This window comes from Micrasema longulum, unplaced genomic scaffold, assembly GCF_059751315.1.
Source record: "Micrasema longulum isolate JH-2025_06_02 unplaced genomic scaffold, ASM5975131v1 h1tg000429l, whole genome shotgun sequence".
In the NCBI taxonomy this organism is placed as follows: Eukaryota; Metazoa; Arthropoda; class Insecta; order Trichoptera; family Brachycentridae; genus Micrasema; species Micrasema longulum.
This window is the reverse complement of record NW_028277629.1, coordinates 600,226-744,404: the sequence shown is the minus strand read 5'-3', so window position 1 is coordinate 744,404 and position 144,179 is coordinate 600,226. Positions and strand designations below refer to the sequence as shown.

Sequence of the window (144,179 nt, the reverse complement as noted above, 5' to 3'; positions counted from 1 at the left end):
CCGACCTTCTAGTCCTATTTAAAATTCTCAACTCACTGTCTGATGCGCCTGAACTACTGAGCTCAATAAAATTAAACATCCCAACTAGAAACCTCAGACAAAACTTACTCTTTCATACCGATAACCATAGAACTAACTATGGTTTTCATTCCCCTATGCCAAGAATTCTTAGGTCTGCCAACAAACATACCTTTCTTGATTTCTTTGATAATAAGTTGTCTTCTTTCAAACGATCACTGAATCAAATTAAATTATAAACACCTCTCTCCCGCTTCCACTCCCACAAAGTCTACTATATACCATTAAGTCTTTCTACTTTTTTAATAATAATTTTCTATGTATAAATATGTCCTTAAAAATGCCCATTGGGCGTTCATGTTTGTAGGTTTTAGTTGTTATTTTTTTACTCTAAATAATTTTATTAAGCATGTTACGTTTTGTCGTAATTTGAACGTGTTTATGTTCAAAATTGATACATTTATACATTAATACGATACAAATGTCGTAATTAAACATTAGTGACGCCCAATTAGCGAAATAGCGAACCCAGTATTGATTTGTTAGTAATCTTACACTGTCGAAATAAACACGGCCAGTTCCGTTCGGTAATCGGTATGCTCACATTATGGCTCGGCGCGCGATGAGTAAATATATCTATCCGGCTATTTAATCACGAATAAATAGTTTACGATCGACAGAAGATATTTCGAGAACAAACGGAAAGTTCGTGTCGACTAAATTGGAATCTTCTGAACATTTTGTCGAGTAACTGGTAACCGGTAACCGGTAACCGCGCGGACGAAGGTCGACCGCTTGGATTATTTATTTTGTATATACATATGTCAGGTATGTTATTAGTTATAACATTACTATCTACTTAAGGTTTTTTGTGTGTTGTTAACTAATATTATTGTCTACAAGCTGAGAAGATGTTCTGTAGATACCTAGACACGTAAATGGTAAATATATGCGCCGAACATCAATCAGAAAATGTTTGATACTGTTTTTTTTTTTATATAATTCCAGATATTTTAAGAAAGATCGTTGTTGCATACGAATAGGAAGATTACCGGTATGAACGCTCACACGATTTTAGACGTGCTTAAGACCCCGGGCCCCAATTACAATGGGAAGATAACAGAGTTATTTTCGATTGTCTTTAAAGTAAAATCGAAACTTCTGTACGAAAATGTGTACATTTGCATATTTTTTTTATACAAATATATACATTTTCGTTTAGACAATTCGATTTTACTTTATAAACTGTTGAAGATAACTCTGTTGACTTCTCATTGTAGTTGGGACCCTGCGCCGCGATCGTGAACGCTATCTTCGTCGGTACATATCGAGACGGTATAAACTAACATCAATATTTATGTACAAAAATGTGTATATTTGTATGAAAATTTAAAGTGTCTTCCTCGGTAACCTATAATTGAACATGTTAAGAAAAAAAATGTAAACGTATCCTATTTTTTATTCATAAAACTCAATTTCACTTTGTAGATAAAATTAAAGATAAATGTTAACTTCCCATTGTAAACGGGGCGGCTCTGGTAACTGGGTTTTTATTACTAAAAAATATTATTTCATTTTCAATTTACCGACCCGTCCAAATAACACTATAAATTTAATATTGTTTTACTTAGGTAGGTATTGTACTGTTATTTATTAATTTGTAACCCCCTAAATTATATTTGTTTTAAACTACATCAAAACATCTCATTTACGCGTCACTAACTTACTGCGTTCGTCTCAATAATTTGAGAGTAAATTTCTTTGTTTTTTTGTGTTATTGAACAGGGTCAAACCTATTACTATTATTACTATGCTATTATGCTATATTAACGCAATATTTGCAGTAAGAGTAAAAATATTATTAATTTCGTAAAAAAAACTATGGTTATATTTTTTTAAAGTAAACCTTACTTATGTAATTTATTATAGAAATAAAAGACGAGTGATACTTTAATTCACAAATCTGGAATATCCAGTGACCGGTTTCATCGCTTTCGCGACATCATCGAGTTGCTTTCATCAGCCCTTTCGTAAAATGTTGCTTTCAACATTTTGGCTAAGTGTCCGTTAGCCATTCGATTGAATGCCGGCATTTAATGAATAGCCTAGCCGCCTAATTGAGTGGCTGATTTAACTATTTGGCGGTGACATATACATTATGTTCCTTAGAGTCCTGACTCCTCGATGTTGGAAATATTTCTAACATTAAGAACGAGAAAAATTATACAAATGCTCATGATTTGTTTTATATTGAATTTATGCGTTTTCCTTGGGAAATTGTAATTTTAAATGGAACTCCTTACATTCATTCGCATATACGAGTATAATATCGAGCCATAATCGGCAGAACAACATAAGCGACAAATAGTGAATTGTACAGAAGGTTTTTTTTATTTTTGTTCCATACATATTTTTTTAATAATTCGGTAAATGGGATTTATAATGCTCGGTTACTGCCAATACTGAAATGACAGCCAAATTGTTTAAATACCTTCCGCTTTTGAGATAGTGGCGGTAGCGCTGTTTTGCCTATAACTTCAGACAGTCAGTGGTGCGAGCTAGCGTAAACGCCTACATTGTCGTCGGTTACGTTATTTTGCTTAGCTTAAAAATAATATGTCAAGTTTAAACGCTAAAAGCCACTTTTTTTAAGAGTGGAATGATGCGAAGTGATATATTGAAAACTTTAATTGGCCTATCATTTTGGTTTATTTGTAAATATTGTATTTTTTTTGTTATAATGTCTTTTTTTAATATTTTTTTTTACAATATACATAAGAGATAAAACAGAGTATTCAAAATATAAAAGATAATTACATAGCAATGAAATACATATTAATGAAATACATATTAAAAGTAAAAATAGTAAATAAAAAAAATTCCCACAAAGGCATGGCCTGTTCGTGGGTATACAAGAAATGTTTTATGCATTTTTGCTCCTATAATAAATAGACAGGTATAATATTTTGTGTAATATAAGAAAAAGAAATGAAAATATTCTGTAAAAGATTATAAGGTACTATTTTATTTTATGGTAATTAAAAAAGGAAATAAAAAACATTAATAAAACATACAAATATTCCAAATCATTTGAATAAATCCGTAGCACGTGACAACAAAATAAATTATTTTAATTAAATTACAAATTTAAAAGCTTCAATTAAATTAACTTAACAATAGAATCACCATGTAAAGCGCCCTTGAGGTATTTTATTACGAAAATGGCGCTATATAAGTTATCCACAGTAAATAAATAAATAAATTATAATTAAAGGGCAACAAAATATATCATAGAAAATAAGAGTCAATATCTTTAGTTTGAATCCAGGATAATGCGTGTTTTTTTTTTAAAGAAGTAAAATTTTGAAAGTTTGGGATCAATAAAATATTATCAGTAAAAAAAAACTAAAAACTTTTGGGCCTATAAAATATGCATCAATAATTAAAATAAATAAATATAAATATCCTTAAATGTGGCATGCGAATTTTATAGAGCTATGATGTTTTTAACGCTTGTGCAGGGGGCAATAAGGAACACTTTTCCTTAAAAAAACGCAATTCGCTAAACGTGTCGCTTACGTTGTTCTGCCGATTATGGCTCGATATATATCTTCCCTTTTAGGGTCTTGTTTTAACGTTTATTACTTCAATCGTGAGTGAAATTGCGAGTAGCAGGTAGCAGGTGGCTCTTCCTTTATATATATATATATTTTATCATATAAAAACACAAGTTATATCCTCTACCGACTTAGTAAATAGTTAATCGTTTCATTATGTGTTTTCATCTTTATTTTTTTGTATTTGTTTAATTTGTAAGACAGATCGGCTGGTTTTACATAATCTCTGTAGACGTTGCGCAACGTTCATTTTGACATTTTGTGTCAAAGAGCTAAAATCTTTATTGTTCTAGGTGGGATTTTTCCAGACGTGGAAGTGTAGGATTTTGCTAGTTTTTGTTAGGGGAGCTCCTACACCAGTTGCGATGGCAGAAGAAAATTATGTTGATGTTCGACAGGCGTCGTGGCGCAGTTGGTTAGACGGCCGACTGTGAAACTGGCGTCGCGGGTTCGATTCCCGCCAGTTGCAAGAAAAAATCCACGAAAGATTTTCTTCTCAATTGGTCTGGGTGTTGTGGTGAATTATTCTCTACCTCCTTCCATATCCCCTCTTTCTCACCTGCTGACAAGCCTCTAAATTAGAGGCTTAGCGGGTCATTCCTTAAAAAAATATATATATATTTATTACATGTTGAATCGAATACAGAATTTGATTATAAAGCGCGAGTAACGGCGATAAGTGAATTAAACTGCATTAAATTATCACGCCCTGTGGTCCTTTTATATGTAGTGTTCTTTTGTTCTGGGTGACTATGGCGGGGATGAAGTTGGTGCACTCCAGGGCGTTGCATCGGATTTGTCATCCGATTTCGTCACTGAGAGAACGTTCTATGTGTAATGAGTAGCTGTCGGCCTCGCGATGTAGTGGTCAGCGCGTTTGCCTATCATGCAAGAGGTTCGGGCTCGGTTCCCGACACGGTTGAAATAAAAAATAGATATATTTTTTTTTAAAAGAAATATTTGCGTTCTAATGATTTACCCCAATATTTCATTTTCAGAGCCATTTTCAACGAGTTGCAAATAACTTATTATAAAATGGGAATCAAGTTGGGGTGAGTGGCATTCGAACGAGTTCGAGACAATAGCCACGGGACCACAACCCGATTCACTTAAAATGTGTTTTTACACCAGAATATTGCATAGTCCCTGGACTGGCATCTGAAGCGTAAGACTGATCACCTTACCTTCATGTAACAAAAATGATCAAGATACGCTGCGATTGCTGTACCAATGCAGTGCCCTATGCACCATTATGTGTGGAAAGAGAATGATGATGATGATGTGTAATAAGTTGGTCTTGCACAATACCAATGTATTGTGTTAAACAGAAAATGTTAAGTTGCTTTTTTCAGTCGACGCTCTATATTTCTGGTAAAATAATTCAGCCTGTGTGTTTGTCATCTACCAGTTTATAGACGTTGTACCCACAACAATATCGAAAAAATGTAGGCTCTTGGACGTCAATGAAACCAGTCAATAAGCTCTGTTAATGCCTAGACTTCCATGTTCCCTTCTCGAAAATCTGAGTTGATAAAAGTGTCAAACTTTATTTAATCGTTTGTAGATTAAATCCAGTGTTTGTTTACAGGGATTTAGACATTTTAAAAATGTTGGTAATACGGATGATCCATGGCTTAAAATTAAAATGTTGTTTAGAAAATACCTATAATGACAAATATTGAATTTAATTTTAACTACAACATACATACAATAAAAACAAGAGCATCAAATAATTTAACTTGCGAACAACCTAGGACCAACAGAAAAAGAAACGGTATTTTGTATACAGCAATCAATTTTTACAATTCACTTTCTAATGATCTAAAAAATATAGAAAACATGTACGTACTTAAAAAACACCTAAATAAAATAGTTCTTACAGCCCGTGTGACGAGTGATATGTGATGTTATTTTATTGAATTGTGTTATTATATATAATATCCCCTCATACCAGCACTTTTGCTGATTGGAAATATTTCGTACAAATATAATATGTAAAGTTTAAAAACCTTGTATTTTGTCATAAACAAATAAAAATATTAAAAAAATGTTTAAGAGACCAATATTCCAACATATTGAGAAGAAAATTATTGGGGAATGTGGAAATTTACGCATTTACAGGGTTTATGCCCTTCCTAATTATTTCATTCATCATTCATATCGGTTTAGATATCTATCGAAAAAAAAATCCTTTGTCTCTGTTGAGATTGATATATTGGTCTCTCTAGGCGAAATGTGAAATCCTAAGAAGGTTAAAATTCCAGTATTAGTCTACAAATATTTGGAGATACCTAAATATAGGCAATAAAGTTATTAAAAATACGAGTTGATTTAATTATTACAGTAAGTTTATTATGTGGTGGAGAACAGATAAAATTATTTTGATGAAAATAAACTCATACTGGACTAAGCCACCTCATTTAGCACTGTGTTTTATATATTTTTTAACGCGTTTTTATAGCTGTTCGGGTGTACACACGTGGATTGAGCTTTTCTGGGTAATTGCACCATATATCGTTTGCACTCTGCCTACGTCGTGGATCTCATTGCAGCGTCCAACCTTGGTGATGAATAGCCCAAAGAAACCCTATCTTCACGTGTAATGCCGTTAATCTTACCTATAACCTCTCCGTAGTTATAATTTGAAGGATACTCGGGGCAGCCTATGAAACAGAGTACCTTTGATCTAATTGTCTTCTTTATGCGGTTAATGAATGCCGTACAGTCCAACGATGTACAGGTAACAGGTCTCCAACAACACGGTTTCGCTCTAACACTTTTCAAATTTTGCGGGAACCCTCCTACAACATGGTCGAAACAAAGATAAAGAGAGATATTTTTTCTTTTAGTGTGAAAATACGATCGCATTGTAAAAGAAAAAGTGTCGTATATTTATTTATTTATACATCAACGGTCCAAAGAACCTTTTACAACAAAAATGATTTACAGAAATAATCACAGCAGTGCACAATAATCATGTAGTACATACTATGAAATAATATAATAATTAAAACTAAACAATTTAGTGAACACATAATTTATCGGGTTGTGGTTGCGGACTCACGGGCCAGAGGCCCGAGGTTCAAACCCCACTCTACCCCAACTTGATTTCCATTTTCTAATAGTGAGTTATTTACAACTTGTTGAAAATGGCCACCAAAATTGAAATATTTGAGTAAATTATAAAAACGCTAAAATATATATATTTTTTTTTTAAATACACAAACCAAAAAAGTGAAAAAGAAACAACATTTTTAAATAAAAGATAACAATAATCACGATAAAATCTTATGTTCTAAATATAAATATAATATAGTAAAGTTGAGAAAAACTAGATATTAATAATAAAAATATTAATACAACATTAGTACTAAAATTATAAGTTTTTTAGAACAAAAAAATAATAATAATTGAAAACTGTAAATTAAACCAAAATAATAATGATCAGAAAGGTCTAAAACAACCTTAAAGAAAATGGAAAATCTTCTGTCAGTGACCCGGATCCGTTTTAGAGGTCTTGTAGCCTCTTTTCAGATCCGCACATTACAAAAAAAAATTTGCTGTAATGAACGGTAAATTATTATAATATATTTTTTGTTTTTTTTTTTTTTTTAATATTTGTAACATTCACCATTCTGCCTATATTTGAACATCTATATTCCTTCAATTATTTCATCTGTTGATGTTTGTGAAGTTGAAGAGCTGAAACCTTTATTTATGCGGGTGAGATTCATCATTCTCCGAAATGTTTCTCATCTCTGTGTTAATATGTTAATATAAACAGCTCCCCAGGGAGTTGAATCCAGTCCTTGACTACAAAAATTTGGACAAACTCAAAATATTGTTGATTTACATTTTCTGCTTTCAATGCGCCCATCGCCGAAACCTGCGATCGGGATATGTCGGATTACGTTCGGCTGTATAAGTTATATTTACCCGTATAACATAACATCGAACCAAAAAGGACTAAAACAGACAAACAAGTGTATGCGTTTTATTATATTTAACACTCATTTGAATGAACTCGTATGGTTCAACGAAAAACACGCCTGATTTTGGTCGTTTTGTAGTGACTTTGAACTTATTTAAATAAGTTTCGGTTTCGCCCGAAACTAAATAGAACATTTCGCTAAATTCAACTAAATAGATCACAAATAGAATTGCAAAAGTTTTTTTGTTTGTTTGATTCATAGATATAAATTTTTATATTAAATCATATTTATAAAAAAATTAATGTAAAAAAAAAAATTGTTCTTAATTTTTTTGAAACCTATCCCTTTTCTTTTTTTTTATACAGGGTGTTCATTAAACCCTGTCACATTCGAATCCACGATGATCAGTATGAGCAAGAAGACATATTGGCACATTAAAATAAATTTTTAGAACAAATAAAATTTTTAAAAATATGATATCAAAAAAGCAAACGCTTTCTTACTTCTGCTGGGGAGAAACAAGGAGAGGGGGAGGGGGAGTCTGATACGCCAAAAACACGCGTCCGCGCTCCCCTCGCTTCTCCTCTGCAGAAGTAAGCAACCAGTTGTTTTTTTTATATTTTTTTTTCTTGGTTCTAAATATTTTTAAAATATGCTAATATGTCTTCTTGCCCATACTGATCATCGTGGTTTCGGATGTGACAGGGTCTTAAGAACACCCTGTGTATGGGGGTTTCTTTATTATTTACCTTGCTTATAAAGGTTTATATTTCAAAAAGTGGATTTTTCTGCAATTAAATTTATATATACTAATGTGGGCCAATCAGGAACTTCTCAGCATTTGTTCATGTGGAGAGGAAACCACTTAAAACTCTTCAGGAGAAGCCGGCCTGTTGGCAGCAGTCAGCAGTCAACGGGCCTTCCGTTCCACCAGAAGAGTGTTCGCCATTTTGTTCCCTACTTTGGTTTATTTTACCAAACCCTTTTCTTTGTACTAGCTCTGAGTCTCATATAACACGCTTTCACATAACGCGGCATTTTATATGGACCTCTCTGCCGTGTTTGGGAAGGTTACCTGCAATCTCCACCTATATTCTGGGAGAGCCCTTTACAGGGGAGTTAATTATGCCCTACTTTGTAAGGTATGCTATGCAGTATGCAGAGGTATTGAGGGATAAAAAATCTACGAACTGCTCGTACAGAGGTCGTGAGTTGCGAGTATGGACGCATACTTTTTATTTTTTTACACCATATGTAAGCGTGTTCATTGAATGAAACCATTGTGATATAATATGTACATATAAACTTTTTATGCTTTTTTTCCTCTTTTATCTACTGTATTGAAGTGTTTAATTCTACACAATATATATTTTTTGTAAAGTAAAAGGCACTACGTACCGTGTATATTAATAAATAAATAAATATAAACAATATTTTAAGTGTCTCCAAATGTTTATAGACAAAGACTGGATGACTGGATGGAAGTTGAAAAATTGTTACGATTTCAAAATGGATAAAATGAGTTGCAAGAAAAAAGTACAATGAAGCAACCCATTTTACCTATTTCGACGAAAACCTAATCATTTTTATATTAACTTGATTTTAGCCTGTAACATCATTTAAACGTGAATATGAATATCGACATGCATTTCAACAGAGATGGAGATCCTCTTGAAAGGAATATGGGAGTTCAGGCATTGACAATAATAATAATTGTTTAAACAAAATTCCTTATTTTCGTATCCAGTGCCTTATTTTAAATTTTTTTTTATACATAATAAAGAAAATATAATGAAAAATATTAATAAGAAAAAAATAACCTTCTAAATACAATAAATCCAAATTAAAGGTTTCAAAAAGTAGGATAAAAATAAATTACAGGGCCAGTCACTCGGCTGGTTAAAGTGATAAATTTACACGCTTAAAGACCGTTTATGTACACGTGGACAATACATTACTGTTTTGTCCCTACCATTGTCCACGTGTAAACGGCAATTTTTAGGACAAACATTGTTCCGAAACATCGCCACTAAGACGGGCGGGCAGACTATCTCCGCGGAAAATGATTACCCCCACCACCGCGTGCGGTCGCATTGTCCTCGTGTGAACACGCACGGACAGGACCTTGTGTCAATGGCGATTTGTTCGACGTGAACGTATCGCTCCCGTACATTTTTTCTACCGAAAATGGGGACAGATTTATTTATTATTTCGTTCGTTCTTTAACAATTCCAATACATCTTGGTACTAAATAAATAATATTTTTCGTGAACTCGCTCGTAATAAACGTCGTCGTGTATTCGTTTTTGCAGCGCTCACGTGTGAACTGCGGCCGATTTCTGATATTGAAATATATTTCAGTCTCGATAGAAAAGGTTTAAATTCAGTAATTCTTTACAAATATTTGTATGTGTTTAAAATATTGATAATCGATATTAGTTTTAGGAAAAAATTCGTCGCGTCCATTAAGACGCGTCATTAGACGATGTTTTTCAATGCTGCTGTTTTCTAAGGTATCTATTTTTTTAAATTTTTTTTTTTATTTCCTTCGAAAACGTAAATAAATATTTTTTTAATATATGAAGCAACTACCTTTGTGATATCAGTGATAGGTATATAACTTCGTAGATATTCACTTTTTATAAAATCACCCTATTTCAATTTCATATTTTTTAAGAAATATTTTTTTTATTACGTTTTTTCAAATTGATGCCGATATTCAAACAATGTTTTTGTGAAAGGTGTCGCATCCCTAGGATCGAGAGTCGCAAGGCGTTAGCATTGCACTAAAGTACACCGCCATCAGAATAAATATGAAATGTGCGAATTCGCATATTAATCTTCGCTGTGTTTTTCCAATGACCTTAGATATTTTTTTATGTTCACATTTTTTTTATTGCATTCAAATGCAATATTAATATTAAGTTGACTCACGTGCTTATTAGTGCTTGCTATGTCCCTTAGATGTCCGAGAGGTGTTTGATTTTAAATCGACCTTTTCATTAATTTTTTTATTAAAATGAATTCAACGGCAGGTTGGTACTCTTTTAATTCACATATTTTTGTCACACATGACCAGTCTGATGATGTCGCGAGAGCGCTAAAACCGGGACGAGAACTTTAAAAATAAACATAATGTTTTTCCCTCGGCTAATGTGGATCACTCCATTGAGAGAATATAATTTTAAACTCTTTAAAATTAAAAAAAAATTATATCCACCCTGTCATTCAATAAATTTTAATTTTAATCATAATTCCCCTAGCAAATTTAATTGTAATTGATTTGCACTTAATAATATTAAAAAACAAATTATTTTGTATGTTAAACTGAAGTGTTTGACAGTCATCTATTTATTTTATTTTATTCATACAAATACATAATAAAGTATTCCAATAAATACCATAAAATATAATAATAAAGTATTCCAAACGCTATGAGGCCAAGGGCCCTGTGTTGAGTTGGGATACAACATAATGGAACGTGGAAGCACGCACATAATTAAAATAATAGCAAAAATAAAAATGAAATATTATTACATAAACATAAATATATTTCAAAGGGCATCTGGACAACACGCTTAATAATATATATATCTATGCAATATCTCGCAGCAGTCTCCTGCAATGGTCTCTTCCCTTAGACAAAATCCAGACTTGTACACTCCTGAAAATGGCTTTCATTTTGGAGAACTTGATATCTATATTTGATATTTTTATGTCGTCTGCAAACAGGACAACTTCTACGTCCTAAAAAATAGAATCAATGTCATTAATAAAAATAAAAATAGTACTGTTTCCAAGTGACTTCCCTGTGGTAAACTGCTCGAAACGTAAAATGGATGTGATTTTGTCGAATTTACCTACATTAACATGTAATTTTCTATTAAATAAATAACTTAAAAACCACTCCAACATTTTTTTTAAATTATAAAACACCTGAGTAACGCATGCCGAGGACACTTCATATTATATATTTTTATTTACAAAATAATATACTTACATAGAAGTACAGTATTTATTTTTATTGTTTTTCTTCCATTATATTAAAGCAATTTATACTGCAGTAAAAGGACTAAAAATGATCCATTTTTGTACTATATTTAATAAAATATCTTGTAACATACATAATAATATATAGTCATCACCATATTTTTTGGGGAAACACTTTTGTAAGCTAATTCTGTCAAGATTTCAAATATACTGAAAGAGATCAGTTTGTATGTTCCCTATAACTATACTAGAGTGAGATCTCATGCACTATTTTATGCACCCGGAAGCCGTAAGAATGCGAGTCAGAATTCATCCATCTATACCGGAATTCGCTTGCTGAATACGGCTTCTACATATAACATGCACATACTTTTTTGTACGTATTGGCAGCTAGGCAGCTGTCTGCTTTCTGTTCATTAACTTTTCACGCCAAAAAGAAATATTTGCGTTCTTATACCCAAATATTTGATTTTGAGAGCCATTTTCAATGAGTTGTAAATAACTCACTATTAGAAAATGGGAATCAAATTGGCGTAGAGTGGGATTCGAACCACGGACCTTTGATCCGTGAGTCCGAGACACTAGCCACGGGACCACAACCTGATTCATTACGTAATGGATTAAATAATAATATAAACATTTTGATAATTTTGCCACTTTATTTTACTACTTACAGTGTAGCGTGTTGCACTTTTTACTAAATAATGGAAACTTCCCGTTAACATATTGAATTTGTTTATTTAGCCCGAGGAAAACCTTCAGTATGGAGCCTCGGCCGACCTCCACCCGCAGCAGCCTGGCGGAGGCGCGCGGGGGGCGGGAGGCGCTATGCCCGGCGGCTCCGTCCCCCGCGGCAGACCCGCCGGCGTGGGCCCCATGCGCGCCCGCCCTATGGACCGGAAGATAGACACCTCGCCCTATGGAAGCACAGTATACCTCAGGTAACGAACTTACCTATTCATTTTTATTTTAAGCGAGTAGCTTAAAGCTGATATTATGCTTAAATCAAGTTGACGAAAGTTAGTTGATGGCGTATTTAAAATTTTAAAAAACATATCCATCCCATTTTTTTAGTTTTTATAAAAAATATTTATCATTATAATTTTTTTGTTTTTTTTTTACCATATACATAAGAGGTAAAACAGAGTATTAATAAAATAAAGGATAATTAAATAGCAATGAAATACATATTAATAGTAAACAAAAAATCCCACAAAGGCATGGCACAGTGGGATTGTCCTTATTGATTTACTTGACAATTGTTGACTGCATTAATTTACGGGCTGTTTAACCCATCATGTAATGCAGACTATAAATATGAGCGAGCGGTCGGACCAATGTAATATATTCGCTTCATTAGTATGGTCCCCTCAATATAATGTATATATTAATCAAATTGAAAACATTCAAAAGAAATTTATAAGGAGCCTGGAATATCGTTTTGGCAACATTGAAAATGATTACGCAGCATCTTTGATCAATTTTAATATAGAATCACTACAAAAAAGGCGCCTTAGATATGATTTAATTTTTCTTTTCAAAATTCTCAATAATATAGTTGATTCGCCGTATCTTTTACAAAATATTGGTTTCCGTTGTCCTCTTCGCTATACTAGATTAAATTCCCTTTTTTATGTACCAACTTGTAAAAACAATTATACCTCGAATTCATTCATTAGACGTACCTGTAGAAATTATAACGGACTCAGTATTGATGTACACATTTTAAACTGCACGTTGCATTTGTACAGAAAATTTCTTCATGGGGTCGATTATTTGGGATAATTGCTGAATTTGCTGAATTGCTGCATCTTGAGTGGTTTATGCTATGTATATGTGCCGCATGTAATGTATATGTGTGTGTATGTTTTATATGTGCGTTCATGTGTGTACGTGGATGGCTTGGAGTGTACATTCGGTATTTTTATTTATTTTTTATTTTATTTTATTTTGGAAAGCCAACAGATTACAATGTTTATTAATTACAGTGTAGGTTAAATTATATATTAAGATCCTGCGTTAATCCTGATCCTGATTTTAATTTATTACCTCCATGGAAAGCGCAAATGTCAACAATTATTCTTTTCTCACTTAAAATTCTTATTTATTTTTTGTCACATTTAATGTTTATGTCTTTTTAATTCATGAAAACTTAATTGGTCTTTTTATGTTAAAAAATTGTTGTTTTTAATACTTATTTTGTATGACTGTATGTTTTCTGAATAAAATAAAATAAAAATATCCTTCCCGCACATTGCGCCTGTATATTTTGCTGTGACTCGATATTTAATTATTCATTTACGTTGTGCAGCCCGCCGCCCGACAGCAACTGGCGGCGCACCAACTCGGACAGCGCGCTGCACCAGTCCTCGGGCGCGGGGCCCGGCGCAGGGCACGGGGGGCAGTACGGGGGCCAATACGGGGGCCAGTACGCCGCGCACGCCGCGCCCCCGTCCCCGCTGCCCTGCGACTATCAGCACCTGTCGCAGCACCACTACTCGCACTCGCACCACGCGCTCGGCACCGCTCTGCTGCAGCATCCCCTCCGAAGAGGTGACTACAACTTTGTTGATGATTTCACCGTGATCAACTAAAAACTACTTTTTTTTTTATCATACTACAATTAATTATTTTTTAACATAAAATTAATTTAAGAGAACTTATTAGGGAAATCTATTCTATGGAGAACTATAAAATGTTCAAAATTTAATTTACACTGTTCATACTATATTACTTAAATTATTTTCTAAATTAGATTCTTGAGGTCCTGGGTTTGTTTCCTGGCAAGGGGGACGTGAAATATTGATTTTTGAAAAAAATTGCTGCAATATTTCATTATTCCTGAACCTAAAGCATAAGACTGATCACCTTACCTTCGTGTGACAGATGATCGAACAATGCTGAATTTTGTTTACTAATTCAGTGCTCTATGCACCACTGGGTGTGGAAAGGTGGATGAGGATTTGTTTGGGTAAATTTTAATATTTTGATTTTAACAGATTTGTTTTATTGTATTTTGTTGATGCTTCCATTAAGACAATTATTTTTTTTTTAAATAAAAAGTATGTGTCCTTAAGTGCCATGTAATTTGGATTCTCTGGAACGGGCATTTGCCTAAAATAGAACTTGCTACATTAAAATGTACCTGCGTAAAATAAAAAAAAATATATCATCATTGCACATTTGCCACAAAAACAGGCAAAAAAATTTTTTAGGCACAATAAGGTTCAGTGGTTTTTTTCTTTGTTAGACTTTAAATTAAGCCAAAAAAATATATGTGTCATTACCATCGCAACAATTTTTTAAAGCTTTGTAATTTTATGTATGTTTGTAGTTCATTGTTATATTTTAAAGGAATAAATAAAATTACTTTGTTTTATGAACCACTTTTTTTACTGTCACAACCGACTATTTTTGGCAACTCACGTCACGTCACTTGCCGTGACGTGACGTGAGTTGCCAAAACTAGTCGGTTGTGACAATAAAAAAAGTGGTTCATAAAACAAAGTAATTTTATTTATTCCTTACCAATTTTTTTAATCACTCTGCATGAGACATCACTAGTTCTCTTCGGTGAGTCGTCCTGATTGGTGGGGTGGCTTCCCGAAAATCGGAAATCTATCACAATACTTTCATTGGAGGATTTAGAAGAACACGTGACGTCATTTGAAGTAGTTCATTTTTATTATTTTTTTCATATATTTTAGAGATACTTCACGATACAATTAAATGCTTTAATTTTTACTATCTGCATGAAAACTTTTTTTATATCCAATTTACTATTGCACTGAACTTCCTCATTAAAATGTTAATGTTTAAATTTTCATAAACTTACTACAATTAAGTATTCACTAAAAAAGTAAATGTTTCCAAACATTTCTATTGAATATGTATCTTTTTTGGGTGATACCGAGTAAGTTGGATTCGTTCCGACGTTTCAGTTACCATGCAGGAGCAATCTTCAGGGTAACTGTGTCCACACAGCTTACAGATTTTCAAAAAAGATGCATATTGATAACAGCGACCGTAAAAATCTACGCACCTGTTTGTATTAAAGTCTGCGAGGTTTTTTGTTTCACCTGAACATTTTTGTGAAAAGCACATAGCCGATTTCCAGTATAATATATGTATTTGTGATACATCAAATAATTTGTCTTTTCTAGATGGGAATCTCGATGGGATGATATCAATGTTAGATGCTAATCCCAATAGGCCAAGATCATCGTGTGAAGTCCCGAGAGTTCCGGGGATTAAGTATGTATTCATAAATCATTTCATCGCCTTACAAAATCACACTTATATTTTCAAGGTTTTTCATTTACTGATAATTTTTCTGGGTTATTATGTGTATTGATAATATTTATTGTTAATGTAACCTAAATAATAGACACACATCACAATGACTAAAATAAAAACCAAATACCACCTATGCACAACACCTCCGTAACACATATTTCCTCTTTGGTTGCAAATCGTGACACCTAACTGGGCCCATGACAGCAAAATACCGAGTTTTGAGAACAGGTGTCTCAGAAGAATCTTGGGTGTGCGGTGGTTTGACTTTGTGAGGAACGAATAAATAATAAAACGAACCCAACAATTTCTGATGACTTGTACTCTGCGGATGCCTTCTGAAAGCCTTAACCACACTTATCTACTTTACGAGGCATCAGGTCCTGGACGTCCACTGCTAGCTGTTCCGTTCGTGTCAGAACTACGGGACGCGAACCTGCCTTGAGAGGTGGCGGGGATGCCTGAAGTGTCTTTGAGATCACTATATGCTCTACTAGGAAGTAGACATGATAGTAATTGAAAGGCCGTAAAAATTTATGACATTTTAATATTTTAGCTTTAAGTATCGTTTACACATGAACAATACAATAGATAGGACAATATTGTCTCGTCCCAGCTTCGTGTACAGCCGCGACCGCGCAGGACTAAACACTGGGAGAATACGAAAATTCACGGGGACAATGCGGCCGCGCACAGTGGTGGGGGTATCGTTAGGGGGTAATCATTGTGACAATGTCACTGAATAATATCTTGTTCTACGAATTGGTGTTTTCACATGGACAATGGTCTAATCCTAGGACAGAACAATATTGTATTGCCCACGTGTAAACAGCTTAAAACTTAATAATGATAATGGCGAGAAAGGCTGTCCATAAATTCTTAATGTGAATGACAAAAATTTATATGAATATATGTTCTTTTTTGAGAGTATAATTTGCAACAAGATCTGCCGAAACTAGGCTCTGGCTTGTCAGTATAAAAAAACTTTACGCACAAGTCACACTCTGACATAATGACTATTGTTTAGGAATTTAAATATGGTAAACGTGTCCATGTAAATGATGATTACATGCGTGTTTGTTTTGTGTGTTTGAAGTATATACCCCTCGGCGCACGACTCGGGAGGGGTCCAGATACCCGTCAGCAGCAACACCGGTTCCCTGCCCGACCTCACCTCCGTTCACTTCCCCTCGCCGCAGCTGCACTCGCACGTCCTGGAGAGAGAACCCCCCGACCACAACACGCCCTACAGCAATGTGAGTACCCCTACATATTCCATCCTTGATATTTATGATTTTATTATTTATGTTCGAGCGACATTGTGTATTTTATTTTATTAGTAAAATCCTCAAAAGGGAAAACGTGTGGAGATAAGTTTACCTCCCAGTGTAGTGGTTGGTGCGTTACCTACCCTGCTTGAGGGTTCGATTCCTGGAAAAATCTATTTGACGAATTTGTTGTAATGATGGTTTAAAAATGCAATATTTGGATGCCCAATTTAAAAAAATGCCTAAGTCCATTTTTGTAGTTCTGAGATATTCCAAGTTAAAGTGTTCATTTTGCTACTGAAATGTTAAATGACAGAATTTTAGAAAATTGAAAATACGTATTGTAAAGTTTTTCTTCTTCTTTATTTTAAGATAAAAAAATGCAAAATTGTTACATGTTTAGTTACAAAATCATTGTTTGTAAAAAAGTGCACTTAAGCCTAAGGTCAGGAATTGTTTTTCAGTAAAAAAAACTCTCGGACTAAGAGATTTTTAGGACTTTTAGGATTTTTCGACATTGAAATAATATTTTTAAAATCATTTTTCGACATGGGTATTCTTTATTGAAAAATTAATTAGGTAAATGTATAGTTCACAAAATGCTCTACACGGCAGTGTTGCCAACTCAAAACTGATAAAATTGGACTTAGGCATTTTTTAAAATTGGGCATCATCCATTTACTGTCTCTAATAAACTATTGTGTTTTTAAAAAATAAATAGTAAAAATATTTTTTGTACACTGGCGATCTTAATACCAAATAGCAATTTCTTCCAATCAACCAGTAAAATAAAAGCATAATATCAAAATGGGATAAGCCATGTTAGATGGCGACTAATCTAACTAGAGTACATTCCAGATTAATGTTCAAATGCTCTAGAGTTTGTTATATAGATATATTCCCCGGGCACGTATTACAATGGGAAATTAACATTTATCTACAAAGTAAAATGAAGTTTTCTGTATGAAAAATAAAATATGAATACAATTTTTTTTTCTAAAAATGTTTCACTTCATTTTTTATAATTATACTATATGAAATATTTTTTATATAAAATTTATTTAAGAGTGCTTCTCACTAGAAAAAAACTTGTTCTAAGGAGAATCTTATAGGTTACCATTGAAGATACTTTAAATTTTCATACGAATTTTACTTTGTACCGTCTTGATATGTACCGATTGAGATAGTGTTTGTAATCACGGCCCTGGATATAAAAAAACATAATATATTATCGTAAGTTAGTACATTTTTTTCAATGTTAGAGATACGCATTATTAAGAGAATAATACATTTGCCACTACGGAATGTACTGGAAGTGAAATAATACATTAAAAAATGTTTTGTTAGAAAAGGGAAAAAAAAATGTTTTTTGTGTATTGATTTTGAAAAAAAATTGATTATTGAAATAAAATACAAATAAATAGTTGCGCGATGATTATTAAGCGCTCTGGTTGGTGATTCCAGAGTCCAGCATCTGCCTCCCCCGCCACCCTGTCCCCTACCTCAGTGGGCGCGGGGCGGGGGCCCTCTCCCCACCACTCCCCCCGCCACTCGCCGCACGGCAGTCCCACCACGCCCACGCACTACGCGAACCACCACCAGGTTAGTGCCAAACTGCCGAGCGAAGGTGAAAAATTATCATCGCACCGTGCTCGGGGTATTGCATCTTGCACTTATCTCGGTATTAATTTTTTAACTCTTTAAAGACCGCGCTTCAAAATCCCCTTAGACACGATGCTGTAACTTCGTGTTACATTTTAAGCAAAAGACGAGTGATTTGAAATATAGTTATTTGAAAACAAACAATTTTAATATATCGTCACTCTAACTTGTAAAACTCGTATGTCCGCAAACGGTAAAAAATGATATTATGTTGTTTTTTGTTAGGGCTTTAAATAATGTGTGTAAAACTTGTACATTTGTAATGTTGCATATTTAGAAAGAAAAAAAACTTCGCTGCTGAAGTAAAAAACTGATTGTACTCTCCCTGAACAAAACTATGTTTGGGACTTACAAGTAAGCGGACGATATACTATTTAATATTCTGTCTTTTTTCATTTATAAAAATAATCGGATGATATATGTCGACTTAGCAAAATATGACTTCATAATTTATATAAAAGTAATGACGTCATAGCCACACGAGGGCTAACACGTTCGCGGACACTTATTTATTATAGGATCCACTCATACGGACACATATCCCAACTTCTTAATTTTTGAGTATTTAATTTCCGATTGGACCGCAGTCGATGGTTTAAAGTGAATCTTATCTGACTGGCATTCTGAGACACTTTTGTTGCTGACTGTTTTTTTATAGAGACACAATATCTCCTACCATATAATTACTTCAGTTTCATGTAGACTATAAAACAGCCTAAGATTTGACCCGAAAATTATTGTACAAGAAACACACATTTACACATTTGTCCGAGTATTATAATATTCGTCGTGTATCCCTTTTCTTGACATTTTTTGCAAAAATGTAATTAACTTAGCCACTCGTAACTAGTTTCTTGTAGAAGTATTTTGTTTATAAATATGTTATTCTGCATGAGTAGACATTCCTAATAGTGTTGATATTTTGAATAACAGATAATAACAACTCTTATTGCTGTAGTGATGAAATTTTAATTCTGTGTTGTATTATAAATAGAGGCAACTAATAAATTTGTGTAAATTATTAAACTGAAATTAGTTTGAGCATGAATTTATTTCAGCAGATATGATTTTACAAAAAATATACATTTTATTTTGACCTTTGTGGTTCTTAAACCGATGTTTGTTTTCTATGTTTTACAATTATTTCTATTTGAAATTACTTGTTCATGCTTTTTGAAGTTAAAAGATTCTAAAATGTATGATAATGTAACACATTGGCGAGATGACAGTCTTATGCCCATATTCAGATAGAAAACTTAAGGTGGAAAAAGTACATTCTACTGTTCTCACCTTCAAGTTTTTCTCCTCATGTGAGATTAAAATCTATTGGTGTTAACATAAATTGTACCTGTTTTTTCCGAGTTTAAAAATGACCACCAAATTTTAAACAAAATGGTTAAAGACCACTTACCCACGGACAATACAATATCGTTCTGTCCCACTCTAATTTTTTTCCAAATGAAGAGAACACAATTAAATTATAACAAATTAGTCAATAATGTATTCTCCTTCATTATTTTACAATAAATTAGTTAATAATTCGTAGCATTTTCACTGTACACTGTGCAAATATCGCGAGTATCTTTGGCGGCTTTATTCCCTCGATTGAACGCGAACAGAAGGAGATGTCGAAAATGGTCACTTTCGTCTTCTTGACATTCCATTTTGAAGCCTTGTAATCAAATAAAATAACATACGTAACATAAAAGCAAATACAATATCATGTAGAGCAAAAAAATCTTCAAAATAACGTATAACCTTTACCATTTTGTTTTACTTTTGGTGCCCATTTTTAAATTTGGAAAAAAATGGACACAACTTAGGTAAACACCTAATACTTTTCTCACCTTGCGTTTTGTCTCTGAATGCATCGCACTTCAGACGCCAGTCCCGAGACAACCAAAGTCAATATTTCATTTCAAACTTTATCGGGAGACCACTAGGCCACGAGGCGGACTGAGCTCCATTCAATTTCCTTTGAATGGAAAACTTTTGTCCGAGGTTCCGGGTTCTGTATCCCTTATTCCTTATTCCGTTCGGACACGAGGAATATATTTTTTAATGTAAAATTTATATTCGAAGCACTGACTTTGTAATTGTTTACATAAAATTGAAATAAAAACGCTTTGTTTTTTACTATTTATTATTTATTTAATTACCAACTGGTTTCGAAGCTAAACATGCTCCCTTATCAACCCCCCCCCACTCTTCACTCTGTACATCCACAAACACAAAATACTGCTTGACAAAAAGACTCCATATCGATTGTGGAAAGGTAAAAGTTCCTAAGCGATATAGAGCCAACTTTACAGAAGAGCCAATGACAGTTTTTTTTTAATTAATAAAAAACTTCGTATTTTAAATTTTTATTTAAATTCTGTAGGAATCACGCCAAAATAATAAGTATTTGGGGCATTCTATATAAAATGGGAAAATTACGTACATTTTTTATTTCCGTGTATCACCTCTAATTTAATAATACATACAGCTAAACGTCTTTATTTTATAAATCTATACAAAAATATTTTTCGAAATAAGAAATAATCACTTTTTTGTCTATGGAAATTATTATTTCACACAGAGTTACTATTTTGTACATATTTTCTAGTCACAAAGCCCTGTACCACCAGTCAGATTTTTTTCCCCTGCATCTATTATTAGACTTTATAACACGTCTGGTCATATTGCAAATATATTTATTGATTCAATTCATACATCACATACTGTAAAAGCACTAGGAAATTAAAGGAATACAGTGTCATTGGTTACACGGGTTGACAAGCACTGACTTTACAGATTGAGAGGCGGTGAAGTTATTGTTTCACGACACGGGGTTATTTATGGTTCCGGGTTGGCCAAAACACACGGTGCTTCGGCCAGCCGAACTATCTCTTCCGTCTCACACCGTATTCAGAAGTTGGCCAAAGCGCCTAACAGCCAGCATTCGTACTTCACTGAGTAGGTACCGGTGATCAATTACTGGGATCCGAGTAATCAGATTATATGTCTGACCAAAGTACCCGGTTGAACCAAATAAGGTAAGCGACCAGGTGGCAGAGGCCGATCAGTACAACATGATCTTACGGAGCGAGAGCCAAGACGTGTCCTAGTACCAGAAAGTTTCAAATAAGCTAGGAGGAATCCCGAGTAGGTGTCTTTACTGGAGAGAACCAAGAAGATAGGTAAGCAAAATGGTAGAAGACGACCCGGCTTAGTCTGACTTCTAGAGCTAGGATCTGCCTTATAAAGGTCAAAATTAAGGGGAGATGACAAATTTAGGGGTCTCACGGGGCACGGGGTCAGCGCGGGTGGCTGAAGGGTATCGCGATGGAATGCGATAGAATTTGCAAACCTACTGCACATGTTAGAGGAGTTGTTAATACGTAACTGTGATGTAGGAATAGGATAGCAATATGTGAAAAAATGTATGGGGATTAAAACAGGTGCTATAACTTCTATTTTATTAAAACAAAACTGTTCAATATTACATGCTTTACAACATAAATAATATCTCCTTCATATTGAGTAGTTTGGCTTAAATTCATCTTCACGTGCACAAAGGTAGAATAGTGGAATTTCTCAGTGCCCCATCAGTCGTCGCCGAATAATAGTTACACGGAACATATTGACTGTTTGGCTTTTTCTTAAAAGCAGTATAATAAAATGGTTATTTATCTTGTTTAAAAAGTATGTATATTTTACTATTGTATGAATTCTGATGACATAGTTACAACCCAAACTTGGTCAGATTCTGGAATCGAATATCCCACCAGTCAAAATGGAATGAAAAAAAAACTTTTATTGGCTCTTCTGTAAAGCTGCTACATGTCGCTTAGGATTTTTTTCCTTTTCACTCTCGATATGTATTAGATATAATAAAAATAATAAATTTTGACAATTTTTATAGCGCCGTTTTCGTGAGTAATCACTTCAAGCGCTGTACATTATACTTAATTGTAATGTTTGAATAATTAATGATACACTAAGTTATCCCATGTTGGGTCATTATCAAGTACTCTTTATTATTGTTGTAAAAACACTTTGACTTTACACTTATGCACAGATCATATTTATCCAGACAAGTACCTACTCAGTGTTGCTATAATACATAACATACCTTTCCATTTAAGTTAGTAACAAGCTAACCATAATCTAATAACACAATAAACAAATAAAACAATAAATCATAACATAAATGTTCTTCATTTCATATAAATTTCCGGTGCCTCATTTCTTGGTAGTTTGTCACTACCTTGGGCTACCTCCGATTCTTCTATACTTCGCATTCTTTTCAATGCCTTCCCTGCTTGCATGTTTGCTTCTTCTGAGGTGCTTGGAATTCCTATAATATCTGCCCACCTCTCCTGCGGAGGGATCTCCACCATATCATCTTCCTCTTCTTCTTCTTCTCTACTATATTGAGGTTTAAATTCCTCCATTCTGGCATTTTCCTGGACCTCATTGTCTTCTCCATGTTTTAATTGATTTACATGCCTTCTTTGTGTGTCGCCATTATCTAGTTTTATTTCATAATTAGACGTACCAATAATTTTTGATATAACTCCTTTACTCCATTTATTAGACTTTCCGTACTGTCTGGCCCACACTTTTTCATTTACATTAAAATCACGTATTTCCACATTTTGATTATATTCTTTTTGGAATGTCTGTTTAGTAATATCTGCATGTGGATGAAACTTATCAAATCTTGTTCTAAATTGTCTTTTATTTAACATTTCTGCGGGTGTTTTCCCTGTGCTTGTATTTGGTGTCGTTCTCAAATTATATAATATTCGCGGCAACTTTACAGACCATGGTAAATTACTCATTTTTCTTAACTTTGATTTAAAGATTTGGACGTATCTCTCTGCTTGTCCATTCGTTGCTGGATGGTAAGGTGCTGTCTTCACATGTCTGATATTGTTCTCTTTTAGGAAGCTACCAAATACCTCCGATGTGAATGCTGTACCATTATCAGATACCAAAGTTTCTGGCAACCCTTGCGTTGCAAAAATATCCCTTAACGTAGCAATTACTGTATTACTTGATACGTCTTTAGCAATTTTAATTTCTGGCCATTTGCTGTAGGCATCTACCAAAATTAAAAACTGCCTACCTGCAAAAGGTCCAAAAAAGTCTATATGCAATCTTGCCCATGGTTTACTTGGTGTAATCCACTGATGTTTGATTGAGTTAGGTTGCTTTCCTTGCTCTTGACAAATATCACATCTGCCCGTTGTTTTCTCAATATCAGCGTCTAACCCTGGCCAATAGAAATAACTTCTTGCTATTGCTTTGGATATGACGATGCCATCGTGTGATTCATGTAATAATTTTAATAGATTGCTTCTCATTGACAATGGTATGATGACTCTACTACCATACAACAAGCAGTTTCTTTGAATAGATAATCCATCCCTTTTTTTATGATACACTTTGGCTTCCTGTTCAACGTTTTCTGGCCATCCTTTTAATACGTTATAATATACTTTTGATAGCACTTTATCCTTACGAGTGGCTTCCGCAATATCTCTACAATCGTATGGGAATGTTGTTGGAGTATCTTCCAAAAGTAAGACTTCTGCTGGATCTCCTGGTTCTTTTATTTCTTGTTCTACCGGCCATCTGCTTAAAGCATCCGCATTGCCAATCTTATTTCCCGGTCGATGCTCAATACAATAACTATAATTATTTAGAGTCAAAACCCATCTCAACATTCTAGGTGATAATACTTCTGGCATTCGTTTTTCTGCATTGAAAATACCTAACAAAGGCTTATGATCGGTTATTATTTTGAAATCTCTTCCATATAGAAATTGCTGAAACTTCTGTACCCCAAACATTATCGCCAATGCCTCTTTATCTATTTGAGCATATCTTCGTTCATGTATGTGCATCGTTCTAGATGCCATCATTATAGGCTTTTCATTTCCATCTGGCATCACATGTGACAAAATAGCTCCAACACCATATTCACTTGCATCACAGCACAATACCAAAGGCTTATTACTATCATAATGAACCAAGGTGCACTCTCCTGTTAATTTTTTTTTGGCTTCTTCAAATGCATTCTGTTCCTTTTTTGTCCACTTCCACTCCTTGTTGTTGTCTAACAATCTGTATAATGGCTCTAATGTATCTGATTTTTCTGGAATAAATCTTTCATAAAATGTATATAAACCTAAAAATGCTCTAAGTTCCTTAGTATTACGAGGTGTTGGTGCCACCTGTATACATTTTACTTTCTCTTCCGTTGGGTGTATTCCCTTATCATCAATTAGATATCCTAGATATTTAACTCTATTTGTTCCAAATAAACATTTTTTTTCATTAAGGTGCAGTCCATTCTGGTGTAGGATTTTCAACACTTTCTCCAACCTATGATTATGTTCATTCCAATCTTTTCCTGATATTAATATATCATCTAACATAACTGATACGCCCTCTATATTTGCTAGTGATGTGGACATTAATCTTTGAAATATGCCCGGACATGTTTTAACTCCAAAAGGTAACCTATGCATTGTAAATAGTCCCTTAGGTGTATTTAATGTTAACAATTTGGCTGTCTCATCATCCACTTCCACTTGCAAATATGCTCTATCTAAATCTAATTTTGTGAAGATTTTACCTCCCGCTATTGTTGATAATGCTTCATTTATTGTGGGTAAAGGATATGTATCTAAATTAGTTGCTTTGTTGATAGTACATCTATAATCCCCACATAATCTTATACTACCATCTTGTTTAACAATTGGTACTATGGGCGTCGCCCATTCTGAATATGTTATTGGTTTTAATATTCCATCTTCCGTCATTTTGTCTATTTCAGTATTAATTTTTTCTCTTAGCGCCAGTGGTGTGGGTCTACATTTCATGAATATGGGTGTAGACTTTCCTTCTAGTAATTGTATTGACACTTTCGGTCCCTTATACTTTCCCAATCCTTCATTAAACATATCTCTATACATTTTTTTTATATCTTCCAGAAGCAGTCTGTCTGTTGTGATATTGTGTATCTCATGAATTCCTTCAACTGTGATTCCCAAGTCTGCAAACCATGCTCGTCCAAGTAGACTCGGCCCACTTCCTTTTGCTACTAACAGAGTTAACATCTGTTTATTTCCATTATATTGGACTTCTACCAACATCTCTCCCATAATCTCTAATCTACTTTTCGTCCAGGTTTGGAGTTTGGCATTATTGGGCCTCAATTCAGGTCCTCTCTTTGGCCACAACTCTCGATAATATGTGTAACTTATGATGGATGCGCTAGCTCCTGAATCTACTTGCATATCCACCTTGACTCCGTTTATACCGAGTGTTACATAATATGGAGTCACCTTTGCACTCCCCCATGCATGATACACGCCACACATGTCATCGCCGTTTTCCTCTACATTATTATTATTATATTTATTTTTAAAACAAATTCTTTGTATGTGTCCTCTTTTCATACATAACCTGCAAATTGCCTCTTTGAAACGGCACTCGCCTCTATGTTTCTTTCCACAATGTTTACACTCATATATCTGCATATTATTTTTCTTATTCACACTTATTTTGTTTATTTCCATCGGCTCGCTATTATCTTCACTGCTCAAGGTTGAAAGATGTATTGTCTTCAAGCCCCTTTTTGCACTTTCAAAAGCTTGACAGATTTCTACTGCTCTTTCATAAGTTAATTTCTCTCTCGTTAATAAGTCTTGTTGCAAATTTTTGTCATTCACGCCGCAAACCAATCTATCTCTTAATGTCCTTTGTAAATCCATGAAATTACAATGCTTACTTATTTTTTTTAACTCTATAATGTAGGCATTTATTGACTCCTCAACTTTCTGTTGCCGGTTGTGAAATTTGTAAGATTGTATGATTTCGTTAGGCTCTTTATTGTAGTGTTTGTTTAATACATGCAGAATTTCTTCAAATGTAACTTCTCTGATGTTTTTAGGTAATATTAACGCTACTAACTGGTCGTAGGTTTCTTCTCCACAGTTTGCTAACAGGTTGGCCTTTTTGACATTTTCTTCTAGTATTTGATTTGCTTCCAGAGCAAAACAAAATCTGTCGATATAATGGCTCCAGGTTTTACCTGGGCCATATTCACTAAATCTTAGTGCCATTTTCCTCGTCGCCAATGTAATGTTTGAATAATTAATGATACACTAAGTTATCCCATGTTGGGTCATTATCAAGTACTCTTTATTATTGTTGTAAAAACACTTTGACTTTACACTTATGCACAGATCATATTTATCCAGACAAGTACCTACTCAGTGTTGCTATAATACATAACATTAATAAAAAATATTCAATAAGGTCTATCTACAGGCCAACTCTTAATTACTATTTACTCACAGACAAATTTTACAAATCATGTAATACACATATTTTGTTTGTACTTCTAAAAATTGCATCTAAAAAATAGCACTTTTCAAATCAGGAAATGATTTCACAAATTAACAATTTTTAATTTTTTCTGAAAAGCGATTCTGTTGCACAATTTCGAACTTCTGGAGGTAGAGCATTCCACGCTAAATGTCCGGCTATTGCAAATAGCCGGACATATGTAGACACAATCAAAATTATAAAATATATATGACTATTCATTTCTAAACTCTATACCTTGTAGCTTCGAAACCAGTCGGTAATTAAATAAATAAATAATAATTGGTAAAAAGCAAAGCGTTTTTATTTTAATTATAATATCAAGTTATGTTCATATAAATGGGTATACTATGTTCGTGACAAGTACATTATATTAATGTCTGTATGTATTTTCCTACTCTGATTTTGTCGTATCTCTGCACAGTGTTGAAGTAAAGGATTTTGTGTTTCCCGCTTATTTTGTTGTCAATCTGAGCTTTACTTTTATTTTGCTGTTGTTCTTATGTTTTTAGCTTTGTCTTGTAGTTCATGTTTGGTGTGTATTTCAGAATCACTTGTCTGTGCCAAATACAAATACTAGGTATCTTCATCACAGTAAGGTTTGTTCTTCTTTTATGATTTGGCTTATTTTTATTTCATCCACAATCATTCTACGCACGCTTCCCACACCAAAATATATCAACATTACTTACTAATACTTCTAATATTTAAATACTAATATTTTTATTATTCTTTACCATTAGCGAATATTTGAAATTGTCCCAATTTAAATTTAAGTACTGATTAATGTATTAAATAAATAATTCATAATATGTTAATGAATTGTCGCAGTTTTGAGAATAATCTTTACGTCGTAGCACCAATATTTATCAGCTAGGTTAATGAAACCTTCGAGATAAACAAACACTTGTAATAACATTGTAAATAAATCCCGTAAGTCCGCATTGTAGAACCAGGTTTTGGTCCTGTGGCTATTGCTGCGGATTCACGGATAAGAGGTCCGAGGTTCGAACCCCGCTGTGTCACAACATAATCCCCACTTTCTAATAGTGAGTTATTTACAATTCGGTAAAAATGGCTCCGAAAATTGAATTATTTAACTAAATCATAAGAACTCATTCATTTCCTTTTTATAAAAAAAATGGAGTATTTTATTAAAATATTTTGACCCATTTTTTTAGTGCAATTTAAAAATATCATGAATTCATAAATAATAAATGTCTAAAACACAATAAGTATCTTTAAAATTACAACTTAAACACGAAAATGGCAGCAATAAATGTTCGTACATCAAACTGTTTGTAAAATTACAACCAAAAAACACAAAAATCGTTGGAATAAATGTTTGTAAAGCAGAAATACACAAATTGTCTTTAAATATTACAACTAAAAAAACACAAAAATGGCGAAAATAATTTTATCTATTGATTTAACTTACCAACAAGTTAGTATATTGATAGAGACTATCTTCAGACTCTTGAGCTGTCAATTTTCAATGGGGATTGCAATTTTTTCCAACCAACAAGTTGATATAATGAAATTCATGAGCTGTCAAAAACACGAAAATGGTGGCAATAAATGTCCGCAAAACACAATAAACTGTCTTTAAAATTACAAATTACTCAGACAAAAAAGTTGATATAATGATATAATGAATGAGACTAACTTCAGACTCTCGAGCTGTCGGTTTTCAGTGCGGATTGCAAATTTCTCCGACGTTAATTGCGGGGAAAAAATGTAAAACTGGCTTTTAAATGTACTAAAAAATTAAAAATTCAATGGAACTTCAAAAATTATACGTAAATCGCAGGAAAACGCAAATTGCGAGGACGTGATTTCGGGGTCCGGAGACAAATTAAAAATTAACCTGAAAAAGCACACGATGACTACACTAACCAGCGAGACATAATATGACTAGACCGTGTAATTATATTATTATCAAATTAATGTAAAAATCCAATTGATTATGAATGTTCATGTTTTTCTCTGATTGTCACACCACTTGTTGATGCGCCGTACGCCGTATGCCGTATACTACACACCGCTTGCCGACAATTTTACTGCCTCTGCATTCCCAGTCATTCTCTATCCTGTTTTCATATTACGCGATGCACTGCCACAGGACTACATATTTCCATTTAAACTTTATCATTTCATACGCATCTTTTGTTTTATTACGACAATTCATATAGTTTTTTTTTTTAAATGTCAAAAACATTTTTGTCCGAATAAGTAAAGGTTTCGGGAATCAGCATTATATTTATCTTCCGATCAAAACCTTAACACCGCGGCACTCTTTATGTCGAGTATGCTATTATGCGAAATATACAATACATACCAATATATTTAGAGAAAAGTATCGGCGAAATTGATACCAGTACGGATAATGTATTTTTAAAAATGTGGAAACTGTAAATAAGACAACTTACATAAATTATATTCATTAAAATAGTAAACAGACAGAAAATTTAAATTAACAATAATAATTTTTGGGATTGCCGGGATTCCCCGATTGTACCTCGTTTATAGCGTTACAAATTAAATAATAGTCAAACTATCTTACATTCACATGAGTTTTCTAAAGGGCAAAATTCGAAACATATCAGTGTATCGGCAAATAAAAATTGCCGATTGCGATACACCGGAAGCACCAAAATAGTACCAATATATCGGTGTCGGATGCATCCTGATGTTTTTTTTCATCATGGAATAGCCAAATACAATATAATATGTACCTTTAAATATCTACGCAAAGTGCCATGGTGTAAGAATTAAAGTACAAATTATTTATATGTACACAAAATAAGTGTCCGGTTTTGGTTACAGGGTGTCACATTAGAGAGCCCGTGGATGCAAGGAACCTATCAGCAGCAGTGTAGTCCACCCTCGTTACATTCATCTCACTCTAATATTAATATGCCATCGCCCACTGTGAGTATTCATCGTATATTTCACTATATAAATTAGACAGCATGTGTCGCACTCGAAATATAAATACAAATTTGCACATGATTACAACGCCAGCGCTGCTATTTTGAACGTTTTCGTGGCCGTAGAAAACACTTTTATTTTCATACTAAATATGCACTATGAAAGCGTTTTCTACGGCGGCGAGAGCGTTCATAATACCAGGTTTACTAGTATGGAAAAGCTAGCTGTCCCTAAATATTGAAATAAATATGAAAAAAGGATAGCCAATACAGTATACCTAAATTATATAACATGTTACCAAACAATATTAAGGAGTTGAATACAAGAGTGAGACGTATGCTCTTTTTGTGACTGATGTAAAAAGTTTTTGTGTTAATAATAATTTTAAATAAAATATGGTAAATATTTTAAAATAAAACTGACAAGGAAAATTATAAAAAATGGTTGCAAACATATTCAAATGCAGATGAACATTCTTATTTTTCCACAATATTAAATTTGGATTAAAGAAACCTTTTTACACACTTAAAATTTTTTCGCGTAACATTCTATTTCACAAATAATTGCCACTTTTTGACGAATTGAGAGCCACTTCCTCTTGTTAGAACACATGTTTATAATTCAAGGGTTAGTTTTTAACTGATGTGACATCACTCATTTATTTATTTATATTTGGATAATTTATATAGCGCCGTTTTTGTGAAAATCACCTCAAGGGCGCTGTAATGTTTATTTTACATTTCAGCTCAACACAGGTTTTTACCTAAAGAGCTGAAATACATACAACCAAATGTAACTTAATTCCTGTATTTGAAAATAAATTAAAAATAAATTATGCACTGACTTTAGAACATTAAAAAAATACATGCAATTTCAACCATACGTGTCAGCAAAAATTCCAATTAGGTACTCAGATGTTTACATAGTGTCATAAACGTAATCCGATCCCGACACCCAGCGTCATCGGTACTAAGTTCTCTTCCGCTTGTTCTCTGTCAATTCTGCCAATTGGTCCGTTTACAGTAAGCAAACCGGATATCTTTCACAGCTCTTATCATTGGTTGATTCATATGAACCAGCGGCGTCGTTCAAAGTAGTTTTTACCAAAATATTTAAATTATTTTTTTGTACATTTTCAAGAAACTTAACTGTACAATTTAATGCTCCAATTTTTACCGCGGGCGAGAAAGCATTTATTGTATCCAATTTCCCATAGGGACACAGAAAGCCTATGGAACAACGTCTTCACGCATTCAAATGTTTTACAGATGGGCGTATCACCGGTTCAGGTGGCCTCCAGCAACAACGGGGGCTACCGGAGCCCGCGCAGCCCAGGCAGCAGCCCCGGGGGCCCGGGGGGCGGCGGCGCGGCGGGGGGAGGGGGAGGAGACAGTCCGCACGACACTTACGCGCAGGCCGACAATTACTACATCAACCAGGCCCTGCAGCATCACTTCGAGCAGTTCTCCATGGTGAGATATCCACTGATGTTTGAGTTTCTTAGCCATTCAACACCTTCGCGGTCACTCTTTTCTCATAGGATCCACTCATATGGACTCGTATCGTCGTCTTAATTTGAATACAACGTATGTCAATAAATGATAACTTTTAATAAGACAATATAAACTTCATGAATCAGTCATTTTGTATAAAACTTTAGTGTTTTTTTTCTAAATATTTTGGATTTAAATTATACATGATTTTTGAGTGTTTTATCCAAACTACTGTACTACTGACCGCCTACTGAGTTACGCTGTATTGCAAGGAATATATGAAGGTTTTAGACGCAAACTTAGAAATCTCCACCAAAAATGGAAAAGTAGTTATTGATGCACAAAACAAACTATACTTAAAAACCGACCTACCTAAATAATAGCGTAATTCAAAACCTTCTCTAAATCTTGCAAAAACAGATTTCAATTATACTACTTGACACCACAAACTTAGCATTCGCCATTGAGTTAGTGAAGCATAGTTAGAAATCTCACAATTATTTTTCAAAGTTTTTTGCAAATATCATATCTCAGTAACTCCTTCAATGGAGATTTCTAAGTTTGCTTATAATACCCTCATATATGTCTTTTGAGATGAAACTGTTTTTTCTTTTTCTGTTTTCTTTCTACAATTTCTTAGTTCAAATGGCAAAGATAGAGATGGTATTATGTGTGGTGAAAAATATTTAATTACTATCTCAAATATATAAAAAAATGACTCGTGTTCAACCAACAATATTTTCAGTTTGTCCAAATTTTCGTAGACAAGGACTGGATTCAACTCCCTGGGAAGCTGTTAACATTAACATATTACAACAGAGATGAAGAACATTTAAGAGAAGGCAACATAGAAGTCTAGACATCATCATCACTTTACACACTGTGTAACATTCACCATTCTGCCCATATTTGAACATCTATATTCCTTCAATTCTTTCATCTGTTGAAGTTTATGAAGTTAAAAAGCTGTTAAAATATGGGCAGAATGGTGAATGTTACACAGTGTGTAAAGTGGCCACTTAAACCAGCCAATGACAGGTCATAAGCCCTGTAGATGCCTAGACTTCTATGTTGCCTTCTCTTGAATGTTCTTCATCTCTGTTGTAATTAGTTTTTGTAATATTTCATTCCTGTAATAGTAGTAGCTGATGGTTTGAAGTAAAACTCATTTGACCAACATACTGCGACACTTGTTGTTTCTCAAATGGACACAACATCTCATCTCTTCCCGCCATATACTTCTGTTTCATGCAAGCTACGGCCGTCTTTTCACTAACCAAGTTATTTTCTAAATGAGAGACGCGGTTTTGACGGCCACAGCCGGCATAGCACCAAACTTGTTAAATAAACGAGACGGGTTATGGTTCAGTGGTTAGTGTCGCAATCTCCAGATCGGGAGGTCCAGGGTTCAAACCCCGCTCTACCACAACTTGTTTATGATTTTTGAACAAGGTTATTTACTAATGAACAAAAATGGTCCCGAAATCAGAATATTTGGGTAAATGGGTTATTTCATTTTAAAAATACAAATTGACTTTTTCTGGGTGTCATTTGCACTTTTTAGCTGATTTTATGGATAACACTGCAGCATCTGTCATCATGATGATGATACTGATGATGGAATCATCGATGCGATCCAAAATGCATTGCAGTCTGTTTAGTACAAAATAGCATTTATCGATATTATTCCTGGCCGATTACCTTTCTTTCCCACCCTTCCCTTGACCCATTCTTATGGTACCTACCTAACATCAAGATAGAAGATTTATAAAAAAGAGCATTTGGATTTGGAACAAAATAAACAAAATTTTCACATTGCATAAGAATTCGTGGAATCATCGCATGTCGTTGTTAATCATCAATCGTTAAATATCATAATCATAGTGAACTTTCATCACCCAGTGCACCATTATTGAAAAACACCCTCATCGCATCAAAGGTAGGTCCATTCCAGTGCTCCTTTCCTTTACCATAATACTTTAACTTTGTACAAAATGGAATGATATTCATTTTACATTATACAGTTCGCTTTTTGTTAAAATTTGGGTTTATATCCGGCTCAAAGGACACGACATGCGTGATTCCAAGAATTCTTATGCAATGTGATTTAATGTCAAAAATTTGTTTATTTTGTTCCAAATCCGAATGTTCTGTTTTTATAAATCTTCCATCTTGATGTTAGGTAGGTACCATAAGGATGGGTCAAGGAAGGAATGGGAAAGAAAGGTAATCTGCCAGGAATAATAATGATAAATGTTGTTTTATACTTCATCAGTCATTATCGTGATGGGTGCTACAATGCGGTGTTTGTTTTTTTAAAAATATATATTTTTTATATCTATAATGTTAGCAAATAGTGCCCACAAATCACATAGAAATCACAAGATGACTGATAATGGATGCTGCGATGTATAGTCAGCCAACAGTGCGAACAACACACGTTACAATAACCTAGAAAAACTAAATTTACAATATGCGTTTTGCAGCGTGAGAAAAAAACAAGCAAATTATTTTTTATTATCATCGGGAATAAGGCTTAAATATCTTAACATGTTATTTTATTGTTATCAATTTATAATCGGGTGATTGGTGCATTTGTGATATGACATTACAAGTGATTGTTAGTAGTTTTATTTAACTGAGACATAAATAACCGGGTTGTGGTCCTGTGACTAGCGTCGCGGACTCATGGATCAGAGGTTCAAACCTCACTACCACAACTTGATTCCCACTATGCACAATTTATTGAAAACGCCCCCCAAAATTATAATATTTGGGTGAATCGTAAGAACACAAATCTTTCTTTGATTTTTTTTTTTTAAATACATAATTCGATGGTAGGTACATAATTGCATATACAAATCAGGTTTTGTACATGCAATTATGTGAAAATGTTGAGGTTTTAAAGTTCACCAAAAGATTGTGTAATGTGAATTTAGAAATAACTTATCTTAGAATAATGGGTGGTTTTCATAGTTCTGATTCATCGTATCATTCATAATAAATTGATTATCATATTCAACAATGTTTGATTATGTCCAAATGCTTGCAGACTGGCTGGATTTCCTCCCTAGGGAGTTGTTCGTATTTAAATTTATTTCAACAGAGAGGGAAAAAGTTTTCGAGAAGGGAATATGGAAGTCTAGGCATTTACAGGGCTTATGACCTGTCATTGGCTGGTTTAAGTGGCCACTTTACACACTGTGTAACATTCACCATTCTGCCCATGTTTGAACATCCACATTTCCTCAATAATAAATTTAAATACGAACAACTCCCTAGGGAGGAAATCCAGCCAGTCTGCAAGCATTTGGACATAATCAAACATTGTTGAATTACTACCTGGTAAAAGAAGAAGTATATAAAAATTGGTAAATTGTTTCCAGGCGTTGCCTAGTAGGTGATTTGGTTCAGCCGGATGAATCTCACCCACGTGATAAAGGTTTCAGCTCTTTTACTTCACAAAAGTCAACAGATGGAACAGTTGAGGAAATGTGGATGTTCAAACATGGGCAGAATGGTGAATGTTACACAGTGTGTAAAGTGGCCACTTAAACCAGCCAATGACAGGTCATAAGCCCTGTAAATGCCTAGACTTCCATATTCCCTTCTCGAAAACTTTTTCCCTCTCTGTTGAAATAAATTTAAATTTGATTATCATATTATTTGAATGTATTTAGTACGTAACGATAATTGAAACGAAGAATTATCACTGAAAAGCTAGAACTAATTTGCTAGAATAAAATATAACTGTGTACTGTGTATCATCCCGAACATCAATTTGTGTTTTCTCTTTTGTTCTGTGCTTCAATAACTATTCCACACGCTATATAGGGAGTGGTGAGTGTTCCCATACTATTGCTTGCTGTCGCCCTGATCTAACTGTAATCGGCTTCACCCAACCTCCCTCACCATTTCCCCCTGACCGACTTTCTTCCCCACTCCTCCCATCACAGTACTATTTTTCTAAGAACCATTCTACTCGAGGATTGAATTAACGAAATTTCGATTTTAGTTCTGTAAATCGACTTTTAATGACAAAATTTTGGGCAGTTTATAAAAGTATAAATAATAATACATGTACTTCACGGTCGCACAAACATCGTGGCACCGAACGGACGTAGAAAAGAAAAATTGTACTGTAACCGGCATTACCCACCCAACCTTACCTGACAGGTGTTGTGGCCGTATTCGGACGATGTGCTTTCCGCTTTCATAACTCATTCCTAGAAAATACTCGTATCCATAGACTAGATAACTTCTCTCACGGTCATGTATGTGTCCAAGATCACACATCATATTCACATATAAAGCAACACTTATGGGATAACAGTGCACAGATCATGACATTCACGGTGTTTTTCATTCCTTAAAAAAATATATAGAAAACATGCACGTGAGATACAATTTTTAGTCAAATTAACTACACTAAAGTTCTCTTCCACACTGTAAACTTTTCAATCGTATTTTTAAACAATGCAATGTAATTTTGTTAAAATTATCAAGAGCTTATGGAAGAATGATGAACTATTTTGATGTGGTTTAACAGACAACACTTAATCAATCCAATCATTCACTTTTATAGCGAGAAACTAAATTACTGCCATTCCGTTCGATTGCTTGCAATTATAAAAGATTGCGAATAGTCTACAGTAATAATGAAGGTTTTTATGGATTTGCATGAGTGGCCACTTAATTCAATCTATTGCAGTTTCAGGCCTCGCAGCATAAACGGATTCCCATCAGGGGTGCTATTCTGAACCACTCTCGTAGCACGAGAAAACAGTTTTTCTCGTGTATTTACATACAAAATGAAAAAAATAATGCGGCCGCAAGAGCGTTCGGAATACCAGCCCAGAAGTGCGAAGTGATGTTTTAAAAATAACTTAAAATCCACTCGTTCTCTAAATTATTCCGATACAATCTTACCATTTTAAAAAAAATATTGTTTTTTAAATAGTTCTATGATAATAATCTTACAGTATTTACAACAATATATGTAGTATATTTACACACTTATTCTAACACAACAATTATTGTCCTAACTTATAATATTTACACTGTTGTTTTATTTATACACTTGTATTAATTAATATATATTCACTACTTATTTTAAATTTTACCTAGTTTTTTTTTTCGTATAAACTGTTTTCATTTCATTAAAAAATATATTCACACTTATTTTTTTTTTTTCGTCATTCTTGAAAACAACTTTATTTCTTTACACATAAGGCGGTTCTGGAACATTGCTTTTGATTTCTTTTCCAGTGTTTTTTCTTCTACGATAAAATAAATAAATCTGCTTTAAAATCAAATTGAAGATTACGTAAAAAACAGATTTAGTTTTTTCAATCCCTGTCACCATTCCTGCTGATTCTAATATAGTATAAAATGACTTCCTGAATCCGAATATAACCCCCGTTTTCAGGTGACCCCTCCTATATTTATGCCTGATATTTTTATCACTTTTCAATAATCATTTTATGGCCATGAATTTGATTCAGGGGGTGAAAAGGATTATTTTAGTTATAAAGAAAAATAGAGGTGAGGTTGTTGATGATGGGGGGGGGGAGGAATCCACCGAAAACGGGGGTCATATTCAGATTCAGGAGAACATTTTAAATAAGAATCAGCAGGAATGGTGTCAGGGCCGATTTTCATGCAGAACATTATTGCCCATTCGTGCATTTGTGAATAGAGAATTTGACAAAGATATAATTTGAAGCTAGAAGTCTAGGGTCGTCTGTTGCTTATCATACTCGTAACACAAGACACCAAGTACTTTGCGTGCCGCCTGCATTTGCTACGAACTGTATACCTTCCCACTCCACTGTGACCGATTTCAGATCATGGCTTTATTTCCTTCATCCATCTGGTATTACTCACACCCATTACTTAGCTTAATCTGTTGTTCTTTCTGATGTGCAATATAATCATACGGCTGTGCGACCATCCCTTGTTGTATGTTGTTTCCTAGACTCAATCCAATAGTTAAGAGGAAATTTGGTAATGTCAGAAGTTGTATTTTTTTTAATGTTTTTTAGAAAAAAAAAACAAGCATTTAATTATAAGGTGAGACGTCTTTTAAATGTATGTAAAAATATTAAAAATTAACAATCATAACGTCTATTTGAAGTAAAAATGAAAGCCTGGATTAAAACACCACAGTATAAATACTATCCGATCCAATTTTTGAATAATTAGTTATTTACAACTTGTTAAAAATGACCCAAAATATTCTATCATCATCGTCAAACCCTTATCCACTCCCGGTGGTCCATAGGGCACTGCATTGTTGCTTCGGGTCAGTCCAGGAACAATGAAATACTTCAGTGGAAAATCTCATTTAAACATAAATATTTCATGCCAGTCTGGGACCTCGAGAATATCTGTGTCTGGGCGGATGCAGAATTCAGTTCTGTGTGTGAAATAGAACCAGAATCTTGGACAAGAGTTTTTGACAAGTGGCTGCTTTCGGACAAAAATCCTGAAAAAGATAATCGAGTGGAGAAACGTCCGTCTCGTGGTGTAGTGGTTGGTGCGTTCGTCTACCATTCTTGGAAAAATGAAATACTTTGATAAATCATCAAAAAACATATACAGTAAATTTCTAGTTATCCGGATTAATGAGTACCAGCTATTATCTGGATATGCAGAAATTCGGATAGTTCGATCAACTCTTCAATAAGGATAATATTTTGAAGGAAAATGCAAAATTTATTCTACCATCACTTTTTATCGCTTCTGAAATAATAAAGCAAATTGGAATTACATAAAAAAAATATTTGAACTTGTTCAGCAAAGTTAATTGCTTTGCTGAAGAAACTCGTTTAATTTTTATTTCCGGGTATTTGGCGACTCCGAAATTCTACTTTTTTCTTTTTACGCCCTAAAAATATTCTTTTTGCTTACTTAAATATTACATTATTTAAAAAATGCAATCAATTTCCTCACTTATTATATAATCCGAATGATAACATAGAGCCAGGGATGTATGTACACCTCAAACATTTGAAAATTTGATAACATATCGATGGTTTGTGTCCATTCCTTTATGAATTCAAATTCTCATTTGTTGCAAATTACGAATAATAATAACCCCAATCTAGAGCGATATGCATCGGACAAATTATGAAAATTTTCCTAAATACACACACACACACACATAAACTGCCGCCTCCGTTATCCGAGCTAATTCTTAGGAATGAACAACATACCTGTAATCATAATAAATATTAATATAAGATAATTGTTCCTCTGTTATGTTACATAACCTGTTAAAAAATTCAGTTTTATTTGGTAATTTTAAACCAAATACATATATTTATAGTTAATATCGTTGAAATATTAATTGATTTAATATTGGAGGTATGTTTTTTATCTCTTTGGCTGTTGACTACATATAAGATTTCACTGTGGTAATTGAAAAAAAACTTCATAGTTCAAATAAATCCGCCGTTCAAAAGTCACTCACTATACACTTGTATATTTCAACATGTAGTCGATAGTAAATTGTTCGGTTCAATCCTAACCTCTTACAGATGCAGCTGTCTGCCGATGGCATTCTGAATTACTTGTGAAAAATATGTTTGTCGGTGCAAATGGCCACAGTTGAATCTGTAGTAGTCGGCGGCGGTGGCACACGGGTACACACGCACACACACCCACACACACCCACACACCGACACACTGACAATAGCGTGTTAGCGTATCCCAATGTATGACGGTCTGTGTGTGTCCAATGCAATCTGGCTAAAGGACTGGGCACAACTGGTGCAGAGTCTCTTGGATTCCGGAGTCACTTGGACCACTCAAGTCCAGGTGAACAATCTTGTTCTTAATTCTTTAATAAATCTTCTCTTTTCTTTCTTTTGCCTACATTCTTTTTACTGTTGAAACATTTATCTTGAAGATCCTATTTTGCCAACTGCCCCAGCCAGATTATTATGTTTATTGGTTTTTGTCAGTCTGCTGTGTTCTTCCCTCATTCTCTACCCCTCTCTCGCTCTCATTGTGCATTATTCCGGTAGTATTTCCCGATACACTGTTCTCGTCGCATTTATTCCACTTTCCATTTACCGACTTGCTGTTAGCATGCGCTTTTAACATTATGACATTGCGCACTCGCAATCCTTACTTAATTTTATCCTAATATTTTTCAAATTGCCGATTTCATCAACATTTAGTTATTTATTTCAAAGAGTGACAATGTTACATGAAAAATGAATATTCCACTAATTAATATGCTGAAATGAAAATATACGCAACTTTTTTTTTTGTAACAATTGATTTTTTAAATATTTAATGAGAATGCATCTTGAAATCAATTTATCAAAGGCTCAGAATTTTTTTTCACTCGTGTTGTTGATGAAATTTCGTATTATTTTACAATCAACCATTTTAATTGGCTTAATTAATTCCCAAGATTTATATTTATTTGATTGGTTGGTGTGCTCGTCAAAACAAAAAAAATATATTTTGTATGAATATATTTCAATAATGAATGGGGGGGGGGTTAACATCAAAAAGTACTCATTCAGTGTTGTAATTTTTGTAGTTTTCTCCTTTAATTTTATTACAAACTCATCACGAGTTTTGATTGAAATGTTCCACCTCTGACCTATTTCAAAGTGGTTGAGATAAAGTTTTTCTGCCTTATTTTTCGGCGTAGACCCTCCGGACTTGTATGCACTTCTTCCAGCGACGCTCCTAACATTTCTATAGCTTCCTGGCAGAACATTCTCACCTACACACCGCCGCTCATGCTCCGGCACACGAGGCGTTAGTGTCGATGGCCGCTATTCAAGAAGCTGGGATAGAATTGGTTGAATATCCCCTATATTCACACAAACCCTCTTATTCTTATTCTTAGAAGTGAGGGTCAGTGCTATTCAAGCTCGTGACGTCACTGCGACCTGTGGAGATCTATTGTGACGGGTCCCCGTGAATAGTTCTCCCTTTTAGGCCCAGGTCTATAAAGAGCCTGGCTACTGTGTGGAAGGCGAGAGTTTAAATTATGCCAAATCTCCCCCTCCAAGCCCAGATCTACAATTAGCCTGGCTACTGTCTGGAAGGCGAGAGTTTACATTTTGCTAAATCTCCCCCTCCAAACCCAAATCTGTAAAGCATCGGGCTATCAGGTAGGGGACGAGCCCTTTAATATCCTCTGGTTTAACTAGTGGTCCCCCGAGGATGAGGCTCCTTTTATGATGTAAAGCATCACATTCACATAGAATGTGTATAGGTGTTTCCTCATCTGCACCCTCAGTGACTACTGGTTAATCTCGAAACTCAAAGAACATTTGCGTGGAAATAAGCTTTTAGACAGCTATGAGCTGTGCTGTGTAGATGACTGGTTCGAGGGGTTCTGACAAATGTTCTATCGAGAAGTTATAGAAATCTTGGAGCTTCGCTGGGAGTGCATGCAAGTCCTGGAGACTACATAAAAAAATAAAGTGCAAAATTTTTTTCTCATATCAATCAACCCTTGTTTATATCTGATATGGTTCATTTCTATCGTATCAGTGACAAAATATATATTAAAATGTACAAATTGCGTATATATTTTTTTATATGAAATAATTAATGACTTCAGCAGTAATTTTTATGAAGTCGTTTGTTATTTCTGTACTTTTCAATCTGTACATAAACAATATCTCGAGCATATAAGAAAAACTGACCAAGTACAATTTTTTGCCATTTTGAGATTTTTGTCACCAAGTTTTAGAGCTGGACGTTATCTTGTACCCGTGGCTAGTGTTGCGGACTCGCGGGCCAGAGGTCCGAGGTTCAAACCCCACTCTACCACAACTTGATTTCAATTTTCTAATAGTGAGTTATTTACAACTCGTTGAAAATGGCCACCAAAAATTTTATTATTTGGGTAAATTATAAGAACGCTAATATTTATTTTTTATCAATGAAAAACAAAAGTGCACTAAATAGCAAAACTATTAGTTGTGACTATGTAAGCATTTCAGTCTTGATTTGCCAACAAACAAAAATAATGACTCGGTCAGTTTTCCTTGTATGCTCCTATCTATCAATTTAATACTATTATTACCATCTTTGATTCCTTAATTCCAAATTGGTTTTATTATATGTACATTTTACTTTTAATAAAATTTGCATTTTAAATCTTGAATTAATATTATTTATCTAACTTAGTTTGTACTGTTTATTTATGGCATGAAATGAAACAGTAACAGTATTCATTGACACATTTTGCATGTTTTTTATTCTACGCACAAAAGTGACAGTTCCTTTAGTTAATTTATTTATGTACTGTTGGATATAATAATATTATGTATCTTTAAGAACATGCCTGAATTATTTACCTTAATTAATGATTAATTTCGCTTAATTCAGATTTTGCCTCAGCATTGTAAACTAATGTAAATAATTTGGCTTATCCTTTTCTATGTATTTAAATAGTTTTTTCTTCTTTATTTTTAGTGTTAAGTAATAAGTTGTCTTGTTTTCTAGACGGATACCCCAGCGACCACAATCAGCGTTATCAATAATGTCAATTCCAATCAATCTCACTTCATACCGGTAAGTTATATTTCTGGGATATTAAAATTTCTATATTTCATTTACGTTATCTTGACTCGAATCTCCGATATAGAAATTCAAAATGTACACTGTCAAATACAAAGCGAGGCAACGAAGGGTTAATTTATAAGTCCATCATTTTGGACTACGTAAAATTATGCGCACCGAGCAACTACTTAAAAGCTAGGCAACACGGACGGTTCGTTCTTCCTGAAAGCAGAACCAATTATTTACCATTGATGATGCCCGTGTGGAGGATAATTTAGTCTGTTGAACAGCCTACCGAGACAGGCGCATTTTCCATACTAGAATTACCAGTTTTAGACTCTTCCTCTCTAACTATGTGTCGTGATATTAATTGGTGATTTAGTTACAACAACAACAACAAACCATCACGCCGTTTCACCGTAAGGGTAGGCAGAGAGGATATAACGCCACATCACTCTAAAGATAAAGATACATAAACGGCATAAATTGTCTTTAACATATATTGAACGTAAAAATGAAAAAAAAATACATATATAAATAAATTACAAAAATGATCAAATTGCATAACTATAACAATAGTTACAAGTGGGTAAATACACGCATGTATTTATGGAGAATATTGATTTATTTAAATGCCTTGTAGAATTTTACATATTTTACGCATATAAATATAAAGACACATGTATTTTACACAAAAGTAGCAAAAAATCTCAGTCTCATTATTTTTTAAATTTAAGAAATAAGCGTTTTGTATTGATTACAAAGTATCCCTGTTTTCAGACGTTAGCGGGCTCAGAAGGGGGCGACGGCGGGGGAGGAGGCGGTGGCGTGTGGGCGGGGGGAGGGCCCTGCCTCGCGGGCGGAGCCCCCAACACCCCCACCACCATACCGGACATCATACTTACAGGTAACCACGACTGATTGAAAATGTAGTTGAGAACTGAATGAATACTTGTTGCAGTATATCTATATTGTGCTTGAACGATAGTATGGTGGGCCTTAGTATCTGGTTAATTAGTTTTGACAAGTTTTTGTTCATAAAAAATAACATAGCTCATTATTGACACAAGGCGCCATTGTATTAACTCATTTCGAGGCTTTGAAAAAGTTTTGTAATCTTTTCGGCGAATTGATCATGTCCAATCAATTGATTCCCAGTCAGTGGAGAATTCACTTCACTCTTTTCTCAATCTGATGAAGTCCATATTATGTACTTCTGGATTACCTTCTTTCAGCCGAGGATGCTAAGGCTACCAGATTACGGAGAGCTTCTTCGGACAGCTTTTCACGTTTGGCAATGAGAAATTTTTCCATGTATGTGGGCACTGCCAAGGAAACTTATTTCCTCAGATGCGGCGTGCGGTATGCGGTGGGCAACCTGTATTAACTCAGTCAAATAGTCGATTACTGTGCTATTTAGAAGTGTGATTATTGGTCCGGTCTACCCTCGCAACTATTTAAAAGCCATGCGCTGTCCATCCAAAGATTGCATGGAACCAATGCTTCCCTGAAAATTTGACCTCTGAACAATCAGTATCTATTTTTTTATTTATTTAATAAAATCAGTTGTAAGTTAACTAATCTTTTAGTAACTACAACAGATATCCACCCGAGTTGAGATGTGAAAAGGCCATGAAAAAACGAAGAAGATATTTTTTAATTAGTTTATCGTTAATGGTGGCGATCCGGATGGGTTCGATGTTCATTCATTAATTAAAGAAATTAAATGGTGGTAAGCCAACACACAACTTTTCAACTGTGTAGTCACGCGCGGACTGGATTTAAATGGACTGCGCTCAGTCGCCCAGTACTTAATTCACAAGTTCGCGCATGTTCAAATTGAGATCTCTAGTATCTTTGTGGAAGCAATTCCAACAAACCAATCCACGTTTGTTTTTCATATATTGTGAAAGTTTTATAACAAATTTGCCACTTGAATGAGTTGGCACGAATGGTATTATAATCGGCCTCCGTGATGTAGCGGTCAAGACGCTTGACCCGCACACGGAAGGTTCCCGGTGAGAACACAAAAATGAAATGTGATTTTTCTCAAGCCTGGGTGTTCTGTGATGTAATTCACCTCTGTAATTAGGCCTCCTGGCCTGTTATGGGCCAATAACAAAAAATGAAAATTAAACTACGAAACATAACGCTTTTATGCTGAAATTATGGCATAAAATTGCTTTTTAGTTTATTTCAAAGCATTTCTATCGAATTTCTGTGTTAATGGTAGGTGCAAATTTTTCCTATGCATGCACCTATAATAATGTTTAGATAATTTATATAGCGCCATTTTTGTGAAAACCGAGTGACCGCCTCCCTAATCGAAAACCTCACCGCACGCCCCTGGAGGCAACCCTTTCAATGTCACGCTGTTTGTTTAGACTTCTCCAACTCGACGGGCAGCGCAGATATAAACAAGGAGCTGACTCTGCAGCTGAACAAGGAAATGGCGGCCGGAATGGGCTACCAGTTCGATCCCCCGCTCTTCTCGGAAGACGAGGGCCTTCGGGACAGCCTGGGCACCATCGACTTCGACGGCTTCCAGATGCTCACCGACCCCGCCATGAACGTGGTTCCGGACCCCACCGCGGAAGACGTCTTCCGGCAGGATCGCTTGTAGTAAGAACTCCTCGCAGGAAGAACGTCACTCTCTGCGGGGGAGGTGGTGAGTTGCGACCGGGAGCGGGCGCAAGTCAGGGCGCCGAATATTTACCTAGTCGTATGAGTCGTACAATTCCAAAGGTTGATTAATTTTTCACTCAAATTAAGTGACGTGTTTTTCAATTATAAACTGAAAAAGTAAATTCCTCGAAGTTAGTATAAATGTTACCTTAAGTCATTGTCATCAGTGTACTGTTTAGTGTCGGAGTCTCGCTCCCGCAGAAGTTGTATACTGCGTACCAAAGTTGGCAACTTGTCGAGTCGGTTGCGGTTGCGCGTCCTGTTACCATTGATACATAATTTAGTTAGACACGGCGATGTCGTCATATATTTTATATTGTAATATTTTATATTTTTGTGTTGTGAGAATTGTCTCAAATTGTTATATTTTTTATTAAAATAGTTTTATTTAATTTTATTTGTGTTTTTCTTCTCATATTTTATTGTTTCGTTTTATTTGTGCGTTACGTTTATTCTGATTTTGTATTTTAAAAATCGAATCTTGGACTCTTTATTATATTTCGTGGATATATTTGCGTAGCCACGATCCCCAGAAATAACTAGTTGCGTAATTTTAATTCTTAGTTTAATTTCATAAGAGAGATACGCAATTTGCATTTATTCAGTTTTTGTTAAATACCAGTTGAAATTGCTTACATCTGTTCTCGTGGAATTTCCACCTTTATATGATTTAATATGTAAATGTTTTCATTACGTATAGTAAGAACTGTTTGCTGTAAAAATACATATTATAGTGTTTTATCGATGTGATTATTGTATGCACGAATATGAATTTAATTTACCATAGAGTTTATTTTTAATTTATAAATTACCAAAATTTTTATACCCCTCTATTGTGCGTAACTCTTGGCTTCTCCTGCACTAATTCAACATATCAGATCATCACTCGGTGAATATCGAAGAATCACATAATATGAACGAGAGATCCTCTGTTCTGTTTGTCCAATTTACAAGACATTGGACTGTAAAACCCATGTGCAGAAACAACTTGATTGTTCACCCGTGCACGGCGTAAAGTAAAACCCATGTAAAATGTACACCATTATTGGTATTTTCACGAAGTCTTCAAACAGAGATTCACTGTGTTAATAATCATTAGCTTTTTATTAAGTTATTGACTAATCAAATTGAGGAATTATTTTCTAGCAATTAAAAGTATCTGCGATATTATTCGGAAATCGTTTTAAATGAAACGCAAATTAGAATGTGACATAACATAAAGAACACATTTTTATATGGAGATAATCTAGTCATACGAGTATGTAATGTCATATTGTGTACAAGCACTACCATCCTACTGTTCTTTTATAATTTGTTTATATTTGTTACGATCAATTTGTTTTTTATTTTTTTATTCAAGTTGTTGCGAATCATAGACAGTTTTATTTGAAATTTTATGTTCAATATTAGAATGAGACATGAAGTGAGAAAATATTAAAATGATAACCGCGAAAACATGGTAAATTATCTTTGATTATATTTCATAGGAAATTTCGACCTAATCTTACAAAACATTTACTAATTAATTAATATTAAATAAAGCGACAGTCATAAAAAACAGTTTCATTTCATTTTCAATTAATTCCCAAAGTGAGTTTAATAAACTCACGTAAATGCAGATCCTCGGAGTATTTACATTGAGAAATGTACAAAAAATATATATCTAGAATTTTCAGTAGAAATTTTTTGTTTCATTTTACTCATTTAAAATGTCTTAACAATTTCTATAGCAAATTCTCTCGTAAAAAAAGTGATAGTTTTGGGATCTAGAACATGTTCACATCTTCAGGCAAACGTTTTTGAGGTACCGGGTTTGATTCCTGACTGGGTCAACGTGAAGTATTGGTTATATTTATGAAAACATAATGTCTTATTTTCTTAGAGTAATAGAGTCGCCCTTACGGAGAAAAACCATTCTATGATTATTGACCACAAAGTTAGCTACATATTACAGCAATACAACGGGCCGTAGGTACTCGGGTTGAGAATTGCGAGCGCTAACCGAAACCGTCCATTACTCGTTTGTTGTTGAACTAAAAACCAAACCAAACATCTGGAACACTTTTGTTCTAAGCAATAGAGCTTAAGGGCTTCTCTAGAGAACTGTTACTCTCACATTCTAGAATGGTATCTGCGAGAAAGTGTGAGATCTCATCTTACACTCGTTTAATAAATTATCAAGATGCATCATTGTGTGAGGGTTAAGAAACAGAACAATGAAAATTAACTGACCCTTTTTTTATGCACCCAAATTTGCAAATATAATGTGTTGGCTCTAATATGTTTTTTTTTTCAATTTAGTACTATGTATATTCATGTATGATAAACATTTTTGTTCTGAATTACAAAATAAAATTGGCAGCCACTGTTGATGGCTGAGACGCCTGCCTCGCACACAAAGGGTTACCGGTGATAACAAAAATTATCTATTTTTTTTCAAGTCTAGATCAGTGGTCGTCAAAAAGCCGCATGTGGCTCTTCAGCCACTCGAGTGCGGCTCACAGAGTCCATATTTCACTTTAAGCCTTGTACATAATAAGCGAGGCAAAAAAAATAAGCAACTCCTATGTAAAAAATTTAATTTTAAAAATCCAAGTTTCACTTTTCGGTTTTTTGTTAATGGTTCCTAATAAAGAACTTTTAGGAATACTGCCACTGAAAGGTCAATCATGTGGCGAGGATATTGCAAATAGTGTTAGTTAATGCACAGAGAAACCTCATATTAAACTCCATCAAATTGTTTCGATTTCAACAGATGGGCCAAAAAGTATGACCGGAGTGAGATAAGGTTTTGTTTCTATTTTGATGGCAAAAATTAATCACGAGATACTTGTTTACCATTGCATTATTCACAAAGAAGCGCTATGTGCATAGACATTACCAGAAAAAAAATCGATGTTCTGGAATTTGTGATCAAGTTGGTCAACACAAATGTAGCTAAGCTACGTATTTATCATCGCCAATTTAAAGAATAGGAAAATGTCAAGTTTTTTTTACAATTTTAAATTAACAGAGGTCCATTTTAAATATAATTCCCGCGAAAACGATTCATTGCATTGCCCCGCCCCTAACACGTCACAATTCCATTAAATTTGGAACTTTGTGACCACTTAAATTTAAATAGAACATCATCACGAATCTTGACGTCACAATTGTCAAGGCCAAACTTGTCACGTTTTTGTAGAAACATATTCAATGATTTTATTTGAAAATTTATGTATGAAAACATTATTTCACAATATTCATGTTGATTTTGGAAATACAATAAATTTTTCTTAATCCATTTCACATATTTTTATCGGTATTCGTAGTATGCGATATTTCCCTATTCTTAGTTGAAACGTAGAGAGAATACGCAGATCTTCTGCTCCTTATTGAGGTTCGTTGGATTTCAAGAGGAAACGTTTTAAAACGAAAATAAATTTGGCTCTCAAAAGAAATCTTAATTATTGTATTGCTGATCTTTGGCTCTTTTGACTAATAAGTTTGCCGACCACTGGTCTAGGTAATCCTTTCTGAACCGAGGACCCCGGTTTTGCAAAGTAATTTACCGGTCAGCTGTCTGTTTTTGTGCACGTATTGAATTTCCCTTCATGTTCCTTAAATTAATTATTCAGTTCACTGAGTTTTCAAAATAGGCTTTTAATAAGTAAACTAAATGTGCTTACAACAAGTCTGTATCGGGCTGCGGGAAATCGCAGCCCCAACGAATGACGTGTTGGAAGGAAATGTTGAAATATCGGTGATCAAGTCACGAAGTACCTTTGTGAAATAGTAAATTTATTAAAATTTTTAATTAATTTGTGATGATATTCATTCAGTTATCTGGAAAAAAACTAACAATCTTTATTACTTATCCAAAATATCCATTCGTTATAATATTTTCATTCGAGTTTTATAAATGTTAGCGATGTCTAAGACCAATGTTTTATATTTAAAATAAATATTCTACTCTGATTATATTGTCACCGAACAAGTGTCGTATTGTGACAATTTAAAAATAATTATTACAGCATTTTGTATCTCGAAACATATGAATTATTATCGATAATATGAGGAGAATATCTATAAATACTAAATGGACTGAATGAGTGCGTAAATAAATAAATATCTAACGGTGAAGTTTGAAAATGTCTCGACATTTAATGAGGAACTTCAGCCCTACGGGAAATTGGATACAAAAAATATTTTCTTACGCGGGGTAAAAATTAGAGCATTAAATTGTACCCCAAAGTTTCTTGAAAATGTACAGAAAAAATAATAAAAAATATTTTGATAAAACGCACTACTTTAAATGACGCCACTGGTTCATGTGAATCAACCTATGATCTGAGAGCTATGGAAGATTTCCGGTCTGCTGGTCGCTTCTGGACCAATGGGAAGAACTGAATGAGAATAAGCGGAAGTGAACCTCTGACGTTACACGCGGAGTTATTTCAGAAATACAAAACTTTGAAAAATCATAGCGCCGATAATACGATATATGAAAATAAAAAAAATAATTTTTTACTTAGTTTAACAGTCTATTAACAAATAAAAAAAAATTTAAAAACCACTGAACTTCATCATTACCGGGTCTTAACATAAGTTGTGTCTGTTTTTTTCCAAATGAAGAAAACAACAACATAACCGTACACTGCGCAAATATCGCGAGCAGCTTTGGCAGCTTTATTCCTCGGTTGAACGTGAACGGAAGGTGTATGCTCACTTTCGTCTACTCGACATTATGAATACGCATAAACGCGCCCTGAGCCCTCAAAAATGATGACACTTGACAAAGTTAATCTTTGACCGCTGGCCGGGTGTGACGTGAACTCGACGTTTAGAATCGAAACTGAAATCCCCGCTCGCATCATGAAAGCGTGTAAAAATCGTTAAGGTAAACATCGCGAAAAGGATTATGCAATTTTTTATCGGGAAGTAGTTTTTTACAAGCGATTAACAAAGCTTAAAATAATTCGTATTCAAATATGAGTATTATTTATTCTTAATTTAAATCTACGCCTAGCGGCACGAAACCGAAGCCTTTATTTCTAACAGGGATGCACTGGTAGAAATACGTTTTTGAAAATATAATAAATATGAGTTAATATTATTTTAGCATTCCTAACATGCAGTAAAAAAGAAAAAAATGGATAGAAATTAAACTAATTTAAAGAAATAATCTGATTGGGATCCGTAAAAAACTGATGTTGTTTCGAAACATTTAAATACAAACTTTTTTATATACCGTATCCTCTCCAGTTTTTGTAGTATCTCCAGTCTCCCCGAATGCACCCTCGTATAAACAAACAGACTCTGTAACTGCGAGTACATTTTCATGTCACTACTTTTTTGAATATTTTACTCTATGCCCTATGGGTGCGTCTATGCGTATTAAAAAGTCGATGCCTTTACCATTTTGTTTTACTCATTTTTAAATTTGGAAAAAAAACGGACACAACTTATGTTAAAACGTAATATTGAACTAACCTCATTATCTTTCAATTATGAATCATTTACTGTTTTTTCAAATACTTCCATCAAACCAGACTTCCCTTTTATACACAGATTATTTTTGTTTACACGGTGTAATTATTTTTTCATTAATTAATTTAACAATATCTTTTTTGACTTTCCGAGATACGGCTCTGGACATCTCGAGTGATGAACCAAATGTTGTACCAAATGTTCATAAACAGATCCGCCATTGTATATTGATGGTAAATAATCTTTGTTATTATTTTCTTGAAGTAATTAAAAAAAAATACAATAATTTAATTTAATTTTTTGATATCCTGGATTGATTTTCATTCTCTACCACCATAATAATCGTAGTATACTTTGTATACATAATTAGGTGACCGCTAACTTTCATCTAACTTTAATCTGTTATATGTCCTGTCGGATATACAGATCTGGTGGCTTCTAAAAAGAATTTCAAGGCTTTTAAAAAGTTTCCTAATCATTTCGGCGAATTGATCATGTCCAATCAGTGAAGAATTCACTTCCCTCTTTTCTCAATCCAATGAAGTATATATTATGTACTTCTGTATTCCTTTCTTTCAGCACAAAGGTGATAAGGCTACCAGATTACAGAGAGCTCCTTCGGGCAGCTTTTCTCGTTTGACAACGAGCAAATTTTCGGTGTATGTGGGAACCACTAAGGAGACTTATGTCCTCAGATGCGGTGTGCGGTATGTGGTGGGCAAGCTGCTAACTTTCACAAATATACATGAATTTTAAGATTTTGTTTACTCGTATCTACCGAAATCGCCGAAGCTGCCAGTTTATTTTTTTATTACTGGAACCTCTAAGTACGTCTTATTTTTTTTTGTATATGTCGGTAAAAAGTTCATTTTTAACTTTGACAGCTGTCTTCGGGTTAATTTGTTTCTTCTGGAGCTAATTCCTGTCGTCCTTATAAATGATATGTAAGGCAAGTTTTAAACATATTTCAGAAAAAAATCGATTGTATAAACATATATTGTAAGATAATTACACATTTTAAATTAATTTTGTCTGTTGATTATCAGTTTGAAACCCATTGTTTTTAAAAAATTTGCATTAAATAATTTCTTAAGTACAAAAGATAAAAAACATAAAAAATATCAAGAAATTTTAAATAATTCCTTTAGTACACACAAAATAAAAAATATTTTGTATATCCGCAGGAATTCATTCAGGTCTAAAATAGTCTGGATAGTGACGATTTACGTTGTTCATAAAAAAGTATAAAAATGGAATTTAATAAATGCTTTACATTAAAATTGGGGAGTTTTTGTTTTATGTATTACAGAGTGATTAAATGTTAATGTTCCATAGCAACATGAAATCATCGTATATCCACTTGAAATAAAAGGTGGAAAGTAATAGTGTAGTTGCGTACGAAGTTATCTCCGATATTGTGCGGGAAAATTGAGCGGTCAATTTTCCTTCCGTGTATTGTCTTATGTCGAGTTCCTAAAGGAGCTTTTGTTTCAATATCAATTAATCGATGTTTACGTGTAATAAGTAATATAGGGAATTTTTCCCCGAGTTTCCCTAAAATATGGATAATTGGATAAGTATCTAAATACTTGAGTTTCTTTCCGAATACTTAACTTAAGGATAATTTAGTGTAAATAGTTATCGGTAATTAATCGAACGGCTTGTATATAATGTTAAAGTTAGGAAACGAAGTGTTCATGTGTTCTCTGAAAGAGTTGTGACAAACAATATTCTAATAGGAAGTCTTAGATAATTTACATTACGTATCGATTTAATTTCCGATTTTGCAAATCGGAGAATGCTTTTCTTGGAGATGTTAAAACCTCCGGAGCGAGTGACAGATCCCGACTTCATTCTTCGATTGTTTTACATATCACCCGAACTAATGTGATAGAGAATCAGATACATTAGTCTCTGAAATGTTACACTGCCAAGTTTCATCCCGTTCTCTCGGAGGTTTCGACGCTTTAACCGCTTTTTATTGTTCTCTTACGATAATAGTTCAATGCGTAATAATACACTTTTCCGTAAATGGCTTTTAATATTCATATCCGGGATATCCCCGCAGGACCGCTAATTACACAGTATATTAATCGTGGCTTGTTTTCTTTTATAAACCACGTGTGAAGTGATTAAGTTTTATTCCATTATGGTGTCTTTGAATGGCTAAAAATACCATTTTAAATATATCTACGAAATATGTATACTTTGAATAGGATCATTTTCTCCCTTAGTTTTGAAATTAAAATTGATAGCGCGTCTTGTAAGGTGCTCGTTGACTGAACGTAACTTTCTACCGACGAAGATGACGGTATTGTTGTAATTCGCGGTTCCGTTGGCGGTTGAGTTATTCCCGCTCATTGGCGTGTTGTTGCTAAATACACATTTCAGTTTCATGTATGTAATAAGTTTGCCTAATCTTAGTATGCGTAAAAGACTGTATTTGTATGTAAAATTCTCATTTGAAATTGAACAATTTGTACATAATAAGTAACACGCAGTTTGAATGTTATCTGTCGTACTGTAAACTGTAAACATTATTACGTATCAATATCTGGTAATTCAATTTGGATTTTGCGTAGAAAACAACGTTTAGAAGTAAAGAATATCTAAATGTCATTTTTTAAGGGTAGGGTATAACTGATTATAAAATATTTTTGTTGATTTTTGTCAAAATTGTAATAATTGTTCCACTTTTATACTCTCCAGTACTCTCTTATAGCACACGGAAGACGATATCGCACAAACGGTCTTGGGGGTTGTCACGTCGGTCGGTCGGTCGTGCGGGCGGGTGGCAGTAAAGGGAACAATAGGGTGGAAGACGGCTCTAATCAAGAATCTTGTCAGTTGTGATTTTAACGTGTAATTATTATGTTCTATAAAGTTTATCGATAGTACGGAATAGTTTAGGAAAAAATGAAGTCCATTATTTGTACCTTGGATGGGAGACACGCACAAAGTCTAATGTTAAACGATTTGGTAACGTAGCTTTTCATAGTTCTTCTAATCTCATACTTTATTATTTCCCTGGCACCTGTTTTATATTACGGAATATATTTGTACGATATACGATGGTATACAACGTTATAGTAGTAAAATATTGCGCATTACGAAGTACATTATTTCAAATAACTTTATTGTTAAATAATTGATATTATATAATTTTTGTCAGTCAGATTACTTATTATTATTATGATTAGCATGTTTTGCATAATAATATAGTCCCATTCTAACTACCATATAGTTTATTAATTCGTAATACATAGTATATTTCTTGTTTCTAGCTATATATAACGTATCTTTAAAAGACGCTAGTTTTACGGATTAAAGTTAATTATCTCGGATAAATTATTGTACATAAATAGATTTTTAGTGTGTTATTTGAATTATAATTAAATTTTACTTGTAAAAGAAATCTACAAACGTTTTTACATTGTATTTAAACATTATATTATATATATATGTAAAAGTTGAATAAACAAAATCAGAATTTGACTGCATAGTGTCAATTTTAAAATTATTATATTGCATGTTTCATTAAAACCTTAATTGTTTTTACTATATCGAAACTCTTTTATATGAATCCATTTAATAAATCCAATATTGAATGTGCATTAATAAATTGAGAAATATTGAAATTGTTGTCTTTTTACTTCTTCCCTTTCCACGTTCCTCGGCCTCTTCTGCGTGCTGAATGCGGAAACTTCCCGACCTGCTGAAATTATTATTTGCGCCTCCCAGTTTCTGAGGCTTGTCTTGTAACTATGTTAATATTTTATTTTTATGTAACTTAATTTATTTTAGAAACTCCTCGGAACAGTTTAGGTGAGATTATTATATATAGTTATCAAAGATAATTATCAAATCAATTTTTAAAATGTGGTCTCGGTCAGATTGAGATTGTGCCCCGAGGGTAGAGCATTTTGTTTTAGTTTTTCAAGTTCATGATTTTCGAATAAAAAATTTCTTACCATGTATGGAAAATTTATAAAAGTGAAAAATGCTGCGTAGCTAAACAAACCAGGTTTTCGTATGGTATAAAGTAATTTTTTTTCTGGGGTTAACCCTAGAAAAAAAAAAAAAATTGGATATATTTATTTCCAAACCTGTCGATTATTGTACTAAATTGATTCTTCAAACAGAAAGCAGAGAGTCGCTCACTGCAGATAAAAAAGCAGACAGTTTAGGATCGAGAAACAGAAATGTATTATTTGGATTTAAAATAAGAATTATAAAACACCAGTTTTTGTTCAATTAATTTAATTTTTATATGGCACGATGTATTATTTACAATGAAAATGTACATGTCGCCGCCAAAGGTTAAATCAGCCACTCAATCATCCTGCTAGGCCGTTCAATTAATGCCGGTATTCAATTGAATGGCTAGCAGACGCTTAGCCAAAATGTTGAAAATATCGTTTAACGAAAGGGCTGAACGTCGCTTAGCTTCTCCAATTTTGATACAACAATAAAAATTATTTTATTTTTTCATTTATTTTGTTATGCGAAGTTAGGTTAGAATAAAAAAGAGTTTTTTTACTCAACTTAATCCAACCTATCTCAACCTAACCTGGCCGCTTTTGGTTCAACCGTTTCCGAATGGCTAGCTTTTAACCAGCCGACGCATTGAACAATGAGCTACATTAATTCATTCAACGAACGGCCTAGCCGTTATTGAATGGCTGATTTAACAATTTGGCCGCGACACATGCACCGGAACCCCCATACGCAGCTTTTTAAATGGTTTCAAAATAACATGGCACAAAGGTGAAATATTTTTTTTACATTGATTAAACAATGCCTTCATTTTTAGAATTCCTTACATCGTTCTTTTACTTGGAAGGTGCAGAGAGGTATGATGCATAAAGGAAAGGTGATAATTATTTATGTTTTTTTAAAATTAGGGTACAATGATAGTAAACATTTAAATTTTATTTGTTTTAAATCCCTAAATGATTTTTTTGCGAGGAAACCTATCCACTTTTTTAACACGGTACTACGTAAAAAGAGGTTCCGGTGTATAATTTTCTCTTTTCTTTTTTAGAGTTTTGGACGGCTACTTCAGTTTTAAATTGAATTAAAATCAAGTGCTATCAAAACTGATTATTATATATTCAATAGAAATACATTCACCCTGTAAATGCATTAATATTAAAGCTCTCCAAATATTAATACTAAACTTATATTTACCATTTCGGTACCGATTACTTTGTACAGTATCACTAGGTACTTCGGTTGGACGGCTTTCGCTGTTTTATAAAATATATATTTTTATAAGGTGCGGTGCATTGGTGAATAACAAAAAGAAAACATAAAATCATATTATGAAAGTGTGCATTTATTCTGAGACAAAAAGCATAAAATTTCTAATTTTTAAATACAATGAAAATAAACTTGTAAAAAAATACAATAAATCAACATTATTGTGTTTTAACATAGAACAATGTTAGTAAAATAATATATAATGGCAAACAAGCACGATTAAAATAAACTAAATGTAAAATGATGCGTAACACATTTTTATAATAAACATAATATAATAAATTTGCTTTAAATGACTTTAACAACAATTTAATATAATATTTATCAGCATGCTAAATAATGGAGAATACCAATCTCCGGACGATATATGGAAATAATACATTATAACCAATAATCAGTGAAGGGCGGTAATTTTATCACAGATGTTAGGCATTTATCCATCTCACTGTGGAATTAGATCAAAATTATAATGGAATGGATTAGTTAATAGCCAAAGTTAGTTAGTTACTTTGGGTAAATAAAATTTGTGAGTCTTGGTGTCCCGAGTGTGCTTGAAGGGGCCCTTGGGGGTCTCCACAAGCGAAGCGGGACAAGGTCCCGTCACCCGGGGGACGTACTCCTTCCTGTAACTGGTCCCCGTAACTACCGACGTATCTCCCAGCGAGATGTGCGAAGTGTTGGAACTCCTCGTCACGCGCTCCACTTGATTCACCGACGTTTTGGTGAAGTTCCCGTAAGAGTTGGCTTCCGACCGTCCGTAGAATTGCCCCCCGACACTCAAGTTGTCCCTCCGGACTATTTTCTGCGGCCGCTCTATCACTTGGTAGCTAGTGATGGTGGACTGGCCGTCGCGCCTGGAGCCGCGGGTGTGACCGTGCACTTCGCACTGCTGGTGTTGGTTGATGACGCCGGTATTCTCTCGCGCGGAGTGATGCATGGTGCTCAAGCTGCGCCTCTCAGTGTTGTGGGAGTTGCTGATGTACTGGCCTTGCTCGGTTAGATTGCTGATGCTTCTCCTTTGCGCAGCGGCCGCGGAGCTCATTGAGTGTAAGGCCTCGTTGGAAGAAGTCATTCCTCTTCGATGCAGAACTGCATTATTCACATCACTCGAAGAAGTTAGTTGGGATGTTTTCCTATGATGACCGGACTGAGATCCGTCGACAACTGATCTCGATGTAGTTTGGCCGGTAATGATGTTCTGTACTTCGGAGGTGGAGCTTTGTACGACTCTAGTCTGAGATGAACTCTTGGATTGATGATGATTATGACTTTGTTGAGTTGTCTCCCTCATGGTACCTCTCTGTTCCCTTCCGGAGCTGTGATGTTCGTTTCTTATTTCGGATTTGTTATTCACAATGTGAGATTGTTGAACATGTGACTGAGACAGTGATTTTATTAGTTCATTACTTACTTGAGTGTTCTTTGCATCTTTTTTGATTGTCACAGATCCGTTGATATCTTTTTGATGTGATTCATTAGATATCAAATTTGCGCTCATTTGCTTTCCATGATGTTGCTGGCCGACAACTTTCTGACCAGATGTAGTTGTGGTTTTAGTAACAATTACAGTTCTCCCATCATCAGTCGTATGAGACTTGCTGGATGTGCTGGTCGACTTATCGATGTCTTGTACTCTCTGCATCTCACGTTCTTGCGACATTCTTTGCGAGTTTTCTTGAACTGTTCTCTTGGTATAAGTATTGTAATTAGATTGGTTTGTTGTTTTCATGGAAGTTTTATCCTCACCTAGAGAGATACTTGATTCCATATGTCTTCTTCTGTTTACTATTGTTTGGCCAGCTGCGGGACGAGTATCCTTTTTAGGAGTGCTTTGGAATGTTTGTTTGCTAACAGATGTCATCTCCATAGAACCGGAACCAACTTTCAAAGTGTCTTCGTGTTTTATAATTTCAGCTCTATCTCCTCGAATGACTGTTTCTGAAACACGGTTTCTGCGGACATCAAAATCACCTTCTGGCTTCAAATTATCTTGCGGCTTTTTCATGGTAGGCCTTTCTCCTGGATTCCATTTACCGGGTGTCCTTTTTTCAATATCACCTTCCAAGAACAAATTATCCGCATGTTTTATAGGTGATCTCCTTTCGCCAGAACCTATTTTTGTCGGCTCTACCTTCTCAAATTCTCCTTCAGGCTTTAGGTGATCTTGAGGTTTTTTCATTTCAGGGCGTTCTCCGGGAGTCCATTTTTGGGGAGTACGTTTTTCAAAATCACCCTCAAGATGTAAATTATCTGGGTGTTTAACTACTGTTGGTCTCTCAGCAGGTTCCCATTGACTGTGTGCTGGTCTTTCGAAATTACCTTCAGGATGTAAATTATCCTTGGGCTTTTTCATATCAGGCCGACTGCCAGGTCCCCATTTCTCTGTCTCGGGGCGAGTAAATTCACCTTCGGGCTTCAAATTATCAGGATGCTTTATGGGAGTTCGACGTTCGCCCGGTCCAACTTTAGATGGTATTGGCTTTTCAAAATCTCCCTCGAGTTTCAAATTATCTTGATGAACTACAACGGTTACCTTCTCAGATGTCAGTGTTTTGTAATCATCTCTTCGCTTGTGGTCGTGGAAGCTTCCTTCTAGCTTCAAGTTATCTTCCCTTCTAACAATATCGACTCTTTCACCCTTTCTTACGGAATATTCATCAGACGAACGTTTATCAATAAATTCTCCTTCTATTTTCAAATTATCTGTATGTTTCACAACATCGGCTCTCTCCCCTCTGACAACCCTATAGTCATTTCTTTGTCTCATATCTATAAACTCTCCCTCCATCTTTAGATTATCTTCACGACGTGTAATGTCAACTCTTTCACCACGGGTTACAGAGTAATCATTCCTAGAACGGTGATCTATAAATTCACCCTCTGTTCTCAAATTATCTTCCTGTCTAATAAGTGTTCTTCTTTCAGCAGGACCAGTTTCCTCTGCAGTTGGTCTTACAAACTCGCCTTCAGGTTTGAGATTATCTTCAGGTTTTTTTATGGTAACTCTTTCACCTTTAACAACATTATAATCATTACGGGATCTCAAATCAGTGAATTCACCTTCGATTTTAATGTTGTCTTCATGTTTCTTAACAACAACTCTTTCGATGACGGAAATATTTTTATAATCATCCCTTGATCTGTGAATATCAATTCCACCTTCCATTTTCAAATGGTCTTCGTGTCTGATTATTTCGCATCTCTCTCCACGAGTAGGCTTAAAATCTTCTTTAGGACGCCCAACAAATTCTCCTTCTGGTTTAAGATTATCTGAATGTTTAATGGGAGTCCTCCTTTCTGCTGGTCCATATTTTGGTTGTGAAGGTCTATCAAATTCACCCTCTGGATGTAGGTTATCTTGTGGTTTCTTTTGTATTGGTCTTTCTGCAGGCTGGTATTCACCCTGCTTGGGTCGTTCAAATGTACCCTCGGAACGTAGATTATCTGAATGCTTGATAGGAGTACGTCTCTCCCCTGGACCATATTCAGGTTCAGATGGCCGTTCAAATTCGCCTTCCGGATGTAAATTGTCTTGGGGTTTCTTTTGTGCAGGCCGTTCTGCTGGTTTATATTCATCTTGTTTTGGACGTTCAAATGTACCTTCGGGACGAAGATTGTCTGAATGCTTGATTGGTGTTCTTCGTTCTCCAGGACCATATTTTGGCTGTGAAGGTCTTTCAAATTCACCTTCTGGATGAAGGTTATCTTGTGGTTTCTTTTGCACCGGTCTTTCCGCTGGTTGATATTCGCCATGTTTAGGCCGTTCAAATGTTCCTTCAGGGCGAAGATTATCTGAATGTTTAATAGGAGTACGTCTCTCACCAGGACCATATTCCGGCTGCAAAGGTCTTTCAAATTCACCTTCAGGATGTAGATTATCTTGTGGTTTCTTCTGCATTGGTCTTTCCGCTGGTTGATATTCGCCATGTTTAGGCCGTTCAAATGTTCCTTCAGGGCGAAGATTATCTGAATGTTTAATAGGAGTACGTCTTTCCCCTGGACCATATTCTGGTTGCTTAGGTCTTTCGAATTCACCTTCAGGGTGTAAATTGTCTTGGGGTTTCTTTTGCGTAGGCCTTTCTGCTGGTTGATATTCGCCATGTTTAGGACGTTCAAATGCCCCCTCAGGGCGTAAGTTGTCTGAATGTTTAATGGGTGTACGTCTTTCCCCGGGACCATATTCTGGTTGCTTAGGTCTTTCAAATTCACCTTCAGGATGTAGATTATCTTGTGGTTTTTTCTGCGTTGGTCTTTCCGCTGGTTGATATTCGCCATGTTTAGGACGTTCAAATGCCCCCTCAGGGCGTAAGTTGTCTGAATGTTTAATGGGTGTACGTCTTTCCCCTGGACCATATTCTGGTTGCTTAGGTCTTTCGAATTCACCTTCAGGGTGTAAATTGTCTTGGGGTTTCTTTTGCGTAGGCCTTTCTGCTGGTTTATATTCGTCTTGTTTTGGACGTTCGAATGTACCCTCGGGACGAAGATTGTCTGAATGCTTGATTGGTGTTCTTCGTTCTCCGGGACCATATTTTGGCTGTAAAGGTCTTTCAAATTCACCTTCAGGATGTAGATTATCTTGTGGTTTTTTCTGCGTTGGTCTTTCCGCTGGTTGATATTCGCCATGTTTAGGACGTTCAAATGCCCCCTCAGGGCGTAAGTTGTCTGAATGTTTAATGGGTGTACGTCTTTCCCCTGGACCATATTCTGGTTGCTTGGGTCTTTCGAATTCACCTTCAGGGTGTAAATTGTCTTGGGGTTTCTTTTGCGTAGGCCTTTCTGCTGGTTTATATTCATCTTGTTTTGGACGTTCGAATGTACCTTCAGGACGAAGATTGTCTGAATGCTTAATAGGCGTTCTTCTTTCTCCCGGGCCATACTTAGGTTGAGAAGGCCGTTCAAACTCGCCTTCAGGTTTAAGGTTATCCTCAGGTTTCTTTTGGACAGGCCGTTCACCTGGTTTGTACTCAATCTTTTCAGGCCTTTCAAAGTAACCTTCAGTTTTCAAGTTATCTTCATGACGTACTTGCTGAACGCGTTCAGTGATTTGTTTAATCGAATAATCATCGCGCATTCGCATTTCAACAAATTCACCTTCCATCCGAAGGTTGTCTTCGCGTCTGACGATTTCTGCCTTATCAATAACGGTAGTAGATACATAATCATCCCTATTTCGGCGATAGGCTTCTATTACACCCTCCTGCTTTAGATTATCTTCATGTTTAATAAGAGTTCGCATTTCTCCAGTTCCAACTTTGTGAGGTATAGGTCTTTCAAATTCTCCCTCAGGTTTCAAATTATCACATGGTTTATTTTGTTTTGGTCGCTCAGCAGGAGTCCATTTATCATGTTTTGGTTTCTCAAACTCTCCTTCAGGATACAGATTGTCCTTAGGTTTTTTCTGAGTTGGCCGTTCTGCCGGACTCCATCCAGGTTTGTCTGGCCTTTCGAATTCACCTTCTGGTTTCAAATTATCAGTAGGCTTTTTAGCTTCGGGGCGTTCAGCTGGCCGGAACTTATCTTTTTCAGGCCTCTCAAAATCACCCTCTGGTCGTAAATTATCTGTCGGCCTGCTAGGTGATGGCCTTTCCCCCTTTTTATACTCGGGATGTTTGGGTCTTTCAAAATCACCTTCGGGATAAAGATTGTCAGACGGTTTCTTTTGTTTCGGCCTCTCAGCGGGAGTCCATTCATCGTGTTTTGGTTTCTCGAACTCTCCTTCAGGATATAGATTGTCTTTTGGTTTTTTTTGACTTGGTCGCTCAGCTGGACTCCACCCAGGTTTCTCTGGTCTTTCAAACTCACCTTCAGGCCTTAGATTATCTGTTGGCTTTCTTGCTTCTGGGCGTTCACTTGGGCGATATTTTTCTTTTTCGGGTCTCTCAAAGTCACCCTCGGGTTTCAAATTATCAGATGGTTTGCTGGGCGATGGCCTTTCTCCCTTTTTATATTCTGGATGTTTTGGTCTTTCAAATTCACCCTCTGGATATAAATTATCCAAAGGTTTCTTTTGTTTTGGTCGCTCAGCTGGGGACCAGTCCTGTTGTTTTGGTTTCTCAAATTCTCCTTCAGGATACAGGTTGTCTTTTGGTTTCTTTTGAATTGGTCGCTCAGCAGGACTCCATCCAGGTTTATCAGGTCTCTCGAAATCACCCTCAGGTTTAAGATTATCTTTTGGCTTTCTGGCTTCTGGTCGTTCACTTGGGCGATACTTTTCTTTTTCAGGCCTCTCAAAGTCACCTTCTGGTCGTAAATTATCCGTCGGCTTGCTCGGTGACGGCCTTTCACCCTTTTTGTATTCAGGATGTTTGGGTCTTTCAAAATCACCTTCAGGATAAAGGTTGTCAGACGGTTTCTTTTGTTTCGGCCTCTCAGCGGGAGTCCATTCATCATGTTTTGGTTTCTCAAACTCTCCTTCAGGAAATAGATTGTCCTTCGGTTTTTTCTGAGTTGGACGTTCTGCTGGACTCCATCCAGGTTTTTCCGGCCTTTCAAATTCCCCTTCTGGTTTCAAATTGTCAGTAGGCTTCTTCGCTTCGGGACGTTCAGCTGGCCGGAACTTATCTTTTTCAGGCCTCTCAAAATCACCCTCTGGTCGTAAATTATCTGTCGGCCTGCTAGGTGATGGCCTTTCCCCCTTTTTATACTCGGGATGTTTGGGTCTTTCAAAATCACCTTCGGGATAAAGGTTGTCAGACGGTTTCTTTTGTTTCGGCCTCTCTGCGGGAGTCCATTCATCGTGTTTTGGTTTCTCAAACTCTCCTTCAGGATATAAATTGTCCTTCGGTTTTTTCTGAGTTGGACGTTCTGCTGGACTCCATCCAGGTTTTTCCGGCCTTTCGAATTCTCCTTCTGGTTTCAAATTGTCAGTAGGCTTCTTAGCTTCGGGACGTTCAGCTGGCCGGAACTTATCTTTTTCAGGCCTCTCAAAATCACCCTCTGGTCGTAAATTATCTGTTGGTCTGCTAGGTGATGGCCTTTCTCCCTTTTTATACTCGGGATGTTTGGGCCTTTCGAAATCACCTTCAGGATAGAGGTTGTCAGATGGTTTCTTTTGTTTCGGTCTTACTGCTGGGCTCCAATCTGGCTTTTCTGGTCTTTCAAAATCACCTTCCGGTCTTAAATTGTCTATTGGTTTCCTCGCCTCTGGTCGCTCAGCGGGGCGGAATTTCTCTTTTTCTGGTCTTTCGAAATCTCCTTCAGATCTTAGATTGTCAGATGGTTTTATTTGTTTTGGCCTCTCAGCCGGAGACCAAGGTTGGTGTTCGGGTTGTTGGAATTTGCCTTCAGGATAAAGGTTATCCTTTGGTCTTTTCTGCGATTGACGTTCAGCAGGACTCCATTCTGTTTTTTCAGGACGTTCAAAATCACCTTCGGGTCGAAGATTGTCAGTAGGTTTTACTGCATCTGGTCGCTGAGAAGGACGATATTTATCCTTTTCTGGCCTCTCGAACTCCCCTTCTGGTTTCAAATTATCAGCAGGTTTACTTTGTTTTGGCCGCTCAGCAGGAGTCCATTCATCATGTTTTGGTTTCTCAAACTCTCCTTCAGGATATAGATTGTCCTTCGGTTTTTTCTGAGTTGGACGTTCTGCCGGACTCCATCCAGGTTTGTCGGGTCTTTCAAATTCACCTTCTGGTTTCAAATTGTCAGTAGGCTTCTTAGCTTCGGGACGTTCAGCTGGCCGGAACTTATCTTTTTCAGGCCTTTCGAAATCGCCCTCCGGTCGTAAATTATCAGAAGGCTTGCTAGGCGTAGGTCTTTCTCCCTTTTTATACTCGGGATGTTTGGGTCTCTCAAAATCACCCTCTGGGTAAAGATTGTCTGAAGGTTTCTTTTGTTTCGGCCTCTCAGCAGGAGTCCATTCCTGTTGTTTTGGTTTCTCGAATTCTCCTTCGGGATATAAATTGTCTTTCGGTTTTTTTTGAGTTGGTCGCTCAGCAGGACTCCATCCAGGTTTCTCTGGTCTTTCAAAATCACCTTCCGGCCTTAGATTATCTGTGGGCTTTCTAGCTTCAGGACGTTCACTTGGGCGATACTTTTCTTTTTCAGGCCTCTCAAAATCACCTTCTGGACGTAAATTATCAGACGGCTTGCTAGGTGATGGCCTTTCTCCCTTTTTATACTCGGGATATTTGGGTCTTTCAAAATCACCTTCGGGATAAAGGTTGTCAGAAGGTTTCTTTTGTTTCGGTCTCTCAGCAGGAGTCCATTCATCATGCTTTGGTTTCTCAAACTCTCCTTCGGGATATAAATTATCCTTTGGTTTCTTCTGAGTTGGTCGCTCAGCTGGACTCCACCCAGGTTTCTCTGGCCTTTCAAATTCACCTTCAGGCCTTAGATTATCTGTTGGCTTTCTTGCTTCTGGGCGTTCACTTGGGCGATACTTTTCTTTTTCGGGTCTCTCAAAGTCACCCTCTGGTTTCAAATTATCAAATGGTTTGCTGGGTGATGGTCTTTCTCCCTTTTTATATTCGGGATGTTTTGGTCTTTCAAATTCACCCTCTGGATACAAATTATCCAAAGGTTTCTTTTGTTTCGGTCGCTCAGCTGGGGACCAGTCCTGTTGTTTCGGCTTCTCAAATTCCCCTTCTGGATACAGATTGTCTTTAGGTTTCTTTTGACTCGGTCGCTCTGCTGGACTCCACCCTGGTTTATCTGGCCTTTCAAATTCTCCTTCTGGTTTTAAATTATCAGAAGGTTTTCTAGCTTCTGGACGCTCTCCAGGTCGATACTTTGTTTTTTCAGGTCTTTCGAAATCCCCCTCAGGTCGTAAATTATCTGTCGGTTTGCTAGGCGATGGCCTTTCTCCCTTTTTAAATTCTGGATGTTTTGGTCTTTCGAATTCACCCTCAGGATATAAATTATCCGTAGGTTTCTTTTGTTTTGGTCTCTCGGCCGGAGACCATTCCTGATGTTTAGGCTTTTCAAATTCTCCTTCCGGATAGAGATTATCTTTCGGTTTCTTTTGACTCGGTCGTTCAGCCGGACTCCATCCAGGTTTATCCGGTCTTTCGAAATCACCTTCTGGTCTCAGGTTATCTTTGGGTTTACTAGCTTCTGGACGCTCACCGGGTTGGTATTTATCTTTTTTGGGTCTCTCAAAAGGTCCTTCTGGTTTTAAATTATCTGAAGGCTTGGTCGGAGATGGACGTTCACCTTTCTTATATTCTGGTTGCTTAGGACGCTCAAAGTCACCCTCGGGGTACAAATTATCGGATGGTTTCTTTTGTATCGGTCGTTCAGCTGGTCTCCATTCCACTGGCTTAGGACTTTCGAAATTACCTTCTGGAAATAGATTGTCTTTGGGTTTCTTTTGTATTTGTTTTTCCGCAGGACTCCAGGGTTGCTTTTCTGGCCTCTGAAAATCACCTTCGGGACGAAGGTTGTCCTTTGGTTTTTTGGCGTCAGGACGTTCTCCTATCGATGGTTTATAAACTTCACGAGACGTCGTAGACGTAACTTCGTTGTTTGTTGAGTAGAATTTTTCAACATCTTCTTTTGTCCATGTTCTTCGTCTTTGAGTTCTATCGATTTCACCAGTTTTCTCAGTATAGTCTACTTGGTTTGAAGTAACAAAATAAGTTTCTCCTTCTGTACGCAAGTTATCTTCGCGTGATTTGACAATTGTGGTTTTTTCGATCACAGAGTTCAGGGTATGGTCTATATATTCTGATCGAGATGTAGTATCCGTGATCATGTCTCCTTCGATCTTCGTCCACGTGTTTCTTCTGACGGGAACCGGCCGCTCCGTAGGCTCTCCTCTGTATTCTCGCTTACTTGTCGTTGTATCTGAAAAAATACAAATATGTGTTTAGGGCATTATTTTTAGTTTTATTGTCAGTCAATTACTCTCCTGGCAAGTTTTCTGCGCGATAATGTACCCAGGTACTTTCTCTTTAGATTTACATAAATTTGTAAACTTATTTAATTAATATTAATAATCTATAATTCCAAATTGACTATTTATATTAAAATATGTTTAAGACCGTTTGAAAAACTGTTCTTGGAAACATAAAACATGCGAATTGAAAAAGTATTTTAACAAAAGCTAGAATTATTTAGGCGAACTAAAAATATATATTACTTTGGCGGCTTCGGTAGTTGAAGAATCGCATAAAAAATGGTAAAAAAATAAAAGTTGTGGTAGAGCGGAGTTAAAACCTCCGACCTCCCGATCCAGCGTTCAGTAGTAGTCAGTATTTCAAATGTCTCGGGTTCGATTCTCAGTTCGTTTAACATAAAACTATGCATGCATGAATTTTTTTACTATATTTTTTTGGTACTCCAGACTGAAGCGTAAATCTGAACATCTCACCTTGTTTTTCGTGATCGATGCATCTTATCATAAGGTGTGAATACGGGAAAAGGGGGAAGGAAAAGAACGACTGTACTCACCGGTAAACTCGCCCCCGACGACGATGTTATCCTGTCTCCTGACAATGTCGGCGCGATCCCCCCGCACATATTCTTCGGTGATTGTCTTCTTTCGAGTAAAATCTCCTTCTGGGAACAAATTATCTTGCGGCTTCTTGCCGTAAACTTTCTCAGCCGGGGTGAATTCTTTCGGCTCCGGTCTCTCGAACGTCCCTTCAGGTTTCAGGTTGTCCGAAGGCCGCTTGGCCTGCGGCCGCTCCGCAGGGCCCCACCCGGGCTTCTGGGGTCTGTCGAACTCCCCCTCCGGCCTCAAGTTATCCTGAGGTTTCTTGACTGGCGCCCGATCGCCCGGACTCCATCCGGGTTTATCCGGTCTTTCAAAGTCTCCTTCCGGCCGTAAATTGTCTTCGGGTTTTTTCGCATCGTGTCTTTCGCCGGGCCTCCACTTTTCCGGCTCCCTCCTGCTGAAGTCTCCTTCCGGCTTGAGATTATCGCGGGGCTTCTTTACGGGCTCCCGGTCTCCCGGGCGCCACTCGGCGGGCTGGGGCCTCTCGAAGTCGCCTTCGGGCCTCAGGTGGTCCTGCGGCTTGGTGGGGCGGAACAGCGCCACGTGCTTCTCGTCATACTCGCTCCTGTAGGCGGTGGTGCGCTCCACACTACTCTCCGCGAACATCGGCTCCGGCTGATCATCGTGCGGGCAGCGGTGACGTCTGGAAGAAATACGAAAACACGCGTTAATACTAACGTAAATATTGGTAACGTACCGTAACCGATAAAACTATTTATCCCAACAATACTGAAGCCGATAGGTAAGTCATATAGATTATATTTATTTATACACCTTAGGGGCTTTTATTTTGTCGCAGCATACAACGTATTTTTATGTATATTTTGGTTGTTATTATTTTTCATGATTTCTTAAAAATAAACATATACATATTACGCATGTAACTTGTAACGTACCTAAAAAGATATGTTTTTAGTATTTAAATGATAAATGACATAGATATTGTAACATAAGTCCGTAAATAAACAAACATGTAATTATAAACGTTGACAAAACATGTTTTTAAAGTTCAAATAAACTAATATTTTCGTTCTTATAATTGACCTAATACATAACTTTTTGGGGTCATTATCGACGAGTTGTAAATACTCACTATAGGAAAATGGGAATCAAGTTGGCTCAAATCTCGGACATCTGATCCGCGAGCCGCGAGTCGGCAACGCTAGCCACGGGACCACAACCCGATTCTTATTCTTATCGATTTATTCGTTTATTTTTTATTTACTACCAGTATTTAAAAAAACGCACGCAAAATCGGCTTAAGAGTTCGCAATGGGATAATCTGGGCTGGTATTCCAAACGCTCTCGCGGCCGTAGAAAAACCACTTATCTCGGGTATTTAAGTACAAAATAGAAAAGATGAAGTGTTTCCTGCGGCCGCGAGCGCGGTTCAGAATAGCACCGCAGGTCCGAGGAGGCTCTACTCCAGCGCTAGAGTTATCGGAGCAACAGGTGACCAAATTCCCATGCCCCGAAACATTGTTTGAAGTTATTTCGTAGGACTTTCAAGTGGTGCATAGAGTACCGGCGTTTCCCGTAGTTCCACACGTAGAGCCCCCTGGGCGCGGGGCCGAGGGGGCGCCGCTCGGGGATGGGGGGCAGCCGGAGCACGGCCGTCATGTCAGATCATCCTCGTCGCCGTGACCATCGCCGTCGCCGGCAACCTCATAGTCGACTCATTCGGAAGAATGCGACACTCGCATATCTAGTCCCGACGCGCACGAAACATAATATTATATCACTTTCCCGATTTCCGAATCTTACGTAGGCGGGTACGCCTAACAACTTGTAATTGGCGACGCGAATTTCGATATCAAAATCATTATTACTTTTAGTAGCGCGGGTTCCGGCAAATTACTATGGTTCGTCAGAAAATTACGCTGGAAATCGCAAATGTCTCCTGATTATACAGCAAACGAAAATGATCACCGATAAAACTTTACTGAATACTGCGAAACATTTATTTGATTAATTTATTTATTTGGTACATCAATAATACTTAAGACACGAGAATTGCCAGAGTAACTATAGTCCTTAATATGTAACATGATTAGAATGACCGTTGTCAGAAAAAGTGACGACATAACTTTGTAGTAACGTCAATGGAGTTATTTATATTGACACACGAAAAATCATTTGTATCTGGCGTGTTAATTAATTTTTTTTAATACAATGCTTGAAACACAAATCAACATTAATATATAAAACCAGCTTTAAAACTAAAATTAACGACGTTCTTACAAGGTTACATCATTTTGCAAAAACGTTAGAGATGGGACAAATTGATCAATGTAAATTGATCGAATAAAAAAAAATAATTTGATGTTGTTCATAAAAAAGGTATAAATGTCTCATTTTTTGGTGAATAATTGTGTTAAACACATTATAATAGGCTTGTTTTTGCGTTTTTTATATCAATTTTCGGAAAAAGAGTTTCATGATTGCATGAAATAACTGATAAAATCGATTTGATCGGTGATCAGTAATTTCCCATCACTAATGAAATCAGTTTGACAGCTGTCATCTAATCAAGCTATATTTTAAGGACTATATATTCCAACTCCCTGGGACATTTGTCCGAGACTTTACCGAGTCGGGTCGGACAAACCAAATACTATTGTATTAAATTCGGAGTTAAATTAGAGTATTTTGAATAACCAAGCAATTAAACTGAATAAATAATATTGGCTCATGTCTAGAGTAGTATGCGGTAGCATTTCAAGTCCTCGTAATCATTTGATAAAAAATAAATACAGGTGACGAAATATTTTCACAATTTAAATATACTTATTAAAAGTTACATTGGGCACTGGTTTGAATGAACTAATCGAAAGTTTGAATTACACTCCCCAATTAAACTCTGGATATTTATTATTTTGATCGTCAGTATATTTCCTTACTTTATAGTAATATCTGAACCTCAGAGGATAAACCACAGGAATCACATTAAACGGAATGTTCGGGAAACAAGATTTCGTGAATGAGCGGTTTTCAAAACATCATAACTTTTGAACCAAATTAGATAATTTCAATCTATGAAGAACTTTCAATGTTGTTTCATGAAAGTAAGGTGACAAGTCGTACTATTCAGGTACCAGTCCAGGGACTATGAAATATTCTAGTGTGAAAACACCCTTTTAAATAAATATTTCATTTCGATTAATAACGAGAAAATGTTCAAAAGGCTATAAAAAAATGGAGACTAGAGCTAGGTAGAAGTAAAATGGATTGTCTCATTTGCCCAAACCAATATTGAATCAACTGCTCCACTAATGTATAGCTTATGTTATGTTTTGTTCTTTCATTTTGCGTTTTGTAAAATAAATAATATGGATGTACATAAATTAATTATAAACATAAATACGTAGTTAAATAGGTGCGAAGGTTTTCAACTGTTATCAATATTATGTATCTTTTTTGGGTGATACCGTGTATGTTGGATTTGATCCGACGTTTCGGCTACCATTGCAGGAGCCATCTTCAGGGAAAACTGTGTGTATAATAGAGAAATGTATGTGTTTATGTACTAGTAATTTGTACCGTGTCACAGTCAGCAGTAGGCACATTTCTAGTTTTGTAGGAAAGAATAATTATGTTTATGTACTAGTAATTTGTACTGTGTCGCAGCCGGCAGTAGGCACATTTCTATTCGTTTTTGTCATATGTAGTGCTGGGAACCATGTTGAATTTAATTTAAGCCCGTCGTCTTTGTTTATATTATTTGGATGTCTGTGTATTTCAATTGCCTCTTTTATTATTCGTGCACTATAATTACTAGGTTTATGTAGAATTTTTGGTTCAAAGGCGAAAAAATGTCCTGTGTCTATAAAGTGTTCCGCTATTGCGGATTTGTCTGGGTGCCCAAGTTTACACGCTCTTTTGTGTTCGTCAATTCTCTTCTAACATACACGGTATCACCCAAAAAAGATACATAATATTGATAAATACGTAGTGTTTAAAACTGTATGAACATTTTGTTAATTATCTATGTTTATTAAGTTAGTCTTCTTTGTTTATTCTCAAACGTAAATATGTTTTTAAAAAAGTATATTTCTCGGTGTGTGTCCTCGGCACGGGTAACCCCAGTGAGGTCACTTTATTTTTATTATGTAGTTTGTAATGGAAAACATATGAATAAAAAAACCATTTCGAGAATCGAACCCGAGACCTCTTGCATGGTAGGCAAACACGCTGACCATTACACCACGATATTAAAATAGCGCTCCTGGGACTACTGATGTTTTTAGCATTAAAACAAAGTAGACATAACATTTATATTGCAACTTTAAATAACATTTATATGACGAAAGTGGACTTTTTTGTTTTATTCACATACAAAATAGGTTATAATTTCTGCATTTTTAACTTAGAAACGGTAAAAAGAAGACTCCTGTGTTTTATCCTCTAAGATCTAAGGTACAGATATTTACAAGTATGTAGGGGTAGGCAGAGAGGATAGAACGCCATATCACTCTATTTTTCATACATCTTCTCATGCACGCACGCCGATTATTCCTACTTTTGACATTTCCATCTTCAAGTATTTGATGGACTTGATCGTGCCATGTCTTTCTCGGTCTTCCTCGCTTTCTGCATCCATCAACATTCGCATCGTAGATCCTTTTAGCCGTTCTTTCGCTGTCCATTCGCTCTACATGTCCAAACCAACGCATCACTACTTTCTTGAATCTGTCGATAATGCATATCTCAGCCTTACACAGTTCGCGGATCTCGACATTTCTTACATCGTTTTACCACACATTTGCCTGAGGGATCGCATTTCTACAGTATTTAACCTACTTTCATCATCATTTATCCAATTCCATACTTCGCTCGCACACGTCAGAGTTGGCACTAGAACTCCATTTTGAACTGCTAGTTTAGCCTCCTGCGATAAACATTTGTTTGCCAAAGTAGATTTCAGTACACCGTTCACCCTGTTCCCGGCACTCACCCTCCTTTCAATATCTTTCTCGGTCTTTCCATCCCTAGTAAACATACTTCCCAGGTACACAAATTCTTCTACCTGATTCGGAATATCTCCGTTCACACTGATCAAGATCTCACATTTAGCTACTGATATTTAAATACGAAATAATTTGTTTTATTAAGCGAAAAGCATATTATATATTATTGGAAACTAGAAATCAAGAGTTCAAATTGAAAGTGTATGTTAACACAAGCGCAAGTTGTGGAATCTACATATTTATAGTAAATATTTAATTGATTGCACGGAATGCAAAAAACTGCAATATTTTGACGGATACGAAAATAGAACTATCACAAAATGCTTAAGGTAACTCGTAAAGTTCATTGTATGGCACTTTGGCAGTACTCGCGCCAATATGATCGGGTACCGATTCTAGAGAAAGGGTGAGACGAGGTGCCACGTGGCGATGCAGCACCTCTTCAGCCGCCAGACAGCCCGGCACTGAAATTCCTGAATCCGAACTCCGCGACCGCCCGCGTCCGCCACGCGAACTCTACGTTCTCCTTTGAGACCTACAATGGGCATGCGCTCGTAAACATTTGCCGACAAAAAGTATGTCAAAGGCTATACATATTTTATGTTAATATTCAAATACCCTCTATTTCTCATCCAAAATTAGGAAAATGGACCTCTGCTTTGACTTCATTTAACTAGCAAAGTAATCTTGAATTCTATTACAAAGAAACCGGTAGCTCAATGACAAATAACTATCGACGTGCTTAAAATTATGCTAAGCATTTGAGCGATCACAGTGAACAATAATGAACGTGCTTAAGTTATATCGCAGTCATAAGCCAACGCGTGTGTAATCTCTAAGTCAACGCTCGTGTCAGTTTGTTTTTATTTCCCTCGTAAATAAATATAGTTCACTGGCGAAAAATCGACGTTTACTATAAAAAATACTACAATATATCGCATTTGCAAAATAGTAAAGAGTATCTAATACAAAAAAGTATAAATTAAATTACAATTACTATGACGACTGCTTTTCTTGACATTTAGCTTGCCAACCGCCGGCTAAATGCAATAAATAGCGTGATAAATAATTAAAAATAGCAGTTTCGGAATATTTTACATATTTACACCGGTGAAATTCAAATATGTGATTGCGCAGCAGGATTATACGTCTCGAAACGTAAATATTTTGACATTTAATATTAGGTGTTCACGGATGTTCCATTGTGATCACGAATAAGATAAACGACCATGGAGAGAAATTGTTATCACGTCGCTTATTAGCGCGTCGATAGTTATTTGTGATTGAGTTACAGATTACAAAGAGGCAGTAAGAGATTTACTAATGTTTTCTTGCATAATCAACTCTAATATTCTACACGAAAATGACTTTAAAAAATAAAGTACAATTTTAGGATAAAAAAATTCGAGTAGGCTGTAACAACAAACATTTGTTAATCTAACAGGATTCTCAAGTGAGAAAATTTTATTTTTATTTATTTATTAATAACATTATAAATGTATTTATTTACTACAGAAATACAGCTCAGTGACAAAACAGGGAACGACCGCCGCCTGCGAACTTGTCCCGACTAGCTAGAAAATCCGTGTTGAGCCGAGGCACCGCACCGTTACTATTGCCGGACTGAATTATTTTCGAGTCGAAACATTAATTCGTATGTTGTTTTATGCAGATACTAGGAAACGAAGTAATAAGAGAACGGACGCAGCGAACTCCGGTGACGCTCGGCCATGGGCTGCGGATGCCTCCGAGAGCCTCAACCGGGCTTGCCTACAGGCAAGTTCGTGTGGAACTACGGGACGCGAACCTGACTCGGGCGGATGCCGACAGAGATGCCCGGAGGATCTTTGTGGACACCGTACGCTCTAACTGGGAAGGGGAAATGGAATGATGATGAGGTAAGTACTTCAAGTACTGATATAACCTACACGAGTTAGATCTTTAGGATAGTAGGACTACGAGACCGAGATATTATCCATTGAAAATAACACTAGTTAAAATAAAAATGTTTTGTTATTTACTTACACATTTTTTATTACATATTTAAATTTATTTTTACTATGATATTTTCTCTTTCTACTCGGTATTTTGCTATGTTTTTTTAAATGTGCTTTTTGCTAAACACAAACATTTATTTTTTACTATGACTTTAACAATGTTTCTTACTAAGTATTCTGTTTTTACTTCGCATTTTACTGAGTTTTAAAATATTTTTATGTACATATATTTAATGTTTTTTATTTTGTTTTCACTACATTTCTTACTATTTTATTTACATTTTTACTATGTTTTTCACTTTGTCTAGTACCTTTATAACTGTTTCTATATATTGGTTACTGTTTTTATATATATTTTTGACGGTCTCAGAACGGGGTAAATAGCCCTAGTTAGATAGTCAAAGCAACTATGTTTAAATTGTAATTGTGTGTGTGTAATATAATATGATAATAAAATTAAAAAATATTTTTGTATGCGTAGAAAAATTTCAAGCCGAGATCGCCAAAACTTCTTTTCCGACAGGAGCAATATTTTACGGGAGATTTTTTTTTCTTCTTAATTATTAAGTAATATACTTTGAGAACCAAGTTTTGTTTCGAATATTAATTTAATTGATATAAAAAAAAGGAATCTGATTCTCAAAGTGAATTCCTTGTTATTAGAGAGGAAGACGTGTTCTCCTGTAAAATATTGTTTTTTGTCGGTTAATCGGCTTTGGGGATCGTGATTCGATGTAATAGAATTCAAGTCACAAAAAAACATAAGTAACCGATCGAATATTTTGCTGGTATGTTTTCACAACCAGCGCTGTGAGTGAAACAGAACCAGAACCCTGAACGCGTGTTTTCGACTCTATGGCTGCTCTCAGATAAAAATCTTGAATAAGGAAATCGAGTGGACATACTGTCAAGGTGGACGAGAAATGTTCAAACTGCGATATTTAATTGTTCCTGGATTGGCACCTGAAGCGTAAGTCTGATCACCGATACACTGCACCCAGGCGGGAAGCGGATTGGTGGTAATGTTGTATATGTGCATATAATTTATTTATACTAGCCGATTACTATTTTCCTATCGGATTAAAACTCAAAAAGTGTAAAAGGTTGCAGATGGTAGAATTTACTAGAACTCTAATCAGCCGTGTGTCGTTGGCGTGAAAAAAATAATTTCGGATTTACACGTTTCATACTTTTTGACTCGAGGAAAAAAAAACAAAAATTTCGGAATCAATCGGAATGTTGATACCAAAAACTCTATTCATTGAGTTTATGAATGAGCGATTGTACTTCAAAAGATAAGGTTGTAAACGTGTAAGAATAAATAATGTTATCGTTCTATCACCTTCTAAACTCATTTTAGATACTTTTTAGTTTTTAGTACTACTAGACATATTAAATGTTGTACATATTACTAGTAGATTGACGGCCGGTAAAAAGTAACTGGGTCAAGGGTTTTGTTTTAATTGGACATGCACTGAAAGGAATTAACAATCATTTATTGATCATGCTCTAACATATCAAATGATAGATTTAAATCAATCGTTAATTACGTATTTATAGATGAACCAAAGACAAAGTTCAAATTACATTTTTAGAATGAACCTGTATCTTTGAAATTAACACGGTTACAGGGTTTTACTTAGAGGGTCTTACTCATAAACTCGGTATAAAGTGACGCTTAGGCATAGGATAGAATACGAATGGGAATACCATCCTTATTCTACCACTATGCTTAGGCGTATCTTTATAATATCCAAAGTCGAATTTCTTTTACGATAATTGCAAATGAGATTCTGCAAGAAACAAGCAAGTTGAGAACACATTTATAACAAGAGCGTATGCAGTGGTGTTTCATTCTTCAAATCGAGACTATTATGCAAATTTGAATTGGATTTCTTCAAAGATTGGTGTCAAAAAACATGCAATGCTTTCATCGCATATTTTTTGACACCAATCTTAGATTTCGTTTTTGCCTCTTTAGGCAAAAACAAAATCACACCAAAGAAAAAAATATATGGATCAAAAAGAAAATAAGAATAATGAAATGTGAAGAAAATGATAGAAAAGATCGTTTTGTGATGAAAGTAATTGACAATATTATGCCTACTAAAAAAAATAATTTAGAAAACTAACCAACAATGGTAGACAACGACGCTCGTGTGAACTTCAGAAACAGAGAGATGACGCGTACAATGTTGCTCAAATAATTCAATTGGATGAAGTTTGAGAAATACGAAAAAAATAGGAAACATGCGTCTGAATTTTAATAAATTGTTATATATTTAGTAACTGAAACAATTTTCGTTCATATTGATTAATGCAAAAGTCAGCACACACCAAACAAGTGGATATTGCTGTAAATGACATGGCGCGACTTGTGTCCGGCTGCCTTAAGCCCACACCGGTGGACAAACTTGATCCTATAATAGGAATTGCTCCACCCAACATCAGGAGAAACGTAGCAGCGGTTACAGAGAGACACAAACAGACCCGTGACCCTAGACACCCCCTTTACGACCATCGAATGGCACCTCCGAGACTGTGATCAAGAAGGAGTTTCCTCAAAGTCACAAATGATTCGGAGACCTCTGCAGAAAAACGCAGAGAGGATCGTGGAGAGAGGAACTCGGCGATAGGATAATGCCACCTGAAAGCACAAATACCGCCCACAGTGTGGACTTCCCTGCGTGGAAAGTTCTCAATAGACTAAGGGTAGGGGTGCCTAGGTGCAAATGCAATCAACGGAGGTGGGCTTTTCTGGACGGAGATGACACGAACTGGTGCAGGATGATCCTCATCTGCTGCGGTGTCCAATAATGCAGTTAACTTTAAGATGATGATTTGAGGATGGCCACTGACAAGGAGATATCTGTCGCTGCACACTGGAGTGGCAAGGTTTGAAGTCCAGACCCGATAAGTAAGAAAGTAAGTAAGTTATAACTAGTTGTTTAAGTTTTTTTTTTACAACTATCTAAATAAATACATTGCACATACCAGGTTATAAATAAGGCCCAGAGTGATTCTCAATTGTTTTTCTTCAAAATCGCAGCGAAGATTACACAAATAATACATATTTAATATTCAAAATTCAATTTTCCGACACATCGATCAGCATAGAACAAACGATGGCCTTAATTCTCCAATGACACCCGTCTTTGTCGTATTGTTAACTCAAAACAAGATCTGGAGTTTTTTGGTTTAAGTTTACAACGATTTAAACGAGCAATAAATATATAGTTCAGATCTTGTCTCGATGTCCCTTATGTTTGTCGATGCTTCTTTTTTTAATGTTTTAAACTATTCTTTTTTCGTAATATTTAAACCCTTTAAATTGTATACATGGACAATGTCCGTTTATAAATAAATATTTACTCGCAATATGAGATTGCTTATTTATAGTACCGATATTTAATAAAATTGGGAATCACGGAAAACTGAATCAGTACAAAGTATTGATATTTCAGGTCTTTGAACTGAAATATTAAATAGCCATTTTATATGATGTGCTGCGAGTTAGGGTTTTTTTAAATATCTGTTTTGACTGTAGAATAAAATGATTTTATGATCGATATAAAGTAGAGAATGCCATTCATATAATAAATTGAATTGTACCCAAGTAGGACGTATACCGTGCATGCGAAAAAAATAAATTATTTAAACGTAAAATGGTATATATAGCGACGAGGTACCATTGACAATTATCGAATTTTGTGAAATAAGCATTGTTAAAAAACCCATCAAATTTGAGTTAATATGGCTTTGCCTAAAAGATTTTGTTTAATTACTAAAATTAAGAGCATTTAATTGTACGGCGAAGTTTTTTGAAAATGTTTTTAATAAAAACGAGCTACTTTGCATGACGTCACTAGTTCTTCCGAATCAAACGATGATAAGAGGTTTGAGATAGATTTCCGGTTTACGGTAAGTAAACTGACCAATCAGCGGAACCCATCGAGAAGAGGGGGAAGAGAACTTGAGACGTCACACGCGAAATAATTTGAAAATTACAAAACTTAAAAAAAAATCATACCGCTGATAATGCGATGCTTGAAAATTAAAATATATTTTTTTGGCTTAGTTTAAAAGTATATTAAAAAATAAAAAATGATAAAAAATCTCATAACTTCCTCATTGTACGAATGTTTTTCTTAAACAAATTTACTCGTGTATTTTTACATATGTACAACGGTTTTTTGTAGAAAATGCGTTTTTTCGATTTCCCTAATATTTCCATTTTGGGGGCATTTTGAATGAGTCGTTGGTAACTCGTAAGAAAATGAACCTGACCTAACCTTCTTAACCCTCTAACCCGTGGTGAGTCCGAAACACTAGCTACAGTTTAAAATATAACCGGATTGTTTTGAGTTATAACTCAATTGTGTTTGTGTCGAAATACGCTTTGAGTTTTCGAACCGTCCCAAAAATATAGTGTAGTCGAAATAAACATCAAGTCTTTTTGTCTTGAAAGGGTGGTAATGTGAGATGGATTTAAAAAAAAATAAAAATATTTAAATTTCATTGATAAACACCCTTACGGATTACATACATTTAACAAAATATTTTCACTTTTGAAATTCACATTCTACTGTTAATAATAATATTTTTAACATCTTTTGTAAAGGTTGTCTGAGTCTTTTGTTTAGTTTTGTCTGGTAGTTTAATGTATAATTTCAGTTCATGGTTTATAAGTCTCGATTGTCCTTTTCTCGTTTTAAAAGATTGTACATGATATGTTTCTGATATTCTCGTATTGTGTTCATGTTTACTACAGTTTTTTTCAAGTTTTAATTCTTCGTCTACAATTACATCAGTGACTAATTTATGAATAAATTTTAATGATTCTAGTTTAAAGAGTTCAGTTACATTTAATTGTTTAGTTTGTTCAAAAAGTTCTTTAGTTGCTGTTAGATAGGGAATGTCATGTACTAACTTTAATATTTTATTTTGCTGTCTTTGTAGTCTTTATATGTCATTTTGATTTCCTGTTCCCCATAGTAGTTGCATATAACATATTTTAGTTTTTACATAGGCTTCATCCATTATTTTTTTTTCCTTTATTGGAACAAAGTTTTTGATTTTAAAAAATAGACTCGATAAGGTCGCCACTTTGCTAATTAAATTGTTGATATGAATTGTCCATGTCAATTGTCTGTCTATTGTTAGTCCTAAGTATTACTTAGATACTTTCCCAAAACCAACTTTTATTTATTTAATCTTAAACTAGTACATACATAACTTATTAATATTCTAATATTAATTTTAATCTAATTATCAGTAAACTGTACATATTTATTGAAACAATGTTAATATTCGAAGTGTTTACTTTGTGACTTTCCGTGTTAAAATTAAATAAATATAAACTGTTTAAATTATGTTTAAAGCTATCTTAGAAATTTCCACCAAGGGCGGAAAATTAGTTATTGATGCCAGCGTTATTCAAAACCCTCTCTAAATCTTGCAAAAACAGATTTAAATGATACTACTTGACACAGCAAACTTGGCGTTCTCCATTGAGTTGGTGAAGCATAATTACAAATCTCACAATTCTTTTTTGCAAATATCTCCGTAACTCCTTCAATGGAGATTTCTTTGGAGAAGTTTGCTTCTAATCCCTCATTAGCTTGTTCAGTAGCTCAATCACAAATAACTATCGACGTGCTTAAACACATGCTAACATTTGAGCGATCACAATGAACAATAATGAACATGCTTAATTTATCGCAGTCATAAGTCAACGCGTGTGTAATTTCTAAGTCAACGCTCGTGTCGGTTGGTTTTTTTGTTTTCACTGGCGAAAAATCGGCGTTTACTATAAAAAATAATACAATATATTACATTTGCAAAATAGTAAGGATTATCTAATACAAAAAACTGAAAATTAAATTATAATCACTATGGCGACTGCCTTTCTTGACATTTGGCTTGTCAACGGCCGGCTAAATGCAATAAATAGCGTGATAAATAATAAATAAATAAATAAAAATAGCAGTTTTTAAATATTTTCCATATTTTCACCTGTGAAATTCAAATATGCGATAGCGCAGCAGGATTATACGTCGCGAAACGTTAATATTTCGACATTTAATATTAGGTGTTCACGGATGTTCTTTGTGATCGCGAATACGACAAACAACCATGGTGAGACATTGTTATAATAAGCGACGTGGCTTTTTAGCGCGTCGATAGTAATTTGTGATTGAGCTACAGATAGATTTCTCATAAATAATCATTTGTAATCTCGAAGAGAATCAAATCTGACTCAAGTAGGCGCTTCGCAATGAATTGATTAGTAATCTATTTTAGGACGAAGGTTATCGCCACTAAAGTTCAACCCACCCTAACTTGGGCTAGAACACTCAGAAAGTGTCCAGCCGGAGAACCCAGTACCGAGTGGAGTACCGGGGTTCAACTACCGGCCGCGTGCACGGAGGGGGGGGTCAATGTTTAGCGGAGGAGGAAGGAGCCGGGATCGATTTTCCGTAGCTGGCACGAAAATCAACAATTTCCCGAGCCGGGGCCGCATGTGGCCTACATAACTACATACACGGAGACGCTTCTACAGGCGAAGAGTGACCGGTGGCAGTCTTCCTGCCTGTTGGCCTCTCGCAGCGGTTTAGTCGTTCGGTCTTCCTGAACAGAGTGCAACACCAGCCGGACAGATGTTTTAACAAATATGAAGAACCTCGAAAGGCTAGAAAAGAAACTAAGGCAAGGAAAGCAAAGCAATTACCCACAAATTTATATGCACGTGTTCCAGGGCCAAACCGTGCAACTTTAGAAGAACATTCCTCGTGGTGATAAAAAAAATCCTAATGATCTTTTTATTATGAAAAAAAGTAACTACTCGTTTTATAATTTTAATTTGAAATCGGTCTTAGGGCGTAATGGTCGTTTGCCTACCACGCAAGAGGTTTCAGGTTCGATTCCCGGCATGAAATATTTTTTACTTGAAATTATTTGGCTTCATTAACAGAATATCCTCTGATTTTACCAATGTCCGTACAATCAAAACTCTTTATTGCTCAACTGTTCGCCCATTTCTAGAATATGCCTCCGTGGTCTGGTCTCCATTCTATGTGAATTGCATAAATCCCATTGAATCAGTCCAACATCGCTTGCTTCGAAAAGTAGCGTGGATGCTTGGACTAAAGAGAGGTAATTATTCTTATGCTGATATTTATTTATTTTAAAGAAACAAACAGTCGACAATGATATAGTAACATTAAAAAAAATACAGTTTAAAGACAGACCAGCAAAGTTTCTAAATAAGAATCATACATATTATTAAATTGTGATAACAAAAGGGTGTGTTTAGTGTTTATGTGTATTTGTATGAGAGTAAGTGTAGATGTGTGTTTATGCGTATTAGTGTAGGAGTAAGTGTTCAGGTGTGTGTAAGTGTGACCATCATTTAGTAATAAGTGGGATCGTATCGCAGCCAGAAATAAGGAGTCTTAATTTATTTTTAAATATTGTTTTATTTTTAAATAAATTAAGGGGCATGTAAAATATATCTATAGATGAAAAAAAAGCATTATAGTTAGAGCAAGAACGATAGCGGAAAGAGTGTTGTGCATAGTTAGTGCTACAGACTGGCAGATGGAACAAATACTTATTTCTTGTCACGCGAAAGGGAACATTGAGATTAATTTATTTTAAAAATTAATATGGTCAATGTTAAATATTTCTAGTCTACAAAAACGTAGAACTAATATTGACTCCATATATAATATGTTCTGCATGCTAAATGGTATAATCGATGTGCCATCATTGCTGGGACAAGTAAAATTCAATATTCTGACTCGTAGGCTGAGAAACAATGAAGTACTATTCATCGATCAGCATAGAACGAACTATGATCTTAATTTTCCAATGACCCGTCTTTGTCGTAATGTTAACTCGAGACAAGATCTGATATTTTTGTTTAAGTTTACAACGATTTAAACGAGCACTAAATAAATAGTCCAGATCTTGTCTTGATGTCCCTTATGTTTGTCAATGCTTATTTTCTTCTTTTTTTTAAATGTTTTCAATTATTCTTTTATTGTAATATTTAAACCCTATAAATTGTATAAATTAATAAATTAATTAAAAAAAGTGTTTTTACAGCTTGCCCACCACATACCGCACACCGCATCTGAGGATATAAGTCTCCTTAGCGGAGCCCACATACACGAAAAAGTTTTTCGTTGCCGAACGAGAAAAGCTGCCCGAAGAATTTCTCTGTAATCTGGTAGCCTTAACTTTTTTGTGCTAGGGTGTTTTTACACTAGAATATTTCATAGCTGATACCTAAAGCATAAGATTGATCATCTTACCTTCATGTAACAAAAATAATCAAGATACACCACGATCGGTGTACTAATGCAATGCCCTATGCACCATTAAGAGCGAAAAGGGAATGATAATTATAATTTGAAAATGAAGACAATCCTTAATGTATCGGCTAGCATCCCTTCAACAAAAATATATTTTTATAAAATCATTGATTTCATATTCTGGGCCCCGGTTACAATGGGAAGTTAACAGAGTTATCTTCGACTGTCTATAAAGAAAAACCGATATTTGTGTACGAAAGTGAGTATATTTGCATGAACATTGAAAGAATTTTTGTCGGTAACCTATAATTGAACATGATTAGAAGAAAAATTGTATGCATATTCTGTTTTTCATACGGAAAACTTAATTTTACTTTGTAGATAAAATTGAAGATAAATGTTAACTTCCCACTGTAATCGAGGCTCTGGTCGTTTTCTAAATGATCGATTCAATTTTTATAGAAATTTTGTTCAGTCAGTAGTTTCCAATTTCACATCACTTCGACATTTTATTGATCGTCCAAAATATGCCGACAGAAATTACTAACCGCAGAGACAATGGCAATGGGGCTATTTTTTACCGAGAATATTTAATGAATTTACGAATACAACACAGCCCTATCGTATGTACAATAGTATAAATTATACACTTATGTATATTTTACATCATACTTACTTTGAGAATATATTTACGTACATCCAAATAAACGAATCCTCTGCTAAATTATTCATAAACCGATCTACCTGGGCGAGTATTTCTTGGGGGGATGATTGAATTCAGTACTGCTCTATGTAGTATCAAACATTGTTGGTACAATTTTATCCTCCTCGTGGTAAAATGGTCAGGGCGTATGCCTACTGTGCGAGAGGTCTAGGGTTCGATCCCGACAGGTTGACAAAAAATATTTACTTAAAAAATGTGGTTTTACACGAGAATATTTCACTATTCCTGGACATCCTGGCATCTGAGGCGTAAGAATGTTCATCTTACATTCACGTCACTAAAATTATCAAGATACTCTGCGATTGGTGTAGCAGTGCCCTATGGAGCATTAGGTAACTAAATCATATAACTAGCATATTTATAATTATAAGAATGGTTATTTGTTTATTAATATTTCAAAAAGAAAATTATATTTTAACTATACGAATTCATATATTAAAAATCAATACTAATATTCCATACTAATATTATTCATTTGTTGTATTTATTTAAAGAAAACAACAGGCATTATAACAATAAAATATAATATATTACAATATTAAAAAAAATAATATGCGAGAGTGATTGTATGTTTGTTTGTGTTTCGTTCTCGTCGCAGCTGAGCGACCGATCGACGTGATTTTTTGCATAGAGATAGCCGGAAAGCTGACGACTGATATAAAAAAAACACTGCCTCCGGAAAATTCTTATTGAAAAAATGAATTCTGAATTAATATTAAAACAGAATTTCGATACTACGTCTTCAGTAGCATTATTTTGAGTGACAGATTTTCTTTGTTACATTGTGATTGCTCAGAACCATGAATCAATTTTGAGGTCTAATTTGTTTATTTATTTATTTAACAAACTTACGGACAATGTCCAATTTAAACAAATGATTTAAAGAAAAAAAAACAGTAACAAATAATAGAAGCAATACAACAAAGAAAAGCAAAGAAAAGTTAATACATAAGACAGGCATTATGGAATCCAGGTTAATTCTACAAATATACAGTCAATTTATTGGGAATATTTCTTCAGTCTATTTGTAAAAAAAAACTCAATTTACAATAAAAATAATGTGGATCTTGATTTTCATTTACAAATCTAATCATTCTGGGGAGAGGCGCATGGAAACCATAATTAGTCTTATGATGACCGAGGAACAGAATTTCATTATTTCTGAGTCATTAAGAGATATCTTATTTTTTTTAAAAACCTAATCAACCGAGGCACGAAGAGCCGATTAACTAAGGCTGTAGGGCCGATAAAACGTAGCCTGTAGTAAAGTTTTCTGCTAGTATTTGTATATTATAATAATATAAAAATTTCATATAGTCAGAATTGTCCAATTTTCAATAGAAAAGATAAATAAAAATGTATTTTATCTAGCATAATAAATAATATAATAGTATGATTCTGAATTGTACATATAAAACTTAATGGGAAAGTTATGACCGTGTTTCATTGTTCAGTTTGCATTTTTATTTGTTTCTATTTTCGAACGGTACCTAGAGCTTAAAATACGTTTTATAATATGCATGTATTTTTGTGTGTACAAATATGCATAAGTTCAAATGAACACGTCTTCATATTTTGTATAAAAACGGTGTATTTAACATAACCATGGGAATACTATTGTCTGTCCATAAATTGGATCCCAACTGACGTTAAAGACAAATCGTGTTTACAAAATCAATTTATTACCGACACGTAATTTAATGTTTTTATCGAGCAGTCTACTTTCGTAGACATATACGTACATAAATGTGTGTATTTTAAAACACCAAACAAGATTTGTAATATCATAAAAATGTTCTTATAAGAGAAACTATCTCAATGATAAATAAAAACTTATAGAATTATAAATCGTGGTTGATTTCTTTATAAATTATGTATTTATAAGAGCTATAGAGAAAACTCGGTTTTCAACGTTTTATTCACATATATGTTTTATTGGAACAATTTGTTCTTGGAAATAATTATCGAAAATAATAATAATTGAGATTTTTTACTATCTTCCCACTTGTTTCTTTGTGGTTAGGTTGAAGGTAGCTACTGTAGAATATTATTAATTGGGCTTTATAATTTTTTTAAATGAATTGTGAAATCGGAACAGTTGTCAATCAAACTCGAGATTAAGAGATAATTTAGTGCAATTATAGTCCACAATGGATACATTCATAGCTGGAGTCAGATAACCTGAAAACACAAAACAAAATTTACGATCGCTTAAAAAATGTAAATTTTAAAGGATTTTGTTGTGACAAACTTTGTTGTGACAAATTACAAAATGAATGTTTTCCGGAGATAAAATAAAAAAATTGCAACCATTGCCCACTAATCTGACTCCTGACACATACGAATTACTAAATATACATGAATTGGGACTAGCAATCATCTTCTTGCAAAAGTCTGACTATACTTCAAATACATGTATCGTATTAGGTACATCAAATAATTTAATGTCTGCAATCATTCTTTTAAGTCTACGATAGCATTCAATCGAAATTAATTTACATCTTGTCTGTTGTGAATTTGGCAAGTGTTTATTATTTTTACTAACATAAATCTAGTAAAACAATATTTTGTAAAAAAAGAACCTGAAAATACTAAATTAAAGTATTTTATAGAACACAGAAATAATGTAGGGACGGTTGGAAAAGTTTTGCAATAAAAGATTTTTTTAAATCCTTAGGGATTGAAGGATTTCGTTACTTAGCAATACTGTGAAATAAAACTAACGTATTTAACAAATAAATTTAATTGATTTAGTCACGTCACTATACTTATTGCCAAATGATCTTATTTATTATTTAACTATTTATTTAATCACGGACTCATTCAGTCCATTTAGCTGCAATAAAATACATTATAATGTTTTTATTTAAAAGTACGATTAAAATAAAATTCAACTAAAAAGCCGGCTGGTTAAACTTAACACTGTGTTTCAGCTTTTTTACTTCAAAAGTCAGAAGATGGAAGAGTAGAAGAAATGTGGATGTTTAAACATAAGCAGAATGGTAAATGATACATAGTTTGTAAAGTGTACAGTACAGCTAACGACAGGTCATAAGCCCTGTAAATGCTTGACTTCCATATTCCCTTCTCAAAAATGTTTTCACTCTCCGTTGCAATAAATTTAGATCTAAACATCTCCCTAGAGAGTGAAATACAGCCTGTATCAACATTTGGACGTAGTCAAAACAGTGTTTATTTTAGGATTAATTAAATCTAGAAAGACTTGCACCAAAAACGTCCAAATCCTGCCACGAGTTTAAAATACGACAGAATCGGGACGTTGGTATCTTTCCGCGTGATTCACCAGATATTTTCCATCTTTGATTTTGAATGCCTTAAAAAGACAGTTTTTATTACTCGCGCGTCACCTTTGTGAGACCGTAAACGATATTATGATTTATGCCTGTCTTTTTATTAAAATATCGCAATAATATCAGCACACCGTTCGTGTTCATATGGTCATGCAGCATTACTAAATATAGACATTGAGTAAGTCAAGTCGAGACCTTCGAGAGACGTCTGTTCCCAATCAGTGCAGAATATGATAGGAAATGTCCAAACTGCAACTCGCTGGTTCGAACCAATTTAGAACTTGCGCACGGCGACACAGAGGCGACTCCTCGGCGATGTTATTTTATGAATAATGATCGCTTTTCCGATGCAAAAGGTGATATCATGCGATGCATAATAGTGATTTATTGAGTTGTTATTATTTGTGGTAAGACTTGTCAGGAAAAACATTTGTTAAGGATGAATTACGAGGTGGCGAAAGCTGTTATTATGGTCAATCTATAAACTGTTCAAGTATGAATACTTTTTTAATTGATATAACATTCACGATGAAAAGCAACTACATATTCATTTACATTCCATGTAATGTAAATAAATATATTTATTTTTTTACATTCATTTAACATTTATTGAGACACAAGTCTCAACTCCAGAGAGCCAAATTCCTGTGTTGAGTTGGGACGAATATATGTATGAAACTTTAACAGTCAACATCACCATATTTACTACATATAACAAAAACATCATTAAAAAATACATGGCATATCAAATATAAAAAAGAACACGCAATAAAAAAAATTTTGAAATATATGAAAAAATATTAAATTAAATGAAAAAAAAACCAACTCAAATATTAGAAAAATCACTAAATATCCTAAATATTTTTTTTTTAAATCGCATTTATTTAATAAAATAAATAAAGATTAAAAACGTACGAGACCAACGAAACTATACGCACCGGATGCGGACTAAGAAAGCGGCTGGGGAAAGAATAGGGGGTTGTGGAAGGGATGCTGGTCCGAGACATTAAGGATTGTCTTCGTTTTCAAATTATTATTTTTTTTTATTTGAAAATTTATTTATAAACCCTTACGGATTATTACATTCGTATTACATAAAATAATATATACATTTTTCATTTATACTCTGTTGTTCAAGATAATATTTTTTACATCTTTTGAAAAGTTTGTCTGAGTCTTTTGTTTAGTTTTGTCTGGTAGTTTATTGTATAATTTCAGTCCCTGGTTCATTAGTCTTGATTGTCCTTGTCTTGTTTTAGAAAGTTGTATATGGTATTTGTCTGATATTCTCGTATTATGTCCATGTTGACTACAATTTTTAAAAAGAATCATTAAAAAAACGAGTATTTAAAAATTAAATTTGAAAATACGTTTACGATGAGAAATGTTGCTCTAAAGTTTAGCGGTCTGGCCCCGAAACGCCGCGTATAGAGTGGAATAATATTTCAAGAACAATGATGAGAGAATCGAGCTTAAATTTATATGATTTAATGATTCCAGCAGCAGTCGGCTTATTTTATTTGACTTCCATTTTTTTTGTGGTTTTAACAAATTTAATAATAAAGATGCTCCGCTAGACAAAAATAATAAAAGACAAAAGAAAATCTCAACTTGTACACAAATTGAGGGTACTACTAGCAAACCCGGCGAATCCAAAATCTAAAAAAAGTGAGATATTAATTGAAACTCATTCAGAATACAATTTTTTACAATAATTATAACATTGTCAGTTTAAAAAATGGCTTTAATTGTAAGAACTTGACTTTTAAATTATCGGGTTTGTTGCGAACATGGCAACCTCTACTTGAGTATTGTTAACTTGGAATGTATAAAATTAAATTTATTATTTCACTACTGCTTCTTGACATAATCATGCTTACGTCATCACTGCTTACGTATAAAATATTTGAACTTATAATATTAGAAATCAAACACTGATTTGAGTCTACTGAACACTTTATTTTATTTTACAAATATAAAAAAATATAAAAACAATCATTCGTTTGAAAATGCCCTAACAAGGCCAAACAATTGTCACTAAATTTTTGTTTTTATATTTGTAAAAATGAAATAAAGTGTTCAGTAGACTCAAATCACTGTTTGATTTCTAATATTATAAGTTTAAATATGGAATTCTACAAAATAAACACCAAATCAATTAATATAAAACATTTACTGATTATAATAAAAAAAATAATTAAAAAGTTGAAGTCAAGTACTGTATCAGTTTTTTGTGATTTGCTCAGAATAAAGAATGATGGATTTTGCCGGGTTTGCAAATAGTACCCTCAATTGTGAATCTCGCTGCGACCACGTATAGAAGTCGGTAGACGATTCAACATAACGACCTAATGGTCCGATAATAGTTTTATTAACACTACGAAATGGTGCTTTAGTCACTCAGAGTGATTCTCTTATCGACGATAATAAATAGAGAAAGAAATACGGTCAACCCACTCAGACCAAGCAGTGTGATGTTGGTTATTTAATTAGAACTAGGAGCTTAACACCGCGCCGTCCTGATCGTGGCCTACTAAATCTAAAGCGCATAGATAAGTTTTACTTAGTAAAAAGTAATATAAAATGAGAAAGAATGAATCGATCGTAAAGATAATTGAATTTAATTTTCGTCTGATGATTTATCGATTTCAAGAACTTATTTTTTTTATGACTGGCACCTGAAGCGTAAGACTGATCACCTTACATTTATGTAACATTAGATCGAGTTACGCTACATCCATACCGATGCAGTACACCAACAGGCGAGGGTATCAAAAAGATGTCTCGAAATGTCTTTGACACTTACGATAAAAAAAATAAAAAAAAATTTAATTCCATATTTAAATTTGAATATTTCATTTTTTCGGCGGCTTGCGCCTTTAACAAAGTGTAAAATAATTATAAAAAACAATGAAACAAAACACATAACACCTGCACACAAGTGAAGAAAATATAAATACATAAAATCAGCAGAAAATAAAGAAATAACATATGTATGCAGCAAATTAACAATAAATAAAGAGTTTAAATATAAAAAGTATTTAGGTAACAGAGGCGATGTATCATAGTATAAACAGGAAAACAAATATAACACTTAGTACGTTTTTATAATTTAGAAAATATGGTTTTAAAAAGTAATTATTTTAATTTGCATAAAGGTAAATGAAATAAATCTAAGTTACCATGTTTGTTTGCTAACATGTGGAGCCGTGGAATAGGTGAGTATTCAGCATAGTTAGAACTATGCAAATCAACAGAAAAAGGAATATTTTGTCTCGTCCAACGCTGTCTCACATTAAAAAATCCCACAATTTAAAAGTTCAGAACTGTCAAGAACATTATTTAATAACTTAGAAAGCAGCACTGAATCTGAAATGTTCCTACTATCACTAATACATATTAATTTAAACTGCTTCATTAAACATTTATAGTTTGGCTCTTCAATTGGAATGTTTGAAATGAAATTCATGAATCTTAAAAATTTGTGTTGGACCTTCTCCACACTGTTTATATGGGTAACATAATGAGGACCCATATTCTAACTGACTTCTTATTAGGGTCATGTATAATATTTTTATATAAATAAACACTTCGAATTAGCAAAAATCATAACAGAAATTAAGGACCTCTTTAAAAATATGAAAGTTTAAGCATTTAAACAATTTATGGCCTGATTCACAGTTTAATTTTAAACACGTGAATAAAACGAATGAACACTGCGAGGCAGGGATAACAACCTAACAGCTTACAGTTATAGCACCGCCTACACTCTCATCTCGTCCACTTAAGGATGGTACAATAAATCAGGAATGTTCCGAGTTCTGACCCATCACGGCCAATCTGAAGCCATAAACACGCAGAATGAGAGATCGCCAAATCGTTGTTATTCTTGATTTTGATACAATCGCTAGCAAACTTAGTGCTGTTGAACCCTCACAATGAACGAAAGACTGTAGTATATTTACAAACATACGATTTATCAACAATCAATACATTTACCAATAAAAATGTGCGCCTGTTAAATTAGATAAAATCTTAAATTCCAAATATCAATGTGTATTGTACTAACACATAGGTTTTTATAATATTATCTTCAGATAACACCACAATCACTAATTTAAAAAGTTTTTTTTAAATAATTAAAATAAAATCTATTGAATACTAAACCTAATTAATTATAAACATAAATACGTAGTGTTTAAAATGATATAATTGAGTATCAAAACCATTTAAACATGCAGAGACATATGAAAAACTCTACAAAACATTTTTTCGTCCCCAGGTAGAATACTGTACTCCTATTTGGTCACCTTACTATAATGTAAGTGTTAATAGACTAGTAAGGGTTCAACAAAAAATTTTCAAGCAGGTCGACTACCGGTTAAACATTAACTTCTCTAATCATGCTGAAAGTATGCAGTACCATGGAATAAACTCTCTTAAAAATCGAAGAATAATGTTAGACCAGTTATTTTTATTCAAATTAATAAATAATAAAATTGATTCCCCAAACCTATTTGAAAGACTTCCATTCCGTGTGCCATCTAGACCGACAAGACAAAATCTTCTGTTTTAAACAGAAAACGCGCCAACAAACTATTTTAAACAATCTACAATACCTAGAATATGCGTCCAATATAACAATATATTTACCGAGGCTGATATTTTTTGTGTCAATGTATGTAAATTTAGGTAAAAAATTATAGAAATTTTGAGAGAAGCAGATTTTTAACTTTATTATTATTATTATTTACATATTTTTTTCATTTTGTTTCTTTTACATTTATTATATTGAGCATAATTTAAATTATTGTATTAAGTGTAAACAATTTTGTTGGCGTGTGCATGAGTTTCTTACACTAATATACAAAGAAATTGGCAATATATGTGTACATACTGTTTGTTTACCTAATAAAAAAATAAAAAAAATATTTTGTGACTTTGAAATTACTCCACCTATTACGTTACAAGTTGTCTACCGTGAGTTGTCCGGATTTGAGGGTGCGCTTCCCGGCAAAAGAAATGTATTAATTTGAAAATAATCGGGAATCATAAAATCTAGTCGGACATTTTCTCGGGCAAACGGCACCATAAAACTTTTCAGAATCGAAAGGCGATCAAAATGATATCGCGAATGTATGTTTGTCAATTGTTCTAATGGAGACGTTATATTTTAAAGACATTCGACACAATTTATCGATATACGAAATAATGAGATCATCGATGGCAATAATACAACTTTTCAACACTCTTCAAATAATATTTGTGTACCTAAAGAGGAGCGCGAAAACACCGCCGAGGAAATACAGAATGCGTTAAACAGACACAGATGGAAAATAAGGTCATTCCGTCATTTGATAATATCCTAATTACAGATTAGGCACAATTTTAATACAATACAATTTTAATATTTTAATTTATTTGACTAATATACTTCGAATATCGTTTCGAAATAAGGAATGATATAATTGTTTATTTTTATTGACAATAATTAATGTATTTAGATAACTCGAGACCTGAATCCGAAGACATAATAATGTTATACTATTTGCATCATCATATAAAAATATATATTATTAATTTAGCAAAAACAAGAGTCTAATTATAATAACAGATAATTATTTTTTGTTAATTGGGCAAAATATTTAACAATTTCATTATCATCATCTTCATTCCCTTTTTATTTTTTATTTTTTAAATAAATATTTGCGTTCTTATGATTTACCCAAAAATTTAATTTTGAGGGCCATTTTCAACGAGTTGTAAATAACTCACTATTAGAAAATGGAATTAAGTTGGGGTAAAGTGAGATTTGAACCACGGAACTTTGGTCCGTGAGTCCGAGACACTAGTCACAGGACCACAACCTGGTTCGCACAAATGGTGCGTAGAGCACTGGATTGTTACACCAATCGCAGCATATATCGATCAATTTTGTTACATAACGTAAGGTGATCAGTCTTACGCTTCAGGTACCAGTCCAGGGACTATGAAATATTATGGTGTAAAAACACCCCTTTTAAATAAATATTTCGTATCAACCATGTCAGGAATCGAACTAGAGACCTCTTGCATGGTGGGCAAACGCGCTGACCATTACACCACGAGGCGGTGATAAAATAAGTTCAAAGTAAGGATCAAATTAGCACGTTTATTTTTAGATGACGTTTATTAAAATCGACTAACATAAGAAAAATTCAATCAAAATACGAAATACCAAACTGTTTCAATTTGTTAAGGCTGCTATTTGAATACAACCCCTATAATTTCCCAATTTACTCCCTTTGACCTAAAACATTTGATTCGTTAATCGGTTCTGAAGTCAAATTAACTTGATTTGACCTTAATATACGTATTTATTATTTTATCAAAACCTGTAAGTTATCTCCATAATCAGCGTACCTAAATATATTTTTAAAACATTTTACACATATTTTACGTATAAAATGGGAGTTGTTAGTTTAGTGAGGAGTATTTTACTCCGGAAAAACATTGAAACTGAGTTGGGATTCTAAATTTGGACTTATTATCCGGAGCACGAGGCCATCAACAATTAGAAGGTTCCTTATTCTTTTTTCTGATCCATTTTCATCAAACAGATTTTTTACAACAACGTTTTGAGTATGTCCAAATGTCAATAGACGGGAAGGATTTCCTCGGCAAAATGGTTCAGCCCACTGTTCAGCCGGTTGAATCTCGCCCACATGATAAAGGTTTCACCTCTTTTACTTCACAAAAGTCAACTGATGAAAAAATTCAGAAAAGTGGATGTTTAAACATAGGCAGAATTGTGAATGTGACACAATGACAGGCATCATCATAAGCCCTGTAAATGCCTAGACTTCCATAATCCTTCTCAATAATATTTTCCCTCCCTATTGCAAAAAATTCATATATTTTCCATTGATTTAGTAAACCTGTGGATTCCCAAATTATTAAGTATGGACAAGGAAAATATATGCTTTTACATTTTTATGAAAATATTTCTCAAATGAAAAAAATCCATTCGATGCATATGAAATATAATACTGAACAGATTAGACTATATGTGGCCTTTACTAGACTGCATTTTTGTTTTATTTTGCCTCAAACTGCATACGATTCTACAACGGGGTACCTCTTGAAATTCAGGCTTTTTTTTACATTTACATAACAGGTAAAACAGAATAGACAAAAAATAAAGAATAATTACATAGCAATGAAATACATATTAACAGTAAAAATATTAAACAAAAAATCCCACAAAAGCGTGGCCTGTTCGTGGGTATACAAGAAATGTTTGTGAATTTTTGCTCCTATAATAAATAGACAGGTATAATATTTTTGTGCAATATAAAAAAGAGAAAAGAAAATATTCTGTAAAAAATATAAGGTACTTTTTATTTTATAGTAATTAAAAAGGAAATAAAAAATATTAAAAAAAACATCAAAATATTCCTTATTATTAAATGACAACAAAATATATCATAGAAAAATGAGTTAATATCAACAACTTTGCCAACAAAGATTTTGTCAATCACAGGCTGTTGGGGAAGTGCCACTGTAGAGTCGAATAGCTTGGCATTAGATACATGTTTATTGATTTTAGTTTGTTGATTTTAACTGTGTTAAAAATATACTAAACTAAAATGTCTATAATATGGTATGCTGTCTGATTTTATTGCTAGCAGTAACACGGGACCGCAACTAAACTCCAGAGATTGAATCTTTGAAGTAAAAAAATATGTATTAATTGAATAAAACGTAATTAAGGGTGATCAATTGGATTTATATTTGGATGTAATTTATAGTCCTTCATCTCACGTTACGTGTCCCGAAGCCTTCCACGGATGACTGGCTCAGTGAGGAGTGAGGAGGTGTCGGCGAGGCTGGCCGCCCCCTCGGCGATATGGCTATGCCCAAGTAAGGTAACGTGGACAAGTTTGACTCAGTCGAGAACCAGCTGGGCGCGATGATTGTACTTTACATTGACTGGGAGACGGATCCATCGAACGTCATCTTATTTTTGTATTTAATGCATTCGTCAGCACAATTGAATAATCAGATTGCACAAAAATAGCACTCGGTAACTCACGCCCGCTCTGGGTGCCGTATGGATGTATGAAGTGGGTGCTTTTCAATTTATTTCTTGATCTGAATATAACGCTTTTTTATTTCAATTATTCGCACACTTAATTAGTATTCCATTGGCTTTACTTATAAACCTCGCATAAAGTTACACCGAGGCACGATATTCCCATCCTTATTTTGCCAATATACCTTGGCGTAACTTTACGCCAAGCTTACGAGTAAGGTCCTATTTCGACGCCTAAATTCTGCCAGTCGATTGGGCGGATAGGCTGTGCTTAGCCAAAATGTAGAAAGCAACGTTTAAAAAAGGACTGAACGTCGCTTAGCCTCTTTAATTTTAATACAGCAATAATAATAATAATACTATGTAATATAGGCTAACTCCTAACAGTTTGGTATTGTCTTAACAAGACGAAATGCGTCACATGTATTTTTTAAAAAAGTAGAATTAAATCCAATAAAACTGTTTTATTTTGGATACCTAACCAAATTTTAGTGTTAATTTTAGGCTAGTTCCATGGACACGTTGATTCATTTTAATAAGTCTTCTATGCCGAGGAAATTTGGAGGATGAATTATTAATAAATTATGTAATATACACCGCTTAGCAGAGTATATAGGGGCAGCTTTTTTCTTCCAGAAGGAAAGCAGAATAGTAGACGACAATGTTTTATTTATTTAATTATGTTTATTGTTGTGTACACGCACACAGTGCTACGTTGGTAAAATACAGTGATATTATTACAAAAAAACATAAACCTAACACAGCGCCAATTACGTATACAACACAATGTACAATACAATATCTGAAGTAGCTCAATCACAAATAACTGTCAACGTGCTAATAAGCGACGTGATAACAATTTATCACCGTGGTTGTTTATCGTATTCGCGATCACAATGCAACACCCGTGAACACCTAATATTAAATGCCAAAATATTTACGTCTCGCGGCGTATAATCCTGCTGAGCAATCACATATTCTAATTCCACCGGTGTAAATATGGAAAATATTCCAAAATTGTTATTTTTGTTTATTTATTATTTATCACGCTATTTATTGCATTTAGCCGGCGGTTGGCAAGCCAAATGTCAAGAAAGCAGTTGCCATAGTCATTGTAATTTAATTTTCACTTTTTTGTATTAGATAATCCTTACTATTTTGCAAATGCAATATATTGTATTTTTTTAAATAGTAAATGCCGATTTTTCGCCAATGAACTGTATTTATTTACAAGGAAAACAAAAAACAAACAGACACGAGCGTTGACTTAGAGATTACACACGCGTTGACTTATGACTGCGATAACTTAAGCATCTTTATTATTGTTCATTGTGATCGCTCAAATGCTAAGCATGTTTTTAAGCACGTCGATTGTTATTTGTGATTGAGCTACTGGTGTTGAATTTCTCGTTGCTCAGTAACGTAGTATGTCTAAAATAGTGAGACGAAGGGGAATATTGAAATTTATTTCAGCCAACAAATCGGCACAATCGATTATTAAGTAAATTTTAAAAAAGTAATTGGTCACAGTTATCTTAAAATAACGTTTTAGGTAACTTAAGAAAATAAATAAATAATGCAGTTTTATACGAATATTATTTATTAGTTGAATATGAAATCGGCCGTGGTTTGTTTGTTATACGAACAGTGAATCGAAAAATTAATTATTTCCTCTCGATGCGTATAAAAATGTGGGTAATTTTTCACGGTGAAAAGTCGGCTTTTTATCAGATGGTGAATTGACGAGGCCTTTCGTAGGATTGACCTGATTTTAAGGCTCATTTCATACAAATACAGTGTGCCAAGAATACAAACCATGAATACGGCTCAAGAAGGTGAGATCACAATAATTAAATGTGAGTTTATAATCCTGGGTATTCTGTGTGCTGTAAATCATCATCACAATCGAGCCTCTTGGTATGCAGTATGATTTTTTAAATTTGGTATTTCTGAAATAATTCCGCGTTTGGCGTCAGGGGTTGTTCTCTGTTAGTTCTTCCGATTGGTTCGTTTGCGGTAAGCCAATTGTATATCCTTCACAGCTCTCATATCGTTGGTTGCTTCATATAAACCAGTGACGTCGATCAAAGTTATGCGTTTTTATCAAAATATTTTTTATTATTTTTTCTCGTACATTTCCAAGAAAATTTGCTATACAATTTAATGCTCTAATTTTTACCGCGCGCAAGAAAACATTTTTTGTATCCGATTTCCCGTAGGGCTGAAGTTCCTCATTGCATTCTTATGATTTATTTACCCAAATATTTCAATTTTGGAGTTACTCACTGTTAGAAAATGGGAATAAAGTTGGGGTTTGAACCTCGGACCTCTGATCCGAGAGTCCGCAATACTAGCCACGGGACCACAACCAAAAACAAACACATTTTTCATACAGAAAATTCGTTTTTACTATGTAGACTATTGAATATAATTCTGTTGCTGTTTCCAATTGTGTATTGTCTCTAACCGTTTTGATATGGAAAAAAAATTGAAGATTTTATAGATTTGCTTTTACATATATTTTTCAAATAACTTCAGCGATCGAAATTATTTTCCACTATTGCAATAAACATAAATATATTTATTTCAAGTATCATACTTCGCGTCACAGCCCTTATATGGTGTAGAGTGTTGCCGTAAATACTTTCAGTCTTTAGACCTTGAAGGAATTATATTTTCTATACAAGGTTGCCTTATATTTTATAAAAAAGCTTTACCTTATTATTTCTTCGGGAATCTCAAATAAGTTCGCAATGTAAACCGGTTTAAGTCCCCCCAGAAATTGAAAGTTATATTTATTTATTTATTAACGCTAAGGGTCATCACATATACAAAGGTTTTAAACAATTTACAAATCAATTTAAAATGAAAAAACAAAACTGGAAACTCAATTATTATTCGAAATAAGGTTTTCATAATTTGTTAAAGTGGTAACAAATACATGTATTTTTTGGTCATCTGTGTGTTTGTACTCGATAGAGTGAATTCTCGAGAACAGAGAATTAACGTGCGAATTTGACTTGGAGATATTGGCCTAATGGCACATTGAAATAGATACATTTGAACAAATCAGGAACATCAAAAAAAATATTTACAACTTTGTACAAAAAAACAGACCCTTTTATTAAGTTATTCTTCTATCACTAATTTTAAGTAAATTCAATGTATAGTATATAAGAGGTCTCGGGTTCGATTCCCGACATGGTTGAGACGAAATATTTACTTAAAAAGGTGTTAAATATATTTTATTTTTCATTTATTATTAAACTGTGTACTTACCTTTTATAAATTAAAATAAATAAAAATATTATGTAATGTAACCCGCAGACAAGCTTCGGCTTTGCGGGAGCAAAAATATAATTATGTATGTTACTTATTTGTTAAAATTAAAAAAAAACAAAAAAAGGTGTGAACTAGGAATTATGATGATGATAGTATATAAGAAAATGTTATAATATCTCGCGATAAACGCAGTTTAAAATTTATAAACCGGAGAAATTTAGATCGCATAATGAGGTGATCAAGATGAAGAAGATTGAAGGATTGGATTCTAACTGACTTGTGAGAGATTTATTTTTAGATTTTTAATATTTAATTAAAATATCTTGCTGACCTCAATACAAATCCATACATTTGCATAACTTTCTTAGATAATTATGTAATCTATACATTATGACTCAAATTTTGCCTTTTTTTTATACTGAATCAATAATATCTGTATCATATTCATTCGATAATTATTAATTTATATTTATTTATTGTAACCAACACAGACTTACAAAATTAAACAACACATACGAAGTAACAAAAATAAAACTAGACCAATATTACGGGTGTCACAAAGGAACAATTATATTTATCATCATCATCATTCCCTTTCCGCACCTAATGATGCATAGGGCACTGTATTGGTACACCAATCGCAGCATATCTTGATAATTTTTTGGTACATGAAGGTAAGATGAGCAGTCTTACGTTTCAGGTATCAGTACAGGGACTATGAAAATATTCTGGTGTAAAAACACCCTTTTAAATAAATATTTCATATCAACCCTGTCGGGAATCGACCCCGAGACCTCTCGCATGGCAGGCAAACGCGCTGACCATTACACCACGAGGCCGACAGTTATGTTTATATTAAGTAAAAAGAAATATAAGCGTTCTTATTATTTACCCAAATATTTCAATATTAGTGACCATTTTCAACGAGTTGTAAATAACTCACTATTAGAAAACGGAAATCAAGTTGGGGTAGAGTGGGGTTCGAACCTCGGACCTCTGATCCGTGAGTCCGCAACACTAGCCACGGGACCACAGCCCGATTCATAAATCATAACATATGATCAGTTCACCGGGAGCCAAAGGACACCAGTAGTGAAAGGAAATGGGATAGGAAAGTGGGAAAGGAAGAAATAATGAAAAACGTAGTAAGAGGAAGTAAATATAAAATAATTTTAAAAAATAATAAAGAAAAAAAAACTAATAATTATAAATTTTGTTCGCGTAATGTCTCTATCGCCATTTTCACATTGTTTTAAAAATAATATTTAGTTTTTCCTGATAAGATTGTATCGTACTAAAGTTATTGTTATATGAGAAGCATACTCAATTATTTATACATTATTTTTACCTAGATTTGATCGTTGTAGCGATGGTAAAAAAAGGTGTGTTAATCTGCTATCGAATCTAGGTATTCTAAATTGTTTAAGAGATACCAGGGTCGCGATTATAAACGGCTATCTTCATTGATATTTACTGAGACGATATAAACTGAATGATATAAACGATATAAAATGAATATCGATATTTAAGTACGAAAGTGTGTATATTTGTATGAAAATTCAAAGTATTTTCGTCGGTAACCGGCAATTGAACATGTTTAGAAAAAAAGTAAACATATTATATTTTTAATACAGAAAACTTAATTTTACTTTGTAGATAAAATTAAAGATAAATTCCAACTTCCCATCAGAATACGTACCCTGTTAAATATGTATATCTGCTTTTGGTTAATTCGTCAATCTTTGAGAGAAGAGATAATCAATTAAAACTATGTATTTAATAAAAAAAAAATTGAAATGTTAAATTCATGGTGAATTTCGGAATCAATTACCAATTATGCAATGAATAAGTAATACATACATAATCATTTAAAAAAAATAGTCAAATTTATTTGAAAATAAATATACGCTACGCTATTATCCATAATGTATACAGTGTATACGAATTCACCAATAAACATGATAATATAATTAACCCTTCAATGTCCAATATTTCGAATTCTCACTAAAAACATATTTTTATGATAAAATATTTTTTTTAAAGTTTTTTTTTTCAGTTTTTATTTCGTATTTTAGTTTATGCGGACAATATGCTACATCGGGCATTAAAAGGCTAAAAAAATACAAGATATAACGATTCTTATGAACGTCTTTTTATATAATAATAAAAGTTGCGGAAACAATTATAACTTCAAATCCTTTAAAAATAAACAAAGAAATCACCCTGTGAACTTTAGCTAAATTACACTTTTGATAGAATACGTGCAACTGACTTTTTGTTTCCAATTTTCTAGAAAAAAAATACCCTGGTGGCGATTTTTGAATTAAATTATAATGGTTAGTATGCATACGTCTCCATTTCTTCCTATCACCCGCTTTCATGAAATAATGGAGACGTTTGGAAGAAGCTTTTATCCAGCAGTGGAGAGAAGAAAGCTTAATAAAAAGAAGAAGAAGTATGTAAACAATATAATAAACCAGTCGCCGAGTGATAAAAATGTTTGAAATTACTTTTATACATCGGTTATCGGTATGTAGCAGATCGTCTACATTGAGAATTGTAGGGTCAAGTTTTTCAGTAGAGTTTTGAAATCTATATAATATGCTCGTAAGAGCATATAATTATAATTATTATTGTATTCAACGGAGGCCCAGCAATAGCCGACTGTTACCTGCAAGTATAACAAGTTTTGCGTGTTTAAACGTAGATAGTTGTTTGGTTTTTAATTTATTATATTGTTAATAGTAATAATTAGTTTCGTACGTTGATGTCTGTTTACCGTTAGACTCGTTTACACAAGCGATCATTATTACTCGTATATCCTGGCATTTAAATGCGCACACATTTAACCACCTCTTAAACACCGGTTTGGCATTTGACATTCAAATTGCTTTGTAAATAATTATTTTCGATACAGTCCAAACCTTTCGTTCAATTCAAGCTTCAATCGTCCGTTGGACGCCGATACGCCCGTTTGCAGAAATTCAGATTTGAGTGTAAACTTTCGTTAGTCACGAGACAAATTTCACTGCTCCGACAATTTCTAGCCGAGACAAAAGTATGGGAAATGAGATTAGCCAATGTGAAAATCTGTTTGAATTCTCTAAGTCTCTAGAACAAGACGCTTCATTTTTTATACATTCTCAGCCGAACAAAGTACGAGTGTCTAATCCGAGCAGATATTTTGTGTGACGTCATATTGACACGTACGCGTACCTTTCATCTTCTCCTTTATCTTATTGTTATATTCCGCACGCGCCTGTTATAATACCGAAGGTGACATCATTTTATTCGTGACAAAATATAAAACAATAACACACATCTATTGAAACCTATAATTTACATTTTTTTTTTTATGTATTCAGGCGGATGATGAATGAATGTTGTCCTGCGTGTGAACTAGAACCAGAACCCTGGGGTGCTGTAAAATACTTACATGTCTGTCTTTATATTCATATATGTAAAATATGTAAAATTCTACAAGGAGTTTAAATAAATAAATATTATCCATATATGTATATATGTGTGTATTTACCTACATTTTGTTATAGTTATGCACTTTTATAATTTTTTGTTATGTATTTATAAATGTTTTTTTTTCATATTTATGTTCAATATATGTTAAAGGCAATTTATGCCGTTTATGTAAAAAATAAATATGTTTCCATGAAATTATTATCACCAACAGGACTATAATTATCCAATTGGAAACGTCTCCTATTCATAATTAACGTAGATACACGATCAGTCAATTGGTCTACGTATATAGTTCGATGTATATAAATTAAATGCCAGTCAAGGAATTCGATACTTAAAGTGCCAACTCTACCGACTTTGGGACCAATCTACCGACCTACCGAATTCGATGGAAATTCTACCGATGTTTAAACATTTTGAATATTCGGCAATTTTTATTGCATAACAGCGGCAAGTAACATGGAACAGACTGTTGCCGGCTAGTAATAATAAAAAGGCAAAAGAAACGCCAATGTGTTGGCATCGGTCACGACATCAAACGATCAAACTCGTTTTTAAAGATGAAATGGTCGCTAGACTGACTAGCCGAATGGGTAATCTCATATCTTGTGTTAACTTCAAAAGTTCACAAGTAAATACAAAAGTGCCTACGACACCGCCGCGTATGGAAATATCACATACTACGAATACCGATAAAAATATATGAAATGAATTTAGAATAATTGATTGTATTTTCAAAATCAATAAATATGGATATTGTGGAGAAATGTTTTCAAACATAAATGCAGAAAAAAAATTCAATAAAAATACGAAGGTAGAAAAAAAACGCGACGTGTTTGTTGTGACATCAAGATTCGTGATATTGTTCTCCGCAAATTTCAACAGCCACAAACAAATAAACACGAATCGTGACGTATTAGGGGCGTGGCCAATGCAATGACTGCGGAAATTCAAAATTACAAATTTGAAAGTATTTTTTATGCCTTTTTGTTTTAACTAGACAGTATTTTATAGACCTTTATTACTTTAAAAAATGAAAAAAAAACCTAATATTTCCCTATTCATGTCGTTTTTGAGTGATTCGTAATCAGCATTTAATTAGGAATTAAGCGCATCCAACTCTCTTTTAGCTACGATGACTACAAGGTTGCAAATTAAATACCTACCCACGCAGTAATGTCTTTTTAGCCTATAAATAATTCAACATCAAACACTGATTTGAGTCTACTTTAAATGGTTTATTTTATCTTTAAAACACGTTTAATTTATTATTACTTAAATACCTAGAATTATACAGCTATATAAGGACGTTCAGTCCATTTAATTTTCACATTCGTTTGAAAATGCACCAATAAGGCGAAACAATTGTCCGGATTTTGAGTAGACTCAAATCAGCGTTTGATTCTAATATTAAAATTATAATATGGAATTCTACAAAATAAACACTAAGTCAATAGAAAAAACTAAAATGTGGTTTTTGAAATATATTTTTGCCTTGATTATGTTGAATATTTTTAAAAATAAACGCTATGTATTTTTAATGTTTTTACGTTATAATTCAATAAATAAACTATATTTTTAAAAAAAAATTAAGGGTCTTTAACTGAAGCTGCTTAGATTCAAAAGAAGTATCTTTTATTGTTTCCAAAAACCAACTGAAACGCAATAAACCTTATGAAATACTGCATTTTAGGTTTTAATAATTACTTATATTTAATAAGTCACTCAAATTAGTTTTTTTTGTGGTCCCAACTTTTAATGCCCCTTTTGGAAAACTTTTTGTGACTTAAATGACGCTCTTTTTCCTTAAAATTAATCGTCTTCATCACATAGCCTTGTAATGATTTTTTTTAATAAAGTTTTTATCAGTAACATTGCGATTTACTTGCTTGAAAAGTATTTTGCGTTTTTTTCAAAAGTGGATTTTTGAATTACGGTGGTTTAGGGATTGCACGACAGCACGGAATTCTGCATATTTCCTCCTAACTTATAATTTATAATACAGAAATATGTGCCTAATAGTGTGAATCCGCTTTCGTGTCTCACGATAAACAATCTTAGATCTCGATATTTGTATGTACGAACCCGGGGCTATTTTCGAACGGCGGGAAAGGTGAGGGAACTGTTTAAAATGGCGGAGCATTTCATAGTTCAAATTTGCACAAAAATACGTAAGTATGTCAAGAATTCACGTATCGTATCTATCCGTCTCGGCGTTTTCGTGCGGAGAGTGAGAGAGACGCGAATATTTTCTCATTTCGTTTCACAGTGCCATCCGAAGTCGCCCAGATATTTTTTAGCGAACATCTCGGCTGCACAATTTGGACATAAACTCGAATATCTCGTTTCTAGTCGATATGGCCGCTAAACTACGGAACGAGGTTTGGGACATGGCGAGCCAATTAACCCCGCATCGGTTCAGGATACTACAGCAATTGATTAATCGAGGCCTATCAGAAAAGGTTTACAAGCGAGAAGGTAACCACAATAATGTACGTCATTATTACATAATAAATATGGTGTATAAACGTGTTTGACTGATATCATTAGCGCGAACAAAACGAACCGTCGCAGCTGTTGAGGAAAAACCGAATAACAATACGATGCAACGCGACGGCTGAAATGATGCATAGCAAAACGAGGTGTTTGTTAACACGTATTTTAAGATTATATAATTAAGTAGAAAGTAATGCTGATAAGCTAAACTGGCAGGCACAACGGAGTTTTAGTCCCGACAGTATGGAAGTGAAACATGAAACTGGCAGAGGAAGGATGAAAGCCGAGTGAACGCGGTTGAAATGCGATCTCTGGTGACGATTGAGTGGGAAATTAATGCAATGGGTTGCAAATGATGAAATCAGGCGAGAGTGTAAATCTGAGTCAAGTATAATTGATAAGATTAAGAAAGGGTCTCTGAGATGGTTTGGTCATGTAGAGCGAATGGACAGCAAAAGAACGGCTAAATGATCTGCGATGCAAATGTTGATGTTGATGGATGCAGAAAACGAGGAAGACCGAAAAAGACATGGCACGATCAAGTCCATCAAATACTTGAAGATCGACTACTTTTGACAAGTCCATCTTCAAGTATTTGATGAACTTGATCGTGCCATGTCTTTTTCGGTCTTCCTCGTTTTCTGCATCCATCAACATCGACATTCGCATCGCAGATCATTTAGCCGTTCTTTTGCTGTCCATTCGCTCTACATTTCCAAACCAACGCAGCACCCTTTTCTTGATTCTGCAGATAATGTTTCCTATTTAACTATTAAAATTTGCAACATCGCTATCGTCTAGATTTTTTTTATTTTTTTTTTTTATTTGAAAATTTATTTATAAACCCTTACGGATTATAACATTCATTTTACATAAAATAATATATACATTTTTCATTTATACTCTGTTGTTCAAAATAATATTTTTTACATCTTTTGTAAAGTTTGTCTGAGTCTTTTGTTTAGTTTTGTCTGGTAGTTTATTGTATAATTTCAGTCCCTGGTTCATTAGTCTTGATTGTCCTTGTCTTGTTTTAGAAAGTTGTATATGGTATTTGTCTGATATTCTCGTATTATGTCCATGTTGACTACAATTTTTTATTAGTTTTAATTCTTCGTCTACAATTACATTAGTGGCTAATTTATGGATAAATTTTAATGATTCTAGTTGAAAGAGTTCAGTTATATTTACTTGCTTAGTTTGTTTAAAAAGTTCTCTAGTTGCAGTTAAATAGGGAAGGTCATATACTAACTTTAATATTTTATTTTGTTGTCTTTGTAGTCTGTTTATGTCATTTTGATATCCTGCTCCCCATAATAGTTGCGTATAACATATTTTAGTTTTTACATAGGCTTCATACATTAGAATTTTTTACGTTTTTGGAACAAAGTTTTTGATTTTTAAAAAAAGACTCGATAATGTCGCCACTTTGCTAATTAAATTGTTGATATGAATTGTCCATGTTAATTGTCTGTCTATTGTTAGTCCTAAGTATTTAACATGTTCAATTTCAGTTTCAGATAACTTCGTTAACAAAACTTCGTTATCAAACAAAACAATATTAATAATAATTTTATTGAGTGGGTGCAGGTATTCTTATCACCGTGTCTTCCTAAGTATAAATTTGTTTTCAATATTAAATAGCGCCGTTATCTCGACCTGGCGACTCTCGCCAGCCCGCCGGAGGACCGAATTCCTCCACATAATTGTTATTCAACAATGAAACGCCAAAAATGCATAAATCTCTTTACGAGACAAGCCCATAAAGGAAAAAAAAAACAGTTGAAAAAAAGCCTCTTCACATGAACATATTTATACATGAAGCGAAGATGATAATTTTACCGTTTAAAGCTTTAATACTCGTATATGACTTTATAAACAGGGACGCATTGGAGCCAGATCGCCATTCCGATACCGGTTTTAGAGAAATACAAAAAATAGTGAATCATCATCATTCCCTTTCAGTACACTAATCGCAGCGTACCTAGATTTTTTCGTTACATGAAGATAAGATGATCAGTCTTACGCTTCAGGTATCAGTCCAGGGACTATGAAATATTATGTTGTATATACACCCACTTTAAATAAATAGTTCATGTCAACCATGTCGGGAATCGAACCCGAGACCTCTCACAGTGTAGGAAAACGCGCTGGCCATTAAACCACGAGGCCGACTATAGGCGAAATAAGTAAATACAAAATATTGCTTTTTAGATGAGATTTAAGTAGTCATTGTTAAGAAATTGCGATGTCCTTGGTTTTGCATTTATAATTTTTTTAAATTTCTAAACTCTCACGTCAGCTCATTCACCGTATACCTCACACCACATTTGGCGGAGCCCTGGTAGCCTTAGTAACTATGTGCTGAAAGAAGGTAGTCCAGTAGAACGTAATATGTACTTCGTTGGATCGAGAAAAGAGGGAAGTGAATTAGGTTAGTATATGACCTCCCCTATCTAACAGCAACTAAAGAACTCTTCAAACAAACTAAGCAATTAAATGTGACTGAAATCTTTAAACTAGAATCCTTAAAATTTATTCATAAATTAGCCACTGATGTAATTGTAGACGGAGAACTAAAACTTGAAAAAAAATTGTATTAAACATGGACACAATACGAGAATATCAGAAAAATATCATATGCAACCTTCTAAAATGAGACAAGGACAGTCGAGACTAATACACCAAGGACTGAAATTATACAGTAAACTACCAGACAAAACTTAACAAAAGACTCAGACAACCTTTACAAAAGATGTTAAAAATATTATCATTAACAGTAGAATGTGAATTTTAAAAGTAAAAATGTTTTGTTAAATGTATGTAACCCGTAAGAGTTTATCAGTGAAATTAAAAAAATTCTTCACTGACTGGGATTAAATTCATCGGACATGATCAATTCGCCGAAATAATTACAAAACTTTTTAAAAGCCTCGTAATTCCTTTCGGAAGCCACCAGATCTGTACATCCGACAGCACCTATAACAGGGCCACGGGCAGTAGCGAGAAGCTCCATTTGGTTATCATAGAGAGGACAAGACAAGATCACAGGATGTGTTCGGAAGATTGATTAGGATATTCGCAGCAGCGCGAAGGGTAATCGACAATATTAAAAACTAAACAAAAATCATTAAATTGATCACGATCAGCAAGAAAATGACAATTTCAGACATTATTTACAACGTTACTTCCAAAAGATGGAAGAAACATAAGTAAATTACACATACACGCCCAGGCTGGCCGGCCTGGCCTCAATATTATTACAGTAAGTAAAAACTCGGAAAATGTCAGCTTTCAGAAAGAACTGGGAGTGCGGCTAAGAATAGCAGGCGATCGAATATTTATTCAGAGAAACCAAGTGCCGCCTATATAACGCCTGCATAACACCTACTCTCCTCTTCGGATGCGAACCCTGACACCTCACTAGGGCCCAAAACAGCAAAATTCTGAGTTTTGAGAATGGGTGTCGCAGAAGAATCTTGGGTGTGCGGTGGTTTGACTTTGTGAGAAATTAAGTAATAAGAGAACGGACGCGGCAAGCTCCGGTGACAACTGTCATCAAGCGGAGGCGATACGGTTGGCTCGGTTAGCCACGTGCTGCGGATGCCTCCTGAGAGCCTTAACCACGCTTGCCTACTTTAAAAGGCATCAGGTTCTCGACGTGCTGGACGTCCACTGCTGACTGTTCATCGGCAGTTCGTGTCAGAACTACGGGACGCGAACCTGACTTGTGAGGATGCACAAAAGCTGGCTGCCGACAGAGATGCTTAGAGTATCTTTGTGGACACCGTATGCTCCAACTAGGGAGTGGACATGGAATAATGAATGAAAAAGTAAATTAACTGTTCCGGCATTTCATATTTCGGGAGTGCACCCCTGGTAATAAATAACGATGAATGCGTATTAACCACTTTCTTAGTTGATAAGAATTGATCATTGTGGTTTTAAAGAGGTTTTAGTCATAAATATATAAACCTACTTTATTAATATATTTGTTTAAAAAAATCTTAACCGCAGTTTAACCTGCGTGGAGCAGTCACTATCGTACGGTATCAGCAATCGACATTTACTTTAATTCCCAAGGAAAGAAAAGTAAGCTCTTATCTATCGTTGCAAATAAGCGATTTTAATAAAATACAAAACGCGATAAATATGATAAGATAATTTCCTTGAAATTTGTTGCAACAGAGAGGGAAAACATTTCCGAGAAGGTAACATGGAAGTCAAGGCATTTAAAGGACTTATGACCTGCCATTGGCTGGTTTAAGTGGCCACTTTACACACTGTAATATTCACCATTCTACCTATGTTTAAACATCTACATTTCCCAAACTCTTCCATCTGTTGACTTTTGTGAAGTAAAAGAGCTGAAACCTTTATTATGTGGGTGAGATTCATCCGGGCAACGCTTAAAAACAATTTTTTAATTTTTATGCTTCTTATCCCAGTTAGTTTAATCATTTGAAATCTTAAATCTAAATAACTCTCAAGGGAGGAAATCCAACCTATTTACAAACATTTAGACATACTTAAAACATTGTAGATAATTTCCAAATTAAATTAAGCAAATAAGTAATAATTAATAATAATAAATAATCCAGTAAATTGTAATATAAAATATCGTCACCCTAACTCGTAAAACCACAAATGGTCATAAATGATATTTTGGCGTTTTCTGTCAGGACGCTACTGAAGTAACAACTGTATTTACTCTCCCTGAACAGAGTAGATTTGGGAATTTTACAAGTTAGGTCGACTATACAAGCAAAAATACAAAACGTGATTTTATATTGAGGTTTGATTTCAGCAATAGGTTGTTTCAGCACTTGTGTCAGCTGAAATATGGTTATATAGTAAGAGAAAATTAATTATTCTCAATTTATTTATTTATTATATATACGGCCTAAGCCAATTACAACACTTACATGAAGAAACATAATATACAAGAAATTGAACGAAAATAACATAAAACTATGTAGCAAAGACAAACAAGGGCAATAAAATAATGGTATACGATATATTCATAAACACGATAAACATATAAGACTTCGATCAAAACCATGCCGATCCATCTTTATCCCATTCTGTTTTAGTGGCGAAGAGATCTACGAAAAGCCGGAAGATCTGTCCCAAAGAATTCCAAATTATGTGACGAATTGACTAATCTACACATTCTGGACATTGGGGCATAAAAACAAAAGTTCCTATTAAAAGATTTAATAAATAGTAAATGTTGACTTCTGGGGACATGGTTGGGAACGTGAAAAGGATTGCAACAGAGATGGGACATCACTTACAGCATAAAGTATTTTGAAAATGTAAATAAGGCCCACCGCAGATCTACGTTACTCCAATGAAGACAGATTAAGATATTGCTCTATTTCAAAATAGGAATAATTACCCATTTGCAATCCGAGCAACCATGCCATTTTTCTTAAAAAACGCCGTAGGACAGACTTGATATGGACAATATGAGTCCTATAGAATGGAGACCAAATTGGAGAAGCATATTCTAGATGGGGTGAGCAGTAAGGAGTTTTAATGATATTAATGTTTTGGAAGTCCATCGTCATTCTATTGATAACACCAAGAAGTTTGAGAGATTTGTTTACAATATAATCAACGTGTTCACGATAGGAGAGTATTTAAAGATCCTTTATTGACGAAACCGTTGAAAGTAGAATATTTTTTAGTTTGTAGTTGAATTGTATAGGTTTTTTCGTAGCGAGAGAGATATGATTTTACATTTGTCGATGTTAATTTGAAGACAACTGATGTCGCACCATTCATTAAATTTTTAAACTTAATTAATGTTTGGAAAAATACAATAGAGTTAATAAAAACAAAAAGAATACAAGAGAAAAGTGAAAGTCGGACTAAAAACGTTATTGTTTCTGAACTTTCATGGATATTTCATAAATAAAATACCTTACAATTTGAGCTTTAAAAATCGTAAAATACGGATTCAGTGTTTGCCCATAATGTTCCCTGGTTAGCATCTATTGGCAAAGTTTCGAAGCTTTTAGCTTTTCTATTCGAAAGGGTGGTTCTTAGAAAATGAAAGTGAATTTTGGTTACTTACTTCTTAAATTATTCTGTGATTAATAAAACCAATTTATTGTAATTCGAATACACACAAAATTTCGCCAAGAAAAATAAACCAAACGAAATATAAAAAATCTCATTATAAATCGGGAAAATCATATAGTATATGTTGAGATTTTAAAATATCGCTTTCATACCGATTTTACCGATCTGATCAAATATATTTTTTATTTATTATTTTAGGAGTCTGCAACGCATATATTTATGTAGAACCTGATAAATAATATTAGATATCGTCCAACAAGTGGTAAATAGGGCGTTAGCCTATCATGCAAGAGGTCTCGGGTTCGACTTCCGATATGGCGGACATGAAATATTTATTTAACAAGGTATTTTGACTCTGTAATATTTTTTATTTATTGTTTATAGAGAAACCTGTGAATGTTTATATTTTTTTTCATAGTCCCTGGACTAGCATCTGAAGCGTGAGACTGTCTGATCATCTTGCCTTCATGTATAAAATGAATTATCAAGAAGCGCTGCGATCGGTCTACCATTACAGTGACCTATGCACCATTAGGTGCGGAAAAGGAATGATAATGATGAGATATCAGTAAAAATAACTGATGAATTATTCAACTAAAATAAACTGACTATATTTGTTAGAAAATATGGAAATATCACAAACTACGAATTATGATAAAAATATATGAAATGGATTACGAATTTCCTTTTCCAAAATCAATTTGGATACTGTGGAGAAATGTTTTCATAAAAAAACTTTTAAAAAATAACGATTAAAAAATATGTCTTGACAAAAACGCGACATGTTTGGCATTGATAATTGTTTTTTTTATTTATTTGGAAAAACAACAGTAAATTTTTAAACAATTTATACTATAATATAGTGTATAAGTCCAATTAAAGTTTTTTACGACTCTATTATACTTTTTGTAGGCAAACTAATGAACAGATGAAAAAATAAAAATATGTACGATTAAATAATAATATTTAAAGAATATTATACGAGATAGTTAAATTAAATAATAATTACATATTTCGTTTATAAAGCGTTAGGAGGGATGAAAAGGATAAGTAAAGATTAGGATAAAATAGGGAAAAGGAGGAATTCTGTTGAGGAGATATTACCCTTAAAATGACTATGAAGAAAATAGACGGGAGAATAACGTGATAGTAATACACAATAATTAAAGTCGTTCTAAATTTGTGACGATGTTCTATTCAAATTTACACGGTCACAAACAAAGTTAAAAATTTAACCGAATCGTGACATATTAGGGGCGTGGCCAATGAAATGGACCGTATTCGCCGGAATTCAAAACTATAAATTAAAAATATTTTTTATGCTACTAATAAGTATTAATTTGTTTTTTTTACCTGACAGTATTTCAAAGACCCTTAGTAATTCAAAAAAGTAAAAAGAAAAACCTTTATATTTCCCTATGTTCCGAATTTCGAAATGCAACGCTTGAGTTCGTGTAAAAATCTAAAAATATAACTTATAATTTCGGTTTCGTCCAATTTCGGCTCATAAAACAAGGTTTGGTTTCGGTCAAAAAATGGCCGAAACTTCGGCTCAGCCGAAATCTGCGGACGGGATGTCGGATTACGTTCGGGTGTAGAAAATCGGGTGAAAAATTATCACAATTAAAGATATTAGATTGCTGTCCATTCAAATAATTAGTTATTGTATAACATAAAATATGAAAACTTGACTGATTTATACTGACTATAGTTAGAAGTTTTAAGATCTTTTTTCCTTATATTTTTGTAATTCTTTTATAGTTAATAAGTTGAAGTTCCTATAGCGTTCATTGAAAAACTATATTAATGATATAAATTAGTGTTTTAAATTTTCTCCATTTCTATTTTTGCTGCTGATGCAAAGATCTTTGCCAATGTCAACGATATATCGATATATCGATATAATCAATTGTACATGAATACATCGAAATATTATTCAATGACATTTACTAAAAGTAAAAAGTTTATTACGCACAATTAGGAACTTCAGCCCTACGGGAAATTGAATACAAAAAATGTTTTCTTACGCGGGGTAAAAATTAGAGCATTAAATTGTCCGGCAAAGTTTCTTGAAAATGTACAGAAAAAATAATAATAAATATTTTTATAAAACCGCACTACTTTAAATGACGTCACTGGTTCATGTGAATCAACCTATAATCTAAGAGCTATGGAAGATTTCCGGTCTGCTTGTCGCTTCTGGACCAATGGGAAGAACTGAATGAGAATAAGCGGAAATGAACCTCTGACGGTACACGCGGAGTTATTTCAGAAATACAAAACTTTGAAAAATCGTAGCGCCGATAATACGATATATAAAAATTAAAAAAAAAAAATTGACTTAGTTTAACAGTCTATTAACAAATATTTTTTTTTAAAAAAACCTCTGAACTTCCTCATTATACGATCAAAGATAATTCCATATCGCGGTGCAGCGAGATTAGAGATTAAGGAGTTATTCTCGATAGTAGATTGCTGTTTGGGTCTCACATAAATTCTATTGTTGAAAAAGCTTGCCAAATGCTGGGCTTCATTTTAAGAATTTCCAAACCCTTTAAAAAACACTTTTGTACGGAGTAACTTGGAGTTTGCATCCGTCGTGTGGAGCCCACAATACATAACAAACATTAAAGGTTTGAAAATCTTCAACGAAAAAATTTTAAATACCTAGATTATAAAAACAATAAAACGCTTTGCACTTACAGCCAATCTGCTAAACAGAGTGGATTTTTTACCCTTGAAGATAGTCGCACCATATCTGAATTATGCTATTTATATAAATTATTAAATAATAAAGTAGATTCATTTAACCTACTCTCTACAATTAATTTCAATGTCCCCTTTCGCGTGACAAGAAATAAGTATTTATTACATCTGCCAGTCTGTAGCACAAACTATGCACAACACTCTTTCCTCTATCGTTCTTGCTCAAATTATAATGCTTTTTTTCATCTATTGATATACTCCACATGCCCCTTATTTAAAAATAAATTAAGACATATTCTTTCTGGCTGCCATACGCTCCTACTTGGTATTTAATGATGCTCACGCTTACACACACCTGCTCCAACACAAATACACCTCTACTTTTACTCTCATACAAATACACACTAACACACCCTTTGTTGTACCACAATTGAATATGTATGATTTTTATTTAGAAACTTCGCTGGTCTGTCTTTAAACCGTATTTTTTAAATGTTATTATATCATTGTCGACTGTTTGTTTCTGTAAAATAAATAAATAAATATGTATAACACAACAACGAACCAAAAAGCACAAAAATAAATAAATTTATTATTTTTATTTCATCTTGTATTTCATTGAACACTCATATTTATTAATGAACTCGTAAGGTTTAACAACGTCTAATTTTGGGCGTTTTGAAGTGTCTTTTAATTTATTTTAATAAGTTTCGATTTCAGAAGTTAGAACAGAAGCCGAAATTCGGTTTCGGGTGAAAATCTCGTTTCGGTCGGTCTCTAACAAATATGTCTCAACGTGGCAACACTCGGTCCGACTTCGTTCAAAAACAGGTAGAATTTTGTCGTCATTCGGAATTCAAATAAGCATAGAAAAAATATGACATTCGTTCCGAATGGAGTGGAAATGAAGGAAAATGCAACATGTGTCCGAATATAGTCGCAGACGGCGGTGGTGGCGACTGGCGACACTCCTCGCCGGAAGGTGAAATCGCCCACCGCCGCCATGATGGAACGGGTTTACAGCGCCGCTGCTGGCTCGCCGTGTCTTGTGTTGTGTGGGCAAACCGAATTATATTACCTATAACGTAGCGAGGACTGCGGAGGTACCTCCGACCTCCGCCGGCCCGGAGCGTGACATCATCGGCTAGAATAGGAGAAGTCTTCGAGGCATTTCTGCGGCATGGCGAATAAACGCAGCACCGCGCGCCGTTGCCGTTGGCGGGAGAGAAAACAAACGCACATGACTATTCTACTGGTGCACCGATTTTAGAGGATATGCGGCAGCGGAACGGTTTGATTAATACGTATTTGAATGTGATTTATTCTGTCACTTTCTCGCAGATGGCTTCCCGACTACTGTGCGAAAATTGACGACTGATTATGCATAGCTAAAATCGAGGTTTTGCATTCCCATTTTCCCCGCCCTAAAAGTAAACCGATTTTGTTTTTTAATATATTAAAATAAAATCACTTTGTTTTTATGTACCACTTTTATTTTTATAATTTGACAACCAACTAGTTTCAGCGATACTATGCCTTCTTCAGGGTTAACTACAAACTAACATAACATATATAAAATTTTCACAGTGAGGGTAGAGTGGGCGTAGCTACGGAAGTAGAGAGGAGAGGGGGTTTGTGTGTGGACTCAGGAAGAGGAAACATATTTAAAATAGGACTATTACTAAGATTTATTTGATTATTAAAAATATTTGAAATTTTATTTACAGCCTTTCTAATCTCCAATATTTCAAAATAATCAAGTGAATACCCTTTTGTTATAAATATTTTTGGATGTAAAATTCCGGTGCCATCTTCAAAGTTGAATGAGTAACTATTTGTTAGGATATGTTTAGCTGATCCGAATCCGACAGTGCATTCTATAAAACTATATTGGTTCACTACACTTCACTGATTCACATCGAATCTAATTATGAAAGTAAAATTATGCTTACTGAGATTTAGAATCACAACCAATAAAAATATTGCAGCAAAATCACATGACATAATTGGTAAAGCGCATTTGTGCAACGTTCAGCCCGACGGCAACTCGGATAAAAAAATGAATTTTTTGGCGCGGTAAAAACTAGAGCATTAAATTTTACATCAAAGTTTTTTTTTAAAAAGTATGAAAAAAATAATAAAAACTAACTACTTTGCACGACATCACTAGTTCTTCCGAATCAACGAATGATAAGAGGGTTGTGATGGATTTCCAATTTTCGGTAAGACAACTGAAGAATCAGCAGAACTCATTTAGAAGAATGGGACGAGAACTTGAAACTTCATAAGCGAAGTAATTTCAAAAATACAAAACTTTTAAAAATCACGGCCTTGATAATATGATATACATTTTTTTTAAATGGCTTAGTTTAATAATCTAAACAAATAAAAAAACACTGATCTCTTCAAAACATTAATTGTTGTCTTTCAACGTCTCCAGTTATATTTTTTTACATTATTCTAAACGTATAATTTTAGCAGCAGTTAGGAGCCGTTAAAATTGTGAAATCTACGAATCATCGGTATTCAAGATATTCCAACGAATATGGAAATAAACACTTCTCTGACATCATAATATGAACTGTCTCGTATGTGTGGAAGACGTTTTCCATACTGCATACATACTAGCACAAAACACCGGCCGGTACTTTTGATATAATATATAGTCGTATAGAGTCAACACAGTAAAAACGCACGAGTTCTAGACTAGGTACTGTATTTAACGCTGTTATCACGAAAAGAAAACACCGGCAACCTTGAAATTATATTTTTATTTTTTAGTTGATTCCAGCGCTGGTTTTTATGGGTAATTCGACGTACAGTGATAAACGATTTAGGAAAATCAACCGGCAGTAAATACTAAATACTACCTGTTGCCTGTTGTTAATAAATTATTGTTATTTTGAATATCAAAGTTCAACAAGCTGTAAAAAATCTGACAATTCAATTGAATGTTGATAGTAGTTAATACTCGTATAACGATAGTAGTTTCTCATTGTAGATAATATCCATTGATCTATGCATTTTATAAATCAGATGTTTTTTACTTAAAATATTATTAATATACATATTGTAAAACAGAACCATGAATTGTTTTTAATGCAAATTAACCTAACCTAACGATAACTTGTATTAAAAGTTTTACAAAATCACTTTTAAACGTATAGAGGCGTATTATATTTAAGGCCTGAGACATGGGCGGGACGTCCATAGACTGGATGGAACCAATGCTTCCCTAAAAACTTGACTTAACAATCAGTACCTTTTTTTGTTGTGTAATAATATCAGCTACAAGTTAAATAATCTTTGTAGTAATTATAGCATTTTTTTAAATTAGTTTGTTTGAGGTGGGTTCGATGTTCATTCATAAATAATGTCTAAAAAATTACAAGAAGACACACAACCTTTGTCCTGCGCAGTTATGCGCGGACCCGGACTGAAATAAATTCAGAAAATTCACTGCGCTCCGTCTAATGCTGAAATAAGGAACTGCGTAAGTCTGGTGGTTCCTATGAGGCAGTCGCCCAGTACTGAATTCACAAGTCTGGGAATGCGGAAATTGAGATCTTTAGTAACTCTATGGAAAAAATTCTAACAAACCAATCCATGCTTATTTTTCGGATATTCTGACTGTTTTATAACAAATTTAGCTATTAAATCGATTGGCACGATGATGTTATAATATTAAACTATACAAATAGTTATTTCGTGCTGAAATTATAGCAAATAGTTGCTTTTTAGTTTATTTCAAAGAACTTGATTCGATTTACTGTGTTAGTAGTGCATATTGCTAAGTGAGTGCTTCCCTAATCGAAAACTGGATTTATCAACAATATTTTCAGTTCGTTCAAAACTCAAAATATTGTTGATACTTAAACTTAATATTGTTGATACTGATACTTAAACCAGCCAATGACAGGTCATCAGCCCTGTAGACGCTTCTTCTATATTACCTTCTCTCAAATGTTTTTCATCTCTATTGTTATATGTTAACAGAGAAATATGTTTAATATCTATATATTACATTATGTTATATTAGTATTTTTTCCAAAATAGTAGGCATTGTAATTACGGAATAGATTTGTAACATAACATAATGATGATGACCATTGCAAAAAACTTCCGTTATTGTGCATGCATAGATAGTTGCACCGTCGTATTATTGATGCGGTCTTTCTCTACAAATGTATGCAAAATTCCTTTCACTTCTTGAACTCAATGACCGGCGAGAATCGGCTAACACACACTCGTACAAAAATACTGACATAATCACGAAATAAACAAGGAGGTTTACACGCGCTAGCGATGTGATGGCGTCCGACGTGAGACATGAGTCTTCTGCGGAGAATTTGTAAGGCTCCACACGTTACAAGGTACAAAACAAACTATTTGAATGAGTGCTTTCGCGATATTGTGGCGAAAATTAAATACTAAACGATCCTGTAAATCAGAGCGCAAGTCATACACATTCAAGAAGGAACGCACACATTCTAGAAGAAACGCAACGCGACGCTATAAGTGTATAAAAATGACATTTAAATTTTCTGACGCTCGAGAGTATAAATTGCAAAGACCTTTGATCAACGATCATGACACGTATGGCCCACTATGGGCGATCGTAAAAATCTGCGCAAAATTTACGTTTACGATAGTACGATTACTTATAAATCTCAAGCTTAGCGACCAATAATAATATACTATCAAAAAACTATGCTAAAAAACCCCCCTGTAAACGGTGCTGTAACGCCGTGTTAAGCTAAAGACGAGATATTTTTCAATACAGGTATCAAGAAAAACATTAAGATATGCTGTTTTATAATCTATTTTCCACATTTTATAAAAATAACATATTTATTTTCCATTACAAAAAAATCGACTTCATTATTTTTTTTAATTAAAGAGATATCTCATGTCTTGTATCCTACGTAGACTCACGTGACATCGTAGCCACACAAGAGTTAAGTAACATTTTAATTTTAATGCCGGCATTTCATGAACAGCCTACCCGCTCTATTGGGTGGTTGATTTCACTATTTAGCGGCGACATAAACATATTTATCAATGGCTACCACGAGGGGGGAATTGCAGCGAAATTTGGTGCTATATACAGAAGAATACTTCAAACATCATGGGTAGACGGAGTTCGCAACGAAAAAGTACAAGACGCATAAAAAAGAAAGAGATGTACATATTACCGGCAATCTGTATAATCCGGTATTGTATACAATACCTAGGCAATGTATAGAATACCTAAAACGTTTAGGTAATGTATTAAATATGATTTATTTTATACTTTGTCTAGGTATTCTATACAGTACCGAATACGCCGCCGGTAATGTGTGAAAAAGACAATAGCGGTGAAGGGAAGACGTGCATAAATAAATATTTTTCTGTGTAATAATTATTTCTACTGCAAAAAAGGATTTTATTACCTACTGTTACTATAAAGATTATTTTTAATGGTTAATTGTTAATTTTAATGAAGTTATTTTAGAGAAAACATGGGCTGTTTTATATGTTCGCCATTTTATGCGTAGCATAACATAACATTGATAAATATGACCAAATCTATTTACTTTACACATTGCCGGTGGACCAGCGGGTACTCGATACAATCCCTGGGAAATGTATTTTTACATTTACATTTTTTTTTTTTTTTGCACCACAACAGGCCAGGAGGCCTAATTACAGTGGTGAATTACATCACAGAGCACCCAGGCTTGAGAAAAATCATATTTTATTTTTTTGTGTTCTCACCGGGAATCGAACCCGGAACCTTCCGTGCGTGAGTCAAGCGTCTTGACCACTACACCACGGAGGCCGCCATTACCTAGGCAAAGTATTTATTTATTTATGCTTTATTAATTTAGTTCATAACATCTTAAGAACTAATATAAACTTTTAATAATATTACAATTTTTTTTATCAAAATTTCTCAATAACATATTTTTTTATAATAATAACATAATTAATTTGAAATATTTCGATTTTTTCTATCTCCTTTATTTCTTCGGGTACCCCATTGTACAGCTTCAATCCCTTGTACAATGAGTTTTGAGATTCTGTTTTTCTCCTCAATCTTGCTAATCTTATCTTTTTTTACCCCTTGTTTCATATGTATGACATTGTTGGTTAAATTTTTTATTTTTTTTTCATTCCCTTAATTATTTTATGTATAAAAATTGCTACATTATATTTAATTTGCTGCTTTACTGTGAGTAAGCCAATTTCTTGTGCATTCTTTCTACATTAAAATAGATATTTCTTTTGAGTATAATCCTCATCGCCTTATTTGGAATAATTTGTATGTTTTGTATTATTATGAACATATTTATTACATCAATTCACAAGTTATCATTTATACAACAAATTAATTCAGTAGTAAAAGTAAACATACAATTTTTTTTGCTGTTGGTTCATCTAAACTGCCTAACTAGGGATAGCTTCTCCGTTCTAAGGCAGTAAATTATGTATTTTATAATAATATTAAAAAGTAATTACAGTTTTATTATTATGTGTGCTTTTTCAGTCTTAAAAGTAATAAAATAATAATATTTTGTATATTATATGCATGTATTATTTTGTATATATTTTGTATAATTTGTATTATTTTGAAGAATTTGTATATAGTATGTAACGGACAATAATATTTCATACATTGCCTGGACGCCTCAGGTATTCTATACATTGCCTAGGTATTGTATGGAAACCTGAATAATACAGATTGCCGGTAACACATAATATATTAAATACAATTAAGAATAGAAAGCTTTGGACATTTAATGCGGGAATAAGAAGACAAATACAAAACAGTCCGTATCATATTACAAGGAAAAGTTGGAGGTAAACTCTAGCAGGAAGATGACCAAACTTCTTAAAAACGTAAGAGAGTGGTTCCACTGTAGCTACGAATCTTTATTTAGAACGGCTGCGGGCAAAAAAATTTACACAATAAAAAAAGAAAGGAAACAAAAATCAAATTGCAAACCTTTAAATGGAAAACACTTAAATATTTCCATTCAATGCAAATGTCAGTTGTAGTTATAAACATATATGGCACTGTAATCAATTACATAATCTATCAAAAACATCACAATGGAAATCGGTTCACAACACTGTAGGTTAGATAAAACACAGGTACACCATTTTATAATATCACGGACGCGGACGTTTCGCGCCATGCGCCATCATGGATCGGGGTTCTTTTGTTTTGTTTAAAATTTTAACTCGCAATTATTTTCCTGAAGGTTGCCATCCTAAAATCGGTTTAAAAATGCATTTATTCAAATGACTAGGTACTTTTAAAAATGGTATATTCTGTAAATTGGAGTCTCATTATTTTATATGTGTATGTATAGTACGTACATTGTTCCTACGTAAAATTAATTGCAAGGTTTATATATTTTTATGTAATTCCGAGAATTATTGTTGCATTTTCTCGCAAAATTACTTCATCACAATATCGGAGTATTATAATGAGTCATTGCGGTTGTACTTGATACAACTTCGTGGTTAACTGTGATATATTAATAAAATTAATTAGAATATTCTACAAAGCTATTGAGAACATTGAAATGTATACTTATTACTATTGTAGGTATCTTATCTGCTATCATTTTGATAGAATATTTATAGTTTTAATACAACATTACAACATTGGACCATCGGTTGATTCACAAGAACCTGTGACGTAGTTCAAAGTAGTTAATTTTTATTCAACCATTTTTATGATTTTTTCATACGTTTTCGCGAATGTTTGCGGTAAAATAAAATGCTCTGATTTTTACCGCGAGTAAGAAAACATTTTTATATCTAATTTCCCGTAGCACCGAACTCACTCATTGTGTCGGGAAATAACATTTTTTTTACACAACGCACGGAAGTTTAGTATACCGTCTTGGTAATTGTCAAAAGTCATATAAAAATCAAGTTCAAGCTAGTATTTTTGCTTTAATTAGGATTTTACGCACGGAAGTTTAGTATACCGTCTTGGTAATTGTCAAAAGTCATATAAAAATCAAGTTCAAGCTAGTATTTTTGCTTTAATTAGGATTTATTTCAGTTTATAATCGCCTGGAAGTAGCCACTTTTTATCATAGAAACCTATTAAATATATTAATGAGAATCATTTTTGATTTTAATTAAGTAAGGAACGCGGAGTAAATTTTCGGTGTTACTTATTGGTTGAATTCGATCATATGACGTCGAGATGACAAGTCGGTAGAGCATACCGAGGTAGATAGAGATAGTACAGAAGTTAAGTATACCGTCTCGGTATGTACCGATGAAGATAGCCTTTGTAACTGTGACTGCCCCCTCGCAAATTCTGCTTTACAGTGTTTTAACTATTTTATCGGATGCGCGATTTGCAAAAAACGAAGATCTGAACGTAATACTTTTTCATTGGTAAAATAATTTTCTTTTGTAAAGATGGAACCTCTAATTAACATTACACCGGCTTTGTTGGCTCGTGTAAAACATATACATGCATAAATACACATATACCGTGGAGATATGTGTACCATGACAGTGACAAAGCTCGCCATCAAATACTTATTGTGTAAACTACACATGTATATGTGTGAATATTCGTGAGGGTGTGTGAATAAGGAGTGTATGTTTGTGTAAGTATGACACACGACACACACCTGTGCAGAAATGAATACTCATTTGTAACAAGTTTAGTATTAACTCAGGTGAGTGAGGTTTGTTTGCACGGTACATTAATTTTATGAGAAATCATATTTATTGCATGTATTTAGTGAACATTTTTAGATATCAGACTCATGTGCATGTACTGCACATCTAATTAGGCGATTTGGAAGTCCACATTCTTACAGGGCTTCCGATCTGTCATTAGCTGGTTTAACAATCAAAAGAATGATGGTAAATGTTATGAACTTCTATTCGTCCATGCGAGGTGCGTTTAGAAATCTATCTTCCACATGTAAATGTTATCAACTACCAAATTTTTTACACTTAAACTTCGTAAATAGGCTTTACAATCCCAACATTATATTTTTAACAAATAAAAAAGTTTTCCCTCTCTGTTACAATGAATTGAAATATTTAGAGTGTTCTTCTCTCCTTTAGATAAATTAAACTACACAGAAAATGTCAAGACGATATTAAAGATGAAAAAGACAAAAATTTAATTTTAACAACATATACATCAAAGAAATACAAAAGAGTCAAATAATTTCACCTGTGAACAACCTAAGACTAACAGAAAATGATACAGTTTTGTGTATACAGCAATAATTGGCGGCCTCCGTGGTGTAGTGGTCAAGACGCTTGACTCACGCACGGAAGGTTCCGGGTTCGATTCCCGGTGAGAACACAAAAATAAAAAAATGTGATTTTTCTCAAGCCTGGTTGTTCGTAATGTAATTCACCACTGTAATTGGGCCTCCTGGCCTGTTGTGGTGCAAAAAAAAAAATAAAACAAAAAAAAAAAAATGAAATAAAGTATTACAAAAAATATACAAAACATATACGTTCTTAAAAATACCTTCATAAAACAGTTCTTACAACCCGTGTGACGAGAGATATGTGATGTTTTTTATCGATTTTTTATTAAAACTAATGTGTCATGGTATATTATATCCCCTCATACCAGCACTTTGGCTGATTGGGAACATTTCGTACAAATAAAATATGTAAGGTAATGTAATATGTAAAGTTAAACTATGTATTTTGTCATAAATAAATTAATCTAAATCTTAATAGAAAAATGTTACTTTAGAATAAACGAATATTTGGGAGATGAAACAGAGTAAATTTAAATGTTTTTAATTTAAAAAATGTAAGCACTAAACACCACAATTAATATTTCATTTTTATCGTTTATTTTTTCAAGACTATTTATTTATATTATTTGATTGAATTCTTACTATGATTAATTTGTATTTTTATTGGTTTGACGTTAAGAAATTGCTAGCCACAATAAGTCCGCCATATATTAATGTATGCCTTTGTTTTATTATTTTGTATTTATAACAATTCTGGTTAATAAAGATTTTTTACATCATTATTAATTCACATATTAATTTTTCAATCCACCTAAATCATAACACAGATCATTGATCATTGATCGGCGTGACAGTGTCCTATAGCCATTCGCTAATAGGCGTAAATAAAAAGAAAACATGATATGCTCTATTATAAAACCTGTCAATATGAAGCGGTAGCTAAATAGGTTTGCATATAGACGCAATTTTTTAATGTCTGCGTGTTCATGATTGTTATTTTTTCTATTGAGGGACATTAAACCTTATGCGCCGGATAAACCCTATTTTTTATTTGTACCAATATTCAACAAATAAAATATGTTTTAACTTGTATTGGTTTCGACGTGTTTATTTATAAATTGTAATTACTTATAATGTTTTGTATCGCACGCATTATTTCATTAAATGAAATAATTTATTGTATTCCCTTTTGCTTTATTTCCTACTTTATTTCCGCTCTATATATTTTGATGTTTCGTTTTATTTTTTAATATCGTTTAAACCGTTATTATGTTGCATTATTAATCACTTCAATTTATACTTTATGTACCATATTAAAATCATTTTAACAATTACGTGTTTGTACTATATTCTATTAATTGTAATCAAATTATTATTTTGAATACTGGTTCACATTTGTGACTTTATATTTTATTAGTATTTAATGTTATTTCTTTAAATTGGATAGTTATTTTTGATACTGTATCATGTGTAATTATTTATTATTTTAATTTACTTTATATTTAGTTGTTGTTATTTACTATAAATTAACACGGGCTCAGCCGCCAAAAATGCCATAATATGTTACCAATGTAATTTGAAATGAAAAAATAAATAAATATTTCGTTTAAATAAGATTTTTACATTATATAATATTAACCAGCCCGTTACAGGGTGAAGCGTTACTTAATCAAATAAAGGGAAATGTACCGAGTATTGTTTTAATGCCAACTTAATTTATAGAAATATAAAATTTAATACCTTTTTATACCAAACTTCATCGTGAAATGCGTATGAAATCATTCAGTGAAATCACGCGATTAAATACATCAGTTGACATGCGAATTCATTCGTAATAAGTGTTTAGGGTCAGATATTAGAAACATTACTTCATATCATTCCGACAGAAGCAATATTACTAATGATTGAAATGTTAATTCCACACGGATAGTTGGATATCTAAGGTATTGAAATCTCAAATTGAAATTGTCAAAATCAAGATAAATTAATGCAGAAACTTGCGTATAAACTCGCGAAAGTGCCTTTTCTCACTTTCCTGTCATGCTCGGTGCTCGTTTGTTAGACATTTTACTAAAAAAATCCTTTCGTAATCCTAGATAAAGCTAAAAAATACTCGAAACGCTGGAGTCTCCGGATCCTGTCTCCATACTAAATTTAAGTGCACGTTTTGGCAAATGGCACGCTGCGCCGTGGCGTTTAAAAATAATTATAAAATTATTTTTTTTAGTCAGTCGGGGGAACTTTGAGTTGGACGCACGTCGGTTTGAACTGCAATTTCAAAAAAATGAAGGCGGGACGTGGGACTTTGAAAGCGCATAAAATTCCTAGCGTCGTCGGCACCGCAATTTGTATCTTAGACGTTTAGTTTTTTTTTTCATTTATTATTAATGTATTTACCGAAATAATACTTCGATATAAACATTATTTATGGTTATTTTTTTGTTGCTCAATCTACCGCGTACAAAGCGTGCATTTTTTGTCGATAAAAAGTTCTTGTGAGCCTTCGTCCAACCTCACTATCCAACCCCAAGGATATGATTATCGTGCCAAATAGCAGTTTGCAACAAATCGTAAACAAATGTAGCTACAATTATAAAAAGATTAGTGTTGCCATCATTCCAACTTTGTTAATTTATCATTGTCCAATTTTCGCGTTCTATCTCGCCACACTGCATAATGATTGTTTTGTCTGCAAGAGTGGATTTTTTTATTATTTTAAAATTGTACCCGGAAGTACTGAGATAATTGTCGGTTTGCTTTGGCTTATGAACATGAGATCATTCTTGACTTGATTTGCATTTAATACCCTTCCCCCTCCTTCTCTTTATTCCCACATTCCTGTGTCGAAATTCTATCATTCTATGCGAATATAATGTTCCTATGACCAATTAAACAATATTTCAAAAATATTTTGAGTTTGTCCAAATTTTTGTCGACAAGGACTGGATTCAACTCCCCGGGGAGCTGTGAATATTGACATATTACAACGATGAAGACATTTTAGAGAAGATAATACAGTAGTCTAGGCATCTACAGGGCTTATGACTTGTCACGAAGAAGTATAGAAATTGAAAATTTTTCAGGCGTTGCCTAGTATGTAGGTGAAATAATTCAATTAGATGAATCTCATCTGCAAAAATAAAGGTTTCAGCTGTTTAACTTTACAAACATCAACATATGAAAAACATTAAGGAATATAGATGTTCAAATATGGGCGGAATGGTGAATGTTACAAAATTTGGACAAACTTAAAATATTGTTGATAAATCCACCTGGTCCATGAAGAAGTATAAAAATTGAAAAAATATTTTTTTCAGGCGTTGCCTAGTATGTAGATGAAATAATTCAATTAGATGAATCTCACTCGCAAAAGTAAAGGTTTCAGCTCTTTGACTTCACAACCATCAACAGATGAAAGAATTGAATTAATATAAAAGTTCAAATATGGGCAGAATGGTGAATGTTACACAGTGTGTAAGTCCCTTAAACCAGCCAATGACAGGTCATAAGCCCTAAGGATGCCTAGACTTTTATATTACCTTCTCTCAAATTTTCTTCATCTCTGTTGTAATATGTTAGAGTAATAATATGCCACTGGCTAATAGATTCGCCCATACCGACAAAAATAATTCTTTGATTATTATCAACCACGAAGTAAGCTATAGTTTACAGCAATACAAAGTCTTTTTAGATTTACGCAATCACTAAGATAGACCGATCTTGTCTTGAGGTAGTAATTATTATTTTATTTTTGTCTAAGCTTTAATTTTACTTAAATTTTTCCTGTATATTAATAGTTCATAATTAAAGAAATGTATTTACCATTGTTGACTGAAACTGACTGTGGACTGAAATTAATATTGCAAAACCCCATGTACGGTATGCTTTTTTAAAAATATTTTAATTTTATTTATTTTAATAATATAATTATACATTTTTACAGTATTCAAAATTTCTATTGTTATATGTTTACTAAAACTAAAATCCCACCGAGCCACTTTCTGTAGCTTGTTGGTGGAGATTATATTTATACTAACTTATATAATATTATCTGCATTTATAAAAACAATGAATAACAGATATAAATTAACAACCGGAAAGATCAAAATATACATGTACATATATATATATATATTTAAATACAAGAAAATATTATGTGAAAAATTTAAATATTTACACATAAGTTACTATTCATTTATAAATTTTTGATCGAGTAGCCACTCTCTTATTTTGCTCTTGTTACAATGTGAGTTAAATTTAAGTTCTTTCGGCAATAAATTAAAAATGCCAGGTACTAAATATTTAAGAGTTATATTGCCATACTTATAACATACTTTTGGTACTACCAAACCATCATTATACGTGAAGCGTGTATTATGGTTATGTTTGAGAGGAAATTTGAATGTATTACTATTAAATTGTTATAAAATGATGCAAAGCCACAGTAATCGTAAGAAGGAATCGTGTGTTAGAAATACCACATTGTAAAACGAGGCTCGCACAGAGACATGCATATTTTATAGGCCCAAAAATTTTTAATTGTTTTTTTACTGATAATATTTCATTGATTACAAACTTTCAAATTTTTCCTTCTTTTAAAAAACATGCACCATCCTGGTTTCAAACTAAAGATACGAACTCTTTTTTTCTATGATTTATTTTGTTGCCCTTTAATAATAAGGAATGTTTTTGTGTTTTTTTTAATATTTTTTATTTCCTTTTTTAATTACTATAAAAAAAAACCTTTATTATCTTTTACAGAATATCTTATTTTTTCTTTCTTATGTTACACAAAAATATTATAACTGTCCATTATTTATTATAGGAGCAAAAATTCATGAACATTTTCTTGTATACCCACGAACAGGCCATGCCTTTGCGGGATTTTTTTGTTTACTATTTTTACTATTAATATGTATTTCATTGTTATGTAATTATTCTTTATTTTTTTAATACTCTGTTTTATCATTTATGTTTATTGTAAAAAAAAACAAGAAAAAAATAAATAATTTTTATTTTTTTGAAAATCCTCGAACAGGCAGAGTTTTGATTGTTTTATTTTGATTACATCGATACTCAAAATCCCCTGACTCTGTCAAACCAAGTCATCGAAAGGGTAGAGAGTTTCAAATACCTGGGAGTATATGTTACGGAAATTTCTATAATAAATCGCAATGAACTCTACCACGAATTAAATTTCAATTAAAAATGATACGATGTCCCCAGAGAAATACGGGGGGGTACTTTTTGTCCAGAGCTGACCATACGAGTCATGTAATGCGATTGTACGAAGTAAATGCTAAGTGGTATGGCCCCGTTGACCACATTAGGAAGGCCACCAGATTACTAGAATTTCCTTATTGGACTCCGTCATCGTTCTTTTGAAAATGAATCGTTGCAAAACTTGCATACGCAAGGTGGAATTTTTCTACGTAATTCTACAAATAACTTCGTGTCATCATATCGTCGAGTGCTCATGATAAAAAAAAACGTCTTATTTGATTTCGAGTGAAGCATATTTTATTTCGACGCGAAACAAACGATGCGCAATAATGAATCAAATGTATGTAACATCTTTGTCAGCAACAAATTTTGGGTGAGTTCAAATCATTGTAAATGAATACTGGATTTGTGAATTTGATCAAGACATGCAAGTATAATGCCAGTACTTCTGTATGGGTGCGAATCTTGGCACCTTACCGAAGCTCTAAACACTAAACTTTTGAGTTTTAAGAGTAAGCCCTTGAGGAGAATATTAGGCCTGCGGTGGTTCGATTTCCTGACAAAATTGAAGTCCTATAACGAGCGGCTTGGACACGTGCTGCGGATGCATCGGGAGAACCTACTGGAAGTCTTGGAAAGCCGTCTATGGCTTTATTCGGCGGAACTAAAGGACGCGGGATTGACGTTGGAAGAGGCGGGAGTGCTGACTGGCGGTAGCGTCTCACGGAGGCGTCCGGTGATGCCCACATGCTCCACTTAGGAGCGGATGTGAAAAAGAAAACATGGAATTCTACAAAGACGGAGAATCTCTTCGGTCTGCCAATGACAAGTGATGAGACCTTTAAATGCCCAGATTTCAGTATTGTCACTCTAGCTTGTAAAACACGTAAATTCACTTCTTCTTCTTCTAGTGCCCTACCGGGTCCCCCCGACGTTGGCGATCGCTACAGCGAAAGCACATGTATCTGTCCTGCGCTACTTTTATATTTCGCAGCCAGGACGACTGCTCATTGTTGTACTCGCCGCAGTGATTCCTGGTAAAAGATGATCAGAGTGGTTTCCCGTTGCTTTCTCTGGTGGATTTTTCTGTCGGGGTTACCTACCCTTAGCCGGTTGGTTTTGGTTTTGAGGCACCAAAAACTCGCTTTTCATCCTCTTAAATTACGTAAATTCACAAATGATTAAAAACGATATTTTGGTGTTTTTTGTTAGCATTTCAAATAATCGTCTATATATGTGTGTGTAAAACTTGTATATACGTAAATGTAAAAAAAATATAAAAAAACTTATTTACTGAAGTGAAAACTATTTGTACTCTCCCCTGGAAAAAAGTAAGTGGGGGATTTAAGACTTGTTTAATTTTACAAGATAAATTCTATTTCTATTTCTATTTTCTATTTCTGGCTGCTTTCTGCACAACTACGTTCGATTTTATTTTTACTTCTTTATAAATCATATAACACAAAGTATTTTACAAATATAATACGTTGAATTACATTCCCAGGAGTTACAACAACTCAATTCGGGACATAAATAATATTAACATTTAGAAAATAACACATATTGAGAACAACAAGGAAACAAAGCAAGTTTAGCACCTTTATAACTAAATATAGCACAACAATATATACGCCAAAAACCTTTTCTACACAAGCAGAATAAATTTACAAAAAAAAACGCTTTTAAGAAGGAAAAAAAGTAGTGAATCCACTAAGGGAGATAAGGTCATTAACATCACATGCCATGCAGATGATGCTGCCATAGTGATGATGAGAACATATCCATCTCAGTTTATAATACGTTTTTCTTGTATAAAGTAGCGGGACAAATTGAAAATGATTATCGTAAGAATTGAATTCTTAATCTTCGGGCCCACTCTCGACTGCCGTCCCTCTCTTGACCCTCTCATGGTGCGCGCTGACGATGACAATATACTCAGCCCAATTATTCCCGATTCAGGGGACAATCTGCGGAGATTGCTCAACTGGTCCCGTCCGCGTCCTTGTGACAGCCACATTGCGCAAGCGCAGCGCACACGCGCGTAACTTATAAAACAGACGAGAAACAGTTCTAATCGCTTAATCAAGTAACTTCATCATTAATGCGAGCGTTAATACCAATGTGTAACAACAAAGTCGGCCTGGCCTCTTTTGGAAGCCGGAGTTTTGAAATAACGCGACGCCCGATTCTCGAACACACGACGCGCGACGCGCGACGTGTGAAGGAAAACACGAAAATTCTTATTTCGTTAAATCTCTTTTAGGTTACAATATTTGAATTTGTCCAAATATTTGTAGACAAAATAATGTATATAAGAATATAATTTTAGTTTTTTGAAAATCCTTTTTTTTCCGTTTAACTGATGTAGGTATGTTTTAATTTTTTTTTATTTTATTTCTTTTGAATTTTTACACAATTGATGTGAAATTATGTACACTTATGTATGAAATAAATAATACACTGACACTCCGGAACGTGCCTGTGGGCCAGTGGAGTGGCTACATCCATAAATAAAAATAAAAATGTATTGAATGTACCGTACCTATTGTATAAACATTTTTGCTAACTATGTATTTGTATTTTATATTGGAGTAAATAAATAAATAAAATACTGGATTTCACCCCTCGGGAGTCATTAAGATCAACAAACTACAACAGGAATGGAGAATACCTTAAATAAGGGAATATGGAAGTCTGGGCATTTACGGGGCTTATGACCTGTCATTGGCTGATTTGAGTGGCCACTTTACACACTATGTAACATTCACCATTTTGCATATGTTTGAGCACCCATATTTTTTCAATTCTTTCATCTGTTGATTTTAGTGACGGTAAAAATCTGAAGAGCATTATCGACAGAATCAAAAAAGGGGCGCTGCGTTGGTTTGAACATGTAGAGCGAATTGACAGCGAAAGAACGGCTAAAAGGATCTACGATGCGAAAGTTGATGGATTCAGACAACGAGAAAGACCGAGAAAGACATGGCACGATCGAGTCCATCAAATACTTGAAGATGGACATGTCAAAAGCGGGAATGCGTGCATGAGAAGATGTATGAATGTAGAGGAAGCGAGGTCTGTATACCAAGATAGAGTGATATGGCGTTCTGCCTACCCCAACGGGGAAATGGCGTAATGGTTTGTTTGCTTGTTTGTTTAAAGAGCTGAAACCTTAATTGTAAATCCAGTCTTTTCTCGGCAAACATTTAGACAAACTCAAATATTGTAATAAAACCAACTGGTCCATAAAGATTGAAGAAGTTTAAAAATTGGAAAATTGAATTCAGGCGTTGCCTAGTATGTGATATAATTCAGTCAGATAAATCTCTTCACAACAATAAATGTTTCAGCTCTTTATTTTACTAAAATCAACAGATGGAAGAATTGAAGTAATATGGATGTTCAAACATAGGCAAAATTGTGAATGTTACACAGTGTGTAATGTGGCCACTTAAACCAGCCAGTGACAGGTCATAAGCCCTGTAAATGCCAAGACCATAGAAAAAATAGTTTTATTTTTATGTATCGTATTATCAGCGTTATGATTTTTTTAAGTTTTGCAATTTTGAAATTACTCCGCCTCTGACGTATAAGGTTCTCAACTGTCAGTTCTGCCGATTGGTCAGATGGCTTCCCGGAACAGGAAATCTATCACGAAGGTATATTACTGGTTAATTTCTGAGAACTAGTGACGCCGTACAAAGTAGTTATAATTTTCATATTTTTCCAAAAATCTTCGCCGAAGGAAAAAAAAAACTAAGTTTTCTTTTTGAAAAAATGCTCGTTTTCTTTTATTTATAAACCACTTTCTTTTATACTTTTCATAATTATTTATATTTTGTTACATTTATTTATATGTAAAAAAATATTAATGGTGACGGGTCTAGAAATACGATATATTATATCTTGTATTATATCTATGTGTGTATGTCCGGTTCTCTGTTATTGTTCCTTAATAAAATAAATAAAAAAAACTGTTAAAGGTACTGGGTGTAATACGAATAAATATGATGATAGAAATGTTGTTTTTTTATTTCTTTAAAATACTGCATATTTTACGGTATCGATAAAGTGGGTAGGTTTAATGTAATTGATGAATTAGAAAAACACTTTACGGCGATAACAATTCTTCGTGTTAAAAATTATCAATTACATAAGTTGTAAATAAAAAATGAAAGCCCGATAAACGTTTACAAAAATAACCGTTTCAAATGAAATTTTAACACTGATTATTTATAAGAATCTGGTAATTATTATTAGTTATCAAATATACCTACTCCAATAATAGTAAGGTTATATTTCAATGTCAATCGATAAGCGTGAGCGATATAAAATAGGTGCAAAATAACGCCAACAATAACAATATACAAATTCATTACTATTATATTCGTTTTCATAATCTGTCATATTAAAATCACATGAGATACCGTAAGAATAAAAAGTATTTGTATCAGATGTTTGTTTTGTCAAAAGACAACGGGTGAATGAGAATCATAAAATAATAATGTAATTTTCCTAATTTAAAGGTGAATATATCTTATTTAAAAGTTAAATCGAGTCTTGTCCATGGTTAACCTCACATTTCTGGACGAAACTACCTAAATCGGTATTCCCTAAATCCTACTTATCAAATAATTTTGAAATCAACTCACCCACAAGTGCAGATTTCACAGACGCATTGCTCCTTAGGTTTGTTCTCATGTCCGGGCTTCTTCCTGTCGTCCTTGGGCTTCTTGGCGTCTTCTGGTTTCTTCTTGTCCGGAGACTTGTCCAGAGGCTTCTTCCGTTCGGGAGATTGGATCCTCGGCCCTCTTTTGTCGGTTACGCGTTCTGTGCTGTGTGTCATACTAGTGAGGTCATCGCGGACGGTCGTGACGTCGCTGCTAGTTACAGCCCTATCTGTAACGTCCAGGGAGGATACGCGGGTGTCTCTCTGCAACAAAGAAAGGGAGTTTTGTTTAAGCATTTGACAAAATAAAATAAATTAATTTGGCATGAAAATGGAGAGAAATATATAAGTAGGTACTCTTCGATATTTGAAAACCTTAACTGAAACTTGAAATATACGTATGGTAAGTTATACTCACAAATTCCTTGACATCCGACACTGTGCTTCGATCTACAAAGCTTTGTTTGTTTACTTTTTCGTCGGTTTTTGCGTCCTCGTATGTCACAACTTGGGTTCGCACTCCATTCTCGATCACGTACTTGATAACTTCGACTTTGCTAGTGGACTTTTCCACGTGAAAAGCTTTCTTTGTAACTTCAGTAGTATTAGTACTAAACTCTTGCGTAGTGGAGAATACATCAACATCAGTACGCCTATCGACGGATTTTATCGTATCATCTGTTACCCTAGAAATTTGGTGCGTGTTGTCCTCACCATCGTACGGTTCTAAATCTCGTGGTTTTTTTTCTCCAGGGTGAGTTTTTCCCGTTTTCGGGTACTTATCCGACGGCTTTCCACCATCTTCTTTTCCAGGTTTACTGTCCGCGGGCTTATCGTTTCCTTTAGTTGGTTTCTTATCGGATGGTTTCTCACTAGTTGGCTTTTTCTTAGGCTCGATCCACGTTTTTATGCCATTTTCAGTCACATATTTACCCAAATCGACGGGAAATTTTTCATCGGGTTTACTATCTAATGGCTTTTTCTCATCGTCAGGCTTTTTGGTTTCTTTACCAGGTTTTTTATCAGATGGCTTCTCTACTCCCGTCCCAGGTTTTTTCTCTAAAGGTTTGTCGATGTCTTTAGTTGTTTTTTTTGATGGCATTTTATCACTTGGTAATTTATCGATTGGCTCTTTTTTGGGTTCTAGCCAGGTTTTGATTCCATTTTCAATTACAAATTTAGCTGACATTTCAGGAGTTTTTTCGGCTGGCGATTTTTCTTCTGGTTTTTTATCACCAGGTTTATCACCTTGGGGTTTTTTCTCGGAGGGTTTTTCGGTAACTCTTTTCCCATCGACGATTGTTTCTTTTGTAATAAAAGTATTACTAATATTTTCAGTTTTAGTATCTTTTCTTATATTTGAAACAGAAGAATGATGTTCAATCGAGGTGAATTCGTCTGTTTTGTCCACGGAATCTCTGTCAATTTTTCTTTCGGTTTTGTCAGTATATTTTTTATGGGGTTCCTCTTTATTTGGGGAAGGCTCTTTATTTTTGGGTTCGAGCAAAGTTTTTATGCCATTTTCAATGACATACTTGGGACTTTCCGAAGATTTTTCTTCAGGTTTTTTTTCTTTTGGTTTAGTGTCATTCTTTTTCTTATCATTTGTCGGTTTTTCTTGATCTTTTATAAGTGTTTTATCTGATATATTTTTAGATACTTTTCTTCCATCCACAAATGATTCTTCTGTTATGAATAGCGTATTGATGTTATCAGTCCTACTAGTTTTTTTATCTAATGTAACATCAGAAGTAGTCGATTTATTAACAGATGTAAAACCTTCGCATACGTCAGTTTTTTCAAAGAGTTTTAAAGGTTTTTCTTCTTTATAGGATGGCTTTTTGTTTTTTGGTTCTAACAATGTTTTTATTCCATTTTCTATGATATATTTAGGTTCATCTGGATATTTTTCTTTTGGTTTTTTGTCGTGTCCATCTGTTTTCTTATCATGTATTGGTTTATCACCTTTAAGCGATTTTTTATCAATTGACTTATCTGAAGTTTTTAATATTCTTTTCCCATCAACGTACATTTCTTCCGAGATATTGGTTATATCGGTTTTATCTATCTTTTCGCTTCTTATATTAGATGTGTTTGAAGATGTAGCGACATACTGGACAGATGTGAATTCATCTGTTTTATGTTTGGTATCCTTCAAAATATCTGACTTTTTAATAACTTCTTTGGTTGGTTCATATTTTTTCGGCGATTCTGTTTTGTTTTTTGGCTCTAACAAAGTTTTTATTCCGTTTTCAATAACGTATTTCGGTCTTTCGGGAAATTCGTCATCGGGTTTTTTATCTTTTTGTTTGTTTTCATCCACTTTAGGCTTGGTATCTTCTTTGGCGGGTTTTTTTTTTAATAATTGATCTTTCGGTTCTCTTGGCACTCTTTTTCCATCAATGTACAATTCTTCCGTTGAGAAAGATGTATTCTGTTCAGTTTTTGCATTTCTGATATTAGACGTAACATTTGTTTCTGAATAATGTTCAACAGACGTAAATTCATCTTTTTTTAGATCGTCATATGTTTTTGTTTTTCCAACGATATTTTTCCCTGGTTCGTCTTTTGTAGGCGATATTCTTTTATTTTTTGGTTCCAACAGTGTTCTGATTCCATTCTCTATTATATATTTAGGTTCATCAGAAGATGATTCTTCAGATTTTTTGTCTCGTGGTTTGACATAATCTTTTATTTGATCACCTGTAGGTTTATCAATGCCTTTGAGTGTTTTTTTATCAACATACTCATCTGTGGTTTTAGAAACTCTTTTTCCATCGACGTACGTTTCTTCTGTGACGTACGTTTTTTCTATATTTTCGGTATTATCACTCCTTATATTTGAAGCGACGTTCGAAGTTGTTGAAAAATGTTGGATCGATGTAGTATTATCTCTTATATTTTCTGTGTTTTTGAAAACATCTGTCATTTGTACATCTCGTTTTGTGGATTCTTCTGTTTTCGGATACTGCTTTTTGTTTTTTGGCTCTAACAAAGTTTTTATTCCGTTTTCGATAACGTATTTTGGCTTTTCGGGGGATTTGTGATCAGGTTTTTTATCTTTTTGTTTGTCGTCATCTACTATAGGTTTGCTATCTTCTTTCGAGGGTTTCTTTTTTAATAGCTGATCATTCGGTTCTTTTAACACTTTTTTTCCATTAACGTACAATTCTTCTGTTGAGAAGGATGTATTCTGTTCAGTTTTAGCGTTTCTGATGTTAGACGTAACATTTGTTGCTGAATAATGTTCAACAGACGTAAATTCATCTTTTTTTAGATCGTCATATGTTTTTGTTTTTCCAACGATATTTTTCCCTGGTTCGTCTTTTGCAGGCGATATTCTTTTATTTTTTGGTTCCAACAGTGTTCTGATTCCATTCTCTATTATATATTTAGGTTCATCAGAAGATGATTCTTCAGGTTTTTTGTCTCGTGGTTTGACATGATCCTTTATTTGATCAGCTGTAGGTTTATCAATGCCTTTGAGTGTTTTTTTATCAACATACTCATCTGTGGTTTTAGAAACTCTTTTTCCATCGACGTACGTTTCTTCTGTGACGTACGTTTTTTCTATATTTTCGGTATTATCACTCCTTATATTTGATGCGACGTTGGAAGTTGTTGAAAAATGTTGGATCGATGTAGTTTTATCCCTTTTGTTTTCTGTGTCTTTGAAAACATCTGTCATTTCTACATCTCGTTTTGTGGATTCTTCTCTTTTTTGTGATGGCTTTTTAATTTTTGGCTCCAGCAAAGTTCTTATGCCATTTTCAATAACATATTGTGGTTTATCGATATTTTCATCTTTCAATTTAGGTGATTTCTCGGAGAATTTCTTATCAGTTAGTTTCGTATCAATTTTTTTAATACTTTGATCAGTTTTTTTGACAGATTTTTCAGTATCGTCTAAAAATGTTTTTTCAGAAATAGATAAATGAGTACTCAATGAAGAAGTGCTTTTAATATCTCTCACATTTGTAGAAGTAGAAGAGACCGAAATGTTTTCAGTAGAAGATACTTCCTTGGTATTATCAATAGTCTTTTGGGTACCATGTAATGTTTTTCTAGGTTCATCTTTTTCGTGCAACGGTCTTTTACCTTTAGGTTCGATTAATGTTTTGATTCCGTTTTCAATTACGTATTTAGGAGCATCTTCAATATCACTAGGTTTCTTTTCAGAGGGTTTTTTTCCAGGTGTTTGTTCGTTAGTGATTCGAGGTCTGCCTTTTTCATCGATCTTCGATTCGCTATTTATAAAGCTTGTGTTTACGTTTTCTCTTGACGTGTTATATTCATCCGAAACTTCCTTTGTCATAAAAGATGCACTAGACGTAGACTGAAATGATTTTGATGTATTAGTTTCCTTAATATCAGTAGAACTTTCATAAACTTTGGAAGAAGCTTTGTCAAACTTATTAATATCTTTTTTGGTCTTTGATGGTGTTCTTTGATGCGACGTTGGTTCGATCAATGTTCTGATACCGTTTTCAATAACATATTTAGGAGTGTAATCACTTGTAGAAAGTTTATCATCAGACATTATAGTTGTGGTAGTATCTTTATTTTTATCAGAGGACGTTTGACTTGAAGATATTTTTAATGCAGGATTACGATCGTCTTTGTTCAGTTTGGTTTTTGTCGTAGAGTCAAGAATTATTTTAACTCCATCTTTAATAATATATCTTGTTGTCTCTTCAGTAGATACTGTTCCCCCTTTCTGAGAATATCCTTCACTGATATGTGTTTGATCAATGGATCTTTCTCTAACATTTTCGTCATTTTTAGAAGTATTTGTATTTTTGACGTCGATAAATGTTTTTATTCCATTTTCGATCACGTAGTCCTTGATTTGATTTTGTGTTGTTTTGTTTTCGGTTCTCTGATCAATTTTCTTTGAGCTATGTGAACTTTGTGTAGTGTCTTCAGTCCTTTTACTGAGTTCATCATCAATATGGGAAGAAGTACTTTGCTTACTGGAATCTACCAAAATTTTAACGCCATCTTTAATAATATAACGATGCATTTCTGACGTGGAAAACCTTTCTCCTGTTTGCTCTTTCGTATCTCGTACATCGTAATTAACAAAATCAACAGTTTCGTCCAAGTGTTTTTTGTCAGTGTTTACTAATGTTTTCACACCGTCTCTTATAATATATGTTTTTGTTTCTGTAGACAGGTCATCGAGTCGTTTGCTGTTAGTATCATCAATGTATTTTTTATCAGAGCTTACTAAGGTTTTAACACCATCCTTAATAATATAAGTTCTTACTTCTCCAGTTATGCTGTCTAGCTGTTCAGTGTTTATATCATGAATGTGCTTTTTATCTGTGCTTACTAAGGTTTTGACACCATCCTTAATAATATAAGTTCTTACTTCTCCAGTTATGTTGCCAAACTGTTCAGTGTTCATATCATGAATGTGCTTTTTATCAGAGCTTACTAAGGTTTTGATACCATCCTTAATAATGTAAGTTCTTACTTCTCCAGTTATGTTGTCCAGCTGTTCAGTGTTTATATCATGAATGTGCTTTTTATCAGAGCTTACTAAGGTTTTGACACCATCCTTAATAATATAAGTTCTTACTTCACCAGTTATGTTGCCAAACTGTTCAGTGTTCATATCATGAATGTGCTTTTTATCAGTGCTTACTAAAGTTTCGATACCATCTTTAATTATGTATGTTCTTACTTCTCCAACCTGGGATTGTGTTTTGATGTTTTTCTCTGAGTTTTTATCAACATTTGATCCCACTTTCTCTTTAGTTTTATCCTTACCCTTTTTAGTAAAAGGGTCAAGAAGAGTTTTAATGCCGTTTTCAATTACATACTTTAAATTTGATGATTTTTTTTTATGATCTTCTTTAACTTCTTGCGTATTTGTTTGAGAAATTTTAGTTTCTTTAACCGATGTTTTGATTTCACCTTTTTTTAACGATCCTTTTACTTGTTTATTTTTTTGATCGATCCTCGTTCTGATTCCATTTTCAACAACGTAAACAACATTTTCATCGGTATCTCGTATATTTTGTTTGGAGCTACCAGCTTCTTGGGAAATATTATCTCTATTTACGGTATCCCTCGTAAATTGATGTCTTTCGTTATCAATAAAATATTTAGAATCTGAAGAGGTGTCTTTAGATGAAGTATCTGTAAAACTAGTGAATTGAGTTGTATCAGATAAATCACTGGTATCGATTTGTTTTCGGATATCGTGTCCTTTTATCTTTGATTTATTGACTTCATCAGTAATCATTGTTTCACCCCTTGAATCATAAGACACTTTATTTGTCCTAGATGTTACATCTTCGTCGTTTTTCGATTGTTTCAATGTTTCTGAAGAGTGTCCTACAACAACGGGCTTCTCTCCTGGTTTGCCAGTGTCATAAGAAATTTTATCATCAAACTCTTTTTTCAAATAACTTTTTTGAGGAGTTATTCCAATTCCTGATATATTCGATGACTGTTCAGCGCTTCCTGCAGTTTGCGAAGAACCCCATTCTCGTTTTTGATTATCTATAACACGGGTTTGACCGTCGACTGTTTCTTCGGCATAGTTACTTTCTACGCGAGTGCTACTACTTGACACAGTTTCAGATTTACTTTTGGATTCAAACTTTTCATTTATATTTCGAGAATCGCTAGCATATTTATTAATGACACTATCTTTCACATCTGTTCGATCGTCTTTGTTGCTTGCTAATGCAAAAGAATCTAATACTTTCGAGCGTTTGTCATACGCTTCAGGTTCTTTGTAAATAACTTTAAGGTTTGGATTACTATCTACGTCATAGTTGATTTCTTTCGTTGATGTTACAACTTTTCCACCCACGGTTTTAAGAAACTCTTTCGTACCGGAAGATGACGAATCGCTAATTGGTTTAGCGCCCGGTTTACCAGAATCGTAAAGAGTTTGTCCTTCGTAAGTTTCTTTAGTACTTTCACTCTGAGGAGCGATGCCCGTGCCGGAAATACTTTTGGAAACTGCGAGGGAAGCCGCCGCTTCACTCGCCCCCCATTCTCGGCTTTGGCTGTCAACGACGCGTTCTTTTCCATCGACGATTTCAATTACGTAACTTTTGGAAGAAGACTTTTGTACCGAACTAGAGCTCTGTTGAGAGGTCTGACTGGAAGACGAGAATGTCGTGACATTATCGCCAGATGTATTTGCAAGAACCGATTGCTTGACATCTCTACCATCGGTTCCATAAAACGAGCTGGAATTACTTTTGTTTTGATCGTGACCTCTTTTGCGAGCAGAATCCGCGGGGTTAGATTTTTCCAAGACAAATTTACCATTCCATCCGGATTTTCCACCTTTAATAACTAAGTCACTCGAATCGCGAACTTCGGAAGAATCGGCCGTATTCGCAGTAACTGTTTTCGTAGTCGATGAAGCACCTTGAGTAAATTTATTTGTGTGCTCTAAGTGACTTCTTTCGGAATCTAAAAATGATTCGGACGTCGACGCATTTTTGGAAGAATCGGTTAAAGAAAAATCAGCAGGAGCCACAAATGCGGTATTCAAACTTCGGTCGGTAGATGTCTCGTGTGTATCCGAAGTCGTTCCGTACGACGTGGAGCTCGATTCGAAACGATCGCGATCGGACGACGTCGAAGTCTGGCGAACGCCGGATCCCGGGGAAACGAACTCTCCCGTGGGGATCCTGGCCATGTCCGACACGACCTCCTCCGGTGCGGGGGTGCGGGAGCCGGCGGCCGACAGGTCCACGATGGACGGAGCCTCGGTGATGATGTAGTGGGGGTGGCTGTTGTAGAAGTCGGACATGGCGGAGGAGCTGCCGATGGACTGGCTGTCGGTGATGTCCGTGATCATGAGGGGGTCGTCCTCCTCGACCTTCACGTCGATGTAGCGCACGGTCCTGCCGGACGCGCTGGTGAACACCTTCTGCGTGCTGGACGACACGGACGTGGAGCTGGAGCTCTGGTGCACGGCGGAGGAGGAGCTCGCGACGGAGCCGGTCTGCTGCTGCACCGTCTGCTGCTGGGACCCTCCGGCCTTGCCGCTGCCGGGCTTCGGCCCTTTGGAAGACTCTTTCTTATCCTTAATGGTCATTTTAAAAACCGATATAAATACGGGTATAAAACACTAAATATAGGATTTATTAAAAATAAGGCACTCGTTATACTGGTGTTAAAATCACTAGTTGTTAAAGCGTTAAAAAATATGTTCACTAAAATTATCACACCGGGTCGAATAATAGAATTTTTAATTAAAAAAATATAAAATTGATCGCGTTTGTTGATTTACTGTTTTTTTATCGTGGCGCACAACTTATCACTAAGTAAGAAAATATTTCGTTTTCGCAAATCGTTTTACGGCGCGCGGCGGGAGCGACGGTGAGACATGACGCGCGGAGCGGCCGGCGGCCACTTTACAATGCGGAGCGAACTGGCGACACGCAGAACAACATCTTGGGAACAACCCGCCGACGCTCATATCCGACGTAAGTAAAGACACCTCATCACAAATAAAAAACACATTCACTGACTAAAAACAGTACGAAAGATCATTATACAACTTATTTATTACATCGCGCATGTTTTAGTTAGAAACTCGAGTCGCGCTACGACATTCAAAACATGCACACTAATATTGGCATACCGAATATGTTTTTAATTTATTTTTTTTCATAATTTCGATACCTGCGATTATTAGTTCCATCGTTTACTTTGGAAGTAAACAATTACATTAAAAATATTTCAGTGCTTGAATTAGATGCATCTGAGCATTTAAGTAAATACATGATAATTTTACCTGTTGATTTAAGTGAGCCAATAGAATGCGCATGAATATTAGTCGGCTTCGCCAGACCCGCGAGTTGTAGCAGGTTGCAGGTTAACCAGTGATAGATGTGGAAATAATATTTTTATTTATATCTACTACTACTTCTACTACTACCATCACGCCATTTCCCGTAGGGGTAGGCAGAGAGAATGGACCGCCACACACGTCTATCCTGGCATACAATCCTAGCCTCTTCCACATTCATACATCTTGTCATACATGCCCTTCGGTTCTGTCTGCTTTTGACATGACCAGACTTAAGATTTTGGTTTATCTGATCATGCCACGTCTTCCTTGGTCGTCCTCGTCTCACGTTGCCGTTCATTTCCGCCATATATACTTGTTTTACCATTATTTCGTCGTCCATTCGTTCAACGTGACTAAACCATCTCAGGGACCCTTTCTTAATCTTATCAGTTATACTTGACTCAGATTTACACTCTCGCCTGATTTCATTATTCGTAAACCTGTCATACATTGATTTCCCACACATTCGTCTAAGAGATCGCATTTCAATATTTATGTCCAATGCTAAAATAATATCTGTACCTTAGAGGATAAAACACGAGAGTCCACTTTTTGCCGTTTTGAAGTTAAAAATGCTGAAATTATCGCAATAAGCTTTTCACACTTGATCTTCTGTACAAAACAATCAAAACTCTGCCTGTTCGAGGACTACTGTGGCTTTGCATCATTTTGGAACAATTTAATAGTAATACATTCAAGTTTCCTCTCAAACATAACCATAATACACGCTTCACGTCTAATGATGGCTTGGTAGTACCAAAAGTATGTAATAAATATGGAAATAGAACTCTCAAATATTTAGTACCTAGAATTTTTAATTTATTACCAAAAGAACTTAAATTTAACTCACATTATAACAAGAGCAAAATAAGAGAGTGGCTACTCGATCAAGTGTTTATATATGAATAGTAGCTAAGGTGTAAATATTTTAATTTTTCATATATTTTCTTGCATTTAAAAAAATAATTTATATATTATTATTTGTATAAACATGTTTATTCTGATATTTCCGGCTGTTCATTTTTATCTGTTATTCATTGTTTTTATAAATGTAAATAATATTATTAAGTCAGTATAAATATAATCTTCACCAACAAGCTACAAAAAGTGGCTTGGTGGGATTTTAGTTTTAGTAAAAATATAACAAGTAATTTTTTTTTTAAATTGTAAAAATGTGTAATTATGCTATTAAATAAAATAAAATAAAACACGTAAATAAAACACCAAAGTCCAGTTTCGTTGTAAAAATGTTTTTTAACGTTGGAACAAAAATATGAAGTTTTTACTTTGTTAATACAAAAAACGTCAGTAGTGATTATTTTAATATGAACTATTTTTATTAAAAAAATCATTGTTGTACGTTGAAAGTTCTTTAGGTTGAAAATATCTCATCTGTTTTGGAAATCGCACAATCACAAAATCTTGTTTGCTGATCATTCCGTTCAATATGACACCCGTGGTTTCTACGTTAAGATGCAAATAAATCTTTAGGTACGTGTATAAAAAAAAACGCTTAAATTTATATAATTACTGCTTAAACTTTCTTTACGTAAAATTAATATTCTTAACTTAATGCTTATTAGGGTAACGAAAAAAAGCGTTTCATGACTCATGACGCGAGGTTATAAGCGTGCATTAATATTATTGGGATTATTAAAGAATGCGAAATAAACAAAGTCCACCTCGTGGAGTAATGGTCAGCGCGTTTGCCTACCATGCGAGAGGTCTCCGCTAAATTCCCGATATGGTTGACATGAAATATTTATTTTTATTTTTATTAAAACCCTTTTTTTTGCATTTACAATAGGTATACATTAGTTTCAAATACAAAAAAAAACATTAACACAAACAAAAAACCCCACAAAGGCATAGCCTGTGTGTGGGTGTACATTTTATTTTTAGTTTAAATAAAGGCTACTGAAAGAATACAAGAGATATCAATAATTTGAAAATGAGTGGTGATATTAAAACACAATTTGTTTGTCACTGAAAATTAGAAAATTAAAGTAAAAGTATTTCTATTCATTAAAAAAGAAGATATTTAAATCAATTTTTTTATTCCATGATTTCAACTAAAATTTTCAAAATGTATTCGAATTATTAATATCGATCATATTGCCCATATGAAATGCATTGAATAGTTTTGGAGCTATGAAAAATGAGTGTCTTTGCCCTAGTCTGGATTTACAATAAGGGATTTTGAGTTAACCATTTAATCTTTGATGGGATCTATTAAAATTTTTGGGAAATTAATGTTTTAGGGAAGATTTCTCGTAGCTTCAAAAGTTGAGCTTCCTGAAATAATTAATTGGAGGGAAAAATAGTATTTTTGTGAAGTATAATTTTGATAATTAGTTTTTGTACGGTTTCTAAAGGCTTAGCATGATTATTATAGGCACCTCCCCATCCGATTATTCCATAAGAAAGATAAGACTGTACAAGAGCATAATAAACAATTTTGCTAGTGTTTGGATGAACAAAACTAGTCAAACGTTTGAAAACATAGGTCAAATATCTCAATTTGCCAACAATTTTTTCAATGTGATTAGTCCATTTGAGTGAAAAGGTGTTTTGACAATATAATTTTTCATAGTCACTTGACTGGCACCCGAAGCGTAAGACTGATCATCTTACCTTTATGTTACAGAAATGATCGAGATATTTATTTGTTTATTTAACACTTTATATACATATACATTTATACATATAAGGGCGGGCGTATTGCTTCCTACCTACCCAAACCGTTCAGCTTGAGAAAATAACAAATACATGGATATATTGGATCTTACAATTTTATACAAAAATTAAAAACAAAGATTAACAAAATAAAAATATATAAAGAAATTAATACTATACTATGAAGAGATGAGAGGGGATGGGAAGGAAAGAAGAATGATAAAGGAACAATTTAAATATTTAGATGGTGACATTTTAATCTTGAATTAAATGTAAATAAATAAGGGGCGTCTCTAACATTTGTGGGTAGATTATTCCACAGTCGAGAGGCTACTACTGTAAAAGAGGAGGCAAGAAAATTAGAGCGATGACAGGGTATTAAAAGGGTTTTCTCGTTACCAGAACGAAGAGATAGTCCGTGTTGTGAAAGAGGTTGGAAGAGCTCTCTCAGATAAACAGGCTACGCCGCGATTGGTGTACCAATGCAGCGCCCTATGCACCATGAGGTGCGGAAAGGGGAATGCTTATTATTTCCACTTCAATCTCTGTCATGTCCACATTACAAATTTTATTCACAAAGGTGGTACTCACGTATGGGAATATTGGTGAATGTTTTAGTTGAGTTATTTGGTTGTGTGCTTACGTGTATGTATACTAGGTCAGTAAATAATACACAATACGCACACAGTCAAATAATGTACAATTCGCGATAATATTAGGTGTATTGTAAATTGTAACTTGTGTCGGTCACGAATTACATAATTGTCTCGAGATTTCACCGACACTAAATAGCCTTAAAGAGCAACTGAATAAATATCCTTCGCTCAACAAATGTTCATTGAATTAACTTTGTTGTCAAACATTTTATTAAATGCAAGTTAATAATTGTACACGTATAACAACTTACCGATATTTCTTTGCTACCGATTTCTTCAGGACACTAATTACACTTACATACAAATCCCATTATATACCTTCACCCATAGAATTAAGAATAGTCCAGAAGGAGCGAAGAATCATATTTGATTACATCGGACTGTGTCCAATAATTCCCCCACTATGCCTCACTTTCGCCGCGCGCATTCGTGGTGCCGCCGCGTAATGTTGCACGATGGGAAAAAATAAAATTATAACACAAACGTAAGGTTAAAAATAAGCAATCTGTTAATTTCTCTAAAATTTTATTGTGCACAGGGAAATATTGATTGACACAACAGAGTAGATAAGTAAAGGGTCATTTAATAAGAGGAATTGAATTAATGAACTTTAAACTTAATATATAAAACAAATTTTATATTACATTAAACGGATATTTTTATATCATGTTCAGTAATATTTGATGTTTTAAAGATAATGTCAGTCAAATGTCGCGATAGAGTTGTTTAATCCGAGATAAACTTTTCATTAGTTCTCTCTCATTAGATGAGCAAAGTAGGGTAAAAAAATTTACTACCCTGGCAACACTAACGAAATGTTCATTTTGTTTCGTCGACAATCTGATAGATGGAAAAATAATTCAATTTTTAAGTAATGCATTTGTTACATACACATTCATATGCTAATTACATATAAAATGTGATCGCATCCCGTTTCTTTAAGATCCTAGCAGTATTTTTACACTTTAAAAGGACACAACACGGCATAGTTGAATTCAAATCAGGCGTTGCGTACTGAGCGACGTCTACAAAGAAACTAATGGTTTAAAACGTAAACCTACTCATTTATGAGTAGTTTAGTCGCCTTCTGTTTGATGTGCGTATGCGGTTTCTGGACTATTCTTAATTCTGTGCCTTCGCCACGGTAAAAATAGAAAATCTACGTGCTAATGCTGTTCGTAGCTAACACTATCGTGTACAAAGTTAGCTCAGGTGTGGTATTCTGAATCTCTACCCCCTAGAGAGTGGTTAATTTGGGGATTTTTTTTAATGCGATGACACTATGCTTTATATAATAACCACATTGATGATTAAACGGTAAATTATATATGCAACTGTTTAAAAAACTGACGAAAAAGAAGACGGTTTGGTCAATTTACCCTAATTATGTGTTTTGGGTAAAAGTCAAGGTCGCAATAACATCCTAAATAAAAATCTT

General features: G+C 34.2%; 2 protein-coding genes and 1 long non-coding RNA gene across 4 annotated transcripts in view; 2 read left to right on the top strand and 1 right to left on the bottom strand.

Annotated features, from left to right (window-relative positions):
* The window catches only part of Crtc (CREB-regulated transcription coactivator), a 91,273-nt gene extending 46,065 nt beyond the window's left edge, over nt 1-45,208 (top strand). Inside the window, exons 2-12 of one of the 2 annotated variants that reach the window (XM_088226400.1) lie at nt 12,302-12,498; nt 13,869-14,110; nt 15,721-15,811; nt 16,947-17,106; nt 18,583-18,720; nt 27,717-27,767; nt 29,995-30,099; nt 31,368-31,571; nt 42,078-42,146; nt 42,915-43,041; nt 44,519-45,208. In XM_088226400.1, coding sequence (XP_088082526.1) covers nt 12,302-12,498; nt 13,869-14,110; nt 15,721-15,811; nt 16,947-17,106; nt 18,583-18,720; nt 27,717-27,767; nt 29,995-30,099; nt 31,368-31,571; nt 42,078-42,146; nt 42,915-43,041; nt 44,519-44,757 — 1,623 coding nt within the window. In that variant the 3' untranslated portion in view covers nt 44,758-45,208. The remainder of the gene's footprint in view (nt 1-12,301; nt 12,499-13,868; nt 14,111-15,720; nt 15,812-16,946; nt 17,107-18,582; nt 18,721-27,716; nt 27,768-29,994; nt 30,100-31,367; nt 31,572-42,077; nt 42,147-42,914; nt 43,042-44,518) is intronic. The other variant, XM_088226401.1, reaches the window with a different exon arrangement.
* A 10,397-nt stretch (nt 45,209-55,605) lies between these two features.
* On the bottom strand, nt 55,606-138,976 carry Sdb (SAXO downstream of blistered). Its single transcript, XM_088226396.1, has 4 exons — nt 130,995-138,976; nt 130,560-130,840; nt 65,946-66,634; nt 55,606-65,339 (listed from the first exon to the last, which is right to left on the bottom strand). Exons 1-4 carry the CDS (start codon nt 138,648-138,650, stop codon nt 56,047-56,049), a joined length of 17,919 nt encoding a protein of 5,972 aa, XP_088082522.1. The 5' UTR covers nt 138,651-138,976; the 3' UTR covers nt 55,606-56,046.
* On the top strand, nt 119,165-120,626 carry LOC148281633 (uncharacterized). Its single transcript, XR_015822313.1, has 2 exons — nt 119,165-119,372; nt 119,466-120,626. It is a non-coding gene; the product is annotated as an uncharacterized LOC148281633 (long non-coding RNA).
* Nucleotides 138,977-144,179: the final 5,203 nt, after the last annotated feature.

Excerpts from the sequence above, each read along its gene's own strand:
- Sdb (XM_088226396.1), bottom strand. The coding sequence starts at position 138,650 with ATGACCATTAAGGATAAGAAAGAGTCTTCCAAAGGGCCGAAGCCCGGC. Across the intron at positions 66,635-130,559 it reads TGTGAAATCTGCACTTGTGG|ACGTCACCGCTGCCCGCACG; the intron begins GTGAGTTGATTT and ends TATTTCTTCCAG. Across the intron at positions 65,340-65,945 it reads CGTCGGGGGCGAGTTTACCG|ATACAACGACAAGTAAGCGA; the intron begins GTGAGTACAGTC and ends GTATTTTTTCAG.